This window comes from Emys orbicularis, chromosome 1 (genome assembly GCF_028017835.1).
Source record: "Emys orbicularis isolate rEmyOrb1 chromosome 1, rEmyOrb1.hap1, whole genome shotgun sequence".
Classification (NCBI taxonomy): Eukaryota; Metazoa; Chordata; order Testudines; family Emydidae; genus Emys; species Emys orbicularis.
The window spans coordinates 359,252,637-359,395,999 of NC_088683.1; the positions used below are offsets into that span (position 1 = coordinate 359,252,637).

Sequence of the window (143,363 nt, forward strand, 5' to 3'; positions counted from 1 at the left end):
CCTCCCTTCCCCTCCCTCTGCTGGAATGAGGCAAGTGGAATCAGGTGTATATAAACCAAACACATTGTGTTTATTTTGGGGAAACTGAGGTACATAAATGGGAACGGGAAAAATGCATAAAACAACAGAAACTTATTCTATCGGTACAGTAACTCAGAACATCTGTGGCCTGAAGCCAAGACCCAAACTAGACCCCCGTGGAGTACAAACGGTAAGTAAACATACAATGTCACCCTTCTGATGGTCGCTCAGGACCTCAATCCTTTGGCTCGTACAGAGCCTCTGGAGAAGAACTCTGAGGAGATCCCTCGATGACTCGTCCTTCTCACTGGCTCCAGATGACACGGCAGCAGGCTCACAAGATGACAGTGGGTGTTCGCAGGCGAATGACAACGGTGGATGTTAACTGTCGCAGATGGTAAGTAATAGCTGGAGATGGCACTTGTCTGGCGTTTCGATCACCCATGGAAGCAAACCCGCGTGCACCTGCCACTCGGATGGGCAGCCCCGAACTGAGGTCACTGCCGCTCTTCTATAGATTCTATAGCGCGAAACCCCTTAGGGAAACCCCATAGAATCCCCGGGAAAATCCAGTTAAAACTGGAACTTGTTTACTACTTGGGCCACTGCTGACCGTTGGAAAGGGCGGGAAAACACTCCAACTGCCCTCACATGACCAAGCCCTCCGTTTTAGATAACAAAATGGGTTCCATATAAACATAACAAATCATAATACTAATAACCTTACAAACACAGCTTTAGGAATTTGCCCCGAACAGCAAGGCTGTGGCATGGACCTCTTTACAGGCCTCACTGGACGCTGCAGACTCAGCAGCGCGCACCTTGTCCTCAGGGATAGTTACGCAGCGTAGTTCATGGCTGCAGGCCTTGGGGCTCTTGCCCGAGGTTCAACAAACTATGCAAGAACTACCTTTTTACGGGGTGGATCTGTTTGCTGAGCAGACTGACTCCAGACTGCATAGCCTCAAAGACTCCAGAGGGACAATGAAATCTTTGGCTATGCATACACCCCGGCAACCCAACGAAACCCTTTAAGCCCCAACCGCCGCAACAGCACGCGTATCCTCCTCAGCCGAGGCAGGAATTCTACAGGCACAGGTGTAGGAATGGCAGGTGTAAGACTTTCCTTCCCCCGTCCGGACAGGTCCCAGGGCCCGACTAAGCCTTCGTTGGGCTCAAAACGGACATTTTGAAAGTGTGCCCGAGGATGGAGCACCTGTCTCAACACCGGATCCTTCCCCGTGTTTTTTGAACTGTCTATCCCACTTCTACCGTGCGTGGTCCCAAATAACATCGGACCGCTGGGTTCTTCGCACGGTGAAAGTGGGATATTCTTTCCAATTCTGCTCCTACCCACCCCCCTTCTCCATCCCTCTTCAGGGACTCTTCTCACGAGCAACTCCTTATCCAGGAGGTGCAGGCGCTCCTCACCATAGGAGCAGTGGAGGAGGTTCCTCAGGAGCTAAGGGGCAGGGGATTCTATTCCTGATACTTCCTAATCCTCTAAGACAAGGGGGGATCTCAGACCCATTCTAGACCTGCCAGGACTCAACAAGTTCATGGTAAAGTTGAAGTTCCGCATGGTCTCCCTCAATACAATTATCCCTTCCCTGGATCCGGGAGACTGGTTCGCCGCCCTCTATATGAAAGACGTGTACTTTCACATAGCGATTCTCCCTGCTCACAGATGCTTTTTAAGGTTCGTTATCAACTGAAAACATTATCAGTTCACGGTCCTTCCCTGCGGCCTGTTGACAGTCCCCCGAGTGTTCACCAAATGCATGTCGGTGGTAGCAGCCTTCCTCTGAAGGAGGCAGGTGCAGGTATTCACTTACCTAGATGACTGGCTACTCAGGGGGCAACACATCCCGAAGAACAAGAGTTATAAGAGATAAGTAACCAAAAGTTTTGGTCTCATTGGGAGTTGGGACAGCAACCTGGATAATGGCAGTTTCAGAAAGCATCCTAAATGGCAAGACTGTTTAAGCTTCCTAGTGTGTCTCACACTGACTCTCAGGGTTTTCACACTGCAAAGAAAAACCCACAGCACAAAGTCTCAGGGCCCGGGTCAGGTTGGCTCGGGCGTTTAAAAACAACAGCGTAGACATTACCGCTCAGGCTGGAGCCCGGGCTCCGAGAACCTCCCACCTTGTTGAGTTTCAGAGCCTGGGCTCCAGCCCGAGCGGGAATGTCTACACTGCTATTTTTAAGACCTGCAGCCCAAGCCCTGTGACCCTGAGTCAGTTGACGTGGGCTCTGAGACTCAGAGCCACGGGTTTTTCTCTGCAGTGTAGACATACGCCTCATTAGCCTGCTGCTTGCTTAGGTGATTGCCAAGCCGAACCGGCTGATGACCTGCAGAGAACAGTGTGGCACTGTCAGGCTAGTGCTGGCTTGGCAGGGGCTATCACAGTGATCATAAACGGAGTCAGTGGTGGGTGAATTGCAACTGTGCTACGCATGCCTGGAGCAAGGTCACTGGGACCCAATAGCAGGAAGGGTAGGGGAAGAGCATGTGTCACTATGTGCTTGGTTTCCAGGGACCATGCTTAGATAGGGAGCCCCATAACAAGGTCTGAAGTTTGACTTTATATCCCTCTCTGGTGATCCCTACCCCTGTAAAACTCCTCCTGGAAGGAACCAGCTGCAGTAAACAGACCTGCAGCTGGAGGCTAAGCTATCTGAGTTGATTTCTCAGCTTCATTATTCTGTCCAAAACAGATGGATGTGGTTTCCTGAGAGGTTCTGGAGGCACAGAGCCCTCCGACGTACAAGGCATTTAGACGAATGTTGTCACGTGCATGCTCTTCCTCTAGCTTAGTGGCACCTGGCAAGAGGGCACAGCGGGTGCGGGAATGGCTGCTCTCAGGAGTTCCTCACCCACCTCCAATTCTCATTCAATTCAGAGCGGCCTGAACAAACACAGCCGCTTCTCATCTACTTCCTCCTCTCAAAAAAAATACGAGGTCAGGGTGGGAGGTTTCAAGAGCACTCAGCCTTGGCCAATCACAGCTCTCATTGAAGGAGGCTGCCATTACTTTGGCTAAGGCCCAGTGCTTGTGAAAATTCCTCTCTACATGACACTGGTCCCCGTAGCAGCCCCCTGCACTGCTAACCTCTCTTCACTCCCCAGAACAGGAACAAGCTGTTCTCCGCTACTTCCGGCACGTTCCATTGCTTCACCATTTATGTGACAAAATTTGTAAACTCTTCAGAGTCAGGCCCATCTTTTTGTTCTGTTTCGTACGGTGTCTACCACTGTGCGCTCCTGATCCTTGACTGGGACCCTGGAGGCAATGCAAACGGGCACAATACAAATAGGTCATGTAATCTCATTTTTTAACATGAAGAAAGCAAAGTCCCTTCCAACCAAATGACATCACAGCAAGGACAACTCGTTTTCAAAGACAAGATGGGCTGTCTTAGCCCATTGCTGTTCTTTAAAGGGCAACAACTTAATTGTTCTGAAACTGAATTTTTTTTTTTTTTTTCCAAATCATTGCAAGACGATGCTGATGGTTATAAAAGTCTTTTCAGTTGGGCAGTTTCGCTCTTGAAGTCTCCAAGAAACAGTGAAACGGACTCCCGAGAAAGTCCTGTCAAATGCACAAACGGAAGGGAGTCAAAGGCCCAAATCCACAAAGGGACTGGGGCATCCACAAACCCTGGCTTGGATGCCTAGGCTATGCATGGGGAGAGTTTGGGCCCTGAGAATGAGACCCACAAATGCCAGCACACTGGGGGGTAGTCTTCTAAACTAGCCAATAGCAGACACCGATGAGAGGGGTGTGTCCTAAGCCCCATCCCTCTCAAAAGTTAGGCACCTACGTCCGAGCTGGATGGAGGCACCTATCTGTGCTTGTGATTCACAGCTGGAAACCCCTCTTCTGGACGCAGGTGCCTAAGCAGTTTCTAGCAAGAACAGCAGCGGTGCACTTAACTCCACACAAAATGGCAAGGGAAGGGCTATAAGCATGTAAATTCCTTTGTGGATCTGGGTCTAACTCTTCAGTGTTAGTGATCTCAAGTATGTATGTAACGTGGTAGTGGGTACCATGTTTTTCTAGACAGGAATGTGATCTTCAAGATGATTGTGCTCCTTTAATCTCTCCCCCATGAAGACCGCAACACTGTTTTCACATCTGTTCTTTCCTTTTATTGAAAAAAAAAATCATTTAGAAAAATGACAGTTTATATCAGGGACACAACTGAACAGAATCTCAATACGAAATATGCCAGTTGGACAAACATGAAGGACATTTACAGCTCTAAAAATGCCATTGCTTTTATTTTTTCACCTTGTCGATAAATTTCGTGCTGTAACGTACAGAAGTAGCATATTTGCAGTCTCGATATTTTCCCCTTCCAATAGATAAAAGGATTTGATATAAAAATCGATCCCACCCACCCACTCCCCAATCAGATAAATATAAAAATAAAGAAAACACTTGTTTGTGAATGGACAGAGTTGTTTTACATAAAGGTTTTGTCCTGAATTCCTAACAAAGATTCACTACGAAAAGGATAAAATGAAGTCAGCGAAATGTGAATGCTAAAATCCCCCAAACACTGCATGGCACAGAGCTACATACTATAAAGCACTGCCAGGTAAAAAGGAGGAAGTCAATACAGCATTGAGCAAAAACCTCCCTCCTAAAGGTCTTTGATAGGTCAAATGTCATCCAACATCATCTCAAAAGTGACAGAGCAACCTGAAAGGCAGGTTAAACACTGCAACCATACAGATCAAGACTGTCTGTAGCTAGGCATTAGCTTCAAGATCTCGGATCCAAGTTTAAAAATCCTGCTTTATCCAGAATTAAATAGGATTTCAGGACAAAAACAGAGGCAAGTAACATTCTTTGCTATTTCACTTTATTTATTGGTATTAATTTAGTATGATCCACGCAGGAAGATGGCCATTGGAATAGTTATTTTGTTTTTTTTTCCGTGGCCAAACTGTCATGAAGCTTGGAGATTTCCGGTTCGTAGACCTCCATGACTAATGTTCCATTGTCATCAAAGAATTTAGCGATAGATTTGGTGAACTCCGCTTCTCTCGGCTGTTTGGTTTTCCCGCTGATGAAAGTCAATTTCAGGGTGTATTTGTCATCAAACCTTGAAGGGACACAGAAAGAGAACCTGAATCACAGTTTAGAGAGGGGGCTTTCTTCACGTCAGTAAAGATCAATCCCTCCATGTCACAATGGACCTGACTTCCTGAAAATGGCAGCGTCCATGCCGTGAGATCAGTTCAACAGCCATGGAAGATTTCCACCTTCCACGTGTGTTTCTAGGTGGGTTTTTTTTTTTTTAATATGTATCTGTATGATCTTTTAAGGAAAACTGTGTTTTTAAGTCAAAGATGAGGCTAATTGGGCCACATTCCAGACTTTCAGAAGCCACACTTCGGGTTAATGCCTCCCTGTTTTAAATGACATGAACCAATTCCACGTAAGCATTTCCTCTGCCCTTAAAAGTGAACTAACATTGCTCCCGCTCCCTCCCCCTCCCCCACCCACTTCCTTCCTGCTCTGCTTTTATTGTTTCAGTTAATAAAATGCTTGTGTCTCCAAAAGTCTGACTGTTTTATACTTTAATTAAAATATATTTTACAGGCCAGGAATAGAAAGCACAATTACATCACAAACTGGGAACCAACCATCTCTCCCTATATGCATATATATGAATAGCCATGTGTCCCATCTCTTTTGGTGTCATATCTGACAGCAGCCAGTACCAGATGTTTTAAAGATACAGGATTCCTAAATTCCTTCCTAACCCATCAGTCAATGATTGGTTTATGCCTGAAGCGTGAGGGTTTATATCCCTTATTCTTTTAGCCTATCTAAGCTAACCCTCTCTTCATTTAAAAAGTTTCTTTTTTGAATCATGCTAAACTCTGGGGTCTCATGAGTTCCACATGTTAGTTATAGGAGACAGAAAACTGTATACTGCATACAAATTTTAGCCATCTCAAAACTAGAAATCATGACAGGAGCTAAAGTAAAAGCAACTAAATGTCCAATACTGCAATCTGCATTCATGCAAATAGAGTTAATGGGTCTACTTTTCTAAGGGCTGAAGGACCCATTTGTAAACGTTTATAGCCTGTCGCTACCCAGTAAATAGTCTGGGGGTGGAGGCCCTGGGATGGTTTCGGTCGTGTCCTGCCCCCCCCCACCCCGGTTGGGTCCTGCCCGGCACTCATCCCACAATGGCAAATCCAGTGCGGTGAGGCTGGCTGGGCTTGACTCTCCGCCCCCCCCACTCCTCCACCCCCGACTGGACCAAATTTGTTTGTGTGGAGTCGTGATCTGGCTCCTGGAGTTGCAGTGCCACTGACTCAAATTTGGCCTTCAGAACTGGGCGGCTGAACAGTGGCGACTGCTGGCCAGGCCTCCAGCTCTGAAGGTAGCACTGCAGTGCAGAAGTAAGGGTGGCAATACCATGCCCGCTACAGGGCTCTACCAACGGGCTGAGAAACACTGATACAGAGAGCAGAAAACCTCTGGGGTGATTCCATGTGGGTGTTAACGGCAACAGAGCACAGGGAGAGAGACAGGCTCTAAGGAAGCAGGTCTCAGACCATTCAGGGCTTTTGATAGAACCAACACTTTGAATATTGCCTAGAAGCCAATTGGGAGGCAATGCAGTGCATGACACAGATGTAATATATAACCCTTTGCATAAGACTTATGCTACACCAGCCATTTGGCTCCTGTACTGCTCTGAGTAAATCTGCACAGAGAAAGGTGACAGACCTAACAGTGAGCAGAACTGACATTCCTGCCCCATAATAACTACAGTAAGTAGGCAAACAACAGGCCTCAGCAGGGCGTGGATGTTCTGTCATTATGGTCCTTTGGTAACTGTGGTTCTAGAAGCAACAATACCTTTTTAGACTGGAGGAAAGTTGCCAGATGTCATCAGGGTCCATCCCTGCAGGATCCTTTCGATGTGCTACCAGGAAAATGCTCTTCTCCTTGTATGAGGTATAGATGGTCAGGATTCCCATCATCACAAAATAAGTTCGGGAAAGTTAAAGAAATTCAGGGAATACGAGAGCCATGCAACAGTAACAAGTAGGACACATGAACAATGGAATGCATACAAATAAATGATTCATCTCCACACAGCGTCTGGGGTATTTAATTGCTTCTGCCAAGATCATTTAGAGCTCGGTTTTTGGTTGACATTTTTATTAGTCTGAACAAGTTAAATGCAAATAGAACGTGTCAATCTCTAGCTCTTAAAAATCTTCCCACTGCCACAAGACCACAGATCAATGCCTGAATTGACATGAATGGTGGGCAAAAGTTTATCAGAACCTCTCTTGAATGAGGTTTACCAAGGAGTCAGATAGAAAACTCAAAAGATTAAAAGACAATTAAGCGTGAATATAAAAGACTAAATCGTGTTTTCAGTTACTTGACTGAAATTTCATTGGCAACATCTAAAGGAGGCCTCAGGAAAGCCTGAGGCAGAATAAGCAGTGGAAATAATCCTTATGTCTAGGGTCACTCAGCAGGTCAGTGGAATAGTAGGGGTTAGAAGCCCAAAACTCCTGGCTCTCAGCTTTGTGCTCAGTTTAGCAGCCCACACTGCCCCCCTGAGACTATCTGCACAATTCAGAGAGATTGCTGTATATACAGAGTAACAGTATATTGCTGTATATACAGAGTAACAGTATATTGCTGTATATACAGAGAAATGCTGCACCCTTTAGCCATCACTCTGGACATGGTATCCTGAATTATCTGCACTAACTCACTCCTATAGCCAAACAGCAGAAACAAAGTCAGTATTCAGAAGGGCAGAGTATGTGGCTGAAAAAAACCAGAATGGTAAAAGTTACTCAATACTTCAGATTTACTAACTGGGCTCTAAATGTAACTTACATTTATACTGCTGTCCTCTTCCCAATTTTTATGCTGCCTGTTATTCCTTGATGGCAGCCTCTGACAATTGCTCCTGCTTGCCATTTCACTCCCAGCACCTGATCTGTAGTATCACAGGAAGCAGCTGGTGCTATAGGAGTCTGTCTACAGAAATACAAGTTTCTTACACTAAAATAAAGCGGAAGAGGCCTCGTATGTTAAAATAAAATACTAAAGTAGAAACCCGGTAAGTCCCACTGTGTGTGAAATTCAGACAGGACCTATCAATTTTACTTCTATGTCTGCTAAAAGAGGGAAAGACAATTATGGATTTTTTTTTACTTGTTGGGGGAAGACAAACACATGTCTTAAACCTGCAGCACACAGGAAAGGATATGATACCACACAGAAAGCGAGAACAGGTTTAGATTCAGGAAAGGGATGCAGATAATCCCAAATCAAAGCCACGACGGCAAAGAGACAGGAGACTGTGCAGATGATGAGGCGGCCATCGATCAAACAGAAATTCTCCACATACTTGTACTTTTCCAGGAGAACCTGATGGGAAAGCAAAGAGCCCAGTTTATTGTACACTTGGCTACTTTTACAGATGGCTTCCAAAGACGACTTAAATTAATTCTCTATAGATGCACTAATTTTAACTGCATAATCCAGATGATTTTAATTAAAGCATCAGAAAGGGGAAAATCCATTCAAATCCAGGAGCGTCACAGAAACAGCAATAAACGTGGTGAGAATGCTGCAACTTTAGATATTTTTTATATCTAATTTAAATAGTCTTTAAATGTACATATGTTCTTTACACTTTTCACTGACACAAGTAAAAGCCATTTTAAGGCTAACTAACCAATGTTATTAATGCAAAATGACATAGTAATTGAGTTGGAAGCAAGTGATTTCTGAGTCATCCACAGCTCTAGGAGGAGACACTCAATAGGAGTCTGATCCTGGAAATGTCTGCATACAGATCTGTCATTGACTTTCATGAGAGTTCTGTACAGAACGAGGCTCCAAGGTGGAATCCGTAAAGGGACTCAAGTGTTGCAACACTGAGGGCACCTAGAAAAGTCACAGGAGCAACAGTGCAACCCCCCCAAGCTGGGTTAGGCACCTAGGCTCCCTATATGATGAACAGGGAGAGTCAGGCGCCTAAGCAAGGCGATCCACCAAAGCCAGCCTGCCAGGTGCAGAGCCACCTAAATCAGCCTACTTGGGGATTGGTCCTGCTTTGAGCAGGGGGTGGGACTAGATACCTCCTGAGGTCCCTTCCAACCCTGATAGTCTATGATTCTATGCCAACCAGAGGGGGAGGAGGAGGTGCTAAGCCCTGCCCCACTCACAGATACAGGCTCCTAAGTCTGGGCTGCAGGGAGGCGCCCAGCTCTGCTTGTGATTCACAAACCAGGAGAAGATGGGTGTAAATTGTATGCAGGACTTGAAACAAAATGGCCAAGGAGGGGAGGGCCATTACATACAACCCATTAGCCTAGTGGCTAGGGTACTCCCACAGGATAGGGGAGACTCCTGGATCATGTCCTTCCTCCTCCTGAGGGGAAAATGGGATTTGAACAGGGATCTGCCACCTCTCCGGTGCGTGCCATAACTACTAGGCTACACAGGCATTCTAATTCGGTCACTGGCCCAATTAATATTGAAGTATTCCATTGCTTAATTCAAGTGGAACAACTGCAGGAGGCGACATTGAGGAAATCACAACAGAATATCCCATAGCCTGGTAGCTAGGGCACTCACCTGAGAGGTGGCTGCTCCCTGTACAAAGGGCGGTGGAACGACTTGAACTGGGGGTCCCCCACACCCTGGGTGAGTACCCTATCCGCTAGGCTCAAGGTTATAAGGGAGGTCTTTCCACCCCTGGCTGTTTTGTGTGGGCACCTCGGGTAAGTTCAATCGGGAAGGTGTGCTCAGAGGGTGCCAACAGGATTGGGCCCTCGCACATGACTTAGGGGACCGAACACCTGTCTTTCCTGGTTTGTGAAGGGCTTTGGGGCTGAGGTGGGGATAAGTCTCCAAATACCTACCAGAAAGCAGTAGTGCATATGTTCAGGAAGGAAACAGGCGCCCAGGTGCCTAGAGTGAAGCGGCAGTGAGCATGCCCAGAGGGAAAAAACTTAGATGCCAAGTGAGTTTAGGCATCTACTGGGCTAGAGGCATCTATTGTGCCCCACAATAGCGCCTAAAAATGGAACTTAGGCACCTAAGTACCTTTGTGGATCCCACCTGCAGTGATTTCAAAAGGCCCATCGGGAGGCTAGCACAGTCAGTCAGTCAGAATATACCTTTTTGGCAGAATCATCCAAAGAATTTTTCACAGCTGATCCATCCCACTTGTCAATTTTTACTGGTTTGTCATCAATCCTCCACTGCAATGCAAATTGAGAAATCAAGTCACTTCCAAGAACTTGGCATGGATAAATATTTTATTTGTTTCTATACTGAATAGGAAGATAATAGCAAATGGTAGCTCAAAGCCAAACTCAAAGGAAGTGCTCCATAGCAAGTATCTGTATATGAATGACTGTCCAAAGATTAACAAAATCTAGTATCTATTACACAATTGTGCTGCAGTATGTAAGTGGATTGCACCGCAATTCAACATGATGTTAGACCTTCCAAGCAGGCTTTTTTCAAAGCAGACCTCAGATTTAGTAGATTTTATTGTTGTGGCCATGCTATACCAAGTTTTGAAAAGGTTTAATCTGATGAGTCTCATAAACAGCGCTGTAGAAATGATCCCGTAAAGCGACAATTTAAAATGGGGAGTGATTTTAATTTCAGTCCTATGCTTGCCTTTGTCAACAGATGTCACTGCCAGTGATAGGAATTTTAATGATGCTGGATGATTTGTTAATTCTTTTCCATCAAATCTTCCAAAGTACTTGCATTTGCTATGAAAACTCTCTCTCTCTCACACACACACACGCACTCTCTGCCAACACAGGTGAAATCTGAGGGTGGGGGGGAAATCAGGAATCTGATGAGGACAATTTAATGGCACATACAAATAAGAAGAAACGACAAGTTTCTCACTCAGACCCTAGACCAGCAGTTCTCAAACTGTGGGATGGGACCTCAAAGTGGGTCGCAACCCCATTTTAATGGGGTCACCAGGGCTGGTGTTAGACTTGCTGGGGCCCACGGCTGGAGTCCCACTGCCTGGGACTGAAGCTGAAGCCCAAGCCCGACCGCCCGGGGCTGAAGCCAAAGCCTGAAGGCTTCAGCCCTGGGCGGTGGGGCTCAGGTTACAGGCCCCCCACCCAGGGCTGAAGCCCTTTGGCTTTGCCCTCCGACCCCCACGGCAGCGGGGCTTGGCTGGGCTCAGACTTCAGTCCCCCCTCCTGGAGTCGTATTGTAATTTTTGTTGTCAGAAGGGGGTCGCGGTGCAATGAAGTTTGAGAATCCTGCTCTAGACTAATGAGAGATTTTTTTAAGAAAACAAGGACAAAAATAATCCCCACTCTTTTAACCCAGCTATACGCTGGCCATCTAGCCACTTGGCAGTGTGAGCTAGTGGAAAGAGCACTGGACTGGAACTCTGGAGACCTGGGTGCTATTCCCAGCTCTGCCACTGTGTGCTGGGTGGCCTTGGGCAAGTTACTTAGCCCCTCGGTGCCTCAGTTTCCCCCATGTAAAATGGGGATAATGACTTTGACCTCCTTCGTAAAGCGCTTTGAGATCTACTGATAAAAACTGCTATGTACGAGTTGTGTATTATTATTACATTCAAATTTCCCACAAGTTGTCGCCCAGAGATGCGACCCTATTGCTTATGATGGGCCAAGTATAACTGCCTATGTGTAATGAAAGAGTTAACTCTCTCCCTAAAGTTCATAAAACTCTTAGCAATATCGGTCTTACATTCATTTGGCGGGACTTTGCAGTACTGCTTTGAGCTGTGTGTATTTTAAATAGCCCGATATTTCGATGGGACTTGGACCACATATGTTAGATTCTGGTAGGAGATATTCTGAACTTGCATTATTTCCCCAAGGTGAAGTTCACAAGACAGTTTACCGATTTAGTGCCAGAAGAGCACATATCTCTCTCGGGTTAAAATAAACTACACCTCTACCTCGATATAACGCTGTCCTCGGGAGCCAAAAAATCTTACCGCATTATAGGTGAAACCGCGTTATATCAAACTTGATTTGATCCACCGGAGTGCGCGGCCCCGCCCCGCCCGGAGCGCTGCTTTACCGCGGAATTCATGTTATATCAGGTCACGTTATATCAGGGTAGAGGTGTATTTTAAAAGAAGATGTTTGTCCTGATTTACTCCTACAGGCACTGAAAAATAATCATACAATTCTGCTCTGAGACACACAGGCATGAATCGCTGAATGCCTAGGAAACTTCAGCACATGTGCAAGTGCAGGAGCTGATTTTACAAGGCAGAATAGTAACAGGCCCTTAGTATTTAACTCAAAGGGCCAGTAGTGAACATAGCCCTTGTTTTGGGGTAAGTTTAAAATAGAAGATATTTATGGAAGGCCACTGGACCCCGATTTTTACAGCAATGCTAAGGTTAGTATAGAATGAATCATAGGTGAGAAAACCTTTTCCCACAGATTATAAAGGCATACAAGTCAATGATTTTTAGATTTTTTCCACCCTCCATATTAGATCATCCACAGGGATTTAGTTGAACGCATGTGTTTGGGATGGGGGGACAGAGGGGAAAGTGAAAAAGGTTGAGGGGGAAGGATTTCTGATTTTCTTTCTAATAACTAGATTGGTAGCCAAACCTTGAGTAAGCTTCACATCCCCACACCACCTCTGAGTCCCCCATTCCTCCTTATCTGTTGGCAGAAAGAGAAACCAAAAGGAGCTAGAAGAAAATAATTCAAATGTCATGACTGCACACAAGCATTTCCTATTCATCCTTCGCCAGAACATCTAGGCTCCATTTCTCAATTGGGTGGTGTGGGGGGTGGAATCCAAAAGTTTTGTGGGAAGTTACTTGCCTACAAGCGGTTGTATTTTGATTACTAGAGCCTTAAAATGTATTACTGTTCCAAAAAGAAATTACGTAAAAATGGCAGCTTCTTATGCTACAGATCTGCTGTGTGTGTCACTCAAGTGTCAAAAATAAGTTATTACTGTTAGACCTGCAGAGTCAACATAGAATAGCTTGATCCTGTTCTGTTGCTGATGTACAGACTAGAACTGTGAACTGTCAATTGCAGGACCACGTTCTGTCTTCTATTACACCCATAGAACCCAATGGAACCAACAGTGTTACAAAGAGGCAAAAGTGTCATTTGACCTGCAGAATCTTTGTTACTGGGGGTGAAGTACAAGAAGAAGAGAGGCTGAATTTTCAGGGCTGATAGAAAAACTAGCTTTTTACTTGTGAAATTGAACAAATTTGATACAACAGGTAACTTCAACAAGCCATATAAAAGTCTCTTTTTGGAACTGATCTGCCCGCTTTGAGATGAACTGTGAAAAATCAGAGAAATTCTCAATTATTTCTATGTGCCCTTTATTAAATTACCAGAACAAATATTTTTTCTGAAGCGACAATAACTAGTTCTCTCCACAAAGTCATTACTGTATTCCTGGGCTTGTTCCTAAGACATGAAATGAAGGGAAAAAGTGACACTTGGAATCCAGCGATATTTAAAGGGAAGTTGTCTCCATGTTTCATGATTAAACATTTAATATTAACTTATGTTAAAAATGATCTCTGAACATTTGAACCACTGAATAAAATGTCTGTGTTCTAATAAAAGAATCCCTCTCATGAAATGTGTAAGAATTCACAGGTGTCCATTATAGGACAATTAGGGATAGACGATGAATATGGAGATGAACTTGATTGTATTAAAAATGTTTGTTTATTGACATGTTGGTCTATATTGCTCACTGCTTTAGTAACCGAGTGCCTCACATTAATGAATTTTGCCTCAACCCAGTGGGTTAGGATTTACCCCTCTTTTACTTTTTTTGTTTTTTTGCATGTGTAGCTACCCCCATGCCAACCCTAGAAAATGCACAGCAGTTTGTTCAGGAGGCAGCAGCAATGGAGAAGCCCTGCTGACAGGTGGTAATCTCTTTTAGAGGCTAGGTACAGTAGAATCTCAGAGTTACTAACACCACGGGAATGGAGGTGGTTCGTAACTGAATAAAACTTTATGATTATTCTTTCAAAAGTTTACAACTGAACATTGACTTAATACAGCTATGAAACTTTACTATGAAGAAGAAAAATGCTGCTTTCCCTTTATTTTTTAGTAGTGCATGTTTAACACAGTACTGTACTGAATTTGCTTTCTTTTTTGGTTTCTGCTGCTGCCTGACTGCATCTTCTGGTTCCAAATGAGGTGTGTGGTTGACTGGTCATTTCATAACTCTAGTGTTTTGTAACTCTGAGGTTCTTCTGTACTTATATGCTTCCACCCCTCCCAGTACCCAAGTGCTTACAGTAACGCCAAGACTCATTTGTGTAAACTACCACCATGTTAATCCTTCCTCAAATCCTGCATCTCGGCAAGTTAACACACACAAAAAATACCCCATTATGGAAGGAATTCAACATGTTCACATGTCAGAATTAAGTCACCGCATGATCTTTATCTTGGTCCTTCCTCACCCCTTTCACCCTGTCATTCTTATTTTATTAGATTGGGGCATTTTTAAGAGAGTGAACTTGTCTTTTCACGTATTTCTAGGAGGCACACAGCACATGTTGGGGTGCTGTAGACATAAATAATCAGATGTCTTGCAAGGTCATCCCAGGATAAACAAGGATCTTCCTGCACAAGTCGCTCCAGTAAAACCCACTTGTATACTACATCCAACCCACAACCTTCTATGACAAGGACTGAGTGAAAGTGACACCCAAGTTCTTAAACCACCTCACTGCTTGGAAGCAAGTCTCCTCAACAAGCAAGGGGCATAAATGAGGAAACATCAGATACTCTATCTTATATTTGGAAGTAATTTCACCAATGGGCCTCTACTACATGGAGCAACAGGGGAGCTCAGATCAGCCCTCAAAAGATGATATATGTCAAATCCCTAAGGGATGACAGCATGTCATCACCACTAATTGACTCCCATCTTACACTACAACATCAAAAGAGAGGGATTCAGACCTTGAAGATGGAGCGAACATCTGCATGTTTAAGAATGGTTGGCACCCTCTCCTCCACATGAGGTTAAATAGCCAATAGGAACAAGTCAGCATCGTATGTAGATTATGGTTGTAATAAAACTATTTCAACTCAACTAGAGAGACATGCTTATCTTTCCCCCCCCCTACAGTTCCTTATATCTCCTTGTCAAGTGCTGGAAATGGGCCATTTTCATAACCACCACAAACAGTTATTTTTCTCTCCTGCTGACAACAGCTCACCTTAACTGATCACTCTCCTTATAATGTGTATGGTAACACCCATTGTTTCATGTTCCCTGTGTATATATATATATCTTCCTTCTGTATTTTCCAGCTACATGCATCTGATGAAGTGAGCTGTAGCCCACGAAAGCTTATGCTACAATAAATTTGTTAGTCTCTAAGGTGCCACAAGTACTCCTATTCTTTTTGCGGATACACACTAACACGGCTACTACTCTGAAATCTGTCAGGTTGTGGCTATCAAAATCTGGACCCGATCTAGCTTATTGTCCAAGATGAACTGCAAGCCCTACTAATGGAGCAAGAAAGTATGGAGTAGTCAGTATGCAAGGTACTCAGAAAAGTTCTACCTGACAGTATATTTATAAAACACTAGAAGTGTGCTAAATATTTGTTCCTTGCCATGGCATACCTCCTGATCTTAGTCTTAGCTCTTCTGTAAATCTGAATACAAACCCTTGTAACCAAACACATTCAGACACCAACAGTTCTCCAGATATTGCCTCACCAACATGTACCCCAACTGCTTTGCTCCCTGAGATCAGGTTTCATTAAAGCCATCCAAAGCATCCCAGAAAGAATCAACATGGCTGAGAAAGAACAGGTCTCAGGTAAGAGTGTGTGCACGCATGCAAACAGAAATCCTGAGGAGGATACACCAGCTTATAGTTAGGGTTTCCAACAGATTTAATGCACTGTTACTGAATGACTCAGTTTCTGCACCAACTGGACAGTCGCCATTTCAGAAGATAAAGATATTTATATTCCCCAGCGCACATTGGCTTTGGTTGCACTTTAAATAACCACAATTAAGTGCTTACCAAGCACATTGAAAATAATGAGGATACTTCCAGAAGGCATCACACTAAAAACCACAAACTGCTGCCATTTGAAATCCGAAAATTAAACACATTTGCTTGCAGCAAGAAACTTGGAAGTATTTAATTTAAAAAAAAAAAACCCACATTGTTCATGGCAACAGTTAACGCAAGTGTTTTTAAGAGATGACTGCAGCTCTAAAAACCTGGACCCTACAGGATAATAATAATAACCTACAGGATATCTTGATCTCAAACTCGATTGTCCCATTCCAGGCCAAAGTCAAAGCTGGTGCAGAGAAAGGGAGAAATAAAGAGGCAAACACCTTGCCCTTCAAAACTGGGCTGAGATCACCAAACCCACTTCATATTAATAACCATATGCATTAGGCCAGATCTACACTACAAACTTTTCCCAGTATAGCTATGTCTGTCAGGAGTACAATGAGGTACAATCTGTAATTGACAAAACTGTGCCAGTAAAAGCCCCTATTGTGGACACCGCTTATACCAGCAAAACTCGCACTTTTGCCAGCAGAGCTTATTTTGCTCAGAGTAAGGTGGTGGTGCTGGGCATTTGGAATAAGCAATGCTGACATAAGCTGAAGTCATACTAGGAGCGCTTTGCTGATCTTGTATAGCTGTACCAGCAATATGCTCCTAGTGTAGACCAGCCTTAGTTTCCTATGTTTTGTTACTTCTGCATTTTACTTCCTACCATATGCTGCACATGCCAGGCAAAGAGACAACACCGAAAAGGAACAAAGCAGAGGGACCAGTTACAGCTGTCCATTATTTCAAATGTGCATTTACAGAACCACACCTCTGTGCGGCGTAGATTCCGATAGCAAAATGCTCCATGAAGCAGGGTTGGTACTAAAGAGTGCCTGGAGAGGAGCATGTGAATTGCGAAATGTGATGTTGGCAGCAGAGGGCTTGCTTGAGCAGACAGCCCTGTTTCAATGCTCACATGTGGCATATACATGCCAAAATCACCATTTCAATGTACATAGGTGAGGAAGCCTTATGGGACCAAAGAGCCCCCCTCCTATATTCAAAGTGGGGAAAGGGGAGCACATATGGGTGCAAAAAGCCCTGCTTCTATACTCATGGTGAGACAGCCATGTAGAGGTCTCTCAACACTCAGATACAGGGTGTGAAGGATGTTCTTCTGTGAGGGTGTGGGTGCCAGGACTCCTGTGCCGAGGGTCACAGGACCAGCACCAGATGGATGTCTGTGCCCCTATACCAGGGCTCATGGAGGTAATGCTCTAAGGGGCCAGGGCTCCCACCTCAGGGTTCAAAGGGGAGAGAGTGCGCCAGGATCAACCTGTGCCCAGTGAGGGGGATCCCTGGGGGCACACAGGAGATGGCTGGGGTGGAGGAGCAGGGACCAGCCTGCAGCCAGTGATGGGGGGACGGGGGGGTAGAGGAGGCGGCTCTGGGTGGGGATCGGCCTGCACCCAGTGAGGGGGATGCCAAGGGGGGGGCAGAGGAGGCAGCTCTGAGGAGCAGGGAGCAGCCTGCACTCAGTGAGGGGGATGCTGGGGAGGGGGGGGCAAAGGAGGCAGCTCTGGGGGGCAGGGAGCAGCCTGCACCCAGTGAGGGGGATGCCGGGGGGGGGGGGGAGAGGAGGTTGCTCTGGGGGACAGGGAACAGCCTGCACTCAGTGAGGGGGATGCCGGGGGTGGGGCAGAGGAGGAAGCTCTGGGCGGGGGGGGGGGCAGGGAGCAGCCTGCACTCAGTGAGGGGGATGCCGGGGGTGGGGCAGAGGAGGAAGCTCTGGGCGGGGGGGGGGGGGGGGGGGCAGGGAGCAGCCTGCACTCAGTGAGGGGGATGCCGGGGGTGGGGCAGAGGAGGCGGCTTTGGGGGGGCAGGAAGCAGCCTGCACCCAGTGAGGGGGATGTCGGGGGGGGGCCTGAGGCGGCGGCTCTGGGGGGCAGGGAGCAGTCTGCACACAGTGAGGGGGATGCCGGGGGGGGGGCAGAGGAGGCGGCTCTGGGGGGGCAGGGAGCAGCCTGCACCCAGTGAGGGGGATGCCGGGGGGGGGGGCAGAGGAGGCGGCTCTGGGGGGGGCAGGGAGCAGCCTGCACCCAGTGAGGGGGATGTCGGGGGGGGGGGCAGAGGAGGCGGCTCTGGGGGGCAGGGAGCAGTCTGCACCCAGTGAGGGGGATGCCGGGGGGGGGGCAGAGGAGGCGGCTCTGGGGGGGCAGGGAGCAGCCTGCACCCAGTGAGGGGGATGCCGGGGGGGGGGGGCAGAGGAGGCGGCTCTGGGGGGGCAGGGAGCAGCCTGCACCCAGTGAGGGGGATGTCGGGGGGGGGGCAGAGGAGGCGGCTCTGGGGGGGCAGGGAGCAGTCAGCACCCAGTGAGGGTGATGCCGGGGGGGGGGGGCGGGCAGAGGAGGCGGCTCTGGGGGGCAGGGAGCAGCCTGCCCCCAGTGAGGGGGATGCCGGGGGGGGGGGCAGAGGAGGCGGCTCTGGGGGGCAGGGAGCAGCCTGCACCCAGTGAGGGGGATGCCGGGGGGGGGGCAGAGGAGGCGGCTCTGGGGGGCAGGGAGCAGTCTGCACCCAGTGAGGGGGATGCCGGGGGGGGGCAGAGGAGGCGGCTCTGGGGGGGCAGGGAGCAGCCTGCACCCAGTGAGGGGGATGCCGGGGGGGGGGGCAGAGGAGGCGGCTCTGGGGGGGCAGGGAGCAGCCTGCACCCAGTGAGGGGGATGTCGGGGGGGGGGGGCAGAGGAGGCGGCTCTGGGGGGCAGGGAGCAGTCTGCACCCAGTGAGGGGGATGCCGGGGGGGGGGCAGAGGAGGCGGCTCTGGGGGGGCAGGGAGCAGCCTGCACCCAGTGAGGGGGATGCCGGGGGGGGGGGCAGAGGAGGCGGCTCTGGGGGGGCAGGGAGCAGCCTGCACCCAGTGAGGGGGATGTCGGGGGGGGGGGCAGAGGAGGCGGCTCTGGGGGGCAGGGAGCAGCCTGCACCCAGTGAGGGGGATGCCGGGGGGGGGGGGGCAGAGGAGGCGGCTCTGGGGGGCAGGGAGCAGTCTGCACCCAGTGAGGGGGATGCCGGGGGGGGGCAGAGGAGGCGGCTCTGGGGGGCAGGGAGCAGCCTGTACCCAGTGAGGGGGATGCCGGGGGGGGGCAGAGGAGGAGGCTCTGGGGGGTCAGTTCCGGGTGTCCCCCACAGAGGCCCCCCGAGGGGAGGGGCCTGGCCCCGGGCTGCAGCGCCTGAGCCAAAGGCCCCTGGTCCCAGCCGCGGGGCGCCCCGAGCCCGCCTTCCCCCCCCCCAGCCCGCTACCTTCTCCAGCAGCCCGTTCTTGCCGCCCTTCGCCGCCATCTTCTCTCCTCCCTCCACCCCGCCCCCTCCCGCGGCTCGGGGCGACCTGTGCGCCGGCGATTGGCTGCGCAGAGCAGCCGCGCAGGGGCTGACGGGATTTCTAGCACGTCTGCCGCCAAAGAAAACTACAGCTTCCGCCGCTTGGGGCACGTGACCGGAAGCGCGCGCCCCGGCGCACCCCGGGATACGTAGTTTTTTGCGTGGCTTGATCTGTTAGAGGCCTCGGGAGCGTCCCTGTTGCTATGGAGACTGAAGGGGGAGAAGACAACATGGCGGCTGCCTTGTGGTCCTGATAGCCAGCGCGCAGAGATCCCTCCAGGGGCTGACGTTCCCCAGGACGATGGCGAGGGAAGCACAGGTACTAGCAGCACCCACAGGGGAGAAATGGGGTGAGAGGGGCCCCGCGCAGCGTCTTATCGGGAGTTAGGCTAAAGGCCTCTCTAGGAACTGGAGGACCAAGAACTCCAACGCTTCACCCCATTGGGGACTCCCAACTAAGTCAGGCCGCAAAACCGCCCTGGGACCTCACGGCAACCACGCGCCGACTCCCCCCGCACTGCATCCCCCACTGGTACATCACGCCAACCAGGCGCCAACTCCATCGTACCACGTTCCCCACTGGTACTACCCAATCAGGCGCCGACTCCATCGTACCACGTCCCCCACTGGTACTACCCAATCAGGCGCCGACTCCATCGTACCACGTCCCCCACTGGTACTACCCAATCAGGCGCCGACTCCATCGTACCACGTCCCCCACTGGTACTACCCAATCAGGCGCCGACTCCATCGTACCACGTCCCCCACTGGTACTACCCAATCAGGCGCCGACTCCATCGTGCCACGTCCCCCACTGGTACTACCCAATCAGGCGCCGACTCCATCGTGCCACGTCCCCCACTGGTACTACCCAATCAGGCGCCGACTCCATCGTACCACGTCCCCCACTGGTACTATCCAATCAGGCGCCGACTCCATCGTACCACGTCCCCCACTGGTACTACCCAATCAGGCGCCGACTCCATCGTACCACGTCCCCCACTGGTACTACCCAATCAGGCGCCGACTCCATCGTACCACGTTCCCCACTGGTACTACCCAATCAGGCGCCGACTCCATCGTACCACGTTCCCCACTGGTACTATCCAATCAGGCGCCGACTCCATCGTACCACGTCCCCCACTGGTACTACCCAATCAGGCGCCGACTCCATCGTAACACGTTCCCCACTGGTACCTCACGCCAACTAGGCACCGACTCCATCGTACCACGTCCCCCACTGGTACTACCAATCAGGCGCCAACTCCATCGTACCACGTTCCCCACTGGTACCTCACGCCAACTAGGCACCGACTCCATCGTACCACGTCCCCCACTGGTACTACCCAATCAGGCGCCAACTCCATCGTACCACGTCCCCCACTGGTACTACCCAATCAGGCGCCAACTCCATCGTACCACGTCCCCCACTGGTACTACCCAATCAGGCGCCAACTCCATCGTACCACGTTCCCCACTGGTACCTCACGCCAACTAGGCACCGACTCCATCGTACCACGTCCCCCACTGGTACTACCAATCAGGCGCCAACTCCATCGTACCACGTTCCCCACTGGTACCTCATGCCAACTAGGCACCGACTCCATCGTACCACGCCCCCACTGGTACTACCCAACCAGGCGCCGACTCCATCGTACCACGTCCCCCACTGGTACTACCCAACCAGGCGCCGACTCCATCGTACCACGTTCCCCACTGGTACCTCACGCCAACGAGGCACCGACTCCATCGTACCACATCCCCCACTGGTACTACCCAATCAGGCGCCAACTCCATCGTACCACGTTCCCCACTGGTACTACCCAATCAGGCGCCAACTCCATCGTACCACGTCCCCCACTGGTACTACCCAATCAGGCGCCGACTCCATCGTACCACGTCCCCCACTGGTACTACCCAATCAGGCGCCGACTCCATCGTGCCACGTCCCCCACTGGTACTACCCAATCAGGCGCCGACTCCATCGTGCCACGTCCCCCACTGGTACTACCCAATCAGGCGCCGACTCCATCGTACCACGTCCCCCACTGGTACTATCCAATCAGGCGCCGACTCCATCGTACCACGTCCCCCACTGGTACTACCCAATCAGGCGCCGACTCCATCGTACCACGTCCCCCACTGGTACTACCCAATCAGGCGCCGACTCCATCGTACCACGTTCCCCACTGGTACTACCCAATCAGGCGCCGACTCCATCGTACCACGTTCCCCACTGGTACTATCCAATCAGGCGCCGACTCCATCGTACCACGTCCCCCACTGGTACTACCCAATCAGGCGCCGACTCCATCGTAACACGTTCCCCACTGGTACCTCACGCCAACTAGGCACCGACTCCATCGTACCACGTCCCCCACTGGTACTACCAATCAGGCGCCAACTCCATCGTACCACGTTCCCCACTGGTACCTCACGCCAACTAGGCACCGACTCCATCGTACCACGTCCCCCACTGGTACTACCCAATCAGGCGCCAACTCCATCGTACCACGTCCCCCACTGGTACTACCCAATCAGGCGCCAACTCCATCGTACCACGTCCCCCACTGGTACTACCCAATCAGGCGCCAACTCCATCGTACCACGTTCCCCACTGGTACCTCACGCCAACTAGGCACCGACTCCATCGTACCACGTCCCCCACTGGTACTACCAATCAGGCGCCAACTCCATCGTACCACGTTCCCCACTGGTACCTCATGCCAACTAGGCACCGACTCCATCGTACCACGCCCCCACTGGTACTACCCAACCAGGCGCCGACTCCATCGTACCACGTCCCCCACTGGTACTACCCAACCAGGCGCCGACTCCATCGTACCACGTTCCCCACTGGTACCTCACGCCAACGAGGCACCGACTCCATCGTACCACATCCCCCACTGGTACTACCCAATCAGGCGCCAACTCCATCGTACCACGTTCCCCACTGGTACTACCCAATCAGGCGCCAACTCCACCGCACTGCTCCCCCACGCCAACCAGGTGCCAACTCCACCGCACTGCGTCCCCCACTGGTATCTCACGCCAACCAGGCGCTAACTCCACCGCACTGGCTCCCCCAGTGGTACCTCACGCCAACAAGGCGCCAACTCCATCGTACCGCGTCCCCCCGGTACCTCCCAACCAGGGGCCAACTCCATTGTACCATGTCCTCCACTGGTACCCTACGCTGACTTCACCATGCTGCATCCCCAACTGGTACTATTGTGATACTATTGTACTGGTACCACACACCAACCACGCACCAACTCCATCGTACCACGTCCCCCACTGGTATCCCACGCCAAGCACAGGCCGACAGCACCGCACCTCCTTTCATACTGGTACCCCACTCCAATCACGTGCTGACTCCCCCGTGCCATGTCCCCCATCGATACCCCACGCCAACCACGTGCCGACTTCACCGAGCCACGTCCTCCACTGGTACCCTGCGCTGACTTCACCATGCCACATTCCCAACTGGTACCCCACGCCAACCACGCACCGACTCCCTCGCGCAGTGTCCCCCACTGGTACCCCATGCCAACCACATACCGACTCCCCCGCGCCGCGTCCCCTACGCCAACCAAGCACTGACTACACCGCACTGCATCCTCCACTGGTACCCCACGTCAACCATGTGCCAACTCCACTGTGCCTCCTCTCCCACTGGTATCCCATCCCAACCACTCACTGCATCCACCGTGCCGCGTCCTCCACTGGTACACCGTGCCGTGTCCCCACTGGTACCCCACGCCAACCACGTGCCAACTCCCCCGCGCTATGTCCCCCACTCACACCCCACGCCAAACACGTGCCAACTCCATCGTGCCGCATCCCCAACTGGTACCCCATGCCAATTTCACCACGCCACGTCCTCTACTAGTATCCCATGCCAACCACGTGCCAATACCCCCGTGCCGCATTCCCCACTCGTACGTACCCCACGCCAAACATGCGCCGACTCCACCGCGCCGCTTCCCCCACTGGTACCCCATGCCAACCACAAGCCGACTCCACTACTCTGCATCCCCCTCTGGTACCCCACGCCAACCACGTGCAGACTTCACCGCGCCACGTCACCCACTCGTACCCCACGCCAACCATGCACCAACTCCCCCGCATCGGGTCTCCCACTGGTACCCCATGCCAACCACGCGCCGACTCCCCCGCGCCGCATCCCCCACTCATACTCCACGCCAAATACGCGCCAACTTCACCGCGCCTCATCCTCCACTGGTACCCCTCGCCAACAGCATGCCAATTTCCCCGCTCCACATCCCCCACTGGTACCCCATGCCAACCATGTGCCAACTCCACTGCGCCTCCTCTCCCACTGGTATCCCATCCCAATCACACGCCGTGTCCACCACTTGTACACTGCGCCGCGTCCCCTTCTGGTACCCCACGCCAACCACGCGCTGACTCCCCCACGCCAAACATGTACACACTCCACTACGCCGTGTCCTCTACTGGTTCCCCACCCCAACTACACCACGCCTCCTCTCTTACTGGTATCCCATCCCAACCATGCGCCGCATCCACCGTGCCATGTCCTCCACTGGTACCCCGTGCCAACTCCATCATGCCCTGTCCTCCACTGGTTCCCCACGCCAACAACACACCGATTCCACCACACCGTGTCTTCCACTGGTACCTGACGCCAACCATGCACCGATTCCCCCGCACCGTGTCCCCCACGCCAAACACACACGGACTCCATCGGTGCCGCGTCCCCCACTGGTACCCCATGCCAAACACGCGCGGACTCCACCACACCACATCCCTCACTGGTACCCCACCCCAACCACACCCCAACTCCACCATGCCGTGTCCACCACTGGTACCCCATGCCAACCATGTGCTGACCTCCTCGCTCTGCATATCCCATCGGTATCCCACACCAACCACGTGCCAACTCCACCGTGCCATGTCCCCCACTGGTACCCATGCCAACCACACGCCGATCCCATTGCTCTGCGTTCTCCGTCAGTACCTCACACCAACCACGCACCGACTCCATCATGCTGCATCCCCCCTAGGTAGCCCACACCAATCCCATCACGCCACATCTCCCCACTGGTGCCCCACGCCAACTCCTTCGTGCCTTGTCCCCTATTGGCACCCCCACACCAACCACGTGCCGACTGCTTTGCACCGCGTCCCTGTCAGCACCTCCACACCAACCAGGTGCCAACCTCACCACTTCCTTGCATCCTCCATTGGTAACCAGTGCCAACTCCTCATGCTGTGTTCCCCATCAGTAGTCTATGCCAATAACATGCCAATGCCTCTGTGTCACATCCTCCGATTGATACCCCATGCCAATGTCATGCTAACACCATTGCATTATGCTCCCACCATTGTTACCCATGCCAATGACACACCAACTCCATTATGCCATGTCCCCTGCATTCCTATTCCATCCTAACCACATGCTAATTCCATTGTGCCGTGTCCCCCCAACCAGTATCCCATGCCAATGACATGCCGACTCCATCGCACTGTCCCCGTTGTTACCCCATGCCAATGACATGCCGACTCCATTGTACTGTGTCCCCTCAGTCAGCATCCTGTGCCCATACTGTGCTAACTGCCATCATGTCACGTTCCCCCAGTCACCCCACCTCAGTATCTCATACTGATGGCACACCATTGGGCTGGCTCCCCACCAATCCTCCATGCCAACACCTCCTTTAATGCCTTTATGCTACATCAGCTCCATGCCCAGTGCTTGTGCCCATTCAGTAGCTGGCTGACACTGTTACCATTCTGACCACCATGGCTCTGCATTACCCATCAGTATCCCATGCTGACGTTGTGCCAGCTCCCATTACACAATCTCATCTCTTTGGTAACTCACAGCAAAGCTCTGCCGGCCACCACCTCACCGCTTTACCCTGTCATGCCCACGCCACACCGGCCATCATCACTCCTCCATCAAGTCACTTATTTAGGTGCTTAATATTTGACACCCAGGTTTTGAAATGTTGGCTTATGTGACTTGCTCAAGGCCTCAGAACATGAAGATAACAAAGGAAAGGGGTAAGAAAAGGGAGACTGAGGGTTAAAGCAGAAAAATAATGGGAGTCATATTCTATACTGAATCAAGCAAACACATTCTGATATTTTAAAGATGGATTTAGCTGTCTATATTTGGGAACTCTAGTTTGAAAATTTTGGCTGTAATCTCTCCATCTCACAGTTTACCCTTGTATATAAGAGTAGGGAATGCCTACCATGTCCCACTCACAGGATTGTTTTGAGGATTTACTAGCTAACCTTTGTACAGTGCTTTGAGTAATATTATTAGCTGTGATAGTAACCAGTGAAAGTGTTAACTGGTTTATTTGTGCCTTGATCTTCTTAGTAACTCTGCAGACAAGATGGCTACAACAAAGCTGTATAAACTGGACAATGGAAACAGTTATGCAACCAACTGCTTCCCTGCCAGAAACATTTTGCGGACAAGTGAAGAAGGTAACATTTTTTTGACTGCTAATAACTTTGTCACCCCGCAGTATAATACCATGTCAGATTCCATAGAACTCCAATCGTTAAAGGCTTGGGGCCAGATCCTAAGCTGGTATAAAGCAGTGTAGCTCCATTATTTTCATTATTTATGATTCCTGATGTCAGATTTGTGTCCATTAATTCTTTTGCTTAGAGACTGTCTGGTTTGGCCAATGTACATGGCAGAGGGGCAGATGTGCAGGTGATATCTACCAATGTGATATATGCCATCATGTGCCACAAATCTGACATCAGGAATCATAATACTCAAAAACCAGTGGGAGAATACTTTAACCTGTCTGGTCATTCAATGACAGACCTGCGGGTGGCTATTTTACAACAGAAAAACTTCAAAAACAGACTCCAACGAGAGACTGCTGAGCTGGAATTGATATGCAAACTAGATACAATCAATTTAGGATTGAATAAGGACTGGGAATGGCTGAGCCATTACAAACATTGACTCTATCTCCCCTTGTAAATATTCTCACACTTCTTATCAACCTGTCTGTACTGGGCTATCTTGATTATCACTTCAAAAGTTTTTTTTCTCTTACTTAATTGGCCTCTCAGAGTTGGTAAGACAACTCCCACCTGTTCATGCTCTCTGTATGTGTGTATATATATCTCCTCAATATATGTTCCATTCTATATGCATCCGAAGAAGTGGGCTGTAGCCCACAAAAGCTTATGCTCAAATAAATTTGTTAGTCTCTAAGGTGCCACAAGTACTCCTGTTCTTTTTGCGGATACAGACTAACACGGCTGCTACTCTGAAACCTCTCAGGAAAATATCTGGCCTCTTTCCCCTTAATTTTCTTCCTTGACACCCAGAAGGTCTTTTGAAATCTCCCGTGAGCCACTGCTTCAGAGAAGTGTGCTGGCTATTGTTAGGTATCCAGGTGACAATGCAGCTACAATGGTGCAGAACAGACTAGTATATATGTGCAGGGAAAAGCTGCATCTGAAGCCGAATGGTTAGTTAAACATTGCACCATTGGTACAGGCACTAGTGCTGGCTTGCATATTCATTTACTAATTGTTCAATTCTGTAGCGCAGATGCAACCATTGAGTCAAAAGCTCTACTCCAGCTCTTTTTGGGGTGGTGCAAATCTGCACCTCCTGCTACTAACACATTCTAGCCCCTGGATTATAAAGTGTTTTGGCCATCTTTTTGTTTTGCATTTGTACAGCATTTAGACAACAGAGTCCTGGTCCAGGACTGGAGCTCCTAGATGCTATAATGAGACACACAATAATAATCAGAATTTGTAATGTAAACAAGTACATTCTAAAACTACATTTAAATGTACCTGAAAATGTTCCAAAACGTCACCTGATACAAAGTGGACAGTTGTAAAATCTCTAGGGCTTCATTTTAATGAGAATTTCAATAGGAATCACAGCCTGATGACAAAGTAGGACGGGAACAGTACAGCTGCAGCCAGAGATGCAGGGAACAGCATCTGTCCCCTATCATTGTTTTTAGCGATGTCCTATATATTTTGTGGGATTGTTTTGGCTGAGTTGATATCCATGAAATACTTAGAAATTACAGAAAAAATCCAGGATTTACTTAAAAACAGAAGTAAAATTCTGCTTTTCTGTGTCTCTGGCTACAGCCTTGATATTTCTGTCCTTATCTGACAATAGAATTGCCCCCTGATTAATTATTTTATACACAAATATTTTATAGAGAGATCATTTTTAAAAAACATTGATTTAGCCATGTTTTACATCAGCTCAAATGCCGAAGTGCCTAGCACACTGTTGGTGCTGCACAAACACATTCTAAGGGTATGTCTACACTTACCCGGTAGTTCGGCGGCGAGCGATCGAACTTCTGGGTTCGACTTATCGCGTCTTGTCTGGACACGATAAGTCGAACCAGGAAGTGCTCGCCGTCGACTGCGGTACTCCAGCTAGACGAGAGGAGTTCCGCGGAGTCGACGGGGGAACCTGCCTGCCGCGTGTGGACCGAGGTAAGTTCAAACTAAGGTACTTCGAACTTCAGCTACGTTATTCACGTAGCTGAAGTTGCGTACCTTAGTTCGAATTAGGGGGTTAGTGTAGACCTGGCCTAAGGGTTGTTTGCCTACTTTGATGTCTATTCCAACCTTGTATTTCCTTATGCCAGGGGCTGGTCACTGGCTGGTGGCTCACAAAGCTGCCCAGAAGACCAAGTTTGAGGCAGTGATCTGTGCAAAATCCCTTCAAGATGAAGTAGGGGCGACTCCACAGTACCTGGCAGAGCTCCAACACCATGGATACACGGATGAAATGGTTCAAGAGAATATCCTAGATGGGCCATTTCTGGTGAGTGCAAACCCAACTGAATGAGGAGGCAAAATACTTTGTAAATTATACTTCGCATTTTCATAGCACTTTTAATCTCTCGCTCTCAAAGTGCTTTCCCAGCTAACTGAGGAAGCATCACAACAATCTTGGGAGGGAAAGTCTAAGCATCTGTTTTGAAATACCTTGGCGGTCTTGTTACTAGTTTCCATTAGTATTGGAGTCAACTTTTGCTTTGATCCTGGGGTCTATACCATTTAGGCTGTGTAGGTCACACAGGTGATACCTTAAAAGCTGAGGTTCTCTTCCTTCTGTATGGACCCGGTGGTAATTTTTGGAAGAGTTAGGGACTTGCCCCTGTATCTATAGCCAAGTTATTCAGCGGTGGTCTGCTTGGCTGCCATCTTCCATGCAATAGGTAATTTCATTTCAGTGACGACACTGTACCTGCAGACACAGGTCAAATATTACTTAGATTGTAAACTTTTTGGCCGAGGGACTCTCTCTTTGTTCTGTCCAGCACAGTGGGGTACTGGCACTATTCCAATGCAACTAATAAATAAAATTTTGAATTCTCTACTACTGGAAGTGCTGCAGAATCCATGTGAACAAAAGTCAAGACAGACACTAATTTATGCCTGGAAAATCGACCCAACGGCATTCCCTACATCTCTATTCAGCAAGTGACCTGATCCTTTCTGGCCTTCTTCCCAGCTCCCCCCAGCCCATATCCTAGCTGTTCCACAGGAAGTTCCCTACTCTCCTTCCTTAGGCTAGGTCTACACTACAGCGGGGGGTCGACCTAAGATACGCAACTTCAGCTACGTGAATAGCGTAGCTGAAGTGGCGTATTTTAGGTCGACTTACCTGGCTGTGAGGACGGCGGCAAGTCGACCGCTGCCGCGCCGCCATCGACTCCGCTACCGCCTCTTCCCACGGTGGATTTCCGGAGTCGACGGCAGAGCCATCAGGGATCGATTTTATCGCGTCTTCACTAGACGCGATAAGTCGATCCCTGATAGACCGATTGCTACCCGCCGATCCGGCGGGTAGTGAAGACGTGCCCTTAGTCACAACATCCTCTTCTCTACTCCTCCTTCCCTCCAAGAGCACTCTGACTTCTTAATCCACACCCTACCTCCCAGTTAACTGAGGCTATTCTAAAGGTTACTTCTGGTGCTCAGATTCTTAACCAAAATAGCATGAACGATTGTCTCACACAAAGCTCTATGATCACACCACATTCCCACCTAACTTCATATGCACAGTATGGCGTTAAGGCCTGAGTTGTCTTCACCACCCAGAAAGCATATTAAGAGCTTTAAGAAATTAGTATATTACACGTCTGCAGCCAATTGGCTACAAATACTCAGCCTATACAGTGATACATGATCCCCACATATTAGCAATCACTGCCAGCTGATCAGACATGTCTTCTTTTAGAGCCCCTTACAAGACCAGTTCAGACATACAGGAGCCAGAGGGAAAATGCCCATGCTTCAGATGCAGAGAAATGCAGGGGCTATTGTAGAACCAAACAGACAGGGACAGGTCATGATACTCATTGCTCACTGGCAGAAAGAAATGACAGTCTAACAGGTTTTCAAAGACTTAACCTTTAATGATTTCACAGGATGTGGTACAAACTGTGCTTTGTAAACATGTAACCTTGAACTTTGAACAGCATCTCACTGGGTTCAAACAAGACAAATGGTTACTGCAAAAACAGTGTGTTTTGTTCCTGCAAACGATGACCCTCACACCGCAAAATAGTCTTTTTGTTCCATTTTTAAATCCAGTTGTCATTGAAAAATCACTCAGGGCTTGTCTGTACAGGTAGTTAATGTGTGGTAAGATGGGATGTATCTATAGTGCACTAACTGCTTAGAAAGAGTCGATCAAAGCGCACTATGGAACTTTTACTGCGCAGTAGCAGGGTCCACATGGCCACTTCGTGTGGGGCAGGCTACTGTGCTACCTGTATATACCCCAGCTTGCCACACACAAACTGTCAGTAAACCAGCTTTCACTAAGAATTTTATAAACTCATTAACACAGAACTAATAAGGAATTACGGTAACTGTTTAATATTTGCTAGAAAAGGTATGTTCTTGTGCATAATTGAATATTGTCCTTTCCTCATATCCTGATGCTCATCTGAACCCCTCTCCTCTTCATCCTCTTAATTTACTACTCTTAAATTGCTGTCACCATTCCCACCTATCCCTATTGACATTCATCTCTTGCTATGGTTCTAGCTATCTTATCCTCCATTCCTTTTTTCCTCTGTTCTTCCTTCTGTCTCTTCTGGGAGCGCTGCTTCAGCTTAACTGAGTTGGCTATTGCAAGTGTCCCCTGCACCCAGTAACGTTGCGAGAGGTTACACAAATCAGTGAGAATAGGAGGCAGTAAGGCAAACAATGCATGTCTTTAGGACCGCATTTTGGAAATGCTGCACCCAAAGTGAGATGTCAGCATAAAGGCTGCAGATATTGCCCTCCTTAGAGTGTAAATGAAGGAGTGTGGAAGTGCATGGTACAACATGTTAACAAATGCTCCAGCTAAAAGCAATCGGTCTGTAAAATTTTACAAAAAGTTGCATTATTTTGCCATGGACCTTTGAGCGAAAGTCTTGCTTCAGCTCTGTTTTGTCCCCTTAATACATGGGAGGCTGAATCATAAGCCATAGCTCAAGACTTCCATATATGGTATAGGGATGAGATGTAATAAAATGTTCTCAAGAATATATGTTTATCTTAACCCAGGTGGGGGAAGCTAAACAGGAAAAAGGCACTTTTGTTCCAAATTAAGTGTCTCCACACATGAAGTTAATTATGAACAATTAATCAGGAAGTATTCCATTTGTAGACAAGGCAGATTCAATGTCATGGATGGTTGGCAGAAGGGGAACAAAAGGCTTCAGAGTGTTGGTTATTCAGAGCAGATGACCTGAACATTAGCATCCATGGTCCTTCACAATGGGCAAAGAGGACTGGATTGTTTGTAAACAGGCAACAGCAAGAGCCATGAAACTAATAAAGATGAAACAAGTGGAGTTTGCTCTGGTATGTTTGACATTGTGGCACGGGGGATTGATGCCACAGTACTGCCTGATAAGTTGCTCTACGGTGCAGGTCTCATCCCATCCTCCCACGTGGCAATATGTGCAGACTTTTCTATACTTCATCTTGATTTCCAGCCACCTTTTTGACTTTGGTTCGGCTTTGCACAGGTAGAGAGTTATCTCACAGTTGCAGCCAATATAAAAATTTGGTTTTGTCCTGGGATGTCCTCTGTATTTTTTCCTCAAACTGGCTAGGCGACAACTGACACATCCCAAGCCCTAGTTGAATTCAGTGAAGAACCCTTGCAGTATTCTGGGGGTAGCCTAAGGGAGCTGCTCTCTCAAAGCATCTTTCAAAGGGCCCATGTGCCTTGAATTTCTTTGTGATTCTGGCCAGACAATCCACAAGTTTCCTGGTTCACTGTCCTATCTGGGAAACAGTGCAGTGGTCTTGACTCTGAATAGATTCCTGTGATCTGCTGTCTGAGGAATCCAGGCTGGAGTACACTGCAGAAATTCTGAGTGGGAGAAAATAATAAATCTATTAAAACAACATATATGCAGTGGGAATTAAACTAAAACCATGAGTTTTCTGTAGAGAGATGCTGTATTTCCTCAAATACATGGGAGATCTTGCTGACGCTGCCCCCCACATAAACCCGCTGGAGCCTCAGCTAAGTTATTAGCACTGCCTATGTTTATGTATGGAAGAGATATGGTATTGCAGTGGTTCAGGGAGACAGGAAAACACGCTATGTGCATAGTCTGTGTCTGTATGTATCAAAGAGAGAGAGACAGGAGAGAAGCAAGAGCGGCTTGGATTCTGAAGGAGCCCTGCAGTGGACAGCGGATAAAGTGGTCTGAATTGAGCCATGGGAGTTGTAGATAGGACAGGGTATACCACGTTTAGGAGTTAGTATGTTGGGTGCTAGGTAACTCTGTATTTAAAATAAACTAAACCAAAATTCAATTTAGAGAAATAAAGACAAAGGCTAGGCAGAACATTTGAAAAAACATTTGCTACTTTAACTCCGGGAAAGGACCTAACCATTACAGCTTGTCAGCCTCTGACTGATTAAAGCTGTGAAAGTAACAAACAAACAAAAAAATTAATGGAGATATCCTATCTCCTAGAACTGGACGGGACCTTGAAAGGTCATCAAGTCCAGCCCCCTGCCTTCACTAGCAGGACCAAGTACTGATTTTGCCCCAGATCCCTAAGTGGCCCCCTCAAGGAGCTCACAACCCTGGGTTTAGCAGGCCAATGCTCAAACCACTGAGCTATCCTCCCCCCCTCTTTAAGTAAAGTATAAAAGGATGTTCCATCAAAGTCAACAGGACTACACATGTGCTTAAGTGCTCTGTTGTATCAGGACCTTAACAACCATTCTATTCTGTAGCAGTTAAAGTGAAAACATAAATGTAACGAAACTATTGAGTCTCTGAAAACAAAGTAAAACCATCAAGTAAATGAGAAAAAAACCATAAATATGCAAGGGTCTTATGCTTTTGGTACCGGCTTGGGAAAGTCAGAAGATCTGGTTCTATTCCCACTTTTCCCAGAGTTCCTTTTTACTGAAAGTGTGACTCTGCTTTGAAAAGGTGCTCTGTAAAAATGCTATCAGAGTTCCATATTTATTAGCTCTTAGTGGCTCCATGCGTTCAGTTTTGCAAGTAAACAAATATTTGACGGACAGCACTGCAATCTTGTTTTCCTGTTAAAGTTACCCTTATCTCCCTCCCCCTGCTTTATTGTTGTTATAAATTATTTGGATTACAGGCACTCCTGGAGACGCCAACTGAGACTGGGACTCCACTGAGCTAGGAACTGTATGTACACATAGTAAGAGATAGTTCCTGCCCTGGAGAGTGTACAGCAGGTCAATAGCTGATATGACAATAGAATCCAGATTGGCTGACTCCATGTCCAGTGACCAGACCATGCTGCCCCCTTTTCCTAGCATATTACTGAACAGCAGTATTATGTTACAGAATATCAGATTTAAAGGACCTCAAACTGTGTATCAATGTCTTATTCCCTCTCCCCTTCAGTGTATATATTGTATATACACGTACACACAAAAGTTGAATTAGGGCTTGTCTACACATGAAAGGTATTCCAGAATAAGGTAGGTTGTGAATTGAAAGCAGAACAGCTATTCCAGAATAACTCTATGCGTTGAAAGGCCCTTAATATCTGGGGTCTGATTAAACCTGTAACTTCTTGGACAATCAGAGCCATGGCAGAACTTTCTTACCTTCCCTGGTTGGACCTACATATTAAATATTCCTTATCAAAAACAGATTTTTTAAAAAAAGAATGGAAATATATAGGTGTGTGCATTTGTTGCAGGAATTAGACTGTGTGAGATATGCCCACTTCCTCTTAATGGTGGTTCCCTGCTGGATACTCCGGAGAGCCAGAAATGTTTAGGGTCCCTGCCAGTCTGATCTGCAGGAGGGAAATTCCTCCCTGATCCTGGTGATCAGCGCAGCCCTGTCCACATGAGTACAAGTCTCTACAGCTAAGTATCTGATCCCATATATACCTCAAAATAATGTTCCACACACCCCTGACATCCCTTGTCCTTATTTAGGCCCTGATCCTTCAAGTTACTCCATGTGGGTGGGCCCCTGAGCCTATGTGGACCCCAACGGGACCGTTCTTCCTCTTTTATTTTAATTATATTTCAGAGGGTGATTTTCAATCTGCCTAAACGAGGCTGCATGTAGGAGCAAGTCTTTTTGCATTACCGTTGATAGATGCAGACAGGAAACAGTTACAGGAAATATTCTAGATCCTTGTTAAAATCAGTTCAGTTCAGGTTGTGAGTTTACCTATCCCTTGGATAGAGTTTATGAAAATTTTCATGTACTCACCAGATGTTTTCTTTGGCTTGGTCTTCTGTAGCATAGCTGCTTAAAGTCTTCAGTATCTCTGGCACTCCTTAGTGCCTCTGTGAAGCAATTCCTAGTCTGTGCTGCTACCACCAGCTGGTCATTGCTCTACATATGGCCTTGGTTGCAGTTTTATCTCTCCATAGAGAGACAACTCAGCCTTCCTGAGACTGGCTTTTCACAGTTCATACTGTTCTCATTGGCTTGATATAAACACTAATATGTATGTAGATATAGGCAGTGACTAAAAATTCCTAGGTTATTTGATGTTCTCTAGTCTTGGCAAGGCATCGGAGATCTCCTTCGTTCTGGAAGATGGTCTCTACTGACAGAGCGCGTATGCTTGGAAACTTTTCCAATTTCTTTTAAATCAGACTCCTAGGCTGGTTTTATCAAATGTTATTTCTAGTTCAGCAGCAGAGAACATGACAAGTTCTCTTTCTAGAGAGTCCAAACTCAAATAATGTAATAGTCTTCCTGTTTGAATATTGTTCTCTCAAAAATTGTAACTATTTGAGGTGGCTACAAAATGTTTTCTAAAAAATACCAATCACAATTATACAATCTTAGCATTAAATATTAAACAGTAACAAATTAGGGCACTTTACTGTGCACATAAAACAGATTTTAAAGAAATTAGTAGTGTAAAAATCAACACAGTTTATACACTTAACACAGTTCTATGAAGCTTAAAATTATTGAATCTAAATGCAAAGGGCTGGATCCCCAAGTGTGCTAGAGGGGGGTAAAACTGGCTTTACACAACTCTGATCCTAGGAGCTCCTAGGGGTCAACTGGCCTCCATTGCATATCAGAGCAGCTCTGGGGCTGGTCTAACTTGTGCTGGTGGATAATGACCCTCAAGAGGCCACTCTGGTGTTGCTGCCCTGGCATACCCCCAGGATGCCCCCTTTGCTGGGGGGGAATTGGCATCAGGCTGGCTACACCAATGGTTTTCGCATTAAATGTATGATTCTTTAGTTTAGGGCTTAAAAATTCACTCACCCCTGGTGAGCAGAAACTCGTCCTGGTAATTGGGGATGAGACTTAAAAATCAGCAATTTCTGCAGAATTTATGCTTTAATTTGGAAAAAAAACATTTATTGTCCTTAAGAATATAAAATAAGCTTCCAAACATGACCGGATGCAGTGCTTTCTTTCTGATACTGCAGACAGACAGCTCAAATGTCTCTGTTGCAGCTCATGGCTTTCCCAAGCATCAGTAGGGGGAAGTTAACAAGACTCTGGTCAGTTTCATGGCTACCATTCAGAACTCATTTTGGACAGCAATGAAACAGACTCTTCCCACCTACCCCCTTCACAGCAGCCCCCAAGAGGCTGTGAAAGGAGAGTTGTGAAAATCCCCAACAATTAGCTGGTTCTGGGATGGGGAAGCAAAAGCTGTTTCTTTTCCAGCAACAGAATGGATGGAGATTCAAATTTATCAAGACATCAAGTACTCAAAGGCTGACAAATAGTGGAACCCCTGAGCAGAGTTCAGGACCAAGCACCCTGATAGGAATCACAGCAACCTCCCTATTCTCAGCATTTGGGGGACAGAAGTGGGGTTCTAACCATGGCACTGTCGACTATTGCTGGTGCAACCAATTGATTTATCTATACTAAAGTGTTTAACTGACTGGAGAGTTAACTGATTGCCAGTTAGTTTGTACATGCTAATCTGGACACTACAAATGTTTGTGCTTTATACCATAGGCTGCCCCCCCTCCTCTCCCCTCCCCGGCTTGTTACATCAGTTTTCAGTTAAAATTAATTTGTATCTGCTAGTATGGACACTTGTCAAACATTCATTCCAAGAAACAAACGTTTGTGATTTGCCATAGCCTGATCCCTAGGATGAACCACAGACATTTGTATCTTGGAACAAATTTATTAATGGCAAAGGGTTCACGCCCTGCTTCTGTCATTAAAAGGGATGTCTCCTTTGTTTGGAAAAACCGTTTAACTCTGGAGTGTGTGAAAGAGGGAGAGAGGGCTGCACACTGAAAAGACTGTGGTGTACCAGTTAATAATGCTGACATTTAAACTGTCTAGCACTGATATTGAGGTGAATGAGGAAAATTTATACTAGAGATAGTGTCAAGCTGTTTGCAGATTCACTCCACAGTATCTGGTTACTTAAGGTTGATTTTCTTTGCCAGTGTAAGTGCTACATGCAGAATTTATTTTTAAAATGAAAGCTTAGGGACCTGAATGCCTAGGGAATCCCCTGAACTGCTTCCAGTCCTCACTTCCCAGCTGCTCCATCCTCCATACTGTTGCTACCCAACCGCCCACTGAGAATTTCCCAGAACAGACCTCCCTTTACAATGTAGAGCCATCCCACTATGCCAGTTCTGATTCAGTTTCCAGGTTTAGTCTATCAAGAAGCTAGGATGCAGTCTGCGAGTTGCATTTGGTGCTCAGATGGTCACAATTACATTCCCGACTTTGGCTGCTCCATCTTGCACAACATTAAGAACTGAGTTGCTTTCACCACACAAGAGGCATCTTCATGGTTTTACAAAATTAGTTTCTTACATATATGAAGCCAATTGACAACTTAAAGATCCCTGCATATTAGTAACTATCACCTAATAATTATAATAATTAATGGAGATATCAACATCTCCTAGAACTGGAAGGGACCTTGAAAGGTCATCGAGTCCAGCCCCCTGCCTTCACTAGCAGGACCAAGTACTGATTTTGCCCCAGATCCCCAAGTGGCCCCCTCAAGGATTGAACTCACAAGCCTGGGTTTAGCAGGCCAATGCTCAAACCACTGAGCTATCCCTCCCCCCCAACAAGACCTGCCAACAAGATCCATCTACTCATGGAACTCCTTGTACTAGTAGCTAATTCATGGATACAGGAGCCAAAGATAAAATGCAGACTGCTCCTCAGCAAAAGGAGAATGCAGATGGCTAGCTGCACAATGTAGCATAGAGGGACAGATCGTGAGATTCAGGCTATACACCACAGACTTCTGCTGGCATAGCTAGGTCGGTCAGGGCTCTGTTCTCCTACTGATGTAGCTGTGCTGGCAAAAGTCCCTAGTGTAAGATGCAGTTACACTGCCAAAACTGCACTTTTACCAGTATAGCTTGTTTCCCTGTGGGGTGGGGTGAAATAAACCCTACCGGAAAATGCAGTTTTGCTGGTATAACCACATCTATACTGCATCCAGACTAGGAGCGCTTTGGGACATAGTATACCAATATGCCGATACTGGTAAAGCACTCCTAGTTTTGACATGGCTTAGCTGTTCCTACACAGAAAGAGGTGATAGCAGCAGATTTGCTAAATCTTTACCCTTCATTTCACACAAGAAGGGTTACAAAGAGTATGTCTACACTGCAAATTATGGTGCAATTGTAGCATAGGTAGCCATATCCCCCACTAACTTTAATCTAGCTGGTGTGGGTAACAGTAGCAGTGAAGAACCAGTGGCATGGACCCCCGAGTAGCCTAGCAACCCGGGGATGTACTTAGGGCCCTGGGGGGCTTGTGCTGGGGTGGCTAGCCCACTCTGAAGCCCCAGCCAGCCCATCTTCACTACCATTATACACACTAGCAAGATTAAAGCTAGCACAGATATGCCTACCCATGCTACAATTACACTGTGATTTGCAGTGTGGACCCAAATTCTGTGCTTCACAGACCTGTAATTTCACTGTCTGAAGAAACCACAAATCACCTGGCTCAAAGAGCAAGACAAAAGGTTATTGCAGAAATAGTCTGTCTTGTCACTAACTACAAACATTCTCTTCACACACTGAAAAAACAACCGTTTCCTCCCTCGTTGTTTTTAACACGAATGTAACAGAACGACACTTGGTAAGACCTTTTAAACCCAGTAAAACAAAGCAAACCTAATAAGAAATAAACTGGTTGGATGTTTGCCAAAGATGGGATTTTCCTGTGCCCAAATGAATATCCCTTTCACTAAATTATTCCCCTTATACATAACCACTTTCACTGCCCCAACATGCCCCTGGTGCTCTTCCTCATCTCTTCTGTCCCTCTCCTATTTCCCTCCCCTTTTCTCTTGTCTCTCCAGAGAGTTCTGTATTGACTTCTCTGAGCTGGTTGTTGGGCCTGATGAAGTGAATTGTTTTTGCTGAACCTCACAATACAGATCAGGCTTGGAGGCAGCACTCTCAACCTGTTATCAATAACGTTGCAGAGGGACGTAAAGATCAGACACACAAATACATGTCTGTAGGACAACATCTTGGAAATTCTGCACCCAATATGAAATGGCAGCATAAAAGCTGTTGATGTTGCCCTGTTTATTGGGTACACAGTGTGTGTAAACTCATAGACCAGCCCGTCAACAAGTCACACTCTGAATGCTTATTTTATTAAATTTGAAAAAGGACAATAAATGCAAAGAAGTGCATTCTTTTGTTATGGGCTCTTCAGCAACATCCTGTTTGAGCACTTTGGCCCAGATCCTCAAAGATATTTAGGCACCTGATTGATTTTAATGAGAATTAGGTGCCTAAATGCCTTTGAGGCCTCACAATTAGAAGTATGGCTGAATGACAAATGTTAAACAGAGATCCCTGTAACGGAGAATGGGTGCAAGATGCAACAAGACATTACAGGCAGGACCAGGTTTCACCATCTCAGGCACCTTTGTTCAAAGTGTTTGTGAGGATCTCTTAGGCTCTTGGCAAGAGAAGGTAGGAAGAGGCTTCAGAATATTGGTCCTCTAAAGCAAAAGAGCTGAAAAATAGCACTCAGAGTTCTTTAGGTTAGTCACAGAGAAGTGGGCAGGCTATGCAAAGGCAACGGTGGGAGTCCAGAATATACAATGAATATTCATTCCGAACTTTTAATTACAGGTATTTCCTCTGATGTTTCTTCTTTTCCACATTGGTTCGTCTGTGACCCTTCCTCTGCCCCACGACATAGGGTTCTTTCTGTAATTTCCTATGTTTACAGTGTTAGCAAGCTTCCATAAGAGGCGGACGACCAATGTAAAATTTCACCAGGTACAAGAAGGACCCTATGGGTACCCTCTCACCTTGGTACCAACGGGTACGATTGTTAAGGCACCGAGGATCCCACCACTTCTTCTCCAGGAATCTCCTCACATCAATGGTACCATCTACCTTAGTGAAGTAGGTGTGTACTTTCTTATACGCCTCCAGCTCACGTTTGGCAGATCCGATCTCCCACAGGTAAGGTCACAGGGATATTAATTCAGCATCCAGTATCCCCACCAGAAAACCTTCCGATCTCTTTAGCTCACAGAGGATCTTTTCCACGTTTTGCAGGAATAGAGAAAGATGAAACTCAGTCATGGCTCAGCACTGCTCCAGGTAATGTGGGTATTTCCCCATCACCTGGAAGAAATCAGTCTTCAAAAACTGCACTAGCTCATTCTTGTCTTCCATTTGGCAGATCCTAAAGATGATTTCTATCTCTAGTACCCAAACATTTTCTTCACGCTCACTCAATGCCACTGGTGGAAAGTGACTGCAAGGTTCCCCCCGATATCTGTTCAATTTGTAGATCAACAGAAAAATGATACCAGAGTGGTTTGCTCTGGTACGTTTGACATTGAGGCACCGGGGATTGATGCCACAGTACTGCCTGATAAGTCGCTCTATAGTGCAGGTCTCATCCCACTCTCCTGCATGGCAATAATATGTGCAGGCTTTCCTGTACTTCATCTTGATTTCCAGCCACCTTTTTGACTGTGGTTCAGCTTCCCACAGGTAGTGAGATATTTCACGGTTGCAGCCGATATAGAACAGTTTGGTTTTGTCTTGGGAGGTCTTTTGAATTTTCTTCTCAAAGTGACTGGGAGGCAACTGGCACATCCTGTGGCACTGGATGAATTTGGTGAGGAACCCTTGCAGTATTCTAGGGAATGCCCGACGGAGCTTTTCTCTCAGGGCAGCTTCCTGGCTCCCAAAATGTCCAGCTGCTCTGAACTCCCTTCTGATTCTGGCCAGATCATCCATGAGTTTCATTGTTCTATTTGGGTCTATCATCTTTTCTGGTGCATCAGATTATGGCTCTGAAATGTTTCCTATCAGGTGTCACTGGGATCCCTGTTGGAATACAGAGGGGTGATCTTGACAGAAAATAAAAAACAATAAATATATAAAACTACATCTCAGAGGTGCAAATTAACCCCAAGCCTGGGCTCTTCTGGAGAGAGTTACCCAGGTACTATTAACAGCAATTGGAGCGGCATTGACTCCACTAGCTCATTTGGGTCCCATCAGAGCTATTGGCACCCATGTTTATGTTAACAGAATCTACTGGCATGGACTCAAAATCTGTTTAGTGCAGCTCCCAGTGTGTGCGCAAAGGTAGTTTTAAGCTCCCTTGCACATTTCTTGGTGCTGGTTGCCAATGGCCTCAAAACCCCAGCCTGGCAGCTAGGGATCACTAGGTGGCATTGGCTACATCCTTGTTTACCTGTCTACTCTCCTGTCATGAGAAGTTGGAGTGGTGATGGTATAGGAGCTGTTAGGACAGTGCTACAGCTACCTCCCCCCAAGCATTCCCCTAGGCAGTGGCTGGCTTTGATGCAGTGTGGCACTGTTGGAGTGGTGTAGAGCTCCCTCCCCAAGGGAGGATCGGGGCAGAAGGTCAGAGGGGCAGCACAGCCTGTTTGTCAGAGGGTGGAGATGGATGGCAGGAGAGAGATCACTTGATCATTGCCTGTTAGGTTCACTCCCTCTGGGGCACCTGGTGTTGGCCACTGTCGGTAGACAGGATACTGGGCTAGATGGACCTTTGGTCTGACTGGTTCGGCCGTTCTTATGTTCTGTTCTTATGTACAGTGAGCCCTGTGCACTGTCCGGTGAAGACAGAAGGGTGCATCCCAGAGGAGTGTGTGGGTGCTGGGGAGGAGCTCTGAGGGGGGTCAATGGGGTGGGGGTCACTAGGGGGGAGGGGAGGGGGCTGGGAGGAATGAGGGGGCCAGGCACTGTGGGGTGGGATTAAGGGAAGGGGGCTTGGGGCAATGAGAGTGTCAAGGGCAGAGGGGAGTTGTGGCAATGGCTTGGGGGATGAAGGGGTGAGGAGCTGGGATGGAGGAGTGAGGAAGGGGGGATGAGGGACCGGGGCTGGGAGGGGTCAATGGGGTGGGGAGCTGAGGAGGTGGAGATGAAGGGAGGGGAGCTGTGAGGTAGGGGGCTGGGGTGGGAAAGGGTCAATGGGGTGGGGGTGAAGGGAGGGGGGATGTGAGGTGCGGGGCTCAGGGCCGCCTTAGGGGAAATGGGGCCATGGGCAAACTTGTATTTTGGTGCCTCTGGCCCCGGCTGCCTCCCCGGCCCCCGCTCCCATCCCCCCGGCCCCCGCTGCCTCCCCGGGCTCCTTTCCGCGGCCTCGCACCCCGGGCCTTGCCGCTGAACGCGGCGCCCGCCCCTCAGGCCGGCCCTGGCGCGATTGCCGGCGCCGGACGCTGCTTCCGTTGAGGCGTCGAGCGGGAAACAAGGCCGGAAGTCGCCGGCGCCACCCGGGACTCGGGCTCAATGCGCCTGTGCGGGCCGGAGTCTGGCGGGGACGCGCCCCACCCCTCACTGCGCGCGTCCGCCTCGCCCAGCCCAGCCCAGCCCTGGGGGGACCCGCACACCCGGGCGCACCCAGGCCCCGCCGGCAGGGGGCGCTGCTGTGCTGAGGCTGGGGGGAGGGGCACCTCCCGTCCGATCCCGAACCCAGCCCGCGCGGCGCCGATCGCTCCCCACCCAGCACGTGGTTCCGGCTCCCAGCACAGCGAGCGCCCCTCACGCTGTCAGCTGGGCTCAGGCCGTCAGAGTCGGGTACCCTGCACCTCTGCACGGCGTGTCCTGCTGCAGCGTGCGGCCACACGCCTGGCAGAGCTGGCACTTCAGCTGTGTGTTACCAGGGCCGCCCAGGGGGGTGCAAGTGGGCAATTTGCCCCAGGCCCCACAGGGGCCCCCAGGAGAGTTTTCGGCGGCAGGTCCTTCAGGGCCGCCGAACACACCCGGAGCGAAGACCCCGAGCTTCTTCCGCTTCGGGTCTTCAGCGGTAATTCGGCGTCGAGGGCTCCTTCCGCTCCGGGTCTTCGGCGGCAGTTCGGTGGCGGGTCCTTCACTCGCTCCAGGACCCGCCGCCGAAGTGCCCCGAAGACCCGGAGCGGAAGGACCCCCGCCGCCGAAGTGCCCCAAGACCCGGAGCGGAAGGACCCCCGCCGCCGAAGACCCCAGGCCCCCGAATCCTCTGGGTGGCCCTGTGTGTTACATCCTCTGGGGCAGCTCCTCTAGAAGTGAGAGCAGAGTCACTTGTCCCCAAGTCATCATCCAGATAATAAACCCATAGCAGTTGGCAGTCCTGGTCCTGGTTGTTCCTGCGCCTTCCTGTGTCCAGATACCGAACTGTTGAATGTGGAATTGCCTGGCTAGGCTACAGGGCTAACCCTTTGGTTTGTGTTCCCAGATTAAGCTCCACTGTGTGAAGATCCCTTCAGATCTGTGCTCTGTGGATATAAGCAACAAAAATCTGGTCTCAGTAAGTAGGAGATACTCTCTAAACTAAATGTGGAGAACCACCTCAGATCCTGAGAGATTCACTGTGTTAGCTCGTGAGTGTCCATGCTGCAGGCAAACAATGTGTGAGAATGCAGACACCTACTTCCTCCCTGCAACCAGGCCAGACAACTGTGCACTCCTAGTATAACTCAGTGGTTCTTGACATTTTTGGGGACAGGATCTGTCTGTAAACCTTGACGGCCTGTTGTGACCCAGTAAACAGCTTTAGTGCAAAAAAATCTGGTTTATTAAATATTTCTTAGCCATGATACATAATATACATGTTCCCATAGTAAGTATTAAATAAGTCCACTGGACATACTGTGGTGGTGGCTCCTGTGGATAGATGGCTGGTGAAAATATTCTTGTGGGGGTGTGGCTGAGTAAAACTGTCAGGCCCCACTCTCCCGTGTGTGGATGGCAGGGTACGGGGGTGTCCCTGTCTCTATCCCAATCCAGTGTGGACAGGAGGCCTCAGAGAGTCAGGGAGTACACGTACCGTGTTGGAGAGCGAGCGTGCCCTGCACTCACCCTGCAGTAGCAGCTCCTGTCCCATGAGACGGGGATTGGCTCCCCGCTCTGTCCCAATGGCTCTCGCCACTTGGAGATTTTCTGTGTCAGGCTCCTCTGAATAGGGGAGGGAGTCTAAGCCATCTGCCCACCCCAAGAAGACAAGAGGGGAAGGGGAAAGAAGGGGTGAAAAGGTCACCAGTCCTTTTGTGAAGATGGGATGCTGGGGTTAGAGGGGTGAGGGGCCCTGTGAGGGGCTAAAGTGGGGTTCCTGGGTGGGACTGGAGCAATTGATCACCCAAGTTAACTCTGCAGTGAAGACAGACCCTCGGAGACTTGCTGCCCATTTTCAGAATGCACAGTAGGAAACAAATTCTGGGAAGTGCTACAGTTTAGGAGTTGTGAGAAAAAAAGATCCAACTATTTCAAAATGGGTACGAACGCTTGTTTTTCTTTCTCTTCTTTCAGGCTAAAGAAGATGACTTTGAGCAGTTTGATTCCGTCGCTTATATCAATGCTACAGAAAACCTATTGACATTAGGTAAGAAGGTATATTGCTGAAATGTAGATCTCTGTCTTAGACAGAGGCACGTAATACAGGGAAGCTAAGCATCTCTGAGCTTATGGCTAGAATCTCACAAATAGGTTTCAAAAAGAAGGCACATGTGGCACCTCTCTGCTGGAGAATTGCCCCCACCATCCAGTAGATTTCCTTGTAGAAGTTCTTATAATAATGCTAATAATGCCTAGCTCTTACATAGTGTTTTTCATCAATAGATCTCAAAGCATTGTAAGAAGGAAGCCAGTATCACTATCCCCATTTTACAGATGGAGAAACTGAGGCACAGACAGGTGAATCGACTTGTTCAAGGCCACCCAGCAGGCCAGTGGCAGAACAGGGAATAGAAACCAGGTTTCCTTAGTCCCAGGTGTTTGGGAGCAAAGGCCTGACAGACACCCGCTCTGATTTAACAGAAATAGCAGAGTAATCTTGTTTAGTGTTGCACATATGTAAGAAAGATGCAATGTAATCGTGTTTGTGAGGAAAATCAGAAGATGCAACTACAGCACTAGAAGAAACTGGTCTGAGTTAGCACAGGGCCGCCCGGGGGGGGGGGGGGGGGGAAGTGGGGCAATTTGCCCCGGGCCCCGCAGGGGCCCCCACGAGAGTTTTTCAGGGCTCCTGGAGCGGGGTCCTTCACTCGCTCCGGGGGCCCCGGAAAACTCTTGCGGGGCCCGGGCTTCTTCCGCTCCGGGTCTTCAGCGGCAGTTCGGTGGCGGGGGGTCCTTCCGCTCTGGGACCCGCCGCCGAAGTGCCGGGTCTTCGGTGGCAATTTGGCGGCGGGGGCCCCCCGGATCCTCTGGGCGGCCCTGAGTTAGCACAAAACTTCTACTGGCAGGGGTGGAGGATTGATAGGGAAATGAGAGACTAATACATAGGTATAAGAAAATATAACAAAAAGTTATGTATAAATCAGTCTTACAAAGGGAAGTTGAAGCTGTGAATTGTCTGGTGCTGGAGGTGACAGTGATGAGATCATCCTGATGTGCTTTTCCCACTTGTAAGTAACTGATCACTGCTTGCTCACGCTTTGGCTTTATACAGATTTGTTGGACCCAGTTGCAGAGTAGTGTATTTCAAGCCAACACAAGCCTAGTGCTGTATGATCAGTTATTAATTTAGAGAAAATAAAAGAAACGAATTTTAGTCAAGAATAAAAAAATTAAGCTAAATGTTTCCTTCAGTGGTTCAAGGATACACGCAGATCAGAGAGGAGGAAACATGTGAAACGGACTTGCATCTTTGAAAAACAGCAAATTATATTGGGCCATCATGTATTGTAGAGATTGTGTTGAGTTGAGGTGTGGTTTATATTTTCTTTCAAATGTGTTCATCAGTAATATCAAGAATTTCCAGAGTTGTTATAATTAATTACAACATTTTGGAAGGGATATTAAACCTCATGCTACAAGATTTAAGCTCATGTCTCTGCTCTTGGAGATCAGGATGAGACCTAATGTGGGGAACAGATTGCTCCACATCTGCCTACTATGGGGCTCTTATTCCTTCCTCTGAACCATCTGGCACTGGCCACTGTCCGAGACAGGCTATTGGACTGGATGGGCCTTGGGTCTGATCCATGAGCTGACCATCTTCCATTGTACCTATTTAACCTTTACTAGCTTTACGATAGCATAAGCCTAAGAGAACATTGGGGCATGTAATCCAGCTGGTGGGTCATCTTTACGGGGCGATATCTAGGATAGGCCAGGAAGGATTGAAGTATGGATGGTTGGCCATGCAGAGGAAGACTAAGGCTTGGTCTACACTTGAAAGATATATCAGCATAGCTACCTCAGTCGGGTGTGAAAAAAACCCACCCCTGCCCAGAGTGCTTCTGTTGACATAGCTAATGTAATTTGGGGAGGTGGTGTTCCTGCTTTGACAAAAAAGAAACAACCCTTCTGTGGGTGCAGGCTGCTTCAGTGCTATGGGGCAATGTTGGCATAGCGATGCCCACCTAGCTATGCGGATATAGTCTCTGCATTGTAGACATACCCTTAAATGAGACCAAACTGTGGGAAATTGACAACAGTCATGGTCAGGCAAAAACATTGAGGGATTGAAGATGTCAGCTTATGGGTGGGGTCTGTGAAGGAGCACACTAGGAGAGTTTAAACACCCAGCATGGTAGGAGTTCATGCAGGGTTTTAAAAAAAAAGATGGCAGCTGTAAACTGGATCCTGAAATATATTGGGAGCCACTGGAATGATCTGAGGATGGGATGATGTCATGCTTTCTTATATACATGGGAAGAGAAGAAGCAGTATTCTGTACATTCTGGAGTGTAGGGAGTTGGAGATTTACAGGGAAGGGAGTTGCAGCCATCGAGGTAAGAAGCAACCTTGAGGCATGGATGAAGACTGCAAAGAGACAGGTCCATACATGGTCAATGTTGCTGAGGCAGTGAGAGCTGCATTTACAGGCATATTTAGGGATATGCAGGATCGCTCCTGACACGGCCAGTAGGACAGGGGATCGAAAGAGAAGCAATGGCTGGCATTATTTTGTTGGAAGTGGACCAATGTTCCCGAACACTTTAGGCCCCAATCCAATCATTGATAGTACCTGGAGGACTGCCTGTGACACTCCATGTGTTGCAGGATTGGAGTCCTAGTTGTGACCCATGTGGAGGCCATCCCAGATTCCCAGGACTCACCATAAAATCAAATTGCAGTCTCAGTTCTTTACTTAACAAAAAAAAGACAATGTTAACCCCCCACCTCTGCACTCCAGTGACTCTCCTAATCCTTGGTGGGACAGATTGTTTTGGGTGCCCAAATTCCCGCTCTTTATTGTTTAAAGGGGCTAGCAGTCAGCTTCCATGTCAGCCACTGTTTTGTTTCAGCTTGTTTTGCTCAAGACTGGGGAGCGATGCTGAAAATTAACATTGAGCATTTTACGAAAAGGAGCTCTGGATAGCTCAAGGGGTAAGTAATAGGATATAGAGTCTTTCACTTTGACTGCCGCCCAGGTCAGTAATGACTAAAAGTTGTTACTGTCTGATGGCTGTTCACTGGCCCTTCTATGAAGTGACTTTGATGGCCTCAGTCCAGTTCCTAATGGACATGGTTACACACCATTAAACAGTCACTAGAATTGGTACTGAGACCAGAGAATGAATGGCAATGGAGACTGAACACATAGAGGTGGTCGGTCCCTCTAGGGCAGGCTTGAGGCACGGTGTGACTTTCACTGCCATTACCCATGATGCACCTAATGTTTATATAAACAGGGGACTTTGGTCTCCAGGGTTGTCAAGAGGATTCTGTTTGGCGTCTCCTTGTGGTTCCCTCATGTTGTACTTCTTCACCCCATTCCTGTTTGTTCATTTTTTTGTCCCCCATATTCAGTTAAGCCCTAAGTGCTGCCCCATCACTCATCTGAGGGGGTGGGCCTTCTATTGCTGCGTGGGTTCTGCCCACCTCTCAGGATTTAAGGGCCAGTGCTTTTCACCAACACTAAATTCACTTATGAGAGATTTTCAAGGCAGCATGAGGGAGTTAGCTGTCCATTTTCCATTGCCTTTCAGTGAGAGCTGGACCCCTCACTCTGTTAGGCCCCTTTCTTTTTCTTTTTCTTTTTTTAAAGGCTAGAATTTCAAAACAAAACCATATAAATGATCATTAGAAATAAAATCTGATTTGTTTTTCTCTCCTAGAAAAACGTGGTCCTACTCTCTCCTGCCAGCTGGGTACCTTGGCCGGTTCCACAGCAAGATGTCAATTGTTTTTTCAACGCAATTTTCTCATACGACTTTTTTCTCTTTTTATTCATTTAGAAGCATTTCGTAAGTTTTCTGGGCTAAGGGAACTAGAACTTTCCTTGAATGGACTAAGAAATCTTAAAATCAGCGCTGGAGACTTTCTGCACTTGGAAGTAAGATCAGAGGGAAGGTGGAAACCAAACTCATCTTCTACCCACCCACATTTAGAGTTGTCATAGCAAGGTGTAACATTATTGATATTTGTTATTAACATTATTTAACAGGGTATTTAGATTTCATTGTGGATATTGTAAAGGAAACCTGAGCAAAACGTTGAAGATGTGGGCAGAAAATATAATGAGGAATTCAATAAGGAGATTTTTATCTCTTCACCTTGGGCACAGATGTGATTCACATACTCCATTGGTGACAAGAGTGAATGTAACTATAGGCTGGTTGTTACTCAATATTTCACATGGGATACCCATGTTGGAGATTAGTGGGATGAGATGGTGATGCCTTCAGAATTGCTTTGAATTCCCAGGCTGGCTATTTTTGGGCATCTTTCATTCAGAGACTGTGGCCAGGTCTACACTACGAGTTTAGGTCGAATTTAGCAGCGTTAAATCGAATTAAGCCTGGACACGTCCACACGACGAAGCCCTTTTTTTCGACTTAAAGGGCCCTTTAAACCGGTTTCTTTACTCCACCTCCGACGAGGGGATTAGCGCTAAAATCGGCCTTTGCGGGTCGGATTTGGGGTAGTGTGGACGGAATTCGACGTTATTGGCCTCCGGGAGCTATCCCACAGTGCTTCATTGTGACCGCTCTGGATAGCACTCTCAACTCAGATGCACTGACCAGGTAGACAGGAAAAGCCCCGCAAACTTTTGAATTTCATTTCCTGTTTGCCCAGCGTGGAGAGCACAGGTGACCACGCAGAGCTCATCAGCACAGGTAACCATGATGGAGTCCCAGGATCGCAAAAGAGCTCCAGCATGGACAGAACGGGAGGTACGGGATCTGCTCGCCATATGGGGAGACGAATCAGTGCTAGCTGAACTTCGTAGCAGTAAACAAAATGGCAGAATATTAGAAAAAGTCTCAAAGGCCATGAAGGACAGAGGCCATAACAGGGACGCACAGCAGTGCCACGTGAAAATTAAGGAGCTAAGGCAAGCCTACCACAAAGCCAGAGAGGCAAACGGAAAATCCGGGGCAGAGCCGCAAACATGCCGCTTCTACGCGGAGCTGCATGCCATGCTAGGGGGTGCAGCCACCACTACCCCGACCGTGTGCTTTGACTCCATCAATGGAGAATCACACAACAGGGAAGCGGGTTCGGGGTACGAGGAAGATGATAGCTCACAGCAAGGAAGCGGAGAAACCGGTTTCCCCAACAGCCAGGATATGTTTATCACCCTGGACCTGGAACCAGTAACCCCCGAACTCACCCAAGGCGTGCTCCCAGATCCTGAGGGCACACAAGGGACCTCTGGTGAGTGTACCTTTGTAAATATTACACATGGTTTAAAAGCAAGCGTGTTTAATGATTAATTTGCCCTGGCAATTGCGGCCAGTACAGCTACTGGAAAAGTCTGTTAACGTGTATGGGGATGGAGTGGAAATCCTCCAGGGACATCTCCAGAAAGCTCTCCTTCATGTACTCCCAAAACCTTTGCAAAAGGTTTCTGGGGAGGGCTGCCTTATCCCGTCCGCCATGGTAGGACACTTTACCACGCCAGGCCAGTAGCACGTAGTCTGGAATCATTGCATAACAAAGCATGGCAGCGTATGGTCCCGGTGTTTGCTGGCATGCAGACAACATCCATTCCTTATCTCTCTTTGTTATCCTCAGGAGAGTGATATCATTCACGGTCACCTGGTTGAAATGGGGTGATTTTATTAAGGGGACATTCAGAGGTGCCCGTTCCTGCTCGGCTGAACAGAAATGTTCCCCGCTGTTAGCCACGCGGTAGGGGGAGGGGTGAAGTGATCATCCCAGATAATTGGGTGTGTGTGTGTGGGGGGGGTAGTTGGGTTTGTGCTGCATGTTAACCCGGAAACCGCAGCCCCTCTTTTTACATTGCAAACCCATTTTAAATGGCCAACCCAACGGGTGCTTGGTATGGGAAATGAGGGCGCTACTGTTTGAAACCATTCCCACATGTTAAGAAGGTTAAAAAAGCCAAAAGACTGTGTCTTACCATGGCTGCCTGCAAGCCGAAATCTGTTGCCTGGCACTGCGTGAGTGATCTCTCACACCAAACCGGCAGGCCCTCAATATAAGAGGAAAAATGCGACCTTGTAACGAAAGCACATGTGCTGTGTAATGTGAACAGCAAAATTTAACGTGAAAGAGTGTACCCATTGTTCTCTAAAATGTGTCTTTTTTAACTACCTCTCCCTTCTCCTCCACCAGCTGCAAATGTTTCTCCTTCACAGAGGCTAGTGAAGATTAGAAGGAGAAAACGGCGGACTCGGGATGATATGTTCTCGGAGCTCCAGATGTCCTCCCACGCTGACAGAGCACAGCAGAATGCGTGGAGGCAGTCAATGTCAGAGTGCAAAAAAGCACAATATGAACGAGAGGAGAGGTGGCGGGCTGAATCGCGGGCTGAAGAGAGCAAGTTGCGGGCTGAAGAGGATAGGTGGCGTCAGCTTGCTGACAGAAGGCAAGAGTCGATGCTCCGGCTGCTGGAGCATCAAACTGATATGCTCCAGCGTATGGTTGAGCTGCAGGAAAGGCAGCAGGAGCAGAGACCGCCGCTACAGCCCCTGTGTAACCAACAGCCCTCCTCCCCAAGTTCCATAGCCTCCTCACCCAGACGCCCAAGAACACGGTTGGGGGGCCTCTGGCCACCCAGTCACTCCACCCCAGATGATTGCCCGAGCATCAGAAGGCTGGCCTTCAATAAGTGTTAAAGTTTTAAAGTTTTAAACTGCAGTGTGTCCTTTTCCTTCCCTCCTCCCCCACCCCTCCCGGGCTACCTTGGCAGTTATCTCCCTAGTTGTGTGATGAATTAATAAAGAATGCATGAATGTGAAGTAACAATGACTTTATTGCCTCTGCAAGCGGTGCTCGAAGGGGGGAGGGGAGGGTGGTTAGTTTACAGGGAAGTAGAGTGAACGGGGGGGGGGGGGGGCGGAGGGTTCATCAGGAGAAACAAACAGAAGTTTCACACTGTAGCCTGGCCAGTCACAAAACTGGTTTTCAAAGCTTCTCTGATGCGCACCACGCCCTGCTGTACTCTTCTAACTGCCCTGGTGTCTGGCTGCGCGTAATCAGCGACCAGGCGATTTGCCTCAACCTCCCACCCCGCCATAAATGTCTCCCCGTTACTCTCACAGATATTGTGGAGTGCACAGCAAGCAGCAATAACAATTGGAATTTTGGCTTCGCTGAGGTCTATCCGAGTCAGTAAACTGCACCAGCGCGCTTTTAAACGTCCAAATGCACATTCCACCACCATTCGGCACTTGCTCAGCCTATAGTTGAACAGGTCCTGACTACTGTCCAGGCTGCTTGTGTACGGCTTCATGAGCCATGGCATTAAGAGGTAGGCTGGGTCCCCAAGGATAACGATAGGCATTTCAACATCCCCAACGGTTATTTTCTGGTCCGGGAAGAAAGTCCCTTCCTCCAGCTTTTGAAACAGACCAGAGTTCCTGAAGACGTGAGCATCATGTACCTTTCCTGGCCATCCCACGTTGATGTGAGTGAAACGTCCCTTGTGATCCACCAGGGCTTGCAGCAGCATTGAAAAGTACCCCTTGCGGTTTATGTACTCGGTGGCTTGGTGCTCCGGTGACAAGATAGGGATATGGGTTCCGTCTATCGCCCCACCACAGTTTGGGAATCCCATTGCAGCAAAGCCATCCACTATGACCTGCACGTTTCCCAGAGTCACTACCCTTGATATCAGCAGGTCTTTGATTGCATTGGCTACTTGGATCACAGCAGCCCCCACAGTAGATTTGCCCACTCCAAATTGATTCCCGACTGACCGGTAGCTGTCTGGCGTTGCAAGCTTCCACAGGGCTATCGCCACTCACTTCTCAACTGTGAGGTCTGCTCTCATCCTGGTATTCTGGTGCTTCAGGGCAGGGGAAAGCAAGTCACAAAGTTCCATGAAAGTGCCCTTACGCATGCGAAAGTTTCACAGCCACTGGGAATCATCCCACACCTGCAACACGATGCGGTCCCACCAGTCTGTGCTTGTTTCCCGGGCCCAGAATCGGTGTTCCACGGCATGAACCTGCCCCAGTAACACCATGATTTGCACATTGCTGGGGCCTGTACTTTGTGAGAGGTCTATGTCCATGTCAATTTCCTCATCACTCTCGTCGCCGCGCTGCAATCGCTGCAATCGCCTCCTCGCCTGGTTTTGCTTTAGCATGTTCTGGCTCTGCATATACTCCAGGACAATGCGCGTGGAGTTCATTGTGCTCATAATTGCCGCGGTGATCTGAGCGGGCTCCATGATCCCAGTGCTATGGCGTCTGGGCTTAAAAAAGGCGCAAAACTATTGTCTGACGGAGGGAGGGAGGGGCGAGTGACGACATGGCTTACAGGTACAGGGAATTAAAATCAACAAAGGTGGCTGTGCATCAGGGAGAAACACAAACAACTGTCACACAGAATGGCCCCCCCAAAGATTGAACTCAAAACCCTGGGTTTAGCAGGCCATTGATTTCATGGAGGGAGGGGGAAGCAAGTGAATACAGAACAAATCTGGTCCATCTATTTTTTACATCTTAAGCTGGCAGCAGACGGTGCAGCATGACTGATAGCCATCGGCATCTTCTGGGTGCTTGGCAGAAGATGCCGTACTACGACTGCTAGCCATCATCGTCAAGATGGTTCAATAGGACTGCCGGCAGGACTGAGTCTCCAGGAGACAAAACATGTCTGCCCAGGTGCCTCTGATCGAACTCACTGAGGAATATGACGATGACGGATATTGATCGTAATACACCATCTGCTGCCAAAAGGCAAGGAGCTGCTGCTGTATAGCAGTGCAGCCCCACGTCTGCCAGCACCCAGATAGCCGATGACGGCTACCAGTCATACTGCACCGTCTACTGCCAAAAGGCAATTAGCTGCTGGTGTGTAGCAATGCAGTATCACGTCTGCCGGCACCCAGATGACATATGGTGACGGTGAGCTGAGCTGAGCTGAGCGGGCTCCATGCTTGCCGTGGTATGTTGTCTGCACAGGTAACCCAGGTAAAAAGGCGTGAATCGATTGTCTGCCGTTGCTCTGACGGAGGGGGAGGGGCCTGATGACATGTACCCAGAACCCCCCGCGACACTGTTTTTGCATCATCAGGCATTGGGATCTCAACCCAGAATTCCAATGGGCGGCGGAGAGACCCACAGTGCAACGCTCTGGAAGTCGACGCTAGCCTCGGTACTATGGACGCGGTCCGCCGACTTAATGCACTTAGAGCATTTTATGTGGGGACACATACAATCGACTGTATAAAACCGATTTCTATAAAACCAGCTTCTATAAATTCGACCTAATTTCGTAGTGTAGACATACCCTGTGAATAAGGAACATTGAAAAGATATTTCTGATACTTTTATGGGAAAAGGTCATTTTTAGATACAATTTGTCAGCGTTTAACTAAAGCCACACACCTACATTCTTTAGAGCTGTTCTTTTAAACCAAGTATGTTCGTGATTAGAGGAAGGAGCACGGTGTAGTCTTTAGAGTACAGGAATGGGAGCAAGGAGACTAGGTTTTATTCCTGGCCCTGTCAGAGGTATACTGTGTGACCTTGGGCGAGTCAAGGAACCGCTCTGTGCCTCAGTTTCCCAATCCCCCGAGACCTCTTCCATTCGCAGGCCAAGCTAGGCTTACACTTCACACACTCGGAATCGTTTTGAAAGTGCTTTGAGACGCTCCAGGGGAAGGTGCATCAGCAGTGCAAGGTATTATAAAAATATTTCTACTAATAGTGACTCGAAAACTCTTCTGTCACAAAATCTTCCTTTTTTAGTCACTTCCCTGACAGTTTCTATTTGCCTGCTCGCACCTGAACTGTTGTCACAGGCATCAGATGCATCTGAGCAAGGGCTCAATGCTGAGCTCTTCCTCTTTGAGCATCCTCCACCCCCACTGAAGTCACTGGAAGTTGAGTGTCACCATCACCTCATAGGATCGGGCCTCACTGAATATTACTTATTATTATTTATTAATATCCCGTATATATAGGAAACCATAAATAGTTCCAGCAGAGGCCAATGTGTTTGGTTTTTGCTACATTGGGAATTTCTTTTACATTTCCCCTAGATACTGGATCTTTCTTATAACAATTTGTCTCCTGAGGATGTTCGGACATTGGGAGTTTTGTCTCAACTTAAGGTTCTTCACCTAACGGCCAATGGACTTAGATCTCTTCCTTCTGATCTGGCAGTCTCAGAGAAGTAAGTCCAGAAAGAGGGAGAATCGTGAGGCATTATTCATTTGATCTGAATAAAAAGACAGACTCTCACTGTGCATTATCAGTCTTTCTGAAATGTAACCACGGCACTGTTCTGTTTAAAAGACCTGCTACTGTGGGTAAGGTGAGGATCATGTAGCAGGTTACATTAACATGACTGTTGGACGGCTGTTGTCATGGCTGGCAGGCCAAGGATTGAGCTTGTCTTGACAGTGATCACTTCTTACCTTGAAAACTGAAACCTGTTTTTTTTATTTCTGGGTAAAAAAAATCCATCATTGAAAGAGCCTCATGGCTGATGGCAGAGTGAGTGTGACCCCCCACATCCCCGGAAATATGGAGTTGGCCAGCAGGTTAGATTCCAAAAGCACACAGGTTTATCATGGAAAATCCCGCTCAGTCAGATGCCCATGAGACCAAATATTCCCCTCCCCCTCCCATGTAGGGTGACCAGATGTCCCAATTTTATAGGGACAGTCTCGATATTCAGGGCTTTTTTAAATATAGGTGCCTATTACCCTCCACCCCCTGTCCTGATTTTTCACACTTGCTATCTGGTCACCCTACTCCCATGGGTGATTGGGCAGGACAGAGCCCCCCCTTACTAAAGGCTTGCACACAAGGTGCTGAATACTCTGCACACAGTTCAGCAAAGCACTTAAGCATGTGCTTAGCTATAAGCGTGTGATCAGTCCCGTTGACTTCAGCCCCATGGGGACCATGGCACCACCTGTCCCATGATCAAGGTGGGAGAAGAACCTCCTATCCACCTCAACACCCAAGGGTTGGGGTTTTTTTAACAGCTGCCTCCCCTAGAAATCTAGGCCCTGCTCCCATCCCTCTCCCATACCACTTCACGCCCAGCTGCTGTCTCATATCCCAGAGCAGAGGCAGAGGGCCAATCCGGGAACCTTTGTATTGCAGAATCTTATCTGTGCACTCCAACAGCTCCTCCTGTGTCAGGTTCCTCTGTAACTTAAAGGGGCCCAACCCTCTAAACTGTTGGGTGTCTCCCGGGAAGTTCTGAGCACTTAAACTCCCATTGAGGTCAAAGGTCCTCCACACCTCTTAAGAGGAGCCTGTCAGTTGTATGTCTCTGGTTTGAATCCAGCCCAGGTTGGTAATTACCCCAAGTTGTTACCATCTAGCTGTTTGGTTGCCTGTGAGAGGAAGGCATGGTGGCTTAGTGGATAGAGCACTGGAGTGGGACTTGGGAGACCTTGCTTCTGTTCCCACTTCTGCTGTTGAGTGACCTTGGGGCATGTCACATCCTCTTTCTGTGCCTCAGTTTCTCCCTCTGTTAAATGGGGATAATGATACTGACCTCCTTTGTAAAGCGCTTTGCGATGTACTGATGGTAAGAGCTAGCTGTTCTTACGTGTGAAATGGATTGGTGATGTCATTCCAGTTTGGAGTGGTCAGAGGAGTCTTCTCCATAACTGGCAATAATTGGCCCCTGTGAACAATTCCCCCCCATCCCTGAGTGCCCCCTTGTGGCTGCAGGGCCGGCTCTGGCTTTTTGGCTGCCCCAAGCAAAAAAAAAAAAAAAAAAACGGAGCGGCCAGAACGGCATAGCAAAAAAAACCCAAAAACCTGCGGCGCGGCTGGAGCGCGGGTGCAGGGGGACTGGCTAGCGGGGGGGAGGGGGAGGGAGCAGGCAGGAGAGAGAGAGAAGGGGGGCGGCCAGGGCTACAGCGGTCCCTCCCGCCATGCCGCCTCCTGGGAGGGCTCCGCTCCGGTCGGCGGGGAGGGAAGGACGAGGACTGCCCTGCCGGGCTTGCTGCAGGGCACTCCCGTCCTCCGCGCCGCCGCCCCCTACAGGGCGGCTGGAGCGGGGGGACAACAACAACAAAAAGCAGCCGTGCTGCCCTAGGATTGGGCGGAATGCCGCCTCGTTCAATCTGCCGCCCCAAGCACCAGCTTGCTCGGCTGGTGCCTGGAGCCGGCCCTGTGTGGCTGGGCACCATGATACTGTGATTACCATCCCACTTAACCTCTTGAGCCCCTTCGGACTCTACAACAGGCTCAATAATACCCCTCCTTGGGACTGGTTTGTTACCAAACCATAGTGCAAACAATCTGTAAGAAAACTCCCAAAACATGGACTATTTATCATCCCCAGTCCTTAAATTCCTACAGCATCTGGGACATCAGTGTAGCATATACCACACTCTGGCATCTTCCACCACATCCATGTTCTTCTTCGGTCCTCTCCTGTCCTTTTGCCTGGACAGTTACTGCAGCCCTTCCAGATGGAGTGTAGCCCTGCTTTTCCCAGCAGGCCCTTCCCCAGCCTCCCTGCTGGAAGTTCATCCTCACCAGGGAACCACCCATCACTCCCCCAGTTCCATTAACCTCTCATCTCAGAAAGGCCGTCAGCTGCTGGGCCCTTCCACTGCTTCCCTGGCCCTCAGCCCTCTCTGGTTCCAATGTGGAAACATCAGTGGGTAAGCCCCCTTGATACTCCCCTGCCTTCAGCTCTATCTAGCCCTTGGCCCCAACTTGGAAGTCAGCAGGCAACTCCCTCTGCTGCTGCCTTGAGCCTTCTCCAGTTTTGGGACGTCAGCTGGCAAATCACTCACTTATTTGCCCGCCTGCCCAGAACCTCCTACAGCCTCCTTCAGGGGCCTTCTCCCTGATCATTTTTGTCTTTTTAAAAGCTAAGACATTTAACAATTTTCTGTTTAAATCTGAATTTATGATAAACTACATAAAGGCCTAAACTTGATGCAATCTATTCATATCATGTAAATAAATGTAACAAACGTACTGAGCACTCCTCATAAACTTTGACTAAAAAGTTAAAGGCTGCTGTTTGATATACTCAATCAGGGGGGAAACTTCTTTAACTTTTTAGGTAAAGCGTTATAAATACGGCACAATATTCTATACTGCTTTAAGTTAAGTATCACAGTCATTTTCAGCCTTTACAAAGGAGCGATCATTGATACTTCTTTTTTCTAAATGTCAGTATTTTCCTCTTTCTGTGTGTGTGTGTGTGTGTGTGTGTGTGTGTGTGTGTGTGTGTATGTGTGTATGCAGAAAGTCTTTTACCTAGTTACTTTTAGTTTCCAAATTCCATTTAATAGAAATACTTTTGTTTTAATATTTGTAGTCTATTCATTAGTCATTAGTAGATTTCAATAATTGGGAAGTGTGGGGAAAAAATACGATAGTTTTATTCAACTACTAAAATTCAACCTGAAGGCCTAATTGTTAGGGGTACCAAGCACCACCAACTCCCATTGACCTCAGAGGTGTCATGGAAGTTAGGGTGATCAGCTCCTCCCAGGATCAGGCCTTCAGTCCTTGCTCAGACAGCACTCCCATTGAAGTCAGTGATCCTGACTATGGGAATTTGACTGAGTATGGCCCTTAGGCCCAATCCTGCTCCTTTGATGCCAATGTCAAAACTCCCATTGTCTTCTATCGGAGCAGGATCTGCTTCTTGAGGACCGTTGCCAATAACATGCTTAGAACCATCTTTAACATCGCTAAACCATGCCAGAAATATACTTAACGCCTCTAAATCATGCCAGTAACATGCTTAGAACTACCTATAACATATGTAACCCATGCCAGAAACATGCTTCATGCATCTAAATACCAGTAACATGCTTAGAACCACCTAATCTTGCCCATAACATACTTAAACGGCTATTAATAATGTATGAACCCTTTATAAACAATTTAAAAGTGGAGTCTTAATGGAGCCTGAACTTTAAAAAGGTAATGTGTAAAGACCAAGTCTCATGTCTCTAGTTGAACCAGTGGAGATCTGTTCCTTGCACAGCAGTGAAAAATGTGGTTTTGACTTCTCTCCACCTGTTTGATTTATTAATGAGATCCCTTTTGTACTTGCAGTGACAGCCCAAGTTGTTTAAGGTTTCCATCTCTAGAAGTCTTGTTGCTGGATGGCAATGATCTTTCTCACCCGAGCGTCTTTGTAAGCCTGGCTAATCTCCGCAGGTAAAGAAACCATCATGCCGCAGATGTTTACGACTTCTTTTGGCACACTGCCCGTCTCTGCTCGCTGCTCTTAGCAACACATTGAAACTTAAAAAAAAAAAAGTCTTTGTAACTCATTTAGGGTATTTTCCTTTCCACTTTGTGTAATCTTGGGAACTGTAGGTCAATGAAAACAGCCGCAAAGTGACAATGTCCCCCTAGCTGCCCTAAAATAAATGGGTGGGACGTAATTCAGAATCATGCCAAGTGCTTTTGCTCATGTCCCAAGGCTCAGAAATGATGGATTGGAGCAGATTGCTCTTCCCATTTTCCTTCCATGGATTTAACTGCCTCAGATGGGCCCAGGAGGTTATTTCAGCCCAGCTGAATTACGGAAGCCAGTGTGAAAAGTCCCTTTGATTTATGATCAGCATTAGCTATTCATACAGCTCACTGGTGGTGTGCACTGCATTTTAGAGGCATCTGAGTCGAGGAGATCAGTCGGTGCAGAATCAGGCCCCAAGCCCTCGCCAAGAGGGGGCCACCTGCTACAGTAGAATCGTGGACACAGTGGTGTGGTCGTCACACATGCTGTGTGTTATAGAACAATAGGATTTGAGAAGGTTTTTGAAGGGGGAGGGGGCTTGTAGGGGGCATGCAGCGGAGCAGGGAGGGAGGAGGAGAGCTGAGTGAAATTTTCCACAGAAACTTTTTTTCGATGAAAAAAGCAGATTTAGGGCACAAATTTGTGTTCATTTTGCCGAATTGTTTCAATCGTAAACAACCAACCAAAGTAAAATAAAAAAAAAAAAAAAATGGAAACGTTTTGCTTTGACATTTTAAAGACGAAACATTTTGATTTTTTGCTTCAAAATGACTTTTTGTTTCTAACTTTCCTTTAGTTTTCTTTTGTTTTTTTTTAATCAAAACCCTTAAACCATGGTCAAGATTGAAAGGCTTGGTTTGGAAGTGTTTGAAATGAAATGTTCGGTTAGATATGAAGCAGTTTTTTCCCCCTAACTTTTTTATTTGCTGCAAATTTGAAAACATGTTTTTGGTTCAACCTGAAATAAATTTTTTTCAATTTTTCGGAAAACTCTCCCAGCTCCAATGAGGAGTGCGTGAACAAGCCAAGGGGAGCTGGCAGGAGAGCATTTTATAATAATACCCTGCACTTCTGTCACACTGAATGATCTGAAAGCCCTTTGCAAACATTCACGAGTCAGACACCACAGCACCCTGTGAGTTGGCTAAGTGTTGTTATCCCCATTTTACAGGAAGGGAAATTGAGTCACAAAGCGGTGAAGTGTCTCATGCAAGATCACTCAGGCAGTCAGCAGCAGAGTTGGGACTAGAAGACAGGATACTGGGCTAGATGCACCTTTGGTCTGACCCAGTCTGTTCTCCTCCGATTCCTATTGCTGACAATCACTAGATTGTATTTTTTTGCAAGCATTTTGGAACTGTAACTGGCCTGGAGGTGGTGGTTTGGTCTGAATTCAAAGAGATGCTCCATGTGTTATTGTTCTTCCTCAGTGCAGACATTCCTGGCGTAGAATTTCATATTGTCTGTGAAGTTCTGAAGAGAGGTGGACGGCCAGACTGGGTTGGGACATGGGATTAGGTATCAGGAGCCCTTGATTTTATTTCTGTTTCTTCAACAAATTTCCTTTGTGACCCTGAACAAGTCAGTTAATCTCTTGGGCCTCAGCTTCCCCATCTGTCAGTTGGGGCTCTCATGCGTACCTTCCTCACAGGTTAAATTCATCAATGATTTTAAGCTGCTATGGAGGTACAAAGCATTGCTCTATTCTTACAGCAAGATCCCAATTACCCAAACCCCAGGATCAGCACCTCCTGATTTAACCAACTGCCAGCCCGTCTTCCTGTCTGAGCCCAAATAACTGAACAAACGTGGGGTCACTCAGGCTACAGCGCCCAATCCTGCAAGACGCTGAGAACTCCCATAGACCCTCAGCACCTTACACAAGCGGGCCTGTGATTGTTACCTTAGCGTATTTCAGCATAGATGAAGAGCTGTGGGAGAAGCAGCTCTCTCTGAAACCTTCATGTTGCATTGTTATTGAGAAGTACAGCATCCACGGAGGCTCAGGGACAGTTTCCCACTCCGGGTGCTAGTAACAGGGCTTTGTTGCATTTTGTGCAATGGTAACTTTCATTAGGCTTCACGGTCACTTCCTCTTCTGATCAGCCTGAAGCAGTTAAACCTGGACAAGAATGGGATTGCAGAGGTCCCTTACCTGCATCAAATGGAGAATTCCCAGTTCTCCCTCCACCCACAATCGGCAAAGATGGGCACCAAGGCAGAGTCATGCAGCTTTCCGTCTAGATTCGGACAGAAGCACGAGCAGCCGCTGCAAGCTGGGGCAGGGTTGCAAGGCCAGCTGGTGATGGAGAAAGAGCAACTAGAATACTTAATTTTACAAAACCACCAGGATCCAGACAGGACAGGTAACAGCTCCATCTTTCATTCCCAGCTCTCAAGGCCTGCTCCTCTTCCTGTTGAAATCAGTGGGAACGTTGCCATTGATCTTAGTGGGAGAAGGATCAGGTTTCTTAAACCGCGCCTGAGCCTTTCCAGAGCCATGTATCAGAAACTGCATGCCGTGATTCAAACAGCAATACCATGGAGGATAGTGTGTGTGTGTGTGTTATGGGGGAGGAGGGGAGAGCCTGGTAACTCAGAGAGCGCCCTTCATTATGAGGTCAGACAAGGTTCCTTCTGGCCTTAAACATCTATATGGGGTGAAATCCTGGCCCCACTGAAATCAACAGCAAAACTCCCGTGGGCGCCAGGTTTGTATAATTTTTGGTGGTGCCCAGAACGGGTCCAAGCAGAGCCGTGCTGTCCATAGGACGGACCGGGCCAACCGGCCAGGGCCCTGCGGTTTGTAGGGTCCTGTGCTTCAGAGGGACGCCGAGTCCAGGGCAGCCTGGGGAGGTTGCGGGGGACCTGGCGCCGGCAGCAGCAAGCGACCCGGCCCCAGTCCGCCCCGCCAGCTCCTGCCGTCACTCAGGGGAGGGGGCAGAAGCTGGAAAGAGGTGGGGCAGAGGCTTGGGGGGAAGGGGTGGAGTGGGGGCGGAGCAGGGGTGGGAAGAGGTGGAGCGGGGCGGGCTGGGGCCGGGTTGCTCGCTGCTGCCAGCGCCAGGCCCTCTTTTATCCCCCCAGGCCTCCCTGGACCGCGCAGGGCCCCTATGGACGGGACGGCTCTGAAAATATAAGCCCAAACATTGGTGGAGCTGGGCCCACCTTCCTGAATATTGGTGGAGCACAGGCACCACAGGCCCATATAACTTGCCGCCTATGCTCCCATTGACTTCAGTTGGGCCAGGATTTCACCAGTGGATTACAGTGCAACCAGCACACCCAGTATGTTGAGGCCCTGATCCTGCGCCCTTGACATCAATGGATGTTTTGCCATTAGGCCCTGAGCAGTACTAATTGCTCTACTTGTTGGCAGACTCAGCCAGAGGCTGTGTTCGTCATGAAGACGGTCTCTTCCAGGCTCAGACTGACACTGCATGTATCCCTTCCGATTCCCCTAGTTATGGGATGGGCCAACACAAAACACAGCTCCATTATGATTTATTTATCATTTGTATTGTCACAGCACCCAAGATGGATATTTGCTTAAAAAACGAAATTGAAATGGATTTGACATTTCACTCAATCTAAGTATGTGAATCATTTTTAAAATGAAAAGTTTCTAAAGAAACATTTTCCTAGTAAGGACCAATAAAAGCACAAGCTGCTTGGGGTAATGAAAATTCTGTATAAAAAACTTACAGTGCTGTAGGGGTTTTTAACAATTCATTTATCACACATTTAAGGTTGCGGTGGAGGGAAATTTCAAACGTCATGACTCTCAACCTTAAGATCCTTGCTCTGAGCCAGGACCCCATTGCGCTAGGTGCTGTACAAACAGAGAACAAAAAGGTGGTCCTGCCCCAAAGAGCTGACCGTCAGAGTCCCATGCAGTGGTATTTAGAAGCCCGTGATTTGTTTGTGTTTTATTACAGAGGTTGTTTTCACTTCTGTCTCTCGAGAACCACCATTGCTGGTAAGAACTGTTTGCTGGCTTATAGAATCATAGGACTGGAAGGGACCTCGAGAGGTCATCTAGTCCAGTCCCCTGCACTCAAGGCAGGACTAAGTATTATCTAGACCATTCTTGACAGGTGTTTGTCTAACCTGCTCTTAAAAATCTTCAATGAGATTATGGTCTAGGATGGGCATTCCAAAGTTCTCCTCCTCGGGTTCTTCTCTTTAGGAGCATTAGCCTCTTTCTGCCTTATTCTTTAGAAGCCCTTCTGGGAATGCCAAGGCCTTAGCAGCCTGAATGATTTATGATCAGTAGCCTGCCGTAGCCTGGAGTCTTGTGCAGCTAATTTTCACATAACCTGTAAATGTTTCAGCTCTTAAATCTGCTGTGTACGTTTAAAATAAACCTGTATGCCATTTTGGTGTATAGTGCTCCCTACACAGAGTGGAAGTGCGTTCTAACGGTTTCAGTGTCAGGTTGAGCGGAGTCCAGAGTTCTGTCCTACCACTGCCAGTTTCTTACTCTGTGATCATGGTCAGGTGACATAGGCCATAATTTGGCAATTGGGTGCCTGAAGTTCAGCTCTGAAATCCGTATTTAGACACTTAAATCAGTGGCCAGATTTTCAGAGACGCTAAGCACCCACAACTCAGCTTCGCTCTCTCTCAGGTTATATCTATGCTTCAAGCTAGGGGTGAAATTCCCATCTTGAGGAGACATACCCGCGCTAGCTCTGATCAAGCGAGCACGCTAAAAAGAATGTAGCTGCGGTGGTGTGAGCAGTGGGAGGGGCTAGCTGCCCTGAGTATGGACAGGTATGGATTTGGGATGGCTCACCCTTCCTGCTACTCGCTGTACTGCTGCAACGCTCAATTTTTTGCATGCTAGCTCACTTAGCGCTAGCATGAGTATGTCGGCTTGAGCTTGGAATCACACCCCCAACTCCAGTGTAGAAGCATGTGTGCACGCACACACGTAGGAGAGAGAGTAGTTCTGATTCCATCCAGTAGGGGGCAGTTCATTACCCATTTGTATTTAAAAATTCTAGAAAATTCCACACAAAACTCCAGCATTAATGCAACATGCAAAAGCAAGTTCTCTCAAGGCTCCCCCTGGCTCTAATGGATTAGTCTTCATTTAAAGCTGATTTAATGCACATTTCTGTTGCTGTTTAAATAACACATCTGGTCCTATGAACTATCCCAGCAGGAGCATTTTCTGAGGAAAAGACTCTCTGTTAATTTCTGCTACTCCCAGGCACTTACGCAGTGCCTTTCATGCAAAGGTCTCAACGGGCTTTACAAACACACAGCAGTGAGTGAGGAAAAAAAAGTTAGTATTCTCACCAAAACGGTTGTGCCATTCAGTGGTTGGGGTGGATTTTCCTAATATGATCATTCCACTCTCCTTTCAGGCAAGCTCTCATCAACAGTGATAAAATATTGAGCTTTAATCCATCCTCATTAGACTTCAGGGTTAACACCTCCTTGAGACTGAGAAGGGTCTGTGATGGGGTGTTCACCCTGCAACAGCACTGAAGGGGTTCAGGTGACTCAGAAGGGCCCAATTAATCTTATAGGCCGCACCTGTGGGAGAGTCTGGCTTGATTGATAAGCACTAATTGAGGTGCAGGAGCAAGCTGGGCTTGTATAAAGCCAGAAGTTGAGAGCAGACGGGGGCATCAGGAAGAGTCTACAGTTGCTCTCTGGGCACAGAAAGTTGGGTAGGCGGAAACCCAGTGAGGAGCAAAAACCCTGGTATTCTGTCCCTGATGGAAGGGGTTTATCCCGAGGAGTTGTGGGGAGAAATAGCCTGTGGAAGGCAGAGGAGGAAAGAGCAGCGAGGATTGATACTGTGCAGACCTTGGCTGCTGATTTTAGGGTCCCTGAACTGGAACATGGAGTAGCAGGCGGGCTCAGTTCTCCTACCCGCCACTGGGGAAGTGGCACAGACGGGGAATTATAGAACACTGCCTGAGACGGCCCCTGGGCAGATTGTCGGGTGGGACTTGGCTACCCTGGAAGGGGAAAACTGTATAATGACGTAGCCAGAGGGCTGAGTCACAGAGAGCACCCCGAGTCCTGGAGAGCCTGTGGGGCGAGCGAATGACAGACAGAAGGGGGCACCAATCCATGAGGCGGTGTCGGAGCAGGGAGTGAAACCCGTTACAGGGCCGTTCACACCTCTGATAGCTATTGGTTTCCAGGCTAGCTGTAGGCTCAAGCAGAGATCACAGCAGTGGCGTGTTTGGTTCCTGTCTTGAAGGTTTTCAATACAAATATAAGGTTAGAGTTTTAATTTATTTTAAATGAACGCTGAGATTCTGGAGCAGAAGATGCAATCAGCAGGGGAAAGTACCAGCTGGCTGTGCTGTGTGGAGCCAGGCCAATATGAACCTTGTAGATATAATAACGGCAACACACCTGACCTGTTACAAATGGGGAAACTGAGGCTCTGAGAGGTTAAGTGATTTGCCCAAGATCTCGCAGTGAATCAATGGCAGGCATGGGGATGGAACCCAGGCGTCCTGAGGCCTAGTCCTCAGTGGTAACCATTAGGCTTCGTGCATTCTCTCTTTCCTACTCGGTTCCATTCCATGAGTACTTTGCTGGTCTTCAGCGAGTGTGGACTTTTTATGGTAATTGGACTGGATTTAGATGTCACCATGTCCTGGAGATTCCCCTGCGGCAGCTCTGTCTCTCTCTCTCTCACTATTCCCCCTCTTTCTGTAAGGATATTTTCATGGAGGGAAACGACCATTCATGTCTCACCGACTCTGGGACTCTCCCTGCCAGTTCCAGGAACACCTTGAGCCAGGAGTTTACGCCCCCCCTTCCGGAACTGCGCTATCTGAGCCTGGCCAACAACAAGGTAAGTCAGCCCATGTGGTTACAGGCTGCTGCTGTCCGTAGTAGTCAGGGTGAAATCTGGGCCCGTCAGGGGACAGGGGAGCCATTATTTTGCAGCTACATGCAACCCCTCGGTATGCTTTCTTGGTGGAACTGGAAATACACTCACCACGGAGACTTGCCGTGGCCAGCTGTGTTCTGCTGTACCATGGGACTGTAAGAAACTTAGAAACCTCTGTCCCCTTGTTCTGTCCTAGACACTGTCCCCACAGTGACTCCACTCCTGGCCTGGTGGCAGGCTCTAGGATTGAGGCTGTAGAAGGCACTGGGAGGCAGAGGTAGGGCCTAGGGCGTCAGGAGCTGGAGGCACTGTGCCTGCCTCTGGGTGTGCTGGAGCAGCACAGGTCGGAGTGGTCATTGCTGCACCTTTGAAATCAGTGGGCTCCAGCTGCTGACTGCTAGTGGGCACAGAAGGGTGGGCGCAGAGGCCACCCCTGCCCCGCCTCCTCTGAAGCATCTGGCACTGCTGGTGGTCTCTGTGCTCGGAGAGTGGGATTGGGTTGTGCCAGTGCCTGGTGCAATGGAGGGTACCATCCCCTTCCCCTTACACCCCCACGCACAATCAGCTGTAGTAGCAGAGTAGTACTAAGACATCACCGCTCTAAGGGTGGTAGAGTGATCCAGTCTGGCCCTCTCTCTTGCCTGGCTGCTACCTGAGTGCTGGATCTTCCTGGTCAGACTGCAGGATGGCTGATGCTCCCGGGGAATCTGCCCGGGGAAAGCCTGATGTAAATGGAATTGTTGTTCATCTTGTTATAAATTATGATTGCAGATACACCCTCCTCTTTGCTATGGAGGTGTGGCTCATTGAGACTACATTTCCCAGCATGCATTGTTCCAGGCTGATCCGAGCTGCTGGACTGTGAGAAATGAGGGCGAGCTTTGCCCCTCAGAGAGCGTTTTTTCACCCATAGATCTCCAAGCACTTTACAAAGGAGAGCCAGAATCATCATCCCCGTTTTGCAGATGGGGAAACTGAGGCACAGAGCTGTGAAGTGACTTTCCTAAGGTCACCCAGTGCCGGAGCTGGGAATAGAACTCAGGGTCTCCTCAGTCCCAGCGCAGTGCTCTACCCACTAGACAGCACAGTCCTCTCTGTCCCCAAACTGCTGCCTCAGGGATTCAGACCATCGGGTACCTTTATGATGACAGTAAAATCTGAATCAAAGAGCGCCTCAGCGCACGCAAGCAGGGAGTGCTGTGGCTTTGTATTTTATCTTGCAGATCAAAAATGAGGAGGACCTGCTAGCCGTGGCTCTCTTTCCCTCTCTGACGGAGCTGACGTTCCATAGCAACCCCCTGACCACCCTCAGGAGCGGTACGGGACCAGCCAGGATCCCTGAGGGGTCTGGCCCTTTAAGAAGAAGGGAAACCTGCAGGGCCTGCTCCTGCTCCCTGGGAGTCAGTAACAAAACTCCCCTTGAGGTGCAGGATCCATCCATTGCTCCCCGGTGCTGCTCATTTGGAAAAGGGGCTATTTCCACACATCGCTCCAGCGCCCGTTGTTCTGACAGCTGGCACGGACACAGGAGTGGAGGTGTTAGAGCTGCTGTTACTTTAAACCGCCGGCTGCCTGCTCAGATCAGGGAGAAATCCCGCTGGCCTTAGTCTCCGTGACATCACCAGGGCGATATGCAGGTTTTCAGTGTCCTGGGCCAGGGACGTGTCTCTTGGGAAGGGTTGGCAGGATGCACCATTGCCCACCAAGACTAGCCTGTTACAGCCCTTGTGCTCTCCTGGACTCTGCTTCTGTAGCTTTAAGCCTCTCCAAAGGCTGCAGGGAGGAGGCAAGGCCTAGCCTATGCCCACACAGCGGCCTGGGGGGAGCAAGCCCTGCCAAATCTAAGGGCTGGTCTACACTGGGGGGAGAGGGAGGTGTCGATGTAAGATACACAACTTCAGCTACGGGAATAGCGTAGCTGAAGTCAGCGTATCTTATTTCGACTTACCTCCCGTCCTCACGGCGCGGGATCGACGGCCGCGGCTCCCCCATCGACTCCGCTTCCGCCTCTTGCCCTGGTGGAGTTCCGGAGTCGATGGGAGTGCGTTCGGGGATCGATTTATCGTGTCTAGACGAGACGCAATAAATCGATCCCCGATAGATCCATTGCTACCCGCCGATCTGGCCGGTAGTGTGGACGTACCCTAAGGTGTGTGGAGCTGGAGCTTAAGGGAATTAGGTGCATGACTCCACTGAGTTTCCGGGAGTTGGAAACCGAACTCCTTTAGGTTGCTATGCTTAGAGCTCCCGTCTCCTAAGTCCCATTGCAGTGACCGATCAGCTGCTTCTTGCTGATAGCACAGTGAGGACTGGGACAGTCCATCCCCAGCTGCTGCGTCTCGGCGTGGCTCAGTGGAGCGATGCTGATTTACACCAGCTGAGGATCTGCCCCGATGCTTTTACACATTAAAGCTTCAATCCAGCAGCAACCGCTGGAAGCCAGAGGAGGTGCTGGCTCATTGTCCCACTGCATGAGTCAGTCCAGCCCCTCCTAGCCTGGAGAGCCTTGTCGTGGAACTTGCTTTCTACTGCCAGAGTGCCTGGACAGATACAGCTGATTTTAACGCAGTCCCCTTGTTTGGCAGGTGATCCACCTTTGCTAACCAGTTTCCTTCAGCACAGACTGGGGATTAAGCTAATTAGAAGAAAGATTTCAAAACTGGAGAAACCGCACATCTTTATTCCAATCAAGGCCAATAGGAAGGTATGAGAAGATCAGCGTGGTAAACGCAGCCTTGGTCCCAGTGAAGTCAGTGCCAAACTCTCATTGACTTGCATGATTCTGACCGCTCCTTGCTCCCTAGCACCTGGCTGACCCGGCATTTCTAATCACTAGACAATCTTCAGGGCGCAAACCATTAGCGCTAGTCCTGTTACCTATTCAAAGAACATGTACACGAAGAATGGTCCAATTATTGTAGCCTCCCCAGTGGTACGTCTGATCCACCTCCAACTCTTAACAGCGTAGGAGGAGTTCACATCAGCCCAAACCAAACACTGCAGCAAAAAGTTGCAGTACTGATGGAATGGTGCTTCTCTCTGGCAGAAAGCTGGAGCTGCATGTTGTTCTGGGTGGTGGAGCGAAGGACAATCCTCACCCACCAACCACTAACGAGATGGTTTGAAGCTACACACAAGCTGTTTGTTCATGCCAAATATAGTCAAGATATTGGTATCAGTAGGCACAGAGAAATAGGACAGCCTCCTAGCCCTGGTGATTTTACAACCCAAAGAGTTTACTGTCTAAATAACATACAATCCGTATCATGTCCCCAGTTTAACAGAGCACTAAAGCACATGCTTAATTTTAAGCAAGTGCGGAATCCCATCTCTATTAAGCACTGCAACCGGGTAATGTGACTTTCAATATAATTACATGGGGCCCCTCCATGTAGTGAACCCTGCAGAGCATGCGGGACCCGACCCTCAAGTGAGAGGGCTTCGGAGGAGCACAGACGTCTCCATCCCATGGATCCAGGAGATCCGTAGAGAGGGGCACCCCCTGATATATGGAGGCAGGAGCTGGTCTGCATGAATGACTGCTGCCCTGCTGGCCCCTCTTTCCTCCTGGCACTCGCTTCATAGATGTGAAGCCAGACGGGACCCTTCTGATCACATAGTTTCACCTGGTGTGTAATGCAGGCCACAGACTTTCTCCCCGTGATTCCTGCTCTGTGGCTCCAGCAGGGTCTGAACTGCCGTTGGCCAAGTCTTCATATGGCTGCTCAGTAGCGGGGGGGGGACTTCCAGGAGTTAAGGATGCATCAGGCATGATTTACTCCTGCCTGCATCTCTTGCAATAATGAATAAACTTCCCCTGGATGTCCAGCAAGGGCTGCTTCAGCCCAACATTTGCGGTGTCCAGCAAGTGCATCACCAGGGAGTTGACTGAAGACAGTTTGCTTCCCAGACCCTGGCAGAGCCTAGGGGGAGGGATAGCTCAGTGGTTTGAGCATTGGCCTGCTGAACTCAGGGTTGTGAGTTCAATCCTTGAGGGGGCCACTTAGGGATCTGGGGCAAAATCAGTACTTGGTCCTGCTAGTGAAGGCAGGGGGCTGGACTCGATGACCTTTCAAGGTCCCGTCCAGTTCTAGGAGATAGGATATCTCCATTAATTTAACCTGGCCTGGGAGCTGTAGAATAAAAACATTCCGGTGATAATGGCAGCTAAATTCTGCTGTGGCTGAGCGAACATATCCCATGGATTGCTCTGGCCTTTAGGGATGGGGCTCAGTTATTATAACCAGCTTAAAAATGGATCAAGGTGCAGAGAAGGGCTACTAGGATGATCTGAGGAATGGAAAACCTACCTTACGAGAGGAGACTTAAGGAACTTGGCTTGTTTAACATGACCAAGAGAAAGCTGAGGAGAGAGATGATTCCTCTCTATAAATACATCAGAGGGATAAATACATCAGAGGGATAAATACCAAGGAGGGAGAGGAGTTCTTTATGTTAAGCCACAATGTGGACACAAGAACCAATGGATATAAACTGGCCATCAAGAAGTTTAGGCTTGAAATTAGGTGAAGGTTTCTAACCATTAGAGGAGGTGAAGTTCTGGAACAACTTTCCAAGGGGAGCAGTGGGGGCAAAAAACCTAACTGGCTTCAAGACTGAGCTTGATCAGTTTATGGAAGGGATGGTATGATGGGACTGCCTACAATGGTGTGTGGCCCATCAGTGACTGCCAGTAGCAAAAATTCCCAACAGCTGGAGATGGGACACTAGATGGGGAGGGCTCTGAGTTACTACAAGGATTCTCTCCCAGGTGTCTGGCTGGTGGGTCTTGCCCACATGCTCAGGGTCTAACCGATTGCTCTAGTTGAAGTCAGGAAGGAATTTCCCCCCAGGACAGATTGGCAGAGACCCTGGGAGGTTTTCGCCTTCCTCTGCAGCATGGGGCAGGGGTCACTTGCAGGTGTAAACTAGTGTAAATGGTGGGTTCTCGGTAACTTGGAGTCTTTAAATCATGATCTGAGGACTTCAGTAACTCAGCCAGAGGTTAGGGGTCTATTGCAGGAGTGGGTGGGTGAGGTTCTGTGGCCTGCAATGTGCAGGAGGTCAGACTAGATGATTACAATGGTCCTTTCTGGCCTTAAAGTCTATGAGTCATACCCTGATGCTGATGTTGGCTGTGTCTGCATTCAGGCCCTGCCTACACACACACTTTATTTAGTAATGCCACCGCCCCTTCCAGGATGGGTCAGAAGTCCTATAGGGCGCTCAGTAGTTGTCAGGGCTTAGAGAGCTCTGGAGGATCACCTTTACTTCTCTTCCAGGTAACATCACATGTCCCAAAGGTTCCAAAGCAGCCACTGATGCTAGAAGCGCCTCTTGAGTCCTCCTTTTGGAAGCTCTGGTCGGATACAGAGGGGGGTAAACTAGAGGAGTCTGAGGAAGGACCACATAGGTTGAGCCTGTCTGATCCTCTGCCGCCGATCAGACCATCGTCAGCCCAGCAGCACCAGGAGCCCTATGACGACGCCCAAATGCTTGGTAGCCACAGGGAGGTGCCGGAGAAAGAGAAATGTGATTCCAAGCTTGGGCCGGACAGTGCTGGAGCTGACACTGCATTGTTCTTTCTGACTCAGGTGTGTGAGCGTGTCCTGTGTGTCTGCCTAGTATTAAGCCAGCCTCACGTGTGCATTCATGAGTGAATTATCTGGCATTCGAGAACCAAAGGCTCATCCAGACATGCTCAGACGGTGGAAATGACCTTTGTTTTCTAAAAGAAGAAAGCCTGGCATGCATGTAACTGAAGGTTATTATTCATAATTCTCCATCGACAAGCCAGCTGGAAATAGAAAGTCCAGCAGGAACAAGTACAACTACATGCACGGCTGGGGTGTTAGCGGAAATCAAAAATCAGTTCTCTACTTTCCCAGTCATGATTGCATTTATAAAGGCAACTTGGTTGCAGGTGGACTAGATGGTTAGGCGCCTGGTAGCTGACTATAGAACCTTGCCCTTGCAGTTACTGGTTCAAATCCAGCCCATGTCATCAAAAATCATTAATGTCTAATGGCTCTTTGCTGATGTGTGTGAAACAAGTTGGTTGTTGCTTTTCTCTTCCCACTGGGAAAGTGACCACATCACAAAAACCATTGGCACCAATTGATTCCCTTATTAGAAGTCTCAGCAGAGACCACATTCAAGGGACTACTTGTGCACGGACACTGAATTCCCACCTCTCCTCTGGAGGTGTTGGCCCAGATCTGGACTGAGGTGCATTGGCTGGGCAGACTGGTGAAGTTCTTGTTAGTTAGTTGGATTGCAGTAACACCTACAGGCCCTAATTGTGCTGGGCACTGTATGCACACGTACCAAACCGTCCCCAACCACAGAGCTTCCAATCTCTGTAGGCCACTTCCTGTTTCGCACCTGGCCTAGGGATAGACTTCAGCCTGCTGAGCGCTCAGGCTGGTACCTTTCAGGGCACCAAATTCCCTTTCAGAAGTGACGAGGGCAGCTTTCCAGACACCCTTTCCCCGAAATGTAGCCCTCACATTGTGTATGCGAGTAAACGTGGTTAAAGCGGAGTGTTCCGAGAGGGAATGTGGTCTAGTGGTGAGAGCAGGGTGCCAAGCACCAGCACTGCTAACTTCTGTTCCCAGCATTTCTAGTGACTCTCTGTGTGACAATGAGCAAACTCCCTATTGGTCTTCGGCCTGGTCTGCACCAGGATTTTTCTGATCTGGAATGCCCAGTGATGGAAACAATCACGTAGACAGGGCTGAGATGAGCTCAGGTGTGGTTACTACCTGTTGTTTAACCTTAAGGTTGGATTGTGGTAAGAAGAACTAAGCAGGTCTTAGCCTTGTCTGAAAAATCCCCGGTTAGCAGGGATAATACAGGCTTCTCCAGGGGTGTGGCAGGTAAATTAACGCTTGGAGAGTGTGATGATATTAGAAGCTATACTTTAATTATGAAATATTATTATTACAATGCATTCAATTAGGAAATCTCGATGCATCAAATTTGGATGTTTAGAGGCAATTTCTACCCTCACTTGAGCCCGAGTACCCCGAGGGGCTAGGGCATTGCAGTTGATGTAGCTGGTAGAATTCGTCTCTGAGAGATCTACGTCCGATCTAGAGTTTGGGTGGGGTAAAGGCAGGTTTTGGGTGAGTTGCTTTTTGCCTGTTGTAAATCTTTTCCCCTGGATGTCTGAAGCTGGATGATGCGGATGACATCCCCAGCTCCGTTTGGAGACATGAACTGGAGGAAAGACAAGGGAAAAGGAAACACAAGCCCAGGACGTCGGGCAGCTGCACATATATTCCCACGAAATATAAAGGCTATGAAGAATTGCTCCATGTGAAAACTGACCCTGAGTTCATTGAGCCAGTGGGTAAGTCAGGAAAGCTAATTTCTCTTGCTCAGAAATGCTTGTTCTGCAGGTCAGATGAGCTGATCGGAAACATCCCTTCTGACCTTGAAACCTCTGAATCTGAACCTGCCTTTGAACTTTAGGTTAGCAGGTGTAACTGGGAATCTGAACAGTCAGTGGAAAGGACCATGTTCCTAAAGTGCCCCTCTCTGCCCCTGAGCAACGTTGGTCTTAGACTGGTGCCTTTGGAGTTTTCCACAATAAGGGTAATGTTCATCCCTGGGCATGGGGCCAGTACATGGTCTTTGTGTCACGTAAGTCCCTCTCAGCCCTAAGAGGCTGGCCCTGAAGCAGGGGTGCATTCTGGGTAAGTGGAGTGAACCAGATCCTCCTCTGGCCCGGAATCTTATGCATATCTTTGCTCTGAAAGGCCATTTCCTTTGGCTAGTTCGGTACAATTCAGTCTGCCAGCTTCTGAGCCACCCAAGTAGGAAAAAACAGCGGTTAATGCTGGCAGAGCCAGCAGGAGCTAGAGGGCCCTGTGCTGCTGCAGGGTCTGAGACCCCGGCCACCTGGAGCCAGTGAAGAACCCATGGCACGTTTTGTAAGCAGAGGGGCATTAGGCTCCGTGTCCTGGGTAAATTCCTGCTCCCCAGGTTCCCCTGCGCTTTCAGCTGGCTATGGTATTCTCCACTTCCTGTGAAAAATCCTGTTCTCTCCCAGGCTGGGCTGATTGTGGTTCTGATCCATGCAAGTGACGTATTGTTTTTCATTGCCAACTGCACCCTGAGCCGGGTGTCTGACTGGCCTGCCCGAGCTGAAGCTCCCGTCTCTGTTTGTTTGTTTGTTTATGTGCCAGTGACCAGCAGAAGAAATTGTCTGTATTCCCAGCCCAGCCAGGTCTCCAGTGGCTGCCTTGACCCCGTACCGCACTTCAGGCTACAAAGCAATTGGGGCAATGCCGTTTTCTCATTGGCTAGCCAAAGCTGAGGTCCAACTTGCCCTTGGGAACGTTACCCTTGTGAACAATCATTCTTTAGCCTGTGTCGAACCTGGCGTATAGTGTGGATTTTAAATAGGGGCCGAGTCCTACTCCAGAATGGGCCGTCTTTGAGTGGTGAATGAGGTATATAGTCCTAGTGTCTTGGGTACATAGCTTGTAGATCCATTGGTTAATGGCAGTGTGATGAAAGCAGCTAAAGAGGATTTCTTACCTGATTAATATGGGAAGGCTCTTTGAAGAGGTCGGTAAGTGCTAAGTGTTACTGTAATTGTCAGCCGCAGCAGGGGGTTTCCTCAGACACACCTATTTCCCTTTGTTCCTAGGAATGCAGCAAAACGTCCAGGCGCTGAGGCGTGCTCTGAAACAGCCCCTGGTGTATCGTGACTCGAAGGCAAGGCTCGACAGTGTGCAGAAGCCGTATGTGCCCAGAAAAAAGAAGGTAAAACATTTAGGCTTTGATGGCAGAACAGTTATTTTTGTTCTCTGTCTATATCTGGAACCAGAACTGTGGATTCAACCCCTGCCAAACTGGGCTCAGAACTTGGTAATGGACTCGAATGGAAGCCCTAGAGTTGAATGTCCCCCCAGTCAGGTCTGGGTCAGAATTTTGTATCCCTGAGCCATCTCTTATTAAATCCTTCACCTCTCTTCATGGCAGGTTCCAAAGTTTTGGCCCAGTGCTATCAGATGCCTTCTAGTCTAAGCAAGTTTCAGAGTAGCAGCCGTGTTAGTCTGTATCCGCAAAAAGAACAGGAGTACTTGTGGCACCTTAGAGACTAACAAATTTATTAGAGCATAAGCTTTCGTGGGCTACAGCCCACTTCTTTGGATGCATAGTCTAAGCAAGTGGTTCCCATCTCCCGATATGTCGCGTGACAGGCTTCGGAGTCTGGTACAATAAGCTTCCCTTATTCCTGACTGAAGAGTTTCTGTTCAGGGCCCCAGCCTATTGCTCATCCTTGCCTTTCGTTCCATTGGGTGGACTCTTTCTCCACCACGGACCATGGCATGCTCCAGACCCCTACCTTGCCATTACAAAATCATTCCAAGCTTAAGCGTGGCGTGTTGCGAGCAGTTTGAATGGGAACTGTTGGGCATGGGCTCACCCCCACTTAATCTGGTACCTGGGCACAGTTGCCCAAAAAGGTTGGCAACCATTGGTCTATGGTTTATTGAGGAACTGTCCATCTCCAAAATGTTGACAGTAGCCCACCAGGATGGGTAGATGCTACGGAGTAAATTCTTACATTGCAGTAGAAGGATGTAAGAGCCACGCTATTCTGTAATTGTACATCGCACAGCATTTTAGGTACAAAGGGCAACTGAGAAACATGGACCTGACGTAGATTGGCATGTCTGAGACATGTCTATGACCAGCTTTGCTCATACTGAGTCGAGCACTTAAAACGGATAGGCCATGTTTCCAGTGAAAGCGCAGCTTGCCAAACATTGCAGGGCAGGGTAGGAGGATAGTGGACATGGACCATCACACTTGCTCGTCATTGTCTGCTTTCCTTGTAGATGGGGAAGCCACCAGGCCCTCCGTCTCAAAAGACTAAAGCCGAGGTGCTGGAAGACATCCTCCTAGCCATGAGAGGCAACATGAACATCATAGAAGTTCCACTAGGTATTTCCCCCGCATTTCTGCTCACTTGCATGCAAAGATTGTGATAGGACAGACCTGTGCAGAGGTTGGAAACATCTGCATTGTGATGTATTTGAAATTAAATGTGTGTGGTCCAGTGACTAAGGGCACTGGATTTGGAAGTCAAGTTACCTATGTTCCACCCTTGATTTTTTGACAGTGACTTATGGGTGACCTTGGCAATGTCCCTTATCTGTGCCTCAGCTTCCCCATCCCTCTAGGAGGTGCTGAGAAGCCTGTAGAAGCTGACAGCACTCAGCATGTTATAGAATCAGACCCACGACAGCCAGTGTGTGCACGGTCCTCCTTGATGTGAACCAGGAACTAATCATGAACTGGGCCCTGCTGCCCTTTGTTTCCTTAAACTAAATGGAAAATGGCTTCCCAAAGTGGAAAAGTACAAAAGCTGGTAGTGACCAGAGTGTAGCTTCCGGACTAGCCGAGCACTTCCCGCTGCCGGTTAAACAACACAAGCCAAGCAGAGGCACCGTGTTCAAATTTCCATTCTAAAGTCCATTTGTTCAGGTTCTATAAATAGAATAATCCTTAGAACGGGGGCCACAGCATCAAGCCCTGTAACTGACCTTCACCCCACTGCAGTCAGCCCCATTTGACAGAGGAGGGAAACAGAGGCAAAGGGAAGTGACTTGTCCAAGGCCAGACGAGTTGGGATTTGAACTCAGGAATGCCAGCGTCCCTGTCCAATACCTAGGCCATTCTCTAGCTCCAGAGCAGAACCTTTCATCCTCTACGGTTTGTTTGTGTTTCCGACGCATCAAAACCTAACGCGTGAAGAAGCGGTCCCGTTTGGAAGTGGTTTAGTGAGAGAGGTTCTCCAAACAAGGTAGCTGGTGTCCAGCTATCTATGGACTAAACCAGTTTTACTGTATGGGCCCAATCCATGCAGTCCCTGTTGCCTACAGTAGGAGCTGCGGCTGAGTTCCGAGCATAGGATCAGACCCGACAACGTTTTCTGTATCAGAGATGGGAGGGAAGCAGTAAAGATCAAAGTCAGTGAGATTTTAAAAGACCAATTCCAGGGGAAACATAGTGAGATCATGCTTCTGATCTTCCCCAGGGTCTGTTTTGCGAAAGAAGAAATCCAACCGGAAGGAGTATCAGGAGGCTCTGGGGTTGATGAAGGAATTCCACAAGAAGTACAAGGCTGCTTTGGCAACTTCCAATAAGGCGATTTGCAAGGAGAGTGTGAATATCCCAGAGCTGGGGCAAAGCCCAACTCAAGAAACTTTTGTCGAGATCGAGGAAAGTAAATCAGACTCTCTGCCTCGGGATACGGATGAGAGCGAGAGCCTTCAACATTACCTATCACTGGAGAAAAGTTCATCTCGTAAGGGAAGCGTAGTGACATTTGCTTTGTAAACTGGCCTGTGGAGAACAGGAACTTCCCAACTTTTGTGTTTCTTTCTAGATAGATTTTTGAGTTAGTTTTATAACGAGGTTAGTGCACTTTTAGTAGCGAGGGTTGAAAATGCAGCACAGTGAAACAGTTTGTGTGTAACATGCCAGTACAATTGTGCTCACTTGAGTCCACATAGTTACAGCTGCAATCAGTGAAATAAACAAATAGCTCACAAAACCCCTGGTCCGTTATTGCCCTGCTGCTGCCAACGGCGAGGCGTCTGCCGCTGTAACGTGGTTATTCTGAAATACGGAATCACATGCGGCAGGTGCACAGGCAGCTGGCACACTGCAGTGATTGACGGGGCCCAGTGTAGCAGAAATCCTTTCATCTATAGATGGGTAACAGCAAGGGTGGCTAAAGGCACTCAGGGACTGCACAGTATGTGGGTGGGTGTCCTTTATAAAGTAGTGAAAACAGAGGGAAGGGCAACAAATGGAGCTAGTTTCACATGTTGCCATTCTAACTTCAGCTCATCTTAACAGATCATTAATTAACCCTGCCCGGTTAAATTTACATGGACTATGAGTTCTCTTCCCATGCCGCTCACACCTCAGACTACCCAGTCCACATGGATTCTGGACCTAGGAAACTAACGCATTAAAGTACTCGTATTTCTAGCATAGATAAGCAAGGTGAGGATTCCACTCCCCGTAACTGAATCATTCTGAGCTAGGACTAGGTAAGAACTCAAGACAAAATATTAAAACAGTTTCTAAGCAAAACATTATACTCCAGCACATGCATTTTTGGCATGTGTTTCATGGGTCACACCTGTAGCATAACCCCTCAATCATGCACCTGCTTATTGGTTGTGTCTCTGTCTTTTCCAGAGCAGCAGGGGGGCTGTATTTGTGAAACATGTGAATCTGATACACTTGCCTTAGAACTGAAGAGTGTAACTCAGGTCACTACTGGAAGCTCATCCAGCGTTCAGCTTTTAAAACAAGTTACTAGCCATTCGCTCCTACGGGGCAAGTACACAGCTGCTGCTGAGGTCACCTGGCCTTGGAGTACAGCAACAGCCCAAAGAGATTTAAAAACATTCGACATGGCTCAGAATTGAGTGAGGAAATCAGTGTGTGGGTTTAGTCATCTTTAAAAGTAAAGCCCTTCCCCTCAACTCCCGAGGTGCAGTGGCAGGGGGAAGGAGCACCATTGTCAATCAGTAACACCCATTGCTACAGTGGCTGTGGAGTTGTTACAGACCCGGCTGCAGCAGTTTGACTGCCCGAATGGGCTGTGTTCGTGTTCGTACTGAAGTACTTGGTGCAGCACTCATCAATGCAAAGACTCATTTTCCTGTAAGAGGCAGATGTTTGACAGAAACAAGCACAGGGCTTGTGGGAAGTGACCGAGGGAGGAATGATGAAAAGAACCAGAGTGGCAGTGGGGGCCAAATCCAGCCCTGAAGGAATTCCAGGGCACTTGGGCTAATTTACCTAAACAAACTCAAAATGGGGAGAATGCTCAACATGTGCAGTATGGAGAGACTGTAAACCCCCTCGAAGGGGAAGATACTATTTCTGCTCGGCAAGCTGAGCCGGCAATACTGCATCCAGGGCTGGTGGCCACCTTTTAAAGGGGACGTTGAAAAGTTGGAGCGAGCACAGAAGAGCCATTAAAAATGATTTGAGGCGTGATGAGAGAGCATAATCTGTTTAGTTTATCAAAAAGAACAAGCGGGGACTTAATCAGAGCATAGAAACACCTTCACAGAGAAGAGCTACTAAGCGCTCTTTTAATCAAGCCGAGAAAGGTGTAACAACTCCCAGTGCCCCCCTGCAGCCTGAGTGAGCAAGCAAGCGTGCGTATATCTGGATCTGGGCCAACAGAAGAAAGAAAACCTTGGCCCCTTTAAGGATTGCTCCCCTCTCACCTCCTTGTGGGCACTCTGGTGCTGGCTGGACAGAACATAGACTGTTGGCTCCCACAGTAGCAAGGGAAGGTTTAGAAGCCTGCCACCGTGCCGGGGGGCAGCATTCTGTAGAGAAAAGCTCCCCCTACGCTTGGGATCAGAACAGCAGGTTTCTGAACTTTTCGGGGGGGTGGGGGGGGAGATGCTAGTTGCCTGTTGCAGGCTGGATACCTTTCTGGAAGAGATACTTTATCCAAATTATAGGGCTCAAGCCAGGGCTAACTGGGTGAAATTCTGTGGCCTGGGTTAAGCAGGAGGCCAGCTCAGATGATCTAAAGGTCTCTTCTGGGCTTGGACTCTATGAATCTATACCTTAGCATAGGAAGTGTTCCAATGGCCCGACTCCAAAACCCTCCTCCTCCATCTCATTTCTGCAGCCAGGGTTGGCTCCTGTGTGGGATGGCTGCTGGGCATTAGAAGGACCTCGGTAGAGCCCGTCTTTCATTCTCCTCCCACCTCGCTGCAGTTATCCTTGACTATGCAGCAAAGGTTCTTGTCCTCAGCTGTATTGCTACTGGTGATTGTACCTGCCTCTGCTCCCCAACTGCAATGGGAACAGAGTAAGACTACGGCAAATGCCAGCCCTGTGAGCCATGGAAGCCCCAAGTCCTGGCTGCACTACAAAAACAGCAGTTCAGCTCTTCTACTGTTAGCAAGGGGAGGGGGCCCTCACCTACACAGGCAAAACTTCGGGCTGTTTGGACTCACGGTGTCATTATCTCAGCCCAGTCCCGCCCTTGGAGCTCTCATCTGCCACTTACCACATGCAGGCCAACCACCCCCACCCCCACTTTTCCTGGCAGCACTGGCCAGATGGTTACTTCAGTACATGAAGAACATGTTTTGTTATGCAAACTGGAAGTTTCAGCAGCTGGTTTTTTGCATCCCATTCACTAGCAAACTTGTATAGGCTGGGGCTGTAACAGGTTAGAAAAGACACAGGGACGGGCTTGCTCATTTTCATGTACAGCAACTTCAGGAAAAAAAAAACAGGTAATTCACTACAAGAACCTTGTTTTATTCTATTTTAACTTCTGCTTTGGTCCTAGGATTAGAGCCCTCTTCTCTGCTGTTAAAACGTACAAGATATCTGTATGACTGACAGGTGTTGTTTGGGAATTTTTCACTCTGCTTGAAATAACAGAAGCCACAGTCTGATAGAACCATGTCCCCACATGTTATTTTACCCACACATTATACACATGCAAGTAAATAAGCTTTCAGTAAACTCCGATGTGTTTTATAATGTTCTGATGAAGCCACAGTGGTTCACCTGAGGCCCTAAATGACCTTTTGTCTTTTACTGCACTGGTTTTTGAACAGCAAGTTGAGGATACACCAAAGCACAATAATTAAAGCATACTGGAAAAAATGTAGCAACATCTATATTTGTTTTAAACAGTTTGACAGTAAACACCAGAAAACCAGGCATACACATGATCCCATCAGTTAAACGATTTTTTCTTTGCATAGTGAATAGCTAATTCTCTGTTTGATGCGTTGCAGTGTTTTAAAGATACGGGGAAGAAAACAGTTTGCATCAAACTCATGTACAACATGGAGAGAGACCGTTCCGGTTTCTGAGCTACAGTTCAATCAGCGGACATGGCACAGTTTTGAGCTCATTGTGAAGATCTACCAAAGATCCCATAGAGCTCCATCAGTGACTTGCTGGACCTTCATGTCCACATGCAAAAGTTGAACAAGGAATGGTCTTTAGTTTTCATCTCTCGTCCCCTTTAAAAATCAGAAAGGATTGGTTTTGATGAAATATTTTCCCACTGCACAGGACAAGCTCCTTATCAACCTTTCACTTGAAAGCTAGAAGATGGCAAAGAGGTCCGGAAAGTCCAGCAGAGAGTACTGCAGGGCTATCTCCTTGACGCATGGCTAAAGGCCTGGTTTTAAAATCAGTTATAGTCTTTAAGGCTTCTATCTCCCCTTTGCTTTCATTGACAAAAGACAAAGCAGCACTTGATTAAGCTGTACTTCAAGACTAATCCATACTGCATGTACAATACCATTTGAAGAAAAATACTGACAATATAGGACAGTGTTATACAATCATCTTTTGCACAATCCATTCTTTTGGCACTTTTCCTTCATTTGTTTACTGATGTCTGTAGTCACTAACCCCTCCCCTCCCCCCCCCCCCCCCCCCAAGAACCTTAATACATTTGTTTTCCATCTAGAAATCTACATAGAGTCAGAGTTGGTTTAAAGTCCTGTGGCATCTTTGGCAGATTCAGTCATTCACCTACTAAACGAAATCCCTAACCCTACCCCTTCTGGTCACAAGGAAGTGCAACAAGCAGTGCAATTACTTCACCAGCCACAGGGCCCCCACAGCTGAGCCCCATTTTAGCTTACAGGAGGGCAGTAAGGTGAGAGACTTTCACATTTTGGAAGAATTTGTACATGCCTTCACCTTCACGCAAACTGCAGGGAGTAGGTTCAATTCCTTAGAGAATGTTAGATCAGAAAGGAGTAGGATGCAAAACAGTGGCCAAAATAGAGATATTTTTAATAAAATCTTTTGTTGTGTTAGTGTCTCCAGACATGTGGAGATCTTTGACTCCATCCATGGTTCTGGTGTCTCCACCAGAACTGCTGTTTTCCTGATACTTCTCACATGGCATTAGCTGCGTCAAAGGAAATGTAAATTTGATCTTTGAATGCACGAAGGGCTGGGAACTTCTGTTGTTTGAAGTGCAATTGTATACAGTATCCTCTTTTTTACCCAAGCTTTTCTAGTAAAGAATAAAAACACTGTTCCTGTTAAACTAGTAAAACATTCCAACAGAGTCATCAACATTCCATCCACTCGCGTCTCCAGCCTCCCAAGCTAAGTGCACACGGAGCTGCACAAACCAGGGGTCTGATCCAAAGCCCAGCAGAGTTAGTGGAAAGACTCCCACGGACTTCCGTGGACTTTGGACCAGGCGGTATGGGCCCAATCCTGCTCTCACTGACTTCAAAGGGAGTAGGACTGCGCCTATCCTAGCAAACTGGAAACGTCTTTCTTGATCTTTAAGCAACTAGATGGAGGATAAAATTATAAATATAAACTGTAGTTTTCTTTTAAGAAAGGTTGAAATTAATGGACTAAAATCCTACACCGTATTTTGTGGACAAGTACCCCTTGGAAATATTAAAACCAACCCTGCCACATTATTTAAAGATGCTACTGCATACGAGTAATAATGTCTCTCAAAAAAAGTGACAGATTTTTAGGATCCACAGTTATTCCACAAGAGGATCCCAAAAATCAAAGGCCTCCTTAAATAAATACTGATACAACGGACCATACATTGTAAGGGCTTTTCTATGATGGTCCGGACCTGCACCCACAATCAACGGGAGCTTTGTATTAATTTCAATGGGATCAGGGCCTTGGATTAATCATGTAACAGTTTGCAGAGTAGGGCCCTTTGTGTGAACGACCCGTAGATAATAAAGTATGTAACAGACATTCTAGCCTGGTTCTTTTCTATCAAGCTGTTAGCTTGAGGAACTGTCCTAACTGAGGCTATGGCTCCTGCACGTCCATTGAGACTCAGATTTAAAAAAGGAAATGAACACATGAAATTAACACACAAAACCCAAGTGTTAAAGTGACCTTTAAAAAAACCACACAGAAGGACACTGGCCTAGGTGGGTAGGACTCAAAATCTCATTCTAAGGAAAGATACATTCAGCTTGTGAAACCCACATAAAGTGAGTTTCTCAAAAGCTCTTTTGTTTTAAAAAAAGCCAGCAGCCCAGGCCTAGAACAAGCCAAAGTAATTGAGTAAGGAAGCCTGTTTCAAGATATTCACTTGTGCGGAGCGGGGTGAGGGGGATGTTGAAAGAGAGACTGGGAAAAAAATCATGAATACACTTGGATAGTGTAAAAAAGCTTTTGCTCGGAACAAAAATAAAGGAAATTCAGGATTAAAGACCGTTGTTCCATCCTTAATGTACTCTGCTGTTCGCAAGTACTGAGGAGACCAAATTTGACCATCAGTAACTGTGACCCATGCAAACCCACTGACTTCAACCAAGTCAAAGCCTCGGCAGTTTCCTTCAAATTCACTGCTGGCGTAAGTGAGTGCAATGCAGGTCAAGTCACTGGAGTCGTATCAGCTTAAAATCAGCTGTGCATTTGGCCCAGAGAGGTTGCAAGTGTGTAACTAAGGGCAGAATTTCCTCTCCAAAGAGGATACAATAATACACAACCCATGAGCTACAACAGTTAGGCACAGCAGTCCAGTCTAAGAGTGCAGAAAGCCAGCATCAACTTCCTGGCTTCACATATTAGTTGAATAGCCAGTAGTTTTTGTGTGTTAATACGAGATATATATTATGTCATCATTACTACAAGATTTCTCAAAATGAAAGTGTCGATCTGTTGAAATATAGTATTTAAAATATATAAATTTTATCCATTAAAATATAAGATTTCTTTTTTTTAAAAAAAATCCAGTTTAAAGCTGTAAAAAGCTTCAGGGTCCTTGTAGTTATATGAATAAGTGGCAAGCCGGAGACTAAACCAATTCCTTCGTTGCCAGGAAGGCAAGCCATTCATCATCATTTAAGATGGAAGGAGAAAGCAAAAGACACGGCAGAAACAGATGAACAATTAAAATCCTTTTACATCAACCTCTTGTATGCTGCATTAGCAGAACCTCCCTGCACTCCACAGGTCAGCTGCAAGTTTTGCCAGCTGCTTGGTGTACTGCTGGTGCAGTGTGTGTCCGGTAGCTCTTTAAAATGCCAGTGTCACCCGGTATAAGGAGCAACAAGATATTAAATTGGCAGACTCACGTTTCTGAGGGGGGGAAAAATCCACTGAAAGAACAGAAGATCCATCGTCTAGAAATTCAGGATTCAAAGAGTGACATTTTTGAGCCCATTACTGGTGGTAAATCGAGAAAATTATTTCACTCAGTGAAACAAATGTGTGGACAGGCCTGAGGTGAAAGGGAGAAAAGCAGAGGTTCTTTGGGAAGGAAGGGCACCCATTAACAGTGAGCATGGACATTTATCTTACCTAATGCACTGATCTATATTCCTTGCAATTGGTCCAAGAGAGAAAAACGAACACTCTCCATGACACAGGCAGACAGACAGACTTCATTGGGCTGCTTAAAACATCAGAGTGATTCGAACCAGATTGTAGCATTAGGCTCAACAGTGAAAGCCTGGTGGGAATTCTCACTTGGAAAGGGCTTCATGTGGTGATTGCCACATGTGGGGTGGAGAACACACTCTCCACTGGATAGGGTCCTGGACTAGTCAAGAGTCCTGGGTTCTATTCCCAACTCTACCACTGACTCTGGGCAAGTTGATAGGCTGAAGTGTCAACTAACTGGATGCCACTGTTTTGGAGAGCCCCGTTTGGGAGATCTAGGACCAAGAATTACAGCACCCCCAGCTTCCAATGACTTCAACTGGAATGGGAGGTGCCCAAAATTAGCAGCCATTTTGAAAATTTTAACCTTTGTGCCTCAGTTTATACATCTCTAAAGTGAAGATAATGGCTACTTACTGCTACCAAACGCTTTGAAACCTCTGGGTAAATAGTGCATTAAGTGCTAAGTAATACTATCACTGCAGTGCACACATTCCCCAACCCAACCGTGGCTGGTTTATACCTAGGGAATGAGCAGTACACGGGGCTCCCATGCTGCCAATGTCAAACGGATTCATTTGGGTGGCTCTCTTCCTTACTGATGCGTCTCTTCCTAAATGTCCAAGATGAGCAAAACCACGTTGATTGGTTTCACCTTCGTGCCATCCCAAGAGAGTGGGTTGGAAGTATTCACTTTGCCTTTTCTTTATAGCTAAGTTTTCTGTGATATTACCAACATTGATTAACTAGTTTTCAACAATGCATTTTCCGTAAACTCCTTGGTTTGCAGGTTTCCTACATTTCATTTGGTCTCATTAAAATAACCTCTGATCTACGCTGTCTAATGTATTTCATTTTTTGTGCCCCTGGAAGGTGTTACTGAATCGTATCCGCTATCGGTGTATCCACTTGCTCCTTAGGACACAAAGGAGAAAGCATGGCTCACAGCCTCTTTCTTAAGGGGTCCCATTGTTACAAGGTTATCACAAACCAGGGAGTTTACATCACTATGGTCTAACTTATGATCCAGTCACAGTATCTGGCTGCAGCATAAGGGAGAGAGTGAAACAGGCACAGGATTGGGATGTTGGAGAGAAACAGTCTAGAAGATTTATGTAAATGTGTTTTCAATCCCTAATTTCTGTCTGACATGATGCAGCAGGCTGGACATTGGATTGACAGGGTCCTTAACATTGGGCTCCTATACTTGGTATCCCATTGCCTTAGTAAGATGGTCACCACCAGCATTTAACTCAGAAATGTCACCTACTATGTTTAAGTACATTTCAACGTATACATGGTGAGGATCAGTTGTCTTTCAGAGTGATGGACAAAACGGGACAGGTGAATTTTTGTTTTTAACCTGCAAGGACCCTGGCTTCAGCATGAACTGGATCTAAAATGTCTTACCATCAAAAAGGAAAAAAAAAAATTTGTGGGTGGTAGTATGACAAGAAAATAGTTCCTCCTATAGGATATTTTGATAAACCTCATGTCCTCTACAAAAGGCAACATTGTTCCTAAGTGCTACTTTGCACCTGTAGTGCTCTTTGACCGCAAGAGATATTGATCTACTCTTCCTTTCCGCCTATCCATTGTCCTGTTTTCACTGTCAAAAATTCGCTGCAGTTGTAAGGCCAGCCTCCTGTCTTCCTCCTCCTGCTGCAGCTTCTGTTCCATCTCCCTCACTAAAGGATCAGCTGTGGCCAAGCCCATCTCGCCAGCTGTCTGCCTCAGTCTTTTAACGGAACCATTCTGTTCCAAGTGCTTTGTTTTACAGTGTCGCTTTCGTCCTCGTCTCAGTGAAGGGGGCTGTTCGCCAATAACATTTTCAACAGAATTGCAGGTACCATTTTGTACGTTGATCAATTCACTATTGTTCAGGTATTTAAGCTGCTTTTTTCCGGCTGTCTTGACAGAAACCCCTAGCATACTGTTCCCTGGCAGTGCTGGGTTGACTCCAATTATTCTTCTGGTCATTAGTTTTGCCCCAATGCTAAGACAAGATTTGTCCAGATATGAATTTGTTTTTACTTCAGACACATCTGAAATTTGAGTGTTCAGAGAGATTCCATTTGCTCTTGTATCTAGTTCAGAGGAACTGCCATCCATTGTTAAGGCCTGTGAACGGTTTTTCTTGTGACTAGTCCTTTCGAGCTTCACTTCACTGATCGAAGGGAAATAATCTAACTCTGTGTTTGTGTGTGCCGCAGAACCAGGTGGAATTTGATCATTTAACATTCGTGGCTGCTCTTTATTGGAGTTAGCAATGTCAGGAACCAGAAAGTCCTCTCCGGTCTCTGAAGCCAGAGATGTAAGGGTAGCTTTACAGAGAGTCTTTTTAATCTGGCGCTCCTGAAATATTTGCTCCCATTTTTTCAGGATTCTGGGACTAGCTTCATAGGTGGTTGGTTTCTGCAGGCTTCGGTTCAGGTTCCTTGGAGTAGACTTTATAATCAAAGGACTCAAGACTTTGCCGTCGGGAAGCCTCTTGGGAGGAGTGCATGGTGAGCAGACAATGGGTTTGAAATGATTGAGCTCTTCTGAGATACTGTCATTGCTCTCAGGGCTGATGGATCGCTCCGGCTTGTGCAGGATGGAGAGTGACGAAACCGAGTTGAAAACCAGACGCTTTTCTGCTGTCAAATCTGGGGCAGAGAGGCAGCGATTGTTTTGGGTGGATGACAAAACTCCAACGATGGGAGTTGACGCACTGGTCACGGATGGAACCTGTAAGACAAGTCATCGGGATTAGAAAGTTTGCCATTGTGGTGATCTAAAAAGAGGGGGCCAGAGTAAGAGTGAAATGGATGAATCTGCGAGAGAACAGAAGATGCTGCAAATCACCTAAACAATTAACTAGACCACTAGTTCCTAATCTTTCAGGCAACTGTACCTGTTTATCAGGCCACGCTGTACCAGATGTCTGCTGTACCAGCCAGCAGCTTCAGCCACCTTCTTCCTCTCAGGCCAGCGACTTCCTTATCCTACCACGTTAATAACGAGCACTAAGTCCAGCCTTGGGGCTAGGCCCTGCAGTCCTGCTTGCCTTCCATTCAGCTGTGCACTGTCTAATCTGGAATGCAGTCTGGGGTGCTCCAGATCCTGCAGTAAGTCAGACTAAGCAACTGTGGTTGGTTAGAGCACATTGAAAGGCCCACAGGTAACCAGGGTGCACCGGAATCCAGCACAGCCTGGGTCCCAAATTCATCCTTGGCAGGATGGCTGTGCTTGGGACATCAAAGGAATGGAGAGTAGCTAGCCATAGTGGTGGCAAAAGCTCAAAGCACAGGACAAAGAGAGGTTGATAACCATGGAACTAGACTAACTCAAAGAAAATTTACCAATGGTCGTGATGGATTCTCCATCACTGGCAATTTTTAAATCACGGTTGGATGTTTTTCTAAATGATCTGCTCTAGGAATTTTTTTGGGGGAAGTCCTGTGTTATATAGGGAGTCCGACTAGATGATCACAATGGTCTCTTTTGGCCTTGCAATCAATGAAGCTATGACATCGCCGTTTACAGCAAGTACACTCAGACATTTTCTGGTCATCAACTGATTTATAAAAAATGGTTGATCCAGGATTTAACACACTCTTACTGCAAAAAGCAAAGAGAAAAGGCTGGCCAGATGACACTGAACAGGGTCAGTTAAACAAATCCTCCTGTGCATTATCGGCACACAAAGTGTGGTTTCCAGTTTGCTAGTGATTAAACAACCAGGGAGCTGGCAGCAGACACTCCTTAAGAGCAGCACGGCCAGCCATGCTCAAAGCCATTTCCAACACTATCACATTTAGGAGCGTGAGGGCATACAACTACAAATAATGCAGAGTAAAAACTACATATACACAAATGCAAATGACAGTTTTCCTTTTCAAAGTCAAGGTGATTTTATGCAGTGGTTAGCCCCTGGCACTGGAATGGCTTTTCTTTGTTCAGCTTAGAGAGGTGATTTTAACAAGCTTATGTCTCTGGAGTTAATACAGGTTGCCAAACATCCTTTTAGTGGAGCACTTGTTCTCCGGGAAGGTCCACTCAAAGTCTTCTTAAAAAAAGCTCTGGGAGCTGGGAAGACAGATTACTTTTACAGTGCCTCATTCTGGACTTGTTCCAACTCCCATCAATTTCAATGCGAGTTAGATTAGGTCAGGGGTTCTCAAACTTCACTGCACTACGACCCCCCCTTCTGACAACAAAAATTACTACATGACTCCAGGAGGGGGAACTGAAGCCTGAGCCCGCCCAAGCCCTGCCGCCCTGGGTGGGGGAGCTAAAGCCCGAGCCCCCCGCCCCAGGCGGGGGGGGGGGGGGAAGAGGGGGGAAAATTAAAGACCAAGGGCTTCAGCCCCAGACAGGGGCCTGTAACATGAGCCCTGCCGCCTGGGGCTGAAGCTCTCAGGCTTTGGTTTTGGCCCCAGGCTCCAGCAAGTCTAACGCCAGCCCTGGCAACCCCATTAAAACGGGATCCTGACCCACAGTTTGAGAACCACTGGATTAGGTCATCTAAGAGGGTCCTTTTTTAGGACCATGGCCCATGACTGTGACCTCAGAGAGGGCCACAGTACACTTTGGACCTTGTCAGAAAGATTATTTAGGTCACCTGAGCAGGACCTACTGAGGATCTCCCCATCTTGCAAGCAGGGTTGCCCACCAAATGGCTATCCCAAGGATTCCTTAGGCTTCCGACAGTTACTGGATTCTTAGCATGATTTTTTCCCCCCACTTGTGGAATGAAGATGAAGCAGAAGCTGAAGAGAAGGGGATTCAGTGCAGAAAGTGGACAGTCCCAGTAAAGGAGACAGATGCAGGCAGAAGATGGATGGTTCCTTATTCCTTCTTGAAAAAAGGGAAGCTCTGGGGAGAATGAGGTCATGAAGATCTCTCGCTGGACAGGGAGATGCAGAGGAAGAGTGGAGCTTCCCTTTGGTGACTGGAGGTGAAGGCTCGGATGGATGTAAGGTGCAGTGGGAGGGAGGAAGGCTCTGGAGCAAGGGCTCAGCCAATGGCTGCAGGGGACACCCCATCTCTATGCAGGAAGACTCAGCAGAGAGTGGAGGGAAGGTAGGAGAAGAGCCAAAGGGCCACAGGTCTCATAAGAAGGCCCTACCACTGAAGCCCTTTGAAACATGCTACATCCCCCACATCTCCTACCTTGACTGGGCTGGGTCTCCTGAAGTGGACATGAGGCACCGGATACTTGGTGCAACAGGACTAAGTAACATTGACTGAATCCACTGAGTTGTATGATGCTGCTGCCAGGCACCAGGAGCCTGCAGGCCAGAGAGGCAGAAAATGGCCCAGTACGTGGAGAGTAAAAGCCCAGAGTGACATCAATCAAATTGCTGCTGCTGGGGACCAAATCCTGGGACTGATGGTGCTACAAAGGCCTGAGAGTCTCAGAAACCGTGCAAAGGAAGACGTCTGCCAGATGCGCAACACCAGCCCAGTAATTAGGCTGGAACAGCAGATGGACATTTGCCTGAGAAAATCATGGGTTGGATTTTCAGAGGTGCTTAGTAACCACAACTCTTACTGAAGCCCATCTGTGCCATAGGCACTCAGCACCGCTGGAAGTCAGGCCTCCTGTTCTCCCTTTGCTGGGCCTGTAGCACCAGTTCATTCACAAAAAGAGCCCCATTGACTTCAGCAAGAGCAAGACCAGGCCAACTGTTCCTAGAGAGGCGATGTTAATCAGTGATGGTGCACAAGGAAGGAGACAGAGACCAGGTCAACAATGATCATTTCTGCTCCACTTTAAAACTGATCTGCAAGGGGTGTATGGCGGGGGGGGGGGGGGGGGTGGAATAATTTTTCGCTAAAATGCAGAGGTTAAAAAGTAGCTTGGGGGTGGGATGGAGACAGTTTTTTTCAAGCTTGTGAGAGATTTGTTTTTTAAACAACCGGTGAATCAAAGAAAAAGAAATTCTTTCAAAAAGAAATTTTCGAAAAGAAATCTGATTTACAAAAAAGGAAATGGAGTACCCTTCGAATTCCCTGTTATCACATGATGCTAGCAAAAAAGTGTGGTGTTGTCCATTTTTCCGTTCAATTACTTCCAACCTGGACTGGCAGTCAGCTCCTGCTGTAAGTCGTAAGGGACTGATTAACATCACACCTCTGCTGACAACAATTTTTTTGACCGAGAGCTAGATGATCTCCAAGTAACTGTCACTGTATAGCCTTCAACAACATTTCTATGAAATGTACAAACTTCTCCCTCACTGGATGTAATATATTTCCAAAAACCTCTGGTACCTTTGTTCTGTTGGCTGGGGCTGATCTCTGCCTGCTCTTTGATCGATCTCGAATGGTGTCATTGCAACTCTGACTCCTTTCCAGTTTGGAGGTTAGGTTCCTAAAAATCAGGGATATGTAAAACAGACTGGATATTAACTTAAAACAGCAAATTTCATGGCACCATCAAGCTGGGCACATAGCTCATTCTGCTTATGTGCGCCAGTTACCTGTGTCATGCAGGAGGTAGAGGTAGCCACCAAGACAGAAGGACACCTCCCAACTACCAGAGCAGGGGGAACTTGGAGGGAGATTATGACTGATCTGTTTCCTGGGCCACTGCAACAACACACTGCTCTACACCCAGGGTTTATGGCAAAGCCACAATTTAGCCCTGAACAAATGCAGGACATTACAGAAACCCTTGTCCTGTCCTACCCAATCTCCCCCACTTGGTACACTTGATGCAACCAATGAGAGTAAAGTTATATAAGCAGCTCCTTGGAGCAGGGGCCAGCTCTTGGCATTTGTGCTGTAAAGTGCCCTGCCCCTTTTGAGAACTGTATAAACAAATGTTTTTATATATGAACCTACCATGTAGATCTTTATAGAGTACAGAGACCGTAAATGTAATGAATTTTACAAGACAGCCTTCAAAGGACACATACCCAATGCATTAATCCTCAAGAATTCTATGGCAACTGTGGGACAAATTGGTCCTATTCACGATCAAAGATTTAGAAAAACTAACCTATGAGAAAAGGTTAAAAAAACTGGACATGTTTAGTCTTGAGAAAAGCAGACTGAGGGGTGACCTGATAAGCCTACAAATACATTAAGAGCTGTTATAAAGAGGATGGTGATTGTTCTCCATGTCCACTGAAGATAGGACAAGAAGTAATGGGCTTAATCTGCAGCATGGGAGTTTTAGATATCAACTAGAATTAATAGTTAAGCACTGGAACAGGCTTCCAAGGGAGGTTTGGAATCCCCGTCAGAGGTTTTTAGAAAAGGTTGGACAAACACCTGTCAGGGATGGTCCAGGTTTACTTGGTCCTGCCTCAGCGCAGGGGGCTGGACTTGATGACCTCTTGAAGTCCCTTCCAGCCCTACATTTCTATGGATTCTATGATTATATTTTACCAATTATTCAATACTAAGTTTTCTAAAACAGCAATAACTTATTTTGGGCTGTGGTGACTGTTTGAATTCAATTTAAGTACTTAAGGGACGTTTAGAACAAAAAAATGAATTGTGCAATATTTATGTTTGTAATGGACAGCCAGTGTGAACTAAGTCTGCTTCTTACCCTGTCAGGAAGGCAAAAGAATAGGCGCTGCCTTTGGAGACAAAAGCCGACCGATGTGTGTGTTTGCTCTGGAATGGTTCTTCATTCTCTGAATCCGAGAGGCGTTCTGGAAACTGAAGTTAATAAAGGAAGAATCAGCTGGCATACACATTAAAGTCACTCAGGAAATAGTTGTTTTTCCTTGGGAAAATGTTTCAAGTCTCCAAAAGCCCATGTAGTGGCGATATTTGAAGTGTGTAAAGAACAGAATGCGAGTGCCAGCTAGTGTATAGTGTCATAGATCTATTAATTTCCCTTGAGCTAGAGCAATTTATGTCAGCTGAAGATCTGGCCCAATGTTTTTGCCACTTGGGGGAAACAAAACAAAACAAACAAAAAGAACTCTCATGTGCAGCTGTGGTTCAGTGAGGAACATTTCAAAATGCTACAGGACTCAGAGCCCATAGTAATTCATCCAGCAAACAATACTAAGGGAGCAATAGTTTGATATCAGCATAACCTTTTATCAACCATAAACTATTATATGGTCCTTTCCACACAGTCTATGACTGATATGGGCAAGAGCCAAAGCTAAACAAGAAGTTACTCTTTACCATGCGGACATACAGTCCCCGGATGACTCGTACTGTATATATTTGTAGATGTGTATTTCTACAAGTCTGTATGTGTGTGAGAAAGAGAGAGAGGATACATGCAATGGCATGGTTTGCTATACAGGTTTTATCACCACGTGTTTGAAATGGCCACGTTACTCATGAGTGGGGAAGCCAGAAGCGAGTTAAACAGGCCACTCCAAATGGGAGCCCAAAACACCTTCATTCCACATCATTCTGTATTCCAAAGATGTCACCTGTATTACAGAGAAGCTATTTTAGGAATGCTTTAGAGAGTTTTTAAAATGTTACTGGGACTATTTCTTGTATTCCTTCCCCCTAAAGCCAGATGCCTTAGTCACTATGGAATCCAAATGTACAATGCACAGAAGAGTTATTCAAACCCCTAAAAGATGACCTAGGGTAGGTTTTCTATAGCTAAAAATACCACAACTGTACAGTCTGGTATCTCAGGTCCTTCTAGAGCTAGAAAGAAATCAAACAAGTTCTATTGGGAAGCTACAGCTTCATAAGAATGGCTATACTGGATCAGACCAAAGGTCCATCTAGCCCAGTATCCTGTCTTCCGACAGTGGCCAATGCCAGGTGCCCCAGAGGGAATGAACAGAAAACGGGTAATCATCAAGTGATCCATCCCCTGTTGCCCATTCCCAGCCTCTGGCAAACAGGCTAGGGACACCATCCCTTCCAATGACATATAACTCCTAGTTTCAACTGAGAGACATTAGATCATTTTTTACATCTAGAAAAGTGATGAATGATCCAGGACTGAATCCTGTCAGTCCTGGGTAGGTTTAATGCTGTATCTCGGGTGGGAACAGGGTAGTATTTACTTACACATTCTTGATTCATTTTAAGCATTAGTGGTTCATCTTTTTTTTGCTGTTCTTCTATTTTTCTTTTTCCCACTTCCATGTCTTCTAGAATTAGCTTGTGGATCAGATCCTCAGACGTTTTTTCCTCTTGTAATTTTTCTTCCCTCAACTAGCAGTAAAATAACAAAGGAGACAATATACTTGAAATAGGCTGTTAATACAGGCAATGTATTTGTTGAATTAAACATGGAACTGGGAGCCAGAAAATCCTGTATTCTAATCCTGGTTTCTTACAATGATTCACTGTAGGAAAATCCCTTAATCCCGCCACATGCCTCAGTTTCCCCATCCATAAATAGGGCCATCGCTTACTTCACAGGAGTGTTCTGAGGACAAGTTTTTGAGAAGTGTTTTGACACTAACACGTACAATTAAGTACCAAGGCTATTACTGTCTTTACACACCTTAAACTCGCCGGGGCGTTGTTAGGACCAATATTTGACACAGCCTTTTTCCTTGCATCTGTTTGTAAAGCATGACAAATAGTTCCGTCTACTTTAAGACAGCCATTTATACGTGATCCTACGACAAAGGTGCAATGTGGAAACATACAATACACACACACACACACAGAACCCTCCCTCAAGCAAAGATTTCTGTTTTGATCTTCAAAGGGGTTATAATGAAGTGTATTCAGTTTGTTACACACACTGACAGTATCCTTTCTTCGCCAAGGTTACAGCGCTGCCTCCCACACCCAATATTGGGAGTTTACAGACAAATGTTGGCAGGAAGCGCTTAGTGCATCAACACCACAGATTAGGGGTGCCCAAAATCTGGGGTGGGGGAGCATTTGATATTTAATCAATCAATAGTAAGTATTTGCCGATGTGATCACAGTACATGTTCTTTGAAGCCATAAGGTACTGCAGCTCTCCAGTGCTTTGATTTTTCTATTCTCACGCTTCCTTCTCCCGAGTGCTCTCCTCCTTCCCTGCCACCACCTCTAAATTTGGTCTAGGAGAATATGAAAATCAAGCTTTTGAGCAGTGAATATTTCCCCCCCAGTTTCTAGACTTTTCCCACTTTTGGACTATCTCCACTGCTTTCAACTTCACCAGTATCTTGGTCCATAGAGATCGGCTCCAGAAAAAATCCTGAGGGGTTGTGATGATTTGTTCATCATTAAACAGAACTGTTAATTCCAACGACAACGTCTTAACTGCCATATTTTCTGGTTCTCCTTTAGTCATTAGTTTGTTGCGCATCCTCTCCTGGCTAGCAAGGTGTTTTTAATTTACAGAACAAATAAAATTAGTGAACAAACACGCTAAAAATTGTAATGACTGCAAAAATACTTTTGAGTGAAGAATTGTATTTTTAATGTAGAATATTTCATAACTTACTAATACATAGTATTTAAACTAGTGTAAAGAAGAGTGCTAAATACTTTGGAGATATGCACAAAGACCCTGCCTTGAAGAGTTTACAATCTATGACCCCAATCCTGCAAGTGTATCTGTGCACGCAGAATCCAAATGAAGTCGGAGAGCTCCATACAGAGTTCTCATTACAGGATCTGAGCCTAGAAAGGCAATGTACAAACACTGGAGGGGGGTGGGGGAAGGGGAGTGAAGAAAGGAGGGCAGAAACAGGAGCAAAAATTGTATGACCAAATGCTGAAGTTGGGGTTGAGGGTACCTTCTTTCGATGCATGGTTTGTTAAGAGTAATACAGAATCTCACTATAGGACTCGTATCAAGTCTTTACTCAGTAATGGGAAGTGTGAATTAAAGGGAGTCTGCTCTATTTGTTTTACTATGGGACACACAATCTCAGAGGTTCACGACTCCTGTATACAATGATTTAAGTAGGGGTAAATAAACCAGGATTTTTAAAAGTTATTTCTGGCAGTCTGTCCAAAATCCTCCCCACATCTTCCATCCCTTCTCCCCCAAAATTTGTAGATTTATGGAATTTGTGGAATTATCTATTTGTCTTCTAATCTATACGATTATATTTGGATTTTATTTTAACGGCCAGGTACAGTAAGACATACAAGAATGTTTAAAAACGTATCAGCTTACTGAAACAGACAGTAAGAGGTGCAAACATAACCTCCGTCAACAGAAAACACTCAGGGCTATCTTCTTTGGATATTAAGAACAGCAGAGGTCTACAAAAATCTTACAAAAAGAAAAAAGCATCTCTTGTGGACAAAGACTTTTTGTGCTCTATTTTGGAGACCATATATATCTCCCGCAAACCAAAGGGTTAACGTTGGCATCCAATAACATATGTGTACAAAGGTAACAGAGCTTTGTTTCCATTTGACTTAGAAGTATGCAAAGTTTGCCCTACAGTATAAAGTTTGGAAGCCAATAGCTCCAAATTTGGCTTGGAAGTCCATGTACCCTTCCCCAGATATACCCATTTGGATGTAGTAGCTTCTGCAACTAGCAGGTTTCTCTAACCTGGAGGGGGGGGGAAAAGGGGAAAGCAAAAACAAAAAAACCCACCACCAGAGCAGAAACAACCCATATTCTAATTAATGGAAGATTGCCTGGGAATTTAGGCCCCAAATTTTTGTTTGAATGCAAACAGTCCAGGGAAGGCATGAGGAAAAGAAAAAGCGAAACAGACGACCTTACTTGTAACACCCAACTTGTGAGAAGTAAAAAGAGTAGATTCCTAGAAGTTTCAGTTTTGATAATCTCAGATGTTATTAGTAATTATAAGTAACAGCTCTTATTTTAACCTAGCTACCCTTTTAATATCCCAGAGGCCTTGATCACTATGCTCAGAACTTCAGAGAATAATCCCTTGCAAGTAATCCGAAGGAAAATGGTTTGTTTGTTTTTTAAGGTGATCACATTTCTCGGTATCAGAAATACTATTCCTATAGGCTCAACATATATTTCCAGAATCTGTGAAACTCACATTTGACATCTTCTCTTCCTTGAACCTGTCCAGGTTTATGTAGTCTTTAAAGGTGCCCTCTTCTTAGGTGAAACTGCTCTGTCTACCCCGCTGCTGAAAAGAGACATGTCAGCACATGCCCCAGGTAGGAGTTTCCCTACTGATTACAGAGTTTCCAAGGAAAAAACTGTTGTGTGAAGAGAACTGGATGCAACTATGGATTTACTCAATATTACAAGGCCTCCTCACCTCAGCAAAATACAAGTGCCCAAAGCAAGTTGCTCAAAACAAGAAAATCATCTTTTTTTTTTTTGCTTAGTAAGATGGAAACCAAATATCTAACTTTACAGTGTGCTACTTTATCCTGAAACAAAGCCATCCATACTGACAAGAATAGTATTTTACTGTATTATCTAAATCTAATCAACACTCGTCAGTAAAATAAACGGAGGGAGGGAAGAAAGAAGGAAAGAAAGACTACATTGTATTCAACTGCAAAGGGTTAAACTAGGGTCAATATTTAGACTTTCTAAGGTGCCTTATATCTTCAAGAAAAATGTAAACACTTTAAACAATCATTACTCACACTTATAAGGAAGGTAAGCAAGTATCATCCCCATTTTACAGGTAGGGAAACTGAGACAAAGGTTAAGTGACTTGCTCTAGATCACAGAGGGAGTCTAAGGGTATGTCTACACTGGCAGAGTTACATCGCTGGCAGTTATATTGCCACTCAGAGAGCGCTGAAGGGAAACCGCTGTTATGTGTTCACACAGTCAGCTGCCTGCGCAATAGCATGTTCACACTTGTGGCACTTGCAACGGTATTTGGAGTGGTGCACTCTGGGCAGCTATCCCACAGAGCACCTCTTCCTCTTCTGCCGCTAAGAGCTGTGAGAAGGTGGAGGGGATCGCGGTGCACCCTGGGTCCTGTCCCAATGTCCCGTGATGCATTGCTTCGCATCCCAGCAATCCCTGTGCTTCCGTCCACATTTGGCGCCATCTTTCAACTGTTTGTGTACTGCGTGCTCTGCCTCTTCTGTCTGCAGAAATGGATCCCGCACTGCTGACCAACATGCTGCTCGCTCTCACTAACACGTCACGAGTGGCAGTGAAGATATTCCTTAAACTACAAAGGCAAGAGGAGTGCGACATTTATCTTGCCACGCGTTGCAGCTACAACACGAGATTGCTTGTGGCATTCACGGAGGTGCTGACCACAGTGGAACGCCGCTTTTGGGCTCGGAAAACAAGCACTGAGTGGTGGGATCACATCCTCATGCACATCTGGGATGACGAGCAGTGGCTGCAGAACTTTCGGAAAGCCACATTCATGGGACTGTGTGATCTTGCCCCAGCCCTGAGGCACAAGGACACGAGAATGAGAGCTGCCCTGTCGTTGGAGAAGTGTGTGGTGATTGCACTGTGGAAGCTGGCTACTCCAGACTGCTACCGATCGGTTGCTAACCAGTTCAGAGTGGAAAAGTCGACTGTTGGAATCATGTTGATGGAAGCGTGCAGGGCCATTAATTGCATCCTGCTCCGAAAGACCATGACTCTGGGCAACGTGCGTGACATTGTGGATGGCTTTGCACAAATGGGCTTCCCTAACTGTGGAGGGGCGATATTCCAGTTCTGGCACCAGAACACCTAGCCACCGAGTACATGAACTGGAAGGGGTACTTAATGGTTCTCCAGGAACTTGTGGATCACCGTGGGCATTTCACGGACATTAACACAGGCTGGTTCGGAAAAATGCATGACGCATGCATCTTTCGGAACACTGGCCTGTTGAGGAAGCTGCAAGCAGGGACTTTCTTCTCGGACCAGAAGATCACCATAGGGGAAGTCAAAATGCCCATTGTGATCCTGGGAGACCCTGCCTACCTCTTAATGCCGTTGCTTATGAAGTCATGCATGGAGCACCTCGACAGCAGCAAGGAGCGTTTCAACAACAGGCTGAGCAAGTGCAGAATGACTGTTGAGTGTGCTTTTGGCCATTTAAAAGCCTGTGGGTGCTACCTATATGGGAGGCTGGACCTGGCCGATGACAATATTCTGATGCTTATAGCCACGTGCTGTACGCTCCATATTTGTGAAGGGAAGGGTGAAAGCTTCATTCAGGGCTGGACCGCAGAGACTCAGCGCCTGGAGGCTGAATTTGAACAGCCGGAGCCCAGGGCTATTAGAGGGGCGCAGCGCGGGGCCATAAGAGTCAGGGATGCCTTGAGGCAGCAATTTGAAGCTGAAAGCCACTAATATTTGTTGCTATGCTCAGGAGTGCAGTGCTTGTAATGCTAGGAGGCGATTGTAATTGGTGCAGACGATGCACTATGAAGGTGTAAGAAAATTGCCTGTTGCTTTGCAGGGCTCTGTTTGCTTTCAATGAATGGAATAAAGATTGCTTTCAAACCAAAACAATTCTTTTATTAAAAAACAACAACCGGAGGAGAGAGACAAACAAAAAAAGTCATCAGCACTGTGGAAGATGTGGGAAGGGAGGATCCCAGGAGGAGATGACGGTTAAAGGTTTGTGTATGTCCAGGTATCATATGCAACCTTGTCCTTTGGAGTACGGTGCAGCGGGTACTGTACTTCAGCAGGGCTAAACTGCAGAGGGACGGGTGTTGAGTGCAGTAGGTACTAGGAGTCCGCACGGCTGGACTGTGACAGGCAGGAGTGGAACGCAGCGGGTACAGACTGGAGCCAGGAGGTTGATAAGCGTGTGTTGGCGGTGTCTGGGGGGCGCATGGGAAAGAGTTTTGCGACAGTGGCTGCAGGGGAAGGCGGGCACGGAGCTGCTCGGTTTGCTGTGCTAGTAGTGCCTGGAGCGTATCTGCTTGGCACTCCATAACGTTTAAGAGCCGCTCTGTGGCTTCGTTCTGGCACACCGCATTCTCCTTTTGGTTCCTCTTCTCGCTGTCCCGCCACTCTTTCAATTCTTGTTTTTTGGCCGCAGAGTGCATCATGATATAACGCAGAAAGTCCTCCTTAGTTCTTTGTGGCCGCTTTCTAATTCTGCGCAGCCGTTCAGCCGGCGATGATAAAGAGGGAGGCTGGGCTCTGAAGGTCATATATGTGAAGCCAAAATGCAAGATTTTACAGAAGCAGTATTGTTTGCAGCACACAGACCACGGATTCAGTGATTTAAAACACAGCCACTATTCACATACCTGGCTGACCCCAGGCAAGCACACATGAGCCACAAGACCCCCAAAATGGTGAGTAACAGCAGGGGCAGGGGAAAATCAGTGTTCCAGGACCGTACTGTACACTGGGCATGTAGCTCTTGGGGAGAGCCAGCACTGTAGGGGGGCTTTATAATCATTACTGTCCCCGCATTTTCCACAGGCTGTGTTCATTATGGACGCTCTCTCGCTGCTGAGGGTGAGCATGGAATCAAGGGAGGATCTTCTCCAAGCCTGCGGCTTCCACCCTGGCCCTTATGTGGCTTGTTTGTGTGCAGCAATGCCCCCCCCAGTGACAGCAGTGTGTCACGGGAAAGTTACCCGGAATGGGGCAAGAAACAAAGCAGCTCTGCCAAAGAACTCGCGGCAGCGGATTGCCCAGTATCTCCATGACAGTTTCCTGGAGATCTCCGAGGTAGATTCCCGTGAGGTGAGGGAGACAATCAACACGCCTAGTCTGAGCGGCAGAACAGGATGTGGTGGTACACACATCATACAGATACATTTTTCAGAGTAGCAGCCGTGTTAGTCTGTATCCGCAAAAAGAACAGGAGTACTTGTGGCACCTTAGAGACTAACACATTTATTAGAGCATAAGCTTTCGTGGGCTACAACCCACTTCTTCGGATGCATATAGAGTGAAACATATATTGAGGAGATATATATACACACATACAGAGAGCATGAACAGGTGGGAGTTGTCTTACCAACTCTGAGAGGCCAATTAAGTAAGAGAAAAAAAACTTTTGAAGTGATAATCAAGATGGTTCAGTACAGACAGTTTGATAAGAAGCAAGTGTGAAAATACTTACAAGGGGAGATAGATTCAATGTTTGTAATGGCTCAGCCATTCCCAGTCTTTATTTAGCCCTGAGTTGATTGTGTCTAGTTTGCATATCAATTCCAGCTCAGCAGTCTCTCTTTGGAGTCTGTTTTTGAAGTTTTTCTGTTTTAAGATAGCCACCCGCAGGTCTGTCATAGAATGGCCAGACAGGTTAAAGTGTTCTCCCACTGGTTTTTGAGTATTATGATTCCTGATGTCAGATTTGTGTCCATTAATTCTTTTGCGTAGAGACTGTCCAGTTTGGCCAATGTACATGGCAGAGGGGCATTGCTGGCACATGATGGCATATATCACATTGGTAGATGTGCAGGTGAACGAGCCCCTGATGGTATGGCTGATGTGATTAGGCCCTATGATGGTGTCACTTGAATAGATATGTGGACAGAGTTGGCATCGGGCTTTGTTACAAGGATAGGTTCCTGGGTCAGTGTTTTTGTTCAGTGATGTGTGGTTGCTGGTGAGTATTTGCTTTAGGTTGGGGGGTTGTCTGTAAGCGAGGACAGGTCTGTCTCCCAAGATCTGTGAGAGTAAAGGTTCATCTTTCAGGATAGGTTGTAGATCTCTGATGATGCGCTGGAGAGGTTTTAGTTGGGGGCTGAAGGTGACAGCTAGTGGTGTTCTGTTATTTTCTTTGTTGGCCCTGTCTTGTAGGAGGTGACTTCTGGGTACTCGTCTGGCTCTGTCAATCTGTTTTTTCACTTCAGCAGGTGGGTATTGTAGTTTTAAGAATGCTTGATAGAGATCTTGTAGGTGCTTGTCTCTATCTGAGGGATTGGAGCAAATGCGGTTATATCTTAGAGCTTGGCTGTAGACAATGGATCGTGTGGTGTGTCCTGGATGGAAGCTGGAGGCATGTAGGTAAGTGTAGCGGTCAGTAGGTTTCCGGTACAGGGTGGTATTTATGTGACCATCGCTTATTAGCACAGTAGTGTCCAGGAAATGGACCGCTTGTGTGGATTGATCTAGGCTGAGGTTGATGGTGGGATGGAAATTATTGAAATCATGGTGGAATTCCTCAAGGGCTTCTTTTCCATGGGTCCAGATGATGAAGATGTCATCAATGTAGCGCAAGTAGAGTAGGGGCGTTAGGGGACGAGAGCTAAGGAAGCGTTGTTCTAAGTCAGCCATAAAAATGTTGGCATACTGTGGGGCCATGCGGGTACCCATAGCAGTGCCGCTGATACAAGTGCATACAGATACAAGCCTGCTTTCTACAACCCTCCTGCCCCCAACAACTCGCTTCAGCGATTCCCAAAATCAAAGCCACTTACCAGGAGCCTCCTCTCCTGTTTGTGCTTCGCCAAGCTCCGATCACTGTGACTGGCTAGCCTCCTCTGGGGTAGAGAAGAGCTCCTGGCTGCATGCACCTCTGACCTCCGAGTCGTCCTCTGCCTCTGGGTCCTCCTCTCCCTCCATATCCTCGTCCAAGATTTCCTCCTCCTGGCTCGGTCCACTCTCGACTGGCATGTGAGCCACTGAAGAATCCACAGTGGCCTTCTCAGTGGAGGTGGGGTCGCCACCGAGTATTGCGTCCAGCTCTTTGTAGAGCCGGCAGCTTGTGGGCGCACCACCGGAGTGGCAGTTTGCCTCCCGCACCTTGTGGTAGGCGTTCCGCAGCTCCTTCACTTCGCTGTAATCAAATAGGGTGTCTACACTGGCACCGCAGCGCTGTAAGCCCAGCACAGAAAGCTGTACGCCTCTCGTTGGGTGGGGTTTTTTTTACTGCGCCACAACTGCGCAGTTTCTGCGCACTAAGTGGCTGGGCATCATGTACACTTCGGGAGTTACACCGCAGAAAGCTGCTTTACTGCGCAGAAACATGCCAGTGTAGACAAGGCCAAAGTTAGATATGGGATCTGAACTCAAGAGTCTGGGCTCCCACATATAGTTTTAAATAATTCTGGCCACTGAAAAAGGAACTGGGGACCACGAATAAGGAGCAGTACCACAAATAAAGAACTGAGAATAAGGAACCACCCTCAGTTTCATGCCATGTTGCCCCTAGTGTTCAGGACTCTATCCAAATAATGATACAAAGCGATATTATGAAACTCTCGTTACAAGAGTTAGAGGGATAGTATTTAGCCCTCAAAATTTTACTTAGCTTAAAAATGTTCTCTCTTTTTAAAGTTGTGTACTGGTTACATAAGGTTTGGTTATAAAAGTGATAGAGAATTTTCTCAACTGACAACCTGTCGAAGGATTACATTGTTCTTTGCTCACAGGATGAGATTTGGGGAATATCCCCCAACCCCCTCCTCTTTCAGATGAGGTTCAGAAAGGGTATGTACACGTTGTGAAGGGAAGGAAGCAGGGTTCCAGTCTGGCAGTGAACAAAGATTGAAAAGAGGAAGATAGATGAACCATCAGGCCAAACAGGAGTTAGACAAAAAATTCTATCCTCAAAATACACAAGTGGAATAGTCAAAATGCCAGAAGCACATTAAAATACTTTTCCTTTTTATTGCAGTGGAAATGAGAAGGATTGCGATCAATTTTTTTCAGGTCAAGAAAGAGTTCCAAAAAGATCTCAGAATGATCTATAGCTGCTGCAACATTACTATGATTAAAAATGGGCTTATTACACTGAACTTCAAATAAAATAAATATATATATATATAAAAAAATCAAGACTCCGACACCCAAACATACTCAGCAGCACTTAGATTAGGCCTGCTGTACACTCAATACTTGTTGACTGACCAGAGCTATGCAAAGGACTACAAAGCAGCTACAAGTTCACTAACCAGTATCCTGCACAGTGACGGTGCTCACATAAAAGGTTTGTGGAACATGGGGAGGAGGATGGGTGAGTCCCCCCAGAAGTTCCAGGCATTTAGCGGTTTGGAGGAGCAAAACCAGATGTCAGAATTAACACCCCATTGAAATGCACTGAGGCACTTCAAACCCCTGTAGTTACTGTAGCTGAGGGTGGAATAGCAGCCATCAAATGAAGTTGCCAGCAGCTGATGGAAGAAAGATATTCCCTCAAGCCCAGCAGAAATCCCCGGTACACATCCTAATTGGTTGGGCTGTGTGCTGAGGCCAGGATTTGGGCTATTTGTAGTTCACCCAATTCAGATTCAGGAAGAAAAACTGCATCTAGTCACATCTCCTTGGAGACACAGACGACAGACACACAGACGACAGACACACAGACACACAGAGAAAAATTAAATTCTGCAGAAATGATGAGTAAGCCCCATATCTCACCAGGGAAGGTCTCCTCCTCACCATTAGGAAGTAGATTTATAAAATCCTGGCGTGGCTGATACTTTAGACCTCCACCAAATGTTACATTCAGTTTTTTAAGCCAAGAGGCTCAGTTTAAAAAAAATTAACTTAAAGATGAATATTTTTATAAGTTGTAATTTCCTAACTATAGTGGTGTCCATTTAACTTAACTGATAAATTAGACATTTACATGAATAAAATCTCTATGCCCCTAATCTTTTACCAAATTCCCAGCAGTGGTAAGAATGTCAGAAGTCATTGAGCTTTGTTTACACTAGAGGCTTGTCTAAGATAGAGAAATCAATTGATTGTAGCATCCCTCAGTTGACTGATTCACACCTTGCATCCACTTGCAAATGTGTCTGAAATCAACTGAAAAGACCACAACCAATAACTCCTAGGGACAAAGCCTCAATCAACTGAAGCTCTACTGACTGTGCGTCACTGAGGCAACTCACAGAATTTTTTCACTTCAAGGTCCCAGAAACAAAGGCAAGGTTTTCATCTCGAGGCCAAAAGACCAAAAACATCAAGTGCTAAAAACAGTGCAATCACCTCTTCCAGATGTCACTCTTAACCTTAATTCTGCCCCTTTGTACGTATGCATTACACTGGTCTTCAGAGGCTGCTGAATTCTTCAAATGAAGACTGCAAGGATTATTTCATTAGAAAAATGTATTTCCTTCCCTTTGCAGATATGTATATATACTATCCTTATCAAAAACAGCTAAACCACTTTTGGTCAAGCTTTACCAAAAAAATAAAAAGTAAAATAAATAAACCAACCACAAAACACCCAAAAATCCCACCTTCGTGCAGCCCCAATCCAGCAAATGGATCTGTTGTCAGAGGCCCTTGCTCTTGTGTGGAGCCCTGTTGAAATAAACAGGGTTCTGCATGCGTCCACACTAGCAGATCTGATTATAGGATCTGGGCTTATGCCTGGAAAAAATGAAAGTTTCAGAAAGTTATGAATAACTCAGAACTAGGGGTGCAGGGGTTAGAATGGAAACTATTATCCTAGCTTAACTACAGCAGTCACTGCCCCATTATGATATTTCTAGAATAATGACTAGCCACACGAGATATTTAGGGTTAGAGTTCAGTCATTTCAGTGATGTGTGTGTAAAAAATGCTGCTTTTTTAAAAAAAGGGGAAAACACCCACACACAGGTTATTTAAGTCCAAAAGGGCTGAATGGATTCTCCTCAAATTTTTTTGAGTTCATCTTTTGGCTAAGACCAAGCATTGAAAGCTTCAGTTTGACGGATTAAGATTCTGAAAGAGTTATAGTAGGGAAGGGGGAGATTTTACTGCAACTGGCTTTGCAAACCTATTACATTCACCATAGCTCATTCTTCTATAAACCCTGTATAACAAAGATGGTAGAACTGCACCAAGCAGGTACATTTTCACCTTTTGGAAGGCAACTGAAGGCCGGTCTACACTACAAAGTTACATGGACGTATGTTGCCTTGCATTGACCTATTTGCACGTCTATTCTTAAAATTCACCTCCAGCCAATGTAAGTGCCTTGGTACTGTGATATAGTAAAACCACCTCCCTTAATGGAATGGAACCACGATTGACCTACTGGGGTCAATCAGTGCAAGTGCAACCCTAACAGTTCTCCAGCAGCTATCCCACAATGCCCCATTCCTTGTGACAGTGACTGTTCTGGTCACAATTGTACACTCTACTGCCCAGGGGTCACAGAGACCTGAAGCCATCCCTGCTTTATGTCCCCATGAGTATTTTTGAAATGCTTTTTCCTGACTGACCACCTTGGCGGGCACACCTAGCAACTCTCCCTTCTTGAGTGCAATTGCCCAACCAACCACGCCAGCTCCATGCACTAGATGCACTCTGGTTAAGAGTAGACAGGAGGTATGGGATCTCCTGGGTCTTTGGGGTGAAGAGGCTATGCAAGCAGAGCTATGGACCAGCCACAGCAACATGGATATTTAAGAGCAGATTGCACAGGGGAGGAAGGCAAAGGGGTACGACGAGGATCAGCAGAAATGCAGTATGAAAGTGACAGAACCGCGCCAGGTATACCAGAAGACCAGGGAGGCCAACAACTGATTTGGTGATGAGCTGCAGACCTGCTACTTTTACAACAAGCTGCGTGCCATACATGGTAGAGACTCCACCAGTACCTTGCTGACCACCGTGGACAACTCAGGAAAGCCAGAGACCCCTGCTGTGAACAGCCAAGAGGAGAGATGTGATGGGGTGGTCCGGCTATGCTGCGAGCCAAGACCTGTTTGAGTCTAGCCAGTTCCACCAGCTGAGCGCAAGGAAGGGGAAGGGGCCTCAGGTAAGTGTGTGCATCCATTTTTCCTTACAATGTTTAAATTTAAAAATGGCACCCAGCCCCAAATTAACAAGACACAGGTATCAACTTTGCACGGTTTTACTCATATGAGAAGAGGTAGAGGTACAACAAACAGATGTAGAATTGGCATCTGATATTCATTCCCCTGTTGGTTTAGGCAGGTGGAGAAGGGGGGCACAGGGCACAGCAGTTTATGTACATAGGAGTGTCCCTTGCATCTCCTGAGACATATCCATGAAAAACTTTCATGGAGATACTGTGCAATCCTCTCCGAAAGGTTTCTAGAGATGGCTGCCTTATTTCTTTCTCTAAGATACTTTCCCACCCCACCCCACCATGAATCCAGCTAGCATCATTGCAGTAAACGAGCTAGCAGCATACAGGCCTGGAGTCTTCAGGATGCCAGCTGTGCTCTCTGTGCCTTTGTGACTCTCAGAAGTGAGGTATCAGCTAACCCCACCACTACCTGTGGAAAATAATGCCAATGTTGACTGCCATCGCCCTATACTTTTCTTCCCCACCCTTGTCCCTGGTGGGCCATATTCACTATGGCTGGGGCTGGCAACCAGTGCTGTGGTGAGGCATTCCAAAGATGAAGTGTCAATAAGCAAGTCTTCTTAAAAGTGTTTATGGGAATAAGAAAAGTGAGTTCTGACACTTATCTTTCCCTTTCCATAATTATTGTAAATCCAATGGTACATCTGTCTGTAGCTGCTGCTGTGGCAGCCTTGAGAGATGCCCCCTTCACATTTGCAGAATGCCTGATTTTGATGAGGAGGAAAAGAAGAGGACTAGAGAGGCCATGTTCAATGAGATCCTGCAAGCCAGTACTGCATTGGTCTGCAAACAAAAGGCCTGGAGGGACACCATGGCAGAGAGCATGGAGAAGGAAAGGGCAGACAGGAGAAAGGTCCAGGAATGCCAGCAGGAAAAGAATAGGGAGATGCACCAGCACATAATGGGTCTTCCCAGGCAGCAAACACAAATGATGCAGACCCTGGTGGACCTACAGGTCCAAAAATAAATAAATAAATAAAATAAAATCCCAGGAATCCCCACTCTTTGCTGACCTTGGAGAACTCCATGGTAGCAATTCCCTATACCCCTCAACATTCCACATGGCATCATGGGTCAGGATCCTTATCCCTCTCACTCCACTCCGGGGAACAAGAAGGAAAACCACAGCTTCACATACACACCAGCAGTGGTTCTCACAGGTCAGTGTATGTAGCCACAACGGACTACATTTGTGCACTGAAATCTTTGTTTGCTGCCTTTCCAATTTTAAATTTCAATTCTCTAAATTTATGTTCAAATTTTACCCGTTTCTTGCATGTTTGCACTGTTTTTGCCACTCAATGAAGTTCTATTTGAGGAGAATACAGTTATTTTTATTAGTTCACAACACATGCTGCAGAATGCATAGCAGTACTCAAAACACGCAGTACTTGTAAACAAACAGGAAGGACCACATAAAACAGATTCAGGAAAACAGTTGTTTATAGATGTACAGCAATCACTACGCAATTCTTAGCAGCACCCAAAGCTCCAGGCCAGAGAACACTCCAGGCCCGAGAACATTACTGTTGCTGACTGTTCATGTGCTCTTTCAAAGCCTCCCTCAATGGCATAGCTCCACACTGAATCCTTTTAGTGCCCCTTGTGTCTGGCTGTTCAAAGTCAGCAGGCAGCCGCTCCAGCTCCACCTCCACCTTGAAGGTAGCTTTTCCCCCCTTTGCCTCACAGGTATTATGCAGGACACAACAGGTAGCTATAACCATTTGGATCTCAGTGAGAAAAATATCCCATTTAGTGAGTAAACACTACCAATGTTCCTTCAATCTATCAAAAGCACATTCAACTGTCATTCTGCACCTGTTGAGCTGGTAGCTGAATAGTTCCTCGATACCGTCGAGATGGCCAGCACACAGCTTCTTGAGCCAGGAGAGCCAGGCCTACTCTGGCTACCCCCGAATCACTCCTGGATTTCAATATCACTAATGCTAATCTGATGGGTTGGGAATTTATGTCCCTGCTTGCAGCTTTTTGAACAGTCCTCTGTCCTTAAAGATGCAAGAGTCTTGCACCTTCCTGGACCAGCCCACACGGATATTGGTGAAGCATTGCTGGTAATCCACCAATGCTGGCATAACCATAGAAGAGTAGCCTTTTCTAATGACGTACTCTGTCCAAGGTGCTACAAAAGGGATGTGCGTGCATCTATTGCCCCATTGCTGTAAATCCATCCACTATGGCCTACACATTGCTGAGAGTTACAGCCTTACATAGCAGGAGACAATTAATGGCCCTACACATTTTTATGACAACGGCCCCAACTGTGGATTTTCCTACTCCAAAATTATTTCCCACTGACTTGTAGAAAACAAGTGTTGCAAGCTTCCACAGTGCAACTACCATTTGCTTCTCAGTTATCAATCCAGCTCTCATTCTGGTGTCCATGTGCTGGAGTGAGCTCAGCACACAAATCAAGAATGTGGCCTTTCGCATCTGAATGTTCTGCAGCCACTGCTCATTGTTCAAACCTGCATTACGATGCGATCCCAGTGCTTGTTTCTCTGGCCCAGAAGCAGCACTCCACCAGCTGAAGCTGCTCTGTGACTGTCACTAACAACCTTGAATTGTTTTTTGCTATGTCCTTCAGCAAACTGTCCTTAAAGAAATCATGTCCACCATTGGTGCAGCACTTCCAGCAGGTCTGCAAACACAAGAGGATCATGTGTCCTGTATTTGCTGCGTTCGTGAGAATAGTACAGAGGTCTGTGGGCTCCATGCTTCTGTCAAAGATGGCGAACACTGAAAAGTGCCGCACAAGTTTGTGAGATTTAAAAAAAAAAAAAAAACAAGGGTGAGAAAGTTATGGGATATGGATGGCATTATGGGATAGAGAAAGTTGCAGGCTGGGAACTTGACCCCTAGCTCCCAGAGATTCTGGGAGACTCATTTGTACTCCACAACCCACTGCAAAAAGTTCCAAAAGGCATTGCCCCAGATGACAGTGCATGGCACACTGGGATACCTACCCATGGCGCGTAGCCTTTTTCATCCACACAAGCACTCCTGTGAACACGCGCAGCGCTGATTCAAGCAGCCAAGTATGCATTCGCATGAGTGATATTCAAACTTTGGAGGTTGTACCCTAACGTAACTTGTGTCAACCAAAGTTTGTAGTGTAGACATGGCCTAAGATGTCAGTAGTTCTGGAACCAGCTAACTGCCAACATTTTCCTGAATTGACTGAATGGTAGGAAGGGATAAATGACCTTTGTTTTAGAAAAGAAAATAATGCTTAGAATTCTCCATATAGGTAAGCAGGCATATCAGTAAGGATTCCAAGTTTCTCTGGAAGAAAGTCACAATTAAACAAAATACTATACCTTCCTCAGCTGGCTTTCATATTCCTCACGCAATTCCCCTGGCTTGCATAATTTGATGGGTGCTCTGAATATAAAGTCTAGAAAAGAAAAGAAAAAAGGGAACATACTTTAAGGTCTGATAATTAGGAATATCGTCAAGCTGCCCTTGTTACATTGTCTTGCTCTCCCAACTCAATACACAAAAGTGTTCTGAGAGCTAAGTGCCAACAATAACACTTTGCTGTTCTATAGTACTTCTAATGTTCTCCAAGCGTTTTACAAGCAATTAAGCATCACAACCCCCCATGGAGGTGTTATCTCCATTTTACATGGATGTAAACAAACAGTAATTAAGCAACTTGCTTGAAGTGTCACAGTCAGTCAGTGGCAGAGCCAGAAATAGAAACCAGTGTTATGCTCTACTACAGTGGTCTCCAAAGTGGGGTGTGCGCACCCCAGAGGGTGTGCAAGAGGATCCTGCGGGGTGCGGCAGTTCGGGTGGCTTTTTTTTTTTTGCTTCGGCAGTTCGGGCGGGAGTCCGAGCGTGTTTGTTTTTTTGCTTGGGGCGGCAAAAATGGTAGAGCCGGCCCTGCGGCGCGGCAGGTGCTGCGTGCTCAAAATTTTTTTACTGATAGGGGTGCGCGATCAAAAAAGTTTGGAGACCACTGCTCTACTAGACCAAACTACCAAGATCATCTACAAGTCTTTACTTACAAAGGCAGTACAATATCCTTATTCCTACAGGTCTCTTACTTCCATTTAAACAAAGCTATTAATCTAAACATATTTTCTAAATTTTGTTTAAATGGTCTGTTACATTTATCAACATGCCTATGAGATCTACATTCCATTCACCTACACAAACATTTTGCAGTTTGAATTTCTCAATTAGCTGTCTTATTAGAACTATAATTAGAAAACAGAGCTTTTATTTTGTTTGCAATGCACAGAGTAACTTCAGCAGTCTTAAGTCTCACACACAATTTATTCAACTCTTTCCCTAGTACACTAAAACAAAACTAAAGTCGTAGAAACAAAACCAAGTTTATCATATTGGTGAACAGTCACTTTTAAGCTTCCACAGCAGTAGGTTTTGGTACACTATTAAGTTCCTAATATCAGCTTTAAAAGTCCCCACCCACTTTTATACAGCCCACATCTGGACAAGTGACACTCTAGAGTCAGAGAAATTTTTAAGAGGAATCCAAAAGAGAAAGCAACCTGAAAAAAATATGTTTCAATCTGAGTTCACCTACTCATTCAGGAAATACCCATGATGCAGCATTAATACAGGCAAGCTAGGCCTACTATTTTATATAAAAGGTATGGGGTTTTTTTTTGTTCTATAATTTTCTTCAACCATCCCCAACCTCCACCAAAAAAAAAAAGGGGGGGGGAGATAGGGGGAAGTAAAAGGTTTTATGAAACAAAACAAAACCACAAACCATATAAGTCAGTTTTTAAGCAGATTTATTCCTGAAACGTAAGAGGGCATACTTATTGTCCAAAATGAAAAGTTCATAACTGTGTAACTAACTTAAAAGAACACAACAGAGTCTCCAGCCTACTAACTAGTGAGGTCCTACCACTCTTTTGTACCTGCTTTTCAGTATCAATATCTACATCAACTTACTTGCTTTTTACAGTCACTTGCCTATCACAAAATTTCAGCCATGCTAAAAACGCACACTCAACTGATAGAGAGCTGGCTGGACAGTACAGGCATTTTAAAAGTTGACAAAATTCTGAATTCAACTCTCTTGTCTTCCATGACTTTGCTTCCATGATTTTCCAACATTCTGATGCAACAAAAACACAAGACAACCTCCTTCACAAGGGTGAATTTGGGGTATAGATCTGGAGCTTCAATTTTAAATGCTAGAAAGAACATAAGAACGGCCATACTGGGTCAGACCAAAGGTCCATCCAGCCCAGTATCCTGTCTACCGACAGTGGCCAATGCCAGGTGTTCCAGAGGGAGTGAACCTAACAGGTAATGATCAAGTGATCTCTCTCCTGCCATCGATCTCCACCCTCTGACCAACAGAGGCTAGGGACACCATTCCTTACCCATCCTGGCTAATAGCCATTAATGGACTTAACCTCCATGAATTTATCTAGTTCTCTTTTAAACCCTGTTATAGTCCTAACGTTCACATCCTCCTCAGGCAAGGAGTTCCACAGGTTGACACATTTATTAGAGTTAGAATGAGAAGCAGCCACCTAGTAAATGCAAAAATATGAAGACTGAAAAATAAGATGAACTAGCTAGCTTTATATGGAAACATTATCAGATGCCCTGTTCATCTGCCAGAAGCTCCTACATTCTGCCAAACCAATTCCATCCTTCAAGTTCATAACTCCATCCATTCTCAACAGTTAATCCCTCCCCCTAGTTACGCCCCTCTCTCTTTGAGAATTTAGGGCATATCTTCACTAGCAATGTTAGAGCACTGCTGCGGCAGCGCTTTAAGGTGGCTGTGTTGTCGCGGCACCAGCGCTAGGAAAAATACAACACCTCCACAAGGGGCGTGGCTCCCAGCGCTGGTGCACTGTCTACACTGGCACTTTACAGTGCTGAAACTTGCAGCGCTTGGGGTGTGTTTTTTCACACCTCTGAGCGAGAAAGTTAAAGTGCTGTAAAGTGCCAGTGTAGACAAGCCCTTAGACCACTTTGTCACTCTTGGTTTCCTGGTAGACATCATAAAAACTTTGAGGGTCTCCCTGCTTCCCTTTTTACATTTTAAAGTAGTAAATGTTTTCATTCACAGTCACAGCCTAGTGCTTTCAAATATAAATTATGTTTATGTAAATATTTCAGTGATACAGAGGTGCAGAAATGGAGGCAGGAAGGAAGGAAGTCCTGATAAAACCTATTTCTTCTTTTATCTTCAGAAAAAGAACAGGTTTTTCATAACCTACAAAAGATTTAAGGATGTGAACATTGAGTAGGGAAAGGAATTCCTTAGAACAATCCAAGGACTATAACTAGGAGCTAAGGACAGAAATTAAGAAAATTTAGTCTGAAAAAAAATAAATCAATAATTTTTTCCTGAAAGCAAGAGCTAGTAAGTAGCCTACTCTCTCAAAGAAAGTGGTGGAAATTCCATTATTTAACTAGACTGGGCAAAGCACTCGAGAATGCATTGCAGGGAAGAATCCTGTAAGGCCAGAAAGAGAGAGACTAGATGACCTAGTAAGTCTTTTCCATCTCTAGGATAGTAAAGATGGTCTTAGAGAGTGGAATTCATTCTTCAAACCCTAGCAAACACTTACATTATCCTAAGGTTTGGACAATTTATGCCATATAGTTTTGTAATATCCCCATAGCCGTCCCAAAACATGCAGACAGTAGAAGATATTAACTCCCAAGAGTCAGCCCCAAGCAGCAGCAACCAGAGCGGCACTGGGACAGAGGGAGCAGGCCATCAGAGACCTAGGATGCTCTCAGAACCCTTGACAGCAAAACTGTGAAGTATACTGAAAATGCACAAAGGAGGAATAAGGGAAGGTGTAGATGCTGATTAGGGTCTGAAATAGCCTTGGGAAGGAGACATACAGAAGGGTGAGGCAACAGGCAAGCATTAAAATAAAATATAATAGAAAGGGCCATAGAGGTTGAAAGGGAAGCACTTTGAGTCAGCAGTGGAGGAGCATATTGGCCGAGGAACCCAAACAGAAGGATTCATATATTTCAAGGACAGATGGGACTTTGTAATAATCTCCAAAATCATCTGCCTGCTAAAACCCGACAATAGCTAGGCAGCAAGTATGGTGAGACTGCTGCCTATCATGCTGACCAATACTGTCTCATTGTTTCCTTCTGCTGCCCCATCTGTCAGTATCCACCTGTTGTCTGTTTTCTGACGGCAAACTCTTTGTGGCAGGTACTATGTCTCTTTGTTCTGTGTTTGTACAATGGCAGGCACAGTGGGGTCCTGATCTATATGCAGGGTTCATAGGTGCTACTGAAATACAAATCTACTCCGACCTCCTGCAAAACATGAATCATAGAATTTCACTCAGTGGTTCCTGCTTCCAGCCTAATAACTTGCAGCTTAACGAGATCATGCATTTTAGAAAGACTTCCTATCTTGATTTAAAGACTGCAAGTGCTGAAGAATTTACCACATGCCTTGGTAATCTGTTCCAATAGTTAATTAGGGAGATGGTGGTAGAAGGGATGGTTCATGGGGGAAACAAATGTAAGTAATAAGATTAGTACCTTTAGGTTTTGCTCACATCTGTGTATTAGGATTTGTCTGACTTGTGTTTTTAGATTATATATTCTGCAGGGTAGGGACCTTGTTTTATGTGTGGGTACAGCATCTAGCATAATGGGGCCTCAATCCTCACTGGGGCATTAGGGTTCCGCCACATAATAATTTAATATTTGCATTATTACCAGTGAGTTAACAAACAAGTGTCCTTAAACTGCAATGCTAGACTCAGGCCTAAATTGTATCTAAATTATTATTATTCATTTTTACTATGGCAAATATTAGACAGCATAATGGATAAATTAGTCTTTTTAAAAAAAATCCTTAGGTATAATCTGTGCCCTCTATAATAGGCTGGTTCTGTACCAATGTTATCTCTGCATGTTATGGCCAGCAGAGAGTGAAATAAAGATTTCCCCAATTCAATTACCCCCATGCTAGGACAGGGAAGTCACAAGAAGCAGGATGTTTGAAGCTCTTTCATAAGTAAGATGCCATTTTATGAATGACAGCAACACACTGAATACAAACTAGCTGCCAGATTCATGAAGGCCTACTAGAACTGGGGGTAAGCTTCAATTTGTAAAGAGATATTCCTCCTACCTAGAGAGGCTTTGTTTCATTTTTTGAATGCAGCAGGAATAAAATGGGCCCCCACCCTATAAAAGACACACAGAGCTCTGAGCAATTCTCAAGTGCTTATGTGGAGAGGGAAAGAAAGGGGTTTAATTCAGTGTGTGGGGGGTGGGATGGAGGGGGCACTAAAACTATAGTTTGAGTTATAGATAACTATTTTAATTCTAATACATTTTTGCTGCTAAGTGCTCTATCTTCAGCTGTCCCAATCTCTGCTGATCAACAGAATGAGGTACCAAATGCTGTCTTCAGCTAGGAGTCATTGTCACTCATACAGCAACTCCCGCCTTCTGTCAGTCTCCTACCCCTTTACTATGGCTCTATCCCCCCCTTCACATTGTTTGAGCTGTTTCTCCCACTGGGGGCAGGTCTACACTACAGCCGGGATCAACGCTCCGAATCGATCCACTGGCGGTCGATTTAGCGGGTCTAGTAAAGACCTGCCAAATTGACTGCAGATCGCTCTCCAGTCGACCCCTGTACTCTACCCCCGACGAGAAGAGGAAGGCAAGTCGACGGGAGATTTTCTCCCGTCGACCCCCCGCGATGTAGACCCCGTGGTAACTCGACCTAAGGTACATCGACTCCAGCTACGTTATTCACATAGCTGTAGTTGCGGAGTGTAGGTCGACTTACCGTGGTAGTGTAGACATAGCCTGGGTCCTTATCTATCCTGGGAAATGCACTGTTTAGAGCAGTGGTTTTCAACCTTTTATCATTTGCAGGCCCCCTAAAAAATTTCAAATGGAGCTGCGGACCCCTTTGGAAATCTTAGACACAGTCTGTGGACCCCCAGGTTGAAAAGCACTGGTGTAGACAGAAGCCATACTAACAAATCAAATGTTAACTATTATTTGGCCTTTGTATGATCAAGACCATTCACATTTAAAACACATTAACTAGACAGGGTAGTTGAGGTAAAATATTTTCAGGCTACCTATTTTTCTAGTCTACACAAGGACACTAAGGGCAGAACTGTGTTTAACATCATGCTTATTAACACACTTTCCAACAGGATGCACTTGCCCAGCATAGACAAGATCTGTGTTTTTGCCTCTCATTTGTCTCCCTTCTTACACAGGATCATATGTTTCTTTGCCACCATCCCAACTGCCACCATCAGTGCTTTCACAAAAGCAGAAGCACAGTCAAACTGACATGAGCCTCATACATTTCACAGCGCAGAGGGCTTTTTGTCTGGATTTCTTCTGTTGGCAGTTAGCCTTGGGTTATGCGCTCCCATTCCCTCCCTCGACTCTTAAGGAATTTATCTTTTTCGTACAATGGTAAAAGTTCTATTTTATTTTAGTATATGCCCAAAATTAAGTTTTGTTAAAAGGGATTCTACAAAACTTAGTTTTAGTTTCAACAACAGAACATTCCCTCACCAGCATGAACCTCCGGGATACTATTATCAGATTCAACAATGGAACCTTACAGACTATATACAAGAAACCCATGGATCACCACACTTACCTTCACAGACACAGGCCTACAGTACATAATTATTTCAGTACAACTATGTCGCTCAGAGGTGTGAAAAATCCATACCCCATAGCAATGTAGTTATACTGACCTAAGCCCAGCGTAGACAGCGCTATGTCGGTGGGAGAAGCTCTCCCGCTGACATAGCTACTGCCTCTTGCGGAGGTGGATTAATTACGCTGACAGGAGAGCTCTCTCCCACCGGCATAGAACGTCTTCCCTAAAGCACTACAGCTGCCCAGCTGCATCAGTGCAACTGCCTCTATGCAGTGAAGAAATCAGTTATCTACAGCCAGGCACTCAGATACCACAGGATATGATTCAAGCAGAAAAGTCTGGTACACACACCTTAACACACTTAAAACTGACTTCATCAAACAAGGACACTCCACCAGAGAAATAGATTGCATCATGGAACGGGCTACCCAAATACCCAGAGACAACCTGCTTCAATATGGGGGGGGCGGAAATTTCAAAATAAAATCCTCTGACTGCACACTCCTAATTGTCACATACCACTCCACACTGGAATCCATACAAGGTATCATCAATGAGGACCCCATCCTGAAAGAAATATTTCCTGAACCCCCTCTTCTGGCCTAAAAACATCCCAATCTCATCATCAGAAGCAAGCTACCCACAGAACAGGATCCACCAATTCAAAGTGGCACTAGGCCTCGCTACAACAACGGATGCAAAACCTGCAGATAAAATTCCACTGCTACAATGATCAATATCCTCCCAACACACCTTTCAAAAACCATGGTCCTACTCATGCCTATCACAACATGTGATATACCTCATCCAGCGCACTAAATGCCCCAACAACATGCCTGAAACCAGTCAATCACTATGCTCTCAAATGAACTCACACAGAAAAATGATAGGAGACAGGAGCACAATATCACCCGTGGGTGAATATTTTTCATGGAACAACTGCTCCATGTCTGACCTCTTGCTCCTCATCCTCAGGGGAGCATCATCTCCTTCTCCTGTGTTTTATGCGGGACTCAATCTGGTAGACATACCGTAAGATGGCCTCAGACCACATCTACTCCTATCTTGCCTGTAGGACCTGATCCTACTTTGTGAATCCTGCAGAGGCTTAGGCTTGAGTTCAGTACTGAATGCTCAGTGATTTCAGGACTGAGGTGGCTGTGTACATGCCCAGTAGCAGAAATTTAGGCACCATGGGAATTTAGTCACCTACTAGGTTAGGCAGCAGCTGAGCACGGGTTATGAAGATCTGAATTTTGGATGTGGGCATCTAAAGTGTCAGTTAGGCACTTAAGTTTCCCTCGTGAATCCCACCCCAAAGTCCTGTCTACATTATTTTAACTGTAGCAGAGGAACACCACTGTTTTAACACTTCCCCTACACAGAGTTTCCTAAATTTTTTAAAGCTAAGCCCAGTTCCCTTTCAACACTGCTATTTGTTAAAGACCTACCCACAACCTGTAGACACTCAAGGAAGAATATAATATTATGAAGATCTACACAATCTACTCTAACAATATTGACATATCACTGAGTTCACCACCACTGCAAGGAAGAAGGCAGTTCACACCTCAGAACTACCCTTTCAGGTTCACTGCAGACAATACACTGCATCAGCTACTCTTGGGTTTCATTTTGAATGCTTTCTACACAACCAAGACAGCTAACAATTTACTTGGGGCTGGGGGGGGGGGGGGGGGGGAGGGGGAAGAGACTTAAGAGCAGTCTACAGGTTCGTCCACGCCTTTAACTCCTGCAATGAAGACAAACTTTATGTTAATGTTTGAGAATGAGAAAGTGAAACTAGCTAGTCTGTAATCTGTTTACACTGTCCAGTCTCCAGAGTCTAAACATGAGCATTAATGAATGGTGCATTGCTAATGAAAAAGCATCAGTGGTGAAGAGTTAATTTTTTAAATGATCAAGTGCTGTAATAGGTAGAACTTTTAGAAGACAGTTGTTTGTAGTGAGTGTTCCCTCAACTGTGTTGCTGCCTGCTTTACAGATGGACGAGGAATTAGCCAAAGGAAGTGATTAATTTAGTACTAGTAAACATTTTGCCAAGAAGAGACTCCCTTTGGCACTAAACTTTTCTCTTTTCCTAATACCATACAGATGAACTGACCGTACTTTATCAGCTGACTAACCTGATGCCAAAGAAAATACCTCAGTAATCATTTACTTCTGGACTATATATTTTGCCAGCTACAAAATAATTCCCAATCTGCCATCTCAATCTATAGGAAAATTTTCAATTCCTGCACCCAAAATTGTGGTAATGAGTTTCAAAGACTTTGCACTATTACTTAATCTGAAGCTAAGCATATACAGAAAAGAGGAATAATACATTATCCACCACCCCAAGATCCCAGTCTGCCCTTCACTGACTTTTCTAAAATAAATTCATGTTGTCACTATTTGTTGACTAAAATAGAATAACTACTGTATTAAAATATCTTGGCTATTTCCTTTCATTCTTCTCCCTTAAGAACAGAGCTATTACAACTCACTACAGAGAAACTTAACATTATAATAATGTTGGTTTAAGGCAACTGCCATGTACTTACAAGCTTAATTCCAAAGTATTTTGTCTTGCGATATCACTTATTAATATCTCACACAATAACCCTGCATTCACTTCAATGGTAAGAACCACTGGTTTCTGTCTACTGCCTGCTTACATTCATAAAATAACCTAAGTCGGATGATTAAGGACCTTCCATCTAGGTTTTTTGCTCTGGTTCCCCTCAGCACACACCCCAGTCAATCAACATTTAGGGTGATGGATAACCAAAGGACAGCATGAAGGCAAATGCAGCTCAAACACTATAAATGCTGCCCATAGTCGACGCCAACTTTTTTATTTAAAAGAACCTCATAACTGGGTTCAAAAAAAGAACTAGATAAATTCCTGGAGGACAGATCCATCACAGGCTATTAGCCAAGACTGACAGGAACACCACCTCATGCTTCGGGTATCCCTAAAGTCCCAACTGCCAGAGGCTGGGCTTGGACCACAGGGAATGGATCATTCAAAATTACCCTGTTCTGTTCATTCCCTCTGAAGCATCTGGCACTGGCCACTGTCAGAGACAGGATACTGGGCTAGATGGACCACTGGTATGGACCCAGTATGGCTGTTCTTGTCAACTGGTGTCCAGTCAATTTCAAAGAGTTATTTTAAAGTAATTCTAGGTACTGCCCTTGACCCAGAGCCCATCTGTCAATGTTTGTGGTATTCAAATCACACTGTGTTAGCGATTCATGCTTTTCTCTTCCATGTTGGCATGACACACACAAATAAAATGGGAAACTGATTATTTAGAGGACACATTACAACTGATTAACTATATGATGTAGTTAAATGTAGAAACGAGAGATGTGTCAATGACACTGTTCCCTCTACTCTTTCAATTCACCATTTTAAGAAGTTATTCTAACATGAGCAGGTCAGTTCAAGAAAAATTGAGGGTCTGTTTTTTTTTTTTTTTTAAATTGATCTTGTCTCTTGACTACAGTTGCAAGGCCAACCCAGACAGTCTGAGAAGCCACCAGCTGCTGTAAAGCTACCAGCTTCAAGATGAGATGCAAGAAGCTGTATGTTAAAGAAAGAGGGTCTGCAATCTGTTCTAGTTTACTAAAAGCTTGCGTGGCCTTCAGCCTAAAGGTTAATTACTGATGTGACAGGATATGTAACCCTGGATAACATATCCGCCCTCTATGTAGACCTACCATTTTTGAAAGTCAGTACTATCGGACAACGGCATGACTTATGCTGAGAAGCAGTAACAAGGAGGCAAGCTAACACCAAGAAAACATAATCACACTACATTATGACAACAAGGTCTTAATCCACCCCAATTAGAATGATGGGGGCAAGAGAGTTCACACGTTGCTGAGTTAATGTTTCAGGCTTTCTGTAGACTGAGGCAGATAGTCTTTTATGGATTACTTATTTGGAAAGTTCACTATGCAACTATGAAGGCTAGAAATAACTTTAAAAGGGTGTGCAGAATCTGCACAATCTGAGAATATCTCTATACTGAGCCCCAAACTCAATCACTCCAGGCCCTTTCCTGCACCCCCATTCAGCAGAATACCATAGAGGGAGAAAGAACAACCTAGTGCCCCCCATGAGCTGAGTGCCAACACACTAAGAAATGAGCTGAGCCCCAGCAGACTTAGTGCATGTAATCCCCTCATCCCTCACTGTGTGATGGTGGTGAGAATAGCCTCTTCACAACCCAGAGCCCCGCCCCCAGGACTGAGACCTAGCATACTCAATACATGTAACCCCCACACCCCACTGTGTCACTGACCGGGGGGGGGGGAGGGAGGAGGAGACACCCTCCACAGACCAGCACCCTGCCCCTGGCTGAACCCCATGCACTCAGTGCATGTAACCCCTGCACCCCAATGTGTCACTGATCCCAGGGGGCCCCTCCACAGCCCTGCGCCCCTACCCCAGTGCTGAGCCCCGCGCACTCAGTGCATGTAACCCCTGCATCCCAATGTGTCACTGATCCCAGGGGGCCCCTCCACAGCCCTGCGCCCCTACCCCAGTGCTGAGCCCCGCGCACTCAGTGCATGTAACCCCTACACCCCAATGTGTCACTGATCCCAGGGGGCCCCTCCACAGCCCAGCGCCCCTACCCCAGTGCTGAGCCCTGCACACTCAGTGCATGTAACCCCTGCACCCCAATGTGTCACTGATCCCAGGGGGCCCCTCCACAGCCCTGCGCCCCTACCCCAGTGCTGAGCCCCACGCACTCAGTGCATGTAACCCCTGCACCCCAATGTGTCACTGATCCCAGGGAGCCCCTCCACAGCCCTGCGCCCCTACCCCAGTGCTGAGCCCCACGCACTCAGTGCATGTAACCCCTGCACCCCAATGTGTCACTGATCCCAGGGGGCCCCTCCACAGCCCTGCGCCCCTACCCCAGTGCTGAGCCCCACGCACTCAGTGCATGTAACCCCTGCACCCCAATGTGTCACTGATCCCAGGGAGCCCCTCCACAGCCCTGCGCCCCTACCCCAGTGCTGAGCCCCGCGCACTCAGTGCATGTAACCCCTGCACCCCAATGTGTCACTGATCCCAGGGGGCCCCTCCACAGCCCTGCGCCCCTACCCCAGTGCTGAGCCCCGCGCACTCAGTGCATGTAACCCCTGCATCCCAATGTGTCACTGATCCCAGGGGGCCCCTCCACAGCCCTGCGTCCCTACCCCAGTGCTGAGCCCTGCGCACTCAGTGCATGTAACCCCTGCACCCCAATGTGTCACTGATCCCAGGGGGCCCCTCCACAGCCCTGCACAGTCAGTGCATGTAACCCCTGCACCCCAATGTGTCACTGATCCCAGGGGGCCCCTCCACAGCCCTGCACAGTCAGTGCATGTAACCCCTGCACCCCAATGTGTCACTGATCCCAGGGGGCCCCTCCACAGCCCTGCACACTCAGTGCATGTAACCCCTGCACCCCAATGTGTCACTGATCCCGGGGGGGGAAGGGGACCCCTCCACAGCCCCGCGCCCCGCCCGAGCCCCGCGCACTCCGTGCATGTAACTCCCTCCCCCCGGCTGCGCAGCTCAGGCGAGGCTCCGGAGGCGGCCGCACCTTCGTCCGGCGCTCGCTGCTCCCCGCCTCCTCCCGCGGCGGCGGCCCCGCTCTGCTGCCGGCGGGCCCAGGTGGAGAGGCGGCTGCGGCAGAGCGGGCAGCAGAGGCCCGGGCCCTGCAGGCAGCGCTGGAAGCAGGAGCGGCAGAGCGAGTGGCGGCAGGGCGGCGTCACCGCCTCCACCAGCGCCTCTCGGCACAGCGGGCACTCCGCCCCCGCCTCCTCCTCGGCCTGCGCCCGCCGCCGCCGGCCCCGCCGCACCGGAGCCGCGGCCCGGCCGCCAGGGCCCGCCGCCGCCATCTTCTCACCCTTGGAAGGGACGGAGCGGAGCGTTAGGCCGCGGCGCCGCCCACCTCATCCATATTCAGCAGGGCAGGGTGGGTAATATTCATGAGTCCGCGCGGCTCCGGAGGTTGTCCCCGCCCCCTCGTGAGTATTCACCAGGCGCTGCCGCGGTGCGCCGCCTCCGCGTGCATCTCCTGACGTTCCAGTCTGGCCCCTAGGAGCGGGGGTGGGGCCGGATTCCATACCCCTCCCCCGCCTGGGCCAGCCTGTCCTCCCCCAGCGCACACACCCCCCATCTCCCCCGCCTGGGCCAGCCTGTCCTCCCCCAGCGCACACACCCCCCACCTCCCCCGCCTGGGCCAGCCTGTCCTCCCCCAGCGCACACACCCCCCACCTCCTCCGCCTGGGCCAGCCTGTCCTCCCCCAGCCCCCCCCCTCACCTCCCCCGCCTGGGCCAGCCTGTCCTCCCCCAGCGCACACCCCCCACTTCCCCCCGCCTGGGCCAGCCTGTCCTGCCCCCAGCACCCCCCCCTCATCTCCCCCGCCTGGGCCAGCCTGTCCTGCCCCAGCCCCCCCCCTCACCTCCCCCGCCTGGGCCAGCCTGTCCTCCCCCAGCGCACACCCCCCACTTCCCCCCGCCTGGGCCAGCCTGTCCTGCCCCCAGCACCCCCCCCTCATCTCCCCCGCCTGGGCCAGCCTGTCCTGCCCCCAGCACCCACCCCCCCCCACCTCCTCCGCCTGGGCCAGCCTGTCCTCCCCCAGCCCCCCCCCCCATCTCCCCCGCCTGGGCCAGCCTGTCCTCCCCCAGCGCACACCCCCCACCTCCCCCGCCTGGGCCAGCCTGTCCTCCCCCAGCACCCCCCCCTCATCTCCCTCGCCTGGGCCAGCCTGTCCTGCCTCCCAGCACCCGCCCCCCCCCCACCTCCCCCGCCTGGGCCAGCCTGTCCTCCCCCAGCCCCCCCCCATCTCCCCCGCCTGGGCCAGCCTGTCCTCCCCCAGCGCACACACCCCCCACCTCCCCCGCCTGGGCCAGCCTGTCCTCCCCCAGCGCACACACCCCCCACCTCCTCCGCCTGGGCCAGCCTGTCCTCCCCCAGCCCCCCCCCTCACCTCCCCCGCCTGGGCCAGCCTGTCCTCCCCCAGCGCACACCCCCCACTTCCCCCCGCCTGGGCCAGCCTGTCCTGCCCCCAGCACCCCCCCCTCATCTCCCCCGCCTGGGCCAGCCTGTCCTGCCCCCAGCACCCACCCCCCCCCACCTCCTCCGCCTGGGCCAGCCTGTCCTCCCCCAGCCCCCCCCCCATCTCCCCCGCCTGGGCCAGCCTGTCCTCCCCCAGCGCACACCCCCCACCTCCCCCGCCTGGGCCAGCCTGTCCTCCCCCAGCACCCCCCCCTCATCTCCCTCGCCTGGGCCAGCCTGTCCTGCCTCCCAGCACCCGCCCCCCCCCACCTCCCCCGCCTGGGCCAGCCTGTCCTCCCCCAGCCCCCCCCCATCTCCCCCGCCTGGGCCAGCCTGTCCTCCCCCAGCGCACACCCCCCACCTCCCCCGCCTGGGCCAGCCTGTCCTCCCCCAGCACCCCCCCCTCATCTCCCTCGCCTGGGCCAGCCTGTCCTGCCCCCAGCACCCGCCCCCCCCACCTCCTCCGCCTGGGCCAGCCTGTCCTCCCCCAGCCCCCCCCCCCAGGCCTGGGCCAGCCTGTCCTCTCCCCAGCACAGCCCCCCTCACCTCCCCCGCCTGGGCCAGCCTGTCCTGCCTCCCAGCACCCCCCTCACCTCCCCCACCTGTCCTGTCTCCCAGCACACACCCCCTCACCTCCTCCGCCTGGGCCAGCCTGTCCTCCCCCAGCACCCCCCCCTCACCTCCCCCGCCTGGGCCAGCCTGTCCTCCCCCAGCGCACACCCCCCATCTCCCCCGCCTGGGCCAGCCTGTCCTCCCCCAGCACCTCCCCTCACCTCCCCCGCCTGGGCCAGCCTGTCCTCCCCCAGCACCCCCCCCCCCACCTCCTCCGCCTGGCCCAGCCTGTCCTCCCCCAGCCCCCCCCCCCACCCGGCCTGGGCCAGCCTGTCCTGCCTCCCAGCACCCCCCCCCCCCACCTTCCCCGCCTGGGCCAGCCTGTCCTCCCCCAGCGCACACCCCCCACCTCCTCCGCCTGGGCCAGCCTGTCCTCCCCCAGCACCTCCCCCTCACCTCCCCCGCCTGGGCCAGCCTGTCCTGCCTCCCAGCACCCGCCCCCCCCCACCTCCTCCGCCTGGCCCAGCCTGTCCTCCCCCAGCCCCCCCCCCCGGCCTGGGCCAGCCTGTCCTGCCTCCCAGCACCCCCCCTCACCTCCCCCACCTGTCCTGCCTCCCAGCACCCCCCCCCCACATCCTCCGCCTGGGCCAGCCTGTCCTCCCCCAGCGCACCCCCCCCCCCCACCTCCCCCGCCTGGGCCAGCCTGTCCTGCCTCCCAGCACCCGCCCCCCCCACCTCCTCCGCCTCGGCCAGCCTGTCCTCCCCCAGCACACACACCCCACCTCCCCCACCTGGGACAGCCTGTCCTCCCCCCAGCACCCCCCCGGCCTGGGCCAGCCTGTCCTCCCCCCAGCACAGCCCCCCTCACCTCCCCCACCTGGGCCAGCCTGCCCTCCCCCAGCACACACACCCCACCTGGGCCAGCCTGTCCTCCCCCCAGCACCCCACTAACCTCCTCATCTCCCCCGCCTGTCCTGCCTCCCAGCACCCCCCCACCTGGGCCAGCCTGTCCTCCCCAGCACACACACTCCACCTCCCCCGCCTGGGCCAGCCTGTCCTGCCTCCCAGCACCCCCCCGCCTGGGCCAGAATGCCCTCCCCCCAGCACACACCCCCTCACCACCTCCACCTGGGCCAGCCTGCCCTCCCCTAGCACACACACCCCACCTCCCCCGCCTGGGCCAGCCTGTCCTGCCTCCCAGCACCCCCCCCCCCCCTGGGCCAGCCTGTACTCCCCCAGCACACCCCCCCCACCTCCTCCGCCTGGGCCAGCCTGCCCTGCCTCCCAGCACCCCCCCACACCTCACCCGCCTGGGCCAGCCTGCCCTCCCCCAGCACCCCACCCCACCTCCCCCGCCTGGGCCAGCCTGCCCTCCCCCCAGCACCCCACCAACCTCCTCATCTCCCCCGCCTGTCCTGCCTCCCAGCACCCCCCCCTCACCTCCTCCGCCTGGGCCAGCCTGTCCTGCCTCCCAGCACCCGCCCCCCCACCTCCTCCGCCTGGGCCAGCCTGCCCTACCCCAGCCCCCCCCCCGGCCTGGGCCAGCCTGTCCTGCCTCCCAGCACCCCCCCTCACCTCCCCCACCTGTCCTGCCTCCCAGCACCCGCCCCCCCCACCTCCTCCGCCTGGGCCAGCCTGTCCTCCCCCAGCACCTCCCCCGCCTGGGCCAGCCTGTCCTGCCTCCCAGCATCCCCACCTCACCTCCTCTGCCTGGGCCAGCCTGCCCTGCCTTCCAGCACCCCTCCCCCCCCGCCTGGGCCAGCCTGTCCTGCCTCCCAGCACCCCCCCCGCCTGGGCCAGCCTGTCCTCCCCCAGCACACACACCCCACCTCCCCCACCTGGGCCAGCCTGCCCTCCCCCAGCACCCCCCCACCTCCCCCGCCTGGGCCAGCCTGTCCTGCCTCCCAGCACCCCACCAACCCCCTCATCTCCCCCGCCTGCCCTGCCTCCCAGCACCCCCCCACCTCCCCCGCCTGGGCCAGCCTGCCCTCCCCCCAGCACCCCACCAACCCCCTCATCTCCCCCGCCTGTCCTGCCTCCCAGCACCCCCCCCCCCCACCTCCTCCGCCTGGGCCAGCCTGTCCTGCCTCCCAGCACCCCAGGCCTCCCCCGCCTGGGTCAGCCTGCCCTCCCCCAGCACCCCACCAGCCCCGCCCTCCCCCAGCACCCCCCTCACCTCCCCCGCCTGGGCCAGCCTGCCCTCCCCCAGCACCCCACCACTCCCGGCCTCCCCCGCCCCCCAAATGCCCCCACCTGGGCTAGAGATACCACAGCCTGTTTTGCCCCCAAGCACACCACTGCCCCCTGACCCCCTCCCCCACCTGGGCCAGGGTTACCCCAGCCTTCCCTGCCCCTGACCTCTCCCACCTGGCCCAGGGATACCCCAGCCTGCCCTGCCCACCAGCACCCTACTGGTCCCCTGTCCTCTCCCACCCAGACCCTATCCCAGCTTGTCCTATCCCCCAGCACCCCACTGCTCCCGCGACTTCTCCCATCTGGACCAGCGTTACACCAGCCTGCCCTGCACCCCCCCAGGCCTCCCCCACCTGGACCAGGGTTACACCAGTCTTCCCTACCCCACTGCCCCTCTCGTGCTTTCCCAACCCCCTGCCCATATCAGAGGCTTCTCCCTCAGGGTCTCTGCCCCAGCCCAGAGCGCAGGTGTAGGGGAAGCAGGAGCCCTGTTCCCCATTTATCTCAGAAGTAAGGGGTTGGGGGAGAGCTGGAGCAAGGGGGTTAGTGAAGTGTGTAGGGGACAGCCTGGGGAGAGAGCCCAGAGAGGGGCTGGGGTGAGGGGAAGCCACGCCTAGGCGGGTTGTTGTGATGAGCTTGGGGAGAAATGCAGGAAGCTTTCACCAATCCCACCTCACTCCCCCTTAGCGGCCCACTTCTCATCCAGTCCCAGGCCCCACTTTTCCCCATCTCACCTCTCAGCCACTTTTCACCTCCGTGCTGGCTGGGCCCCAGAAGAGGAGCAGAGGGGCTGCCAAAACCCAGCAGGGAAACGGAGAACAGGTCTGCTCAATGCCTGACGCTGCACATCACACCAGGCAACACTGTCTCTTCCGCTCCTGCCCCCTCCATGCCCACACTCTCAGGCCTTCACTTCAATACACCCCAAGAGTCAGGCCAGCCCTCATTGCCGCCTCTGGGCCTTGCTCCCACCTGCCCAAGACCAATAGCAAACAATTTTATCCACCACCAGTTGATGCTTAAGATACTAAACCAAAGGCTGAGCCACCACAAGACAGATCACTAGGATGAACAGATGGAAAAGAAGCTAGGCTTACAAATCCCTGCCCAGAACTGGCAGGTTAACAGACTGTCGCTCTACAAAGCTAAGGCTTGTTCTCAAATACAGACTCAGGGACCATAGAGATGGAGTGAGAAACCACCGAATAAATCCAGAGAGGTGACCTGGGCAGCTATGGGGTGAGAGGAGCAATTGAAAGACACTTTCTACTTGTGTGTCCAGAATAGGAGGGAGCATGAAAGAAATTACCTCACAGTAGCCGAAATGTAAAGGGACTTTTCCATTAGTAAGTGATGAGAAAAACAAAACATGGATGAATAAAACTAGGGACACAGAGAGACAACATCACCACCAAGTCTGGAATGGACAGCAATGAAATCGCAGACTGAGGGTAACAATCCTCCTCCCTTTGCAGATACCACAGTGAGCAGACAGTATAAAGCTCTATTGTTCTCAGCTAACCAGCTGCTTTAAATTCCTATGGCTCTTTAGGGTCCTTAAGAACCTATTCTTGGTCTCATCTGCCATAGAACTCAAACTGCTCCCATCTATACCATACAGCTCAGGCCTCTCTTACAGCACTGCCCCCGCCCCCGCCCCGCATTAACCCACCACAAAACTTGGGTTACCCCAAAACCCATTCTTCACACCATCACTCTAACCCCCCTCGAACAAAGCTCATGTTTCCTTCTCTTTAAAAAGATGGCAGATACTTTGTTATTAACAAGACTCTTCTCTATTTGCCAAGGCTATTGTGGTTATTTACAACTTCTCTTTCTAGGATCCCAGCCAGATGCTTCTTTTAAAGTTTTTAAACAGCAACAATTAAATACAATTCTGATCAAGCAGAAACAGGCTAAGGCAGAGGTTTTCAAACTGTGATCCGTTGACCACCACTTGTCCATGAGCTCCATTCAGGTGGTCTGTGGATAGTTCCCTCTAAGGTGTGTGCCTGGGAGGCTGCACATGAGAGAATGAAGGGCCACCCACCTAATTAGTTGCCTAGACCCTGAAGAAGATGCACATGTAAGGTGAGGTGGTTGCTTTGGGGGGGGAATAGGGGGTAGGTGGAAAGGGGCAGTGGGGTGAAAAGAGTGGGTGGGGGGAATTTGGGACGTGCAGTTCTGCGGTGGCCAGAGAAGGAGGCGACTTTCCCCAGCTTCAGGGCTGCGGCTGCCGGGGAGAGACGGCCCTCCTGCCCAGCCTCAGCGCTGTGGCGGGTGAGAGACCCCCCCTCCTTCCCAGCCCCAGCTCGGGGGCTGCCGCAGAGCGGGAGAGGGGGAGAGACCCCTCTCCTTCCCAGCCCCAGCTTGGGGGCTGCTACGGCAGGGGAGAGAGGGAGAGACCCCCCTCCTCCCCAGCCCCAGCTTGGGGGCTGCTGGGGGGGAAGAGGGCACATCCATTGCATTAGAAAGGTAAGACTACTGGTATTAAAATATGAGTTGTGTGCTTTTATTTGTAGAACAAAAAAATGTTAATTATTAAGGTTTTTTTTATATAGCGCTTTTATCCAAAGCGCTTTACAATAGTTAGCTAACGGTACAAACAACATTTGGAAAGATCATTAAGTGGTCCGCCGAGACCCTCAGCAATGTTCAAGTGGTCCATGGGAAAAAAAAGTTTAAGAAACACTGGGCTAAGCCATAGAGAACCCACTCTCCCAACCATCTGTGTTCTCACTCCAAGCTCTCTGGCTTGTGTCTATAAACTCAGGGGAGCTCCATAGGTAAGATTAGCAGGTTATAAACTTCCTGCCGGATTAACTGGCCAGGCAACAAGGGCCAAATGGCAATCAAACCCTGTGATTTAACCCTTGCTGGAGCTGGATACACCCCTGCAGTAGATAGCGGGGTAGTGAGTTTTCTTTCCAGGGATCACTATATGCTTCCAACACTGCCAAAGAGTTAGGAAGACTGCTCCTGTTGCCGGCACAGAAGGCCCGAGGACAGCAACAGCGGGATTCGTTGCCCGGTGTGCTTCGCGCCAATGAACACACCAGGGGTGGAGAAGCAAACAAAGTTTATTTGAGATCTCAAAGTGGTGCAAGGAGACAGGCAAGTCTCAGATCAAGCACACCAGCAAAAACAGTTTTTCTCTTCTTATACATTTTACAACTAAGCCCCCCCTCTTCTCCCCCTTTCTACCCCCCCACCCCTCCCTCTCTTCCCCCTCCCCTCTCTACCGAAGGCATGTTTATACATTTAAGCAGTTAAATCATTTTGGCGGCTCTGAGTCTAGCTCGTTAGCAACTTCTCCCTAAACTGTTATCTGGTCCTGTTTCCCCTTGATTTATTATCTCCTCTCCAGTCAGAAACATACAGGTCTCATTATTACCGCTTGGTACCAGTGTGAAGGGGGTTGTAACTGATAACTGCCTGTTTACACATTCCATGCATCTAGCTTTTGAGGTCGATTAGAGTTAAACATGGAAGAACTTTGGTTCATTCAGGCCTAGTGACACCAACACTCCAAACCTCAATATCACAGCACCACAATAACCCACTGCAGAGCTTGGGCTTCTCAGAGCTCCACTCTCGTGTCCCATGAAGTTCAAGCATCTCCAAAAGACAATCTTTTGCCACTGATTTCACCCAGGGATTCCCAACCTTTTTCCATCCACAGCCCCCAAACTTTCTCCTCAGCGAGGACGCAAGATGGTGGAGAATGAGGCTCTAAGACTAACTAATTTACAGTCTAAGATCAGGGGGTGGGGGTGGGGATCTTGTCATTTTAAAAATCTGCAAAGCAGCAGGCATAGTTACACTGCTGTATAAGTCCCCAATCTTGCAAGTGACTGTGGGGGTGCAAAGCGATGCGCCTCTTGAGATCAGTGTTGAGTATTAGATGTTTAGTTGTATTAATAATAATACAATAGAAATAATTAACAGATGTTCTTCAGATGTTTAACATTAATAATCCTTGTGTGAATAAGGCAAACAAGATTTGGCCTCTACAGCAAAGTAAAAAAACGGGGCAGATGGGCCTTCGTTGCTTAAACAAACAATTAATAAGGGGGGGGGGGCTAGCTTTTAAATATTTTAACCATGGAAGGTGTGAAATTAAAGGGGGCTTATTGGGATGAGAAACTGTTGCCTGCCCAGATCGGGCCTCGAGATGGCAAACGGGTTCGTTGCCCGGTGTGCTTGGCACCAATAAAGACACCGAGGGGAGAAAGCAAGCCAAGTTTATTTCAGAGCTCTGAAATGGCATTAGGAGACCAGCATGTCTCAAATCCAGTGCAGCACATACAAATAAAATTTTCCCTTTTATATTCCAAGCTGTTTCTGTGTAAGCCTTTGTTCTGTTACTCCCTCTTACCCCTCCCACCTCGAGCAGTTACAATTAGAAAAATTTCCATTCGTCTGCTTATCTTTTGGCCTTGCAAGGCCTGTTTACAGCAGCTGCCTGCTAGAAAAGCTGACCCTTACATTTCTGCTTCAACATGTAAGCAGTTAGCACAGAAGTAGGTGAGAGTTCACAAAATGGAGTCACTGTGGTTCAGGTAGGCCCAGAGCAGAAGAGCTTCATCGGCTCTTTTGGCCTTCTACTCCCCTGAGTTACCTGGTAGCTATGCCTAGTGACACCAACAGAATGCAAAATGCTTCTCAAATAATTTTCAGTGGGGGTTGCAAAATAATGGCTGATGAGCAGTGAGTGTTTGTGCAAAGACCCTTCTGCTAGCAGAACTCTGCCTGTGCTGCACGTGCCAGCCTGCTGGGTAGGGAGAAGAGCACAGCCAATAGCTTTGAAAGTAAACAACTCAGGCTCCGGCAGCTGGGAGTGGGCGTGTGCAGTAGGCACTGGCTGCTGAGAGAATCAGAGCACGTGTGCATGCCCTGCTGCCGCCACACAAGCCCTTGCAATTCAGTGTTGCCACTGCTTTCAGCTGCCGGAGAGCAGATCTTTGTGGACATTGCAGTAGAAACTTTCCCCCACTGTGCAGGATTTGAAGAGGTGTTTAAAATCAGCTCCAGGGTAAGGGTGGGTGGTTTTGAATGAGAGAAGGTTAAAGGAGACAGTCTGTGAAATCCAGATTCACATGCCTTTCCCAGGAATCAGGGACATATAGGCCTTGTCTGATCTCTCGGGACTAGTAGCTTGGAGCAAAGAAGCTAGACAATTGGTTACCTGGACTAGCACTGTTTATAGCTTCAGATCCATGTGGCATAAAACAAGCAAGGTACAAGGGGACCCTGCCCAGCCACAACTCATGGGCCAGCCAAGAACTAGCCTAATGATTTATGGCAGTGGTTCTCAAACTTTTGTACTGGTGACCCCTTTCACATAGCAAGCCTCTGAGTGCGACCCCCCCCCTTATAATTATAAACACTTTTTGATATATTTAACACCATTATAAATGCTAGTTGCAAAGTGGGATTTGGGGTAGAGGCTGACAGCTCGCAACCCCCCATGTAAGAACCTCGCAACCTCCTGAGGGGTCGTGACCCCCAGTTTGAGAACCCCTGATTTATGGGGACCCTGAGCTATTGGAAGGGGAGGGATCAGCCTGTGAATTGCCTCCCCATCTGGCCTATTAGTGGCAGGGCTGGGAGGATCAGAATGCTTCCTTCTCTCTGGTCCCATTGGTGAGTGATACAAGGTCAGCTTGTGAGTAACAATCTGCATTGGATACAGGATACCCAAAAGAGCAGGCCTGGCAGCCAAATCGCCCTGAAACTGGGACTACAGGGGGAGGCAAGCAGCTTGCAACCTGATGTCTCTGCCTCCCACACTCTGCAAAAGGAACTTATGGTTGGATCACTTGGGTGGGCTGTATATGACAGCTCAGAGCCTGATTTCCTCTCCCCCCTCCCCCGAAGGACCAGCTCGGGAGGCAAATCTCTCCTGGCACCTTGGAACTCTAGTTTGCATTTTTAAGGCTCAGTCCATGGAGGCTGTGTGGCTGGCTACCATGCAGTCAGAACAGCAAGTTGCCTGGGATGAGATGTTAGGACCAGATTTGGAAAGGTATTTAGGAACCCAAACATGCAGGTAGGTGCCTGGTGAGATTTTCAAAAGCACCTAAGTGCCCGACTTCCATTGATGGCACTCGTAGGCCCTTTAAAACTCTGGCTCTTAGTGGCTAGTGAGGAACATTCATTTGCCAATCTGCCTAACTGCAAAAATACCCCCAAGCTGGCTTGGCAGGGTAGCTTTAGTTGTAGAAAGAGAACACTTCCCAACTCAATCCCGGGGTTGGCTCTGGATATTTTGATGCTCTAAGCACAGTAGGGTGCCCTTAAAGGGGCAGAGCCTTCTAAATCAGCAGTTCTCAACTGGGGGGAGGGGTGGGCTCTGAGGCCCCTGGGGGGCCGCAAGCAGGTTTCAGGGGGTCCGCCAAGCAGGGCCGGCATTAGACTCACTGGGGCCCAGGGCAGAAAGCTGTCCTGTCCATGTGGCTTACTTGTAATGTTGATTCCGTTTAAGCCTAGCTAGAGAGGAAGGATGGCTAAAGCATACAACCTAGATGTTAGGAATTGTGGGTTCTGTCTCTGGCTCTGCCATGGTCTTCCTCTGTGACCTTCTGCAAGTCACGTTGACTCATATTTTCAAATGCGACCACCCATAATAAGTGGCCAGTTTTGAAAATTTGGGCCTTAACCTCTCTTGTCAGTGTTTCCTCTTCTGTAAAATGGGGATAATAATGCTTACCTCACCTGGGTGTGAGGCTTAATTCTTACAATGCTTGCAAAGTGCTTTGAGATCCTCAGGGGGAAGATTTTGAAGAAGTGCAATTATTATTAATCAAGTTTATGACCTTCTATGCAATGGTCACACTGTAGGATGTTATCCCATTTCTTGGGCCCCAGAGTCATTCAGCCAGGAGGCCCACTCCATTTTGTAGTGATATGCACTTTAATCAACCTACCAAAAATACAAGAGGACCTTCTGCCTGCTCTTTAGGGGATCAGTTGAAACAGGCTTTGCCTTGGAAACAGCCTGCTGTGAAAATAAAAATTTCCCCTTCAAGCTATGCTGTTCTCAAGCTATGACAAACATGTTGTACGTTAAAATCCACGTTCACTATCTAAGGGTCTGTTCCTGAGCAACTACAATTCACACTCCCAGCTCTGCCAATGATTAGCAGTGGGACCTTGGTTGAGTCACTTAACCTTTCTGTGCTTCATTTTCAATGGAAATAACGATGCTTTCAGGGGCATACACAGAGTGGGGGCAAGCAGGGGCATGCCCCCCCAATAATAGTCCGGGGCACAGAATTTCTCCAGTCCTGGGGCCATGGAAGCAGGGAAGAGTGTGCTCCTCCTGGGGTGGAGGGGGCGGGGGGGGAGACAGTAGAGTGAGTTCCTGGTCACGGGGGGAGGGGGGGAAGGGAGGGAAGAGCAAGCTCCTGCTGGGGCAGTGGGGGCAGCGAGCTCCTCCCAGGGCTGGGTGGGGAGGGGGGAGAGCAAGCTCTCAGGTGGTGGTGGGGGGCACAGAATGTGCCCTTCCAAAAGGGGTCAAATTTAAATTCCTGTGCACCCCCCGGAGTGCTTTGTAAAGCACCTTGAGATCTACAGTGTAAAGTATTATGAAAGTGTTATCTTCTTCCTTGCATTAATCCCATCAAATGGGGTCCACTCTGATGAGTCCTTTCCCCATACAAGTGCTGAGTATGATTACTTATTCATTGATATAATAAGCTCTTTGGGGTGGGGAACCATCTTTTTGGTCTGTTTGGTCAGCACCTAGTACAATGGGATCCTGGTCCAATACTGGTGTGTTTAGGTGCCACAATAATACAAGTAAAAATAATAATAATTATTATTGACTTCAGAGGGATGTGTGTGTACTCCATTCCTCTCAGGATTAGACCCTAACTGGGGGCCTGTAGCTCAATACGATGATGGAAGATAAGAAAACTGTTACTGATTATAAATGCCTGTATGGTGTGACTATTATGAAAATTTGGTGGGTCTGTGCTATGAGGACTCTTGGCTTGAGGCAGCACTTTTGGACAGAGCAACATGTCACATTCCTCATGGAAGTGTGAAATCCAGCTGTGACTTTCCTTCGTAAGTGAGGACACAGCAGTCTCATGCTGTGTGTTAATTACTAATATTAATGCTATGCCTTTATACTGTGATGTGCACTGAAGAATCTGAAACACTAGGTGAGAATAGTGTCATTAGCCCAATTTTACAGAAAAGGAAACTGAGTCATAGGGAGGTTATGAAGCTCGCAGGTTGATACAACCAGTGGAGACCCATTTATAGAACAGAGGGAGTCCTAATGCTCTGAACAACTACCACATGCTCACTTGCTCTCCTGTTGTAACTGACGCCAATTCAGCTTGAAGAAGTGTTTAGTGGTTCATCCCATGGCCAGCAGGGGCCAGAACTGCTCCATGAAACGTATCAAGTATCAGGGGGTAGCCGTGTTAGTCTGTATCTACAAAAACAACAAGGAGTCTGGTGGCACCTTAGTCTTTAAGGTGCCACCAGACTCCTTGTTGTTTTTGTTTCCATGAAATGGGAGCCATTGACTTGTCTCCCGCTTCCTGTACCTGAGACAAGGAGTCTGTTCCTGGGCAGTGAGGGATAAGTACAGGGATCTGGAGTGTAGAGGGCACTCTAATTCCCAGCACTACTTTGGTTATAGGCTATTGATATTGTGCGCCTCTAAGGAGATCTTTTGTTGTCTTATGCACTAAATCAAGAAGGCCTATTTCTCCCTCTGTCTGGCCTGGTATTCAGTTCCTGTAGAAGGAGCTGTCCCATTGAGAAGTTCTGCAGAATAACTACATGAGCTGTTGCATTTTACTAGTGATCAGTAGTAACAGCCCAGTACTCTGACGTCCTTTTCAAAGCTGAATTTAGGCTAAATCATAAGATCAGAGCAAGACTGTCTCCACCGTGATGTTTGTACAGCACCGAGCAGACAAGGTGCTCAGTAAAATAATAAGCGTTTACTGACTAATGAATTGCTTGTCTGCCCTTGAATACAGTCCTAACATTTAGGCAGTTAGGTACAATTCTACCCACTCCCCTTCCCTTTTCGGAAGGTTTTGCATAATGTCTAAATATAAATTATGGGTGGAGTGGCAATTTTGGATATTTCGGATCCTTGCCAGCAGTCAGTCCAGAAAAATATCCAGTGATTTGTTTCAAGTATCTAAGCAGTAGGCAAAGAGCTGCAGTTTGGTGGCTTGAGTGCAGGCTTAGCAGCCAGGACCTCCTGAATTCTAACCTCAGCTCTAATTCCCTCTGCCACTTTGGGCATGAAACCCTCTGCCTCAGTTTCTTTCTCTGCCAAATAACGAAGATAAGATTTCCTTATGTCACAGAAGTGTTATTTACAAGGCTCTACCAATGGGGTGAATGTGGGTGAAAACTGTGAGCTCAGGTGGGAGGGGCTATTCTGACTCGTTTACAGGGGGACAGAAGGTTCCAGGACGGTTATGGGTATAGCCCATGGGGGGAGAGAGGGGCCCTGCTGGCTCCCAGATCTGCCTAAGTGAAGCACACGGTAAATGCCTGACAGACTTCCTGTGCTTCTGGATGGGTGATGGGTGCTAATTAATCTACCAGTAAAGACTCAGGGAGGATTAATACAACAGTAAACTGCTGCTTTGGGGAGTTATCTGGGACTTTTCCCTCTTTGGGCTGTATGGCCACTAGTCACGCATTGAATCTCTGTGATGGCCCATCAACCTACTGGACAGTCCAGTGATCAGGGCACTAGCCTAGGACTTGGGAGACCCAGCTTCAGTTCCCTGCTCCACCACCGACTTCCTGTGTGACCTTGGGCAAGTCACCTAGCCTCCCTGGGCCTCAGTTCCCCATCTGTACAATGGGGATAACAGCCTTGCCCTATCTCATGGGTAGTTGTGAGGATAAATAAATTAAAGCCTGTGAGGTGCTCAGATACTAAGGGAATGCGGGTTGTAGATGATGCCTCCAACATGTTGCTCACCACTCGGACACAGTTGGGGCTTATTCATGTATGTTTGATTATTATAAAGAAAGGCCAGCATTGTGGCCAGTTTTGAAAGGCCTATGGATCAAGTGCTACAGAGCATAGTAGGGATTATACATTACTTAACATTTTGTTAATGGGGAGAGATACGCCCGCTCAGCTGAAAAATTCAATGGCTGCCTTCACCCAGTGGTGCAAATAGGGTGGTCGGGTCCGCCGTACCATTAAGATATTTATTGCCGGTATGCCATACCGGAAAGACACAGGAGCAGAACGTGGGGCCGCCGGGCGGCCCCATGCCAGCACAGCTGTACTGCCCCCAGCCCCACCCCCAGCCCTTCTATGCATCTCCTGTCTGGGTCTGTACAGCCCTGCCGGAAGACAGGGCTGGGGGCGGTACAGCCGTGCCAGAGGAGCTGCTGGCGTGGGGCCACCTGGTGGCCCCACGTTCTGCTCCTTTCGCTGCTGCAGTTCCAGAGAGCCCTGCGGTTCAGAAGTCTGTATCTGGCGCAGCGGGAGGAAAGAGCCCCTCCGCAGGTAACGTGGGATGGGGAGGGGACGGGGAGAGCACGGGGGCCCCAGGCTGGGAGTGGGGTGGGGAGGAGTCATGTGGGGGGGTCACATGCTCCCCCGTTAGCTGGTGGCCCCCCTTTGTGTCCCTCCCATGAGTCGCCTATGCTCAGCGTACCGGTAAGCGAGAAATTCTATTTGCACCACTGCTTTCACCCCAGTCTGAAGGGGAGGGCTAAGGGTTAATAAGACCCCTTACTGAAATATCTGGGCCTTTTCATTCATATAGCCCCCAGTCAGAAACATTGGCAGCTGTAATGCAAGCCCCACAACCCCAGAATGTCTCTGAGCATTTCAGGATTCCATTTTACCAGGTCTCAGCCTGGTGCCCGCAATGCCACATCCACGCAATATGCGCTTTAGGCTGGTTTCCACAACACCAGGGGGCTTTTCTGAAAGAAAATCACAAGCTGGGGAGTGGTTCATTTCTAGTGGGGATGTTACATAAATGAGGGGAAGAAAGCAAAGGATCAGCTGAACAAGTTGTGAAAGATAGAGGTTTTTTAGGGTTAAGCCTAATTTCAGCCCCCCCAGTGCAAATTGGGTCAGTATGGCTTAGTGCATGAAGCACTGCCATGGGACTCTGGAGACCTAGTTCCATTCATGGCTCTGTCACTAACTGCTGTGTGACCGTGGGCAAGTTACTTCCTCATTTTGTAGATGGGGAAACTGAGGCCCAGAATGGGGATGATACAGCCGCCTTTGTAAAGCGCTTTGAGAGCTGCTGATGCAAAGTGCTATACAAAACCTAGGGATTATTATTATAAATCTCAAAATTGCACCCATTATCTGTTTGAATTCCACATCCTCCTCAGCGCATGAGGATCCTAAAATGAATCTGTTTGTCCCTGGTTGCTCTAGGGCAAGGGAGGGCAAACTTTTTGGCCTGAGGGCCTCATCGGGTTTCGGAAATTGTATGGAGGGCCGGTTAGGGGAGATGTATTTCAGAAAAACTGTTAATTGTATAAATTGGTTCCACTTCTTCTCCCAGTTGAACCTAAAACATGTTTGCTTTAAAGCATAGGTTTGACTTTTCTCCCCCATCAGAATCTCAATATTGCTTTTAACAAGATTTTTTTTAAACCCAGTTAAAAAAATAGCAAGAGAAACTGACTGTCTCTAATCCATAAACCAGGGGTGGCCAACCTGAGCTTGAGAAGGAGCCAGAATCTACCAATGTACGTTGCCAAAGATCAACAGTAAAAAGTCAGCAGCCCCCCACTCGCTCTCCCCCCCCCCCCCAAGCACCTCCCGCCCGCTGGTGGCCCCGCCGATCAGTGCCTCCCGCTCCCTTCCCATGCCTCCTGCCCACTGTGATCAGCTGTTTTGCAGTGTGCAGGGGGCTCTGGGGGGAATGGGGGAGGAGCAAGGGTTCTGGAAGGGGTGGGGGCCTGAGGCAGGGGTTAAGCAGTGAGCACCCCCTGGCACATTGGAAAGTTGGTGCCTGTAGTTCCAGCCCCAGAGTCAGAGTCTATGCAAAGAGCCACATATTAACTTCTGAAGAGCCGCATGCAGCTCCGGAGTCACAGGTTGGCCACCCCTGCCATAAACCCTTCATGTTCTGGGCCTGCAACCAGCAGCTGCTAGGTTAGGGCACGGAGCAGCTCCTTTCCCCACCAGAGTGTATGGTGTAGTCCAGGGGTGGGCGAACTTTTTGGGCCGAGGGCCACATCTGGGTGGGGAAATTGTATGCAGGGCAGGGGGTTGGGGTGCGGGGGTGTGTGTGTGGTGTGCAGGAAGGGGCTCAGGGCAAGGGATTGGGGCAGAGGGATGCGGGGTGCAGGAGGGGGCTTGGGGTGCACAGGGGTGCAGGAGGGGTGCGGCAGGGGGCTCAGGGCAGGGGGTAGGGGTGTGGGGTGTATGAGGGGGCTCAGAGAAGGGAGTTGGGGTGCAGGAGGGGTGCAGGCAGGGGGCTTAGGGCAGGGAATTGGGGGGCAGGGTGCAGGAGGGGTTCAGGCTCTGGCCCGACACCACTTACCTAAAGCGGCTCCGGGGTGGCAGCGGCGCGCATCGGGGCCAGGGCAGGCTCCCCACGCCTGCCCTGGCCCCAGCCCTGCGCCGCTCCAGGAAACGCTGTGGCCCCTGAGGGGGGTAGGGGGGTGGGCGGAGGGCTCCGCGTGCTCTTCCCTTGCCGCGCCTCCAGGTATTTCCCCCAAAGCTCCCATTGGCCACGGTTTCCCATTCCCGGCCAATGGGAACTGCGGGGGGCGGTGCCTGGAGGCAAGGGCAACGCACGGAGCCCTCTGCCCTCCCACCCGGGGGCCGCAGGGACGTGGTGCCGGTCGCTTCTGAGAACGGCGCGGGGCCCATGGCGTCACTGGGGGGCAATCCCGTGGGCCGTAGTTTGCCCACCCCTGGTGTGGTCTCAAAAATGGTTTGAGATAAACAAGCCCCCATGCAGAACTGAACTCATTTTGTATCTGTGGCCTCATTTATTTTAGCCATCATCCCACGTGTGCTTATGGGACATGCCCTAGCAGAGCTGTTTTTGGTGCAAGGTTCAAAAGTTGTTGAGCTGGACAGAGAGCACAAAGAAACTCGCTCTTGCATTAAGGAGAGCTTTGTTTTAGGAGTGCGGAGTTACTCCAGCCCTGGTAACAAATAATAAGCAAAACTTTAAGGAGCGGTTTCTGCTCTTCAGTATTGTCATTATAGCAACAGACACGACATTTTTCATGGGAAGGCAATAACTCCGTCTAAGATGCCGTTTCCTCAGCCTCTGTTTGAACAAAACTCATTATGGCCATTGCACTGTCTCTAGCTAAATCCTGTATCAAACTCCCCTGAAGCCTGAGAAAGAAACTGGTCATGAACTAGGAGGAGTATAGAGGCATGCTTTGTAGGGAGGAAGATCTACAGACAAAGAAGTGCTGTCTCATATACCCCCTAGGACTCTGTTCCAGAGGGAGACAATCTCACACAGGTCGGCTGGTCCATACACCTCCAGAAAGGTTAGGTGTGAGGATCGGGGGTTTAAGATCCATGGGAGGATTGTTGGTGAGCGCAGCAGCGGGGTTCAGAGCTCAGGTGCAAGGAGCTAGTTTGAACTGTTACCGGGAGAGCTGGAACATAGGGGACCAGAAGGTTCCATGACAGTTGGGAACGACAGTTGTGGGAATGGCCAGCGGGGGTGGGAGGCCAAAGCGGGAGGAGATATGAATCCTGCTGGCTCCTGGGCCTAGCTACAATTTAGCCTTCTGTAAATAGCCACTACAGACGTTGCCTGTTTACGTCTGCCTGTGTGATGTGCTAACCTGCCTGTCTGTGGAGAACATGGGAGCAGGGATAGGATAGTATCAGCTATTTTAGACACAAGCAATGAACTCAGTAGGAAGATGCCCTATTCTCACCAGATCTTAGTGAATTGAGTGTAATCATAGACTCATAGACTTTAAGACCAGAAGGGACCATCATGAGCAACTAGTCTGACCTCTTGCACATTGCAGGCCACAGAACCTCGCCCACCCACTCCTGTAATAGATCCACAACCTCTGGCTGAGTTACTGAAGTTCTCAGATCATGAATTAAGACTTGAAGTTACCCAGAATCCACGATTTACACTAGTTTAAACCTGCAAGTGACCCGTGTCACACGCTGCAGAAGAAGGTCCCCCCCCGGTCTCTGTCAATCTGACCTTGGGGAAAATTCCTTCCCGACTGCAGATATGGCAGTCAATTAGACCCTGAGCATATGGGCAAGACCCGCCAGGCATACATACACCTGGGAGAGAATTCTCTGTAGTAACTCAGAGCCTTCCCCACCTACTGTCCCATCAGCGACCGTTGGGGACATAATCACGACTATTTTTTCAAGACAGAACTTTTTTGTGACGAGTAGCCAAATTCGCTCATTTATTCCTATATTTAGGCTGACAGATTCCAGGATTAGTTTTCAAACACACAGTAGGAATCTGTCCAGTCTATCGATGTGGCACTTATCCCTGTAGAATCTGAGCATTGCGCAAAGTTACATAAATCCCTCTCTCTAGGGACTATTTGCAGATTCGGGAAGATCCCCTATATAATTATTAGAATTCACGTGATTTAATTCCCATATGGAAGAGCTGATAAAATATATTTTTGGCATAAATGGTAATAGAAAAAATTAATCCTTCTGTCAAGGCTGTATCCCTACTTTGAACTTTAGGGTACAAATGTAGGGGCCTGCATGAAAACTTCTAAGCTTATTTACCAGCTTAGCTTTGGTTTGCTGCCACCATCTTAAGAATTCCCTCCCTGGGAAGCCTTGAGAAACCTTTCACCAATTCCCTGGTGAATACAGATCCAAACTCCTTGGATTCTAAACAAGGAGAAATTGACCCTTCCCCCCTCCTTCCTTTCACCAACTTCTGGTGAATACAGATCCAAACCCCCTTTGGATCTTAAAACAAGGAGAAATCAATCAGGTTTTTAAAAAGAAGGCTTTTAATTAAAGCAAAAGGTAAAAATCATCTCTGCAAAATCAGTATGGAAAATAACTTTACAGGGTAATCAAACTTAAAGAGCTCAGAGGAATCCCCTTTGTCTTAGGTTCAAAGTATAGCAAACAAGATAAGCACTCTGGTAAAAGGTACATTTACAAGTTGAGAAAAACAAAGTAAATCTAAGACGCCTTGCCTGGCTTTTACTTACAATTTTGAAATAAGAGAGACTTGTTTAGAAAGATGGGGAGAACCTGGATTGATGTCTGGTCCCTCTCAGTCCCAAGAGCGAACAACCCCTAAAACAAAGGACACACACAAAAGCCTTTCCCCCCCCAAGATTTTAAAGTATCTTGTCCCCTTATTGGTCCTTGGGGTCAGGTGTCAGCCAGGTTACCCGAGCTTCTTAACCCTTTACAGGTAAAAGGATTTGGAGTCTCTGGCTAGGAGGGATTCCATAGCACTGTACACAGGAGAGCTGTCACCCTTCCCTTTATAGTTATGACACGCCCCCCAAATCACAGATAGTGTTGGACGTCCGGTTCCACACTGGCTGTGATTTCTTCCTGGAGCTCTAGGAGAAAACAGAGTTAATAAGACACATGTACCTTTAGACATACTACTGATTATATAAAAACTAACAATATGTTTTATTCCAAGAACAATTGTTAACCAGTTAACTCTGGGAAACTTTCCCGGGAGAGTGCATCAGCCACTTTGTTAGAAGCTTCCGAAATGTGTTGTATTTTAATATCAAAATTTTGGAGAGCTAAACTTCACCGAAGAAGTTTTTTGTTATTTCCCTTGGCGGTATGAAGCCACTGTAGCGCAGCATGGTCTGTTTGTAGTTGGAACCGCCGTCCCCAAACATATGGGCGTAGCTTTTCCAGCGCGTACACAATGGCGTAGCATTTCTTTTCGCTGATTGACCAGTGGCTTTCCCTTTCAGACAGTTTCTTGCTGAGAAACACGACAGGATGGAATTTTTGATCCGGTCCTTCCTGCATTAAAACTGCTCCCACGCCTCGCTTGGACGCATCTGTGGTTACTAGGAACGGTTTGTCAAAGTCTGGGGCCCTTAGCACAGGGTCAGACATGAGTGTTGCCTTAAGCTGGTTAAAGGCCTTTTGACACTTATCAGTCCACTGAACTGCATTTGGCTGGTTTTTTTTGGTTAGGTTTGTCAGCGGGGCGGCGATTTGGCTGTAATGTGGTACAAATCGCCTATAATATTCGGCCAAGCCTAAGAAGGATTGGACCTGTTTCTTTGACTTTGGAACAGGCCACTTTTGGATAGCATTTACTTTGGCCTGTAGGGGATTTATAGTTCCTTGACCCACCTGGTGCCCCAGGTATGTCACTCTGTTTTGGCCTATTTGACACTTTTTAGCCTTAACAGTTAGTCCTGCCTGCCGGATGCGCTCGAAGACTTTTTTCGGGTGCTCCAGGTGTTCTGTCCATGAATCAGAAAAAATGGCCACATTATCGAGATAGGCAACGGCAGATTCTCCCAATTCCGCCAAGAGACCATCTACAAGTCTTTGGAAGGTGGCGGGTGCATTTCGCAACCCGAAAGGGAGTACATTGATTCATACACCCCTGCCTGGGTGACGAAGGCTGACCTTTTCTTAGCAGGTTCATCTAGTGGTACTTGCCAGTACCCTTTGGTTAAGTCTAAAGTAGAGATGAATTGGGCATGTCCCAATTTTTCCAATAGCTTATCTGTGCATGGCATTGGATAGTTGTTAGGACGAGTTACAGCATTTAGCTTACGGTAGTCCACGCAAAAGCGTATTTCCCCATCTGGTTTGGGAACTAGAACCACTGGAGATGCCCATGCACTGGTAGAGGGGCAGATTATACCCATCTGTAGCATGTCCTGGATCTCCCTTTGTATAGCCGCTTGGGCATGAGGTGACTCCCGGTAGGGTGGGGTTCTAATTGGGTGAGCATTACCTGTGTCAATGGAGTGGTATGCCCGTTCGGTCCGTCCTGGAGTGGCTGAGAAAATCGGTGCAAAGCTTGTGCACAGCTCCTTTATCTGCTGTCGCTGCAGACGTCCCAGGGTCGTGGAGAGGTTCACCTCTTCCACGCCACCATTCCTTTTTCCTTCATAGTAGACACCTGCAGGCCACTCCGCGTCATCAGTTTCCTGGGCTGTAAACTGGCAAACGTTTAATTCTCTAGAATAAAAGGGCTTAAGAGAATTAACATGGTATACCTTAGGCTTTATGTTGGAGGTGGGGGAGGCTATGAGATAGTTAACAGCTCCTAGGCGCTCCTGGACCGTGAATGGTCCTTCCCACGACGCTTCCATTTTATGGGCCTGGAGCGCCTTTAAGACCATGACTTGGTCTCCTACTTTGAAGGACCGTTCTCTGGAATGTTTATCATACCAGGCCTTTTGCTCTTCCTGAGCATCCTTTAGGTTTTCTTTAGCAAGGGCTAAAGAGTGTCGGAGGGTGTTTTGTAGGTTGCTTACAAAGTCTAGAATGTTAGTTTCTGGAGAAGGCGTAAACCCCTCCCATTGCTGCTTCACCAACTGTAATGGCCCCTTAACCTCGCGGCCATACACAAGTTCAAATGGTGAAAACCCTAAACTGGGATGTGGTACAGCCCTGTAGGCAAAAAGCAACTGCTGCAACACTAGGTCCCAATTATTGGAGTGTTCATTTACAAATTTACGTATTATGGTCCCCAAAGTTCCATTAAACCTCTCCACCAGACCATTGGTTTGATGGTGATGAGGGGTGGCAACCAAGTGATTCACCCCATGAGCTTCCCACAGGTTTTTCATGTTCCCTGCCAGGAAATTAGTTCCCGAATCTGTAAGGATGTCGGAGGGCCAACCTACCCTGGCAAAAATGTCTGCTAATGCCTGGCACACACTTTTAGCCTTGGTGTTGCTTAAGGGTACAGCTTCCGGCCATCGGGTAGCAAAATCCATGAAAGTCAGTACGTACTGCTTTCCTCTGGGTGTCTTCCTTGGGAAAGGACCCAGAATATCCACAGCTACTCGCTGAAATGGGACCTCAATTATGGGTAGTGGCTGGAGAGGGGCTTTAACCTGGTCTTGGGGCTTTCCCACTCGTTGGCACACCTCACAAGACCGGACATAATTAGCAACGTCCTTGCCCATTCCCTCCCAGTGGAAGGACTTCCCCAACCGGTCTTTGGTTCTGTTCACCCCAGAATGGCCACTGGGATGATCATGGGCTAAGCTCAAGAGCTTTACCCGATACTTAGTGGGAACTACCAACTGTCTTTGAGGATGCCAGTCTTCCTGGTGCCCACCAGAAAGAGTCTCCTTGTATAAAAGTCCTTTTTCTACAACAAACCGGGATCGGTTAGAAGAGCTGAGAGGCGGTGGGGTGCTCCGTGCCGCCGCCCAAGCTTTTTGAAGGCTGTCATCTGCTTCCTGCTCGGCCTGGAACTGTTCCCTTGATGCTGGAGACATCAGTTCCTCCTTGGACTGTGGACTGGGGCTTGGTCCCTCTGGAAGCGATGCAGGTGCTGGGGCTCTTTCCATTGACTGTGAACCGCTGTCCGCTGGTGCACTATGTGGTATTTCAGGCTCTGGCTGAGCCTCTTGGGTAGGGTTATCTGCTGCTTCCGCCAGTTTAGGCTCGCTGGTGCCCTCTGGCATTGGAGTTGTAGACGGGGTTGCAAGCGCTGGACTCAGTGCTGGCAATGGTTCTGGTGCTGGTTGCGTTGCCAGTTCCGGTTCTGGGACTGGCTTTGGCTGGGTCTCTGGGATTGGATCCACTACGGCTGTTGCAGTCGTTGGCAGGGGATCCAGTTCCACCACCTGTGTTTGGGTCTCCGGTAACACAGACGGGGCCCTGGTGGACGGCTCAGGAACAGGGATGGGGGTGAAAGCTTGCTTAGCCTGGCTGCGGGTGACTATTCCCACCCTCTTGGCTAGCTTCACATGGTTGGCCAAGTCTTCCCCCAGCAGCATGGGAATGGGATAATTGTCATAGACTGCAAAAGTCCACA

The 143,363-nt window shown here is 48.4% G+C and overlaps 3 protein-coding genes across 6 annotated transcripts; 1 reads left to right on the forward strand and 2 right to left on the reverse strand.

Moving 5' to 3' along the window:
- Window positions 1-3,945: 3,945 nt before the first annotated feature.
- On the reverse strand, window positions 3,946-19,478 carry SPCS2 (signal peptidase complex subunit 2). The gene is made up of 5 exons (XM_065414473.1): window positions 19,410-19,478; window positions 10,220-10,303; window positions 8,299-8,459; window positions 6,918-7,052; window positions 3,946-5,139 (listed from the first exon to the last, which is right to left on the reverse strand). Exons 1-5 carry the CDS (start codon window positions 19,446-19,448, stop codon window positions 4,953-4,955), a joined length of 606 nt encoding a protein of 201 aa, XP_065270545.1. The 5' UTR covers window positions 19,449-19,478; the 3' UTR covers window positions 3,946-4,952.
- Window positions 19,479-25,879: 6,401 nt separating this feature from the next.
- XRRA1 (X-ray radiation resistance associated 1) lies at window positions 25,880-76,297 on the forward strand. The gene is made up of 17 exons (XM_065423315.1): window positions 25,880-25,973; window positions 28,145-28,323; window positions 42,692-42,763; window positions 43,762-43,834; window positions 47,637-47,734; window positions 53,864-53,997; window positions 57,879-57,983; window positions 60,175-60,434; window positions 62,004-62,044; window positions 64,760-64,897; window positions 66,160-66,253; window positions 67,522-67,640; window positions 70,219-70,530; window positions 72,113-72,290; window positions 73,596-73,711; window positions 74,794-74,899; window positions 75,996-76,297. The coding sequence occupies exons 1-17, from the start codon at window positions 25,880-25,882 to the stop codon at window positions 76,295-76,297; spliced, it is 2,421 nt and encodes an 806-aa protein (XP_065279387.1).
- A 7,623-nt stretch (window positions 76,298-83,920) lies between these two features.
- RNF169 (ring finger protein 169) lies at window positions 83,921-120,219 on the reverse strand. 4 transcript variants are annotated; one of them, XM_065417466.1, is made up of 7 exons: window positions 108,264-108,329; window positions 95,287-95,379; window positions 92,811-92,868; window positions 92,369-92,515; window positions 90,918-91,030; window positions 89,630-89,729; window positions 83,921-86,098 (listed from the first exon to the last, which is right to left on the reverse strand). In XM_065417466.1, exons 4-7 carry the CDS (start codon window positions 92,444-92,446, stop codon window positions 84,896-84,898), a joined length of 1,494 nt encoding a protein of 497 aa, XP_065273538.1. In that variant the 5' UTR covers window positions 92,447-92,515; window positions 92,811-92,868; window positions 95,287-95,379; window positions 108,264-108,329; the 3' UTR covers window positions 83,921-84,895. The 4 variants fall into 4 exon arrangements, with proteins under 4 accessions (XP_065273538.1, XP_065273539.1, XP_065273537.1 ...); XM_065417467.1 differs by lacking the exons at window positions 92,811-92,868; window positions 95,287-95,379 and adding an exon at window positions 120,193-120,219 and having other exon boundaries at window positions 108,264-108,340; XM_065417465.1 differs by lacking the exon at window positions 92,811-92,868.
- Between the last annotated feature and the right edge of the window lie 23,144 nt (window positions 120,220-143,363).

Bases quoted from the DNA above. Each gene is read 5' to 3' on its own strand.
- RNF169 (XM_065417464.1), bottom strand. From the start codon at position 108,368: ATGTTCCCTTTTTTCTTTTCTTTTCTAGACTTTATATTCAGAGCACCC. The intron at 92,516-108,263 runs GTATAGTATTTT...TTTTACTGCTAG, and splicing joins ATGAAAGCCAGCTGAGGAAG to TTGAGGGAAGAAAAATTACA. The intron at 89,730-90,917 runs GTAAGAAGCAGA...CCTGATTTTTAG, and splicing joins TCTTTTGCCTTCCTGACAGG to GAACCTAACCTCCAAACTGG.
- XRRA1 (XM_065423315.1), top strand. From the start codon at position 25,880: ATGGCTACAACAAAGCTGTATAAACTGGACAATGGAAACAGTTATGCA. The intron at 53,998-57,878 runs GTAAGTCCAGAA...TTGTACTTGCAG, and splicing joins GATCTGGCAGTCTCAGAGAA to TGACAGCCCAAGTTGTTTAA. The intron at 57,984-60,174 runs GTAAAGAAACCA...TCTTCTGATCAG, and splicing joins AGCCTGGCTAATCTCCGCAG to CCTGAAGCAGTTAAACCTGG.
- SPCS2 (XM_065414473.1), bottom strand. From the start codon at position 19,448: ATGGCGGCGAAGGGCGGCAAGAACGGGCTGCTGGAGAAG. The intron at 8,460-10,219 runs GTATATTCTGAC...CTTTCCCATCAG, and splicing joins TGGATGATTCTGCCAAAAAG to GTTCTCCTGGAAAAGTACAA. The intron at 5,140-6,917 runs GTATTGTTGCTT...TGTCCCTTCAAG, and splicing joins CTTTCCTCCAGTCTAAAAAG to GTTTGATGACAAATACACCC.